The 143,936-nt window shown below is 36.7% G+C and overlaps 1 protein-coding gene across 1 annotated transcript; it reads left to right on the top strand.

Annotated features, from left to right (window-relative positions):
• The first annotated feature begins 51,556 nt into the window (after positions 1-51,556).
• Positions 51,557-124,781, top strand: LOC118020073 (rhotekin-2). Its single transcript, XM_035019937.1, has 12 exons — positions 51,557-51,644; positions 58,324-58,520; positions 73,141-73,199; positions 78,520-78,573; positions 79,897-80,014; positions 82,407-82,601; positions 94,562-94,656; positions 104,973-105,079; positions 106,008-106,139; positions 117,620-117,785; positions 121,784-121,891; positions 123,352-124,781. Exons 1-12 carry the CDS (start codon positions 51,585-51,587, stop codon positions 123,885-123,887), a joined length of 1,827 nt encoding a protein of 608 aa, XP_034875828.1. The 5' UTR covers positions 51,557-51,584; the 3' UTR covers positions 123,888-124,781.
• Positions 124,782-143,936: the final 19,155 nt, after the last annotated feature.

The following is a 143,936-nucleotide window of genomic DNA, read 5'->3' as shown; positions in this document are numbered from 1 at the left end:
AGATGGGGCTTTGGGAGATAATTAGTGTTAGATGATGTCATGAGGGTGGGACCTTCATTATGAGATTTGTTTGCCCTTAGAAGAGACACCAGGGAGCTTGCTCTCTCTGTCTTCATGAGAGTGCACCACGGAAAGGCCAGGTGAGCACACAACAAGAAGGGGGCTGTCTGCAAGACAGAGAGGTCTCATCAGAACCTTGGCCATGCTGGCACCCTGATCTTGGACTTCCAGCTTCTAGACTGGGAGAAAGTTAATTTCTGTTGTGTAAGCCACCCAGTCTAAGGTATTTTTTTATGGCAGCCTGAGCAGACTAATATGGCCTTCATTGCTTCCATAGTTCACTGAGGTTTTTAAAAGTATGACTTTTAGAATTTATTTGGTCTTTTCTAGTTTTTGCAATAGAGCATTAGCCTGACATGACTTATTATGTCCTACTGGGAAATGGTTGAACTTTTTAAATCAGATTTTTCTATTGCTTTCAATATGTAAATTATTTCATTGGTTTCACTGCATACTTACTGTTGTTCCCCCAAAATCCATTCTCCCCTTCTTCCATAGTGAAAGAACCCTCAACCGTTACCTGGGTACATGGCTGCCCAGAATAAAGACTGCATTCTCCACCCTCCATTGCAGCTAGGTGTGAATCTTTTTTTCCCTAAGAATGTGGGCAGAAATTATGTGGACAACTTCCTGGTGGTATCTGCAAAGGAAAGGAATCTGCTGTCGCCCCCCCTTTTCCCCCTTCCCACAGGTGGGAATACACGTATGGTAATGTGCCATTTTGTCCTGCATCTTGTACTTGGGACAAAGGCAACTCCTTCAGAAAAGGGGAGAAAAAGGGGGGCTGGTCCCCACATTTTCAGTGAGCAGGGCCACAGTACCAGCTCAGAATTTTACTTGAGAGAGAAATCTCATTTTTACAGTTTGTACCGTTAATGCTTTTTTCCCCCCATTTATACTCTTGCCCTTAGTTTATCTCCTTTTAAAAATAGTTCTCTTGAGATATAACTGATATACAATAAACTGTACATATTCAGAGTGTACAATTTTACATCCCAAATAATATACTTACAATATCCTCATTATTTGGGGTTAGAATGTTGGTATTTGTGAAAACATGAATTCATTCAACAAAGTATTTACTATGTGTTTTGCCAGGCCTTGGTTATGCAAACTTGAAAGATTGTGGCCCAGAGACTAAATGTGAAGCCCAGATATGACTTATTTGGCCCAAAATTGGGGCCCATGTGGCAATAACTGTCAGGGACTGAGTAGAAGTTGCCCTCATTAGATGACACTTTGGCTTTTTCATCCGGGCTACCTCACTCCTTTAATTTACCTGCCTGGTAACGATTAGAATGAAAGTTTGAGACTCTTCAGTTAGACATTCTAAGATAAACGACATACTCCTTGTCTTCAATATGCTTATATTCTAGAGGAGTGATGATCAGGTGTGACAGTGTCCGTATTATAACGTGGGTTGTCAAGCCACAGTCTATGGGTCAAATCCGTCCTGCCATCCCTTTTTGTAAGTGCAGTCTTTATTAGAACACAGTGCTGCCCATGCGTTGATGTACTGTCCACAGCTGCTTTCACACCACTGGAGGCAGAGGGGCATAGTGGTGGCTGAGGACGTATAGCTCCTGACATAGGTTTCTGTGGTGGCTGGAACAAGCTGGTTGGCTAAAACAGCAAACAGTAAACTTTTCATAGTTGTGAAGGTCTCAAAGTATTGGCAAAGTCTCCAAGTATTGGCAAGGCCACACTCCCTTCGGGGGCTCTAGAGAACAATCCACTTTTTGCCTCATCCAGCTTCCATTGGCATTACTTAATTCATGGCTTCCTCACCCCGTTCCCTGTCTCTGTGGTTACATTGCTTCCTCCTCTTCTGTCTTCTCCTTTGTGTGTCTTTTATAAGTCATTTGTCCTTCAATTTAGGCCCCAGCCAGATAGTTCAGGATGCTTTTCTCATCTCAAGATCCATTACATTGCAAGGATCATTTTTTTTCAAATCCTGTGACATTCTCAGGTTCCTGGCTTTAAGACAGGAATCTTTTTAGGGTCCACCATTCGGCCTACTACACTCTCAAAACCAAAAATACTAATTACTTAGCCCTTCACAGAAAACAATCCCCAATCTTCACTATATGGTAGTGCAAAGAAGAAGGCCATTTAAGTCAGACTACTGGAAGTGGGGGATCAAGAACACTTTATTCCTAGAGGGAGTGATACTTGAGCTGAATCTTGATGGTCAGACACAATTTCGCCAGGTTTGAGAAGTGTTGAAGAGACTTGAGAAAAATAAGAGAAAGAGGGAAAGCGCTTCAAGCTGGGGGAATAGCAGTATGTAAAAAGGCCAGAAGGAATAAAACAATGTGGCATGTAGGTCAGTACAAGTAGCTCAGCATGGCTATTGTCTCTGGTACGTATGGGAGAGAGGCAATTGTCAGTTCATTAGAAACCAAACTAAAAATTTTGTATATAATTCAAAATACCATAGAGAACAATGATGGATTTTAAATCAGGGAGAAAGGCAATGAGATTTGCATTTTATAAGGATCAGTTGGGACTGATACATACCAATAAATTGGAGAAGAGTAAGAGTTAAGTCAGGAGAAAATTACGAGGCTATCACAAGAATCTGAAAGTTGTTATGAGCGCCTGAACTGAATTGAAGTGCTGGCAGCAGAGATGGAGAAAATATGGGACTTAAATCGAATTTAGGAGGGAGAATCAACAGGACAGGGAGAATTTTTTTTTTAAATGATGTGGCAAGAGCCGAAGATATAAGATGATTCTGAAATTTCTGGATTGGGAAAGTGGGTCGATGTTTGTGCTGAATATGGAGACAGAAAATATGGAAGAGTAGATTTGGAGGGAAAGTTGGAGAGTCCCATGGTGCACCTGTTGAGCTGGGGGAAGACCATGTCTCACATTGTGAATACGTTTGAGTTGTGGACATCTAGCTGAATCCACTGAATAAGTCCTTATATATATGGGTGAGACAATTAGGAAGATAGTAGGAGTGGAAGGATGGGTTTCATTATGATTTTTATCCCTTTTGAAGACCACATTTTAATTATCCTTATCTGTTCCAAATCTTTCCATGTAGAGTGAGGCAAAGACATTTTCTTTAAATTGGTAAGATTAAAGGACGGTAGGATGTTACTCTTTACAATAATATTGTGATATGTTCATTACTATCAGGTAATGAAAATCAACCACCACTTCACTTATATTTCTCCTCCTACTTTACAAATACTAATTAGTATTCAAATCACTAATGCATGGTGAGTAAGAGCTTCACAGAGATTATTCATATACTTCCTAGCTGCTAGGGATCCAATTTATCCACACAGTGGGTTGGACACACAGGAAGTGACTAACTCAAGGGTTAAGTTGCATGATGAAATAAGTGAAGCAAGTAGAAATCTCCTGACCTGAAAACTTATAAGGAAGAAAGAAAACAAAAATTTCCTATTTGGAATCAGTTTTCAGATATTTTCCAGGGCTTGATTATTTAGTTTGTATCTACATATAATATTTTAATCAAATATATCTTAATGATGAAATGAATTTCTTATTTTTCTTTCTTGTTGCCAACTTGCGGCGACTTGCAAACAAAGATTCTGTGACATCATTCATTTGCTCAGGCATTGCACTACCCCACGTGATGCTGGTTTATGGAGTCCTAGACGTGGAAACTGAGTTCGGCATACCACGCTCTTTCTGACCTCACGAGGAGTCTAGAAATCTTCCCATCACCACCGTCTAATGTCCTAGACCTAGACTGAGTCCCTCTCATCCTTAGATTAGGAAAACTTTCCCCCACCATGCTGTCGTCATTAGTTCATCTGAGTTATTTTTTCATCACAGGACTTTGTTTGTTTCCTTGTTAGAATTGAGCACAATCTTTATTATCTACACTATTTTTTCTCAATCAGACTCAAGAGGAATTTAATTTTATTGATCTTTTCTATTTTGAAAGCCTTGTCTTTTGAAAAATTTTTAGCTTTATATTTATTGTTTCTTTTCTACTTTAAAACCTCATCTTTCTAGTGACTTTTATTTTGTTGACCTTTTCAATGTTCTTAAGATGTAGACTAAGAATCCACTCCGTTTTTGTTATTTCTTCTTCTTCTTTTTTTTTTTAAGATTTTATTTATTTATTTGAGAGAGAGAGCGCATGAGAGAGAGAGAGCACGAGCAGGGGGTAGGGGCAGAGGGTGAGGGAGAAGCAGACTCCCTGCTGAGCAGGGAGCCCGATGTTATACTCCATCCCATGACCCCAGGATCATGACCTGGGCTGAAGGCAGATGCTTAACAGACTGAGCCACCCAGGTACCCTCTTATTTCTTCTTTAATAATGAAAGTATTTAAGGCTAATACTTTCACTCTTTACTACAGCTTTTGCAGCAGTGTCTCATAGATTTTGATATGAAGTGATCTCCTTGTATTGCTTTCTAAACAGTTCCTAACTCATTTTAAAATCATTCTTAATCCAATGGTTATTTAGAAGTGTATTTCTCAGTGTCTGAATTGTTGGAATGTAAACACATTTCATTATGTAAATCTGATACATTCAAAAGACTATTTGTAAGAGTGAGTACCCATCAACAAAACTAAAAACCAGAATATTAACAATATCACTGAAACCCACCTCTGTGCATTCTTTTCTTTTCTACTGATCAATTTGACTAACCCTAAAATACAACCACATTATCTCATTACTCTGGTTTTACAATAACTCTTAATAACTTATAGGAAGCCCCCATGTTATTTCATTTCTTAAAGAGTGTTTGAGGACTGGGGCGCCTGGGTGGCTCAGTCGTTAAGCGTCTGCCTTCGGCTCAGGTCATGATCCCAGGGTCCTGGGATCGAACCCTTCATTGTGCTCCCTGCTCAGCGGGAAGCCTGCTTCTCTGTCTCCCACTCCCCCTGCTTGTGTTCCATCTCTCGCTGTGTCTCTCTCTGTCAAATAAATAAATAAAATCTTAAAAAAAAAAAAAGTGCTTGAGGACTATCAGGAATAATGGCGCGGTCAGGAACTCCAAGGTCCTGTCCCTCAATAGAATACTGACAATGGACAAAAACTGTCAGAATCAACTTTTTGGAACTCTGGAAAATGGTCAATGGCTTATAGCAACCAAGCAAACAGTTAATCAAGAAGAAACAACCAAAACCTGGTAGGAAATCTTTGTGGCATTTCTAACCGACCCTTGCCCCCGGGGTAAAAATACCCCACTTGTTCTGCTCAGTGGTGCTCTGGAAGACCACAGCCCATGGAAAGAGCAGAGCTGAACTTTTCTCAGAGAACTGTAGTTGTGCTTTGACCTGTCTGGTTACTCCCTGAAGGACGAGACAAGAGCTTGCCTTTATTTTGCCAAACCTGGAACTCAGGACAAAAAAGCTGCAGCATGGAACGATATTTCAAAAACATTCACAAGCAGAAATACTACTTTCTGGGACCAAGGCTATCTTAGTCCCAGTTGAGGCAAACAGCTGACACTCCAAAAGGTCTGGGAGAAAGGCTGCAAAGTGAGATCCTTTGAGGAAGAAGAGTTTTGAAAATCTTCTATATCAAACTGGGAATCGAGAAGGCCATGTGGGTGCCCAGGGTGGAGTGCTTGCGCACTGCCAGTGAAAATGGAAAATGGGATAGCCACCGTGGAAGACAGTTTGGGAGTTCTTTAATAAGTTAAACATAGAATCACCATATGACTCAGCCTGTAGCATCTGACTCCACTCCTAGGTATATACTCATAAGAACTGAAAACGTATTCAGACAACTTTGTGCAAAAGTGTTCATACCAGTACAATCGCAATAGCCAAAAGGTAGAAGCAACCCAGAAACTGACAAACAAATGTAGCATATTCTATACAGTGGAGTATTATTTAGCCATAAGGAGTCATAAAGTCCTGATATATGTTACAACATGGATGGAACATGGAAAAAGCCACATACTCTATATTTCCATTTATATTAAATACCCAGACTAGGCCAATTCATAGAAACAGAAAGCAGATTAGTGTTTGCCAGGAGTTGTGGGGAAAGGTGAGTGGAGATGAACTACTTAACAGGTTTGGGATTTCCTTTTGGAGTGAGGAAAATGTTCTGGAATAGATGATGATGATGGTTGCTCAACAACGAATGTACTAAAAGTCTTTGAACCACTCGTTGCAAAATGGTTACCAAGGTAAATTTTATGTCATGTGTATTTACCCACAATTAAAAAAATAAATGAAGGGGCACCTGGGTGGCTCAGTCAGTTCCACGTCTAACTCTTTTTTTAAAATATTTTATTTATTCATTTGACAGAGAGAGACAGCGAGAGCAGGAACACAAGCAGGGGGAATGGGAGAGGGAAAAGCAAGCTCCCCGCTGAGCAGAGAGCCCGATGCGGGGCTCGATCCCAGGACCCTGGGATCATGACCCTAGCTGAAGGCAGACGCTTAATGACTGAGCCACCCAGGTGCCCCTGGTTCCACGACTAACTCTTGATCTTAGCTCAGGTCTTGATCTCAGGGTCATGAGGTCAAGCCCCATGGGGTGTGGAGCTTACTTAAAAAAAAAAAATTGAAAATAAAAAAATTAAATTAAAATTAAAAATTAAAAAAATAAAAAATAAGTGAAAAAAATGGTGTCTAGTTCAATTTAGGTCATTGTTTCTCCGTATACAGTTTTTAAATAGGCCTGTCAGTATCCTGACCTCTTCAAATTAGTGAATCTTTCAATCTATTAACATAGTATCCGTCTCTAAGTTGTCTTTACATCTTTTAGTTTAGTTTAGTTTTAATTTTTTCTCTTTAAAGAAGTTGCTTTCTTTGTTAGATTTAGTCCTAGGCACCTTACATTTTACAATAATGTTTTTGAAAATTTCATATACATGACTGTATAACTCATAACATATGGCTTGATGAATTAACACAAGGTACACTCATGTGAATACTAACCAAATCAAGAAACAGGACATTACGAGCACACCTCCACCAGAAGTTTCCTTTGTATTTCTTTGCAGTCACTAACTCTACCCTCTGCCCAAAAGGAGCTACACTTTTCTATTCTAATTTAATGTAGTTCAATTTCTCAATGCTTTCATTGTAATGAGTGCTTTTTGTTTCCTGTTTAAGAAATCCACCCCCAAGTTTATTAAAATATTCTCTCATGTTGTTACATTTCAGATACTTCCATTGTGACTTCTTTTTTGACTCATAATTTATGTGAATGAATTTGCTTAATCTTCAAAAATTGGGGGTATTTTCTAGTTTTCTTTTCTTTATTATTGATTTCTGGTTTAATCTCACCATGATCAAAGAGAATATTCTCTGTTTTCAATCCTGTCACATTTGTAGAGACTTGCTCTATGGCCCAGCATGTGGTCAACAAAGGTTTATTTTACATACACCCTGAAAAATGTGAATTCTATCACTGTTGGGTTGAGTGCTCTATATATGTCATTTAGGTCAAATCTGTTAATCCTATTTTTTAAGTCTTCTTTACATTGATGAGTTTATTTTACCTTTCCTCTTTCTTTCTTTCTCTCTCTCTTTTTTCTTTCTTTCTTCTTTGGTAAGAATGCTTGAGATTACTCACTCAACAAATTTCAAGTATACAATACAATATTGCTAACAATACTCACTAAGGCTGTATATTAGATCCTCAGAACTTATTCATCTTATAAATGAAATTTTGTACCCTTGACCTACATCTCCCTATTTTCCCCACTCTCAGCCCCTGACAAACACCATTCTACTCTGTCTCTCTGAGTTTGATTTTTTGTAGATTCCACATGTAAGTGATACCATACAGTATTTGTCTTTCTCTGGCTTATTTCCCTTAGCAAAATGTCTTCCAGTTTCATCCATGTTATTGCAAATGGTACAATTTCTTTCTTTCTCATGGCTGAATAAGATTCCATGTATATGCATGCCACATTTTTATCCATTCATCTATCCATGGGCCTTAAGTTGTTTTCATATCTTGACTATTGTGAGTAATCCTGCAGTAAACATGGGAGTACAGATATCTTCTGAGATCCTGCTTTCATTTCCTTTGAATATATACCCAGGAGAAGGATTGTTGGATCATATGGTAGCTCTATTTTTAATTTTCGGGGGAACTGTTTTCCATAATGGCTGTACAAATTTACATTTCCACCAACATTGTACAGGAATGAATTTTTGACTGCTTGTTTTATCACTTAGTGAAAGAAGTATGTAAATTTTCTCATTATTCTTGTGGACTTGGATATTCCTCTTTTTAGGTCTGTAAGTATTGTTCTATATACTTAAAAGACATATAGCCAAATGCAGTATACAGATCTTGTTTCTACTTTGATTGAAAACTCTGTGTTAAGATACCAGGGACATTGGAATACAGGCTATACATTGGATGATATTAAGGAATCATTGTTAAATTTGTTGGATGTGATGATATCTACTAGAGAAACAGACTAAAGGGTTTATGGGTTAAATTTTATAGCATTTTATAGAATTTGCTCATAGAGCAAATTGAGAAGACTGAGAAATATATTTAAAATTTTTATACCAGAGACCTCTTCTTACAAAGATATGATAAAGACATGATTGACTTATCATATGATAAATAAATCAAGCTGCTTGACATGGAAAGCTAGCCTGATATTTTGTCATAGGCCTTAGACAAACATAGACAAAAACTGCATTTTTTAAACTACTCATATATGATTTTTCTTTCTATTTCTATATGAACTAACCATAAATTTTGGGAAAAATAATCCAATATATACAGTTATGGATGGGTGGGAACATTTTCAGAGTAAAACTAAAAACCCATGTGATGGTAAATTTTATGTGTCAACTTAACTGGCCTAAGGGGTACCCACATAGCTGGTCCAATATTATTTCTGAGTGTATCTGTGAGGGGGTTTTGGAAGAGGGGTTCGTTGCATTTGATTCAGTAGACTGAATAAAGAAGATCCACCCTCATCAATGTGGGCGGGCATCATCCAATCCAGTGAAGGCCCAAATACAACAAAAAGGAGGAAGGATGAATTCGCTCTTTCCCTTCTCAAGTGTGAACATCCATATTTCCTGCCTTCAGACATCAGAGCTCCTGGTTCTTGGGCCTTCTGATTCTGGAATGCACACCAGCGGCCCTCTGGTTTTTAGGCCTTTGGCCTTGGACTGGGACTTAACACTATTGGCTCCCCTCATTCTCAGGCCTTCTGACTCAGCTCGAATTACACCACTGGCTTTCCTGGTCTCCAGCTTGTGGACAGCAGATGATGGGCCGCCTTGGCCTCCATAAGACTAATTCCTACAATAAATATCTTGTATATATCCATGTTTATCCTACTGGTCCTGTTTCTCTAGAGAATGCTGACTAATTAAACCCATAAGAAAAATTTTGTTTATTAAAAAAAACCCAAAACTAAAAACATGGTCTGACTGAGGTGAGATTTCTGACTAAAATAAGTTTGCTAACAGGAATCAACTAACAAGGCTGTGAGCCACCCAATACAAGAAGAGAAGGCCATTGTGAGGACATTCAACTCAACGTGACTTTGATAGGCTGGCCGTGTGGTGGGTGAAATGGAAACTAATATTTTACCTCTATTGCATGAGTTTGAAACCAGCCCCCAGCAGCATTTAAGACATTTGTGCAGAAGTACTAAAAATACTATTTGCCAATTGCTTGAGCACACCTCTTTATAGCCCATATAATAAGTACTAACTTTTCCGGTTTTCAGATGTGGAAACTGAAGTTGAGACTTTCTTAAGACATTAGAGCCTATATGTCGTGTAATGACAGCAGCTACCCTTTACTGAGGGAGTACCGTGGGATAAGCGCGGTGTATATTCCCACAACTGTATAGTACTCTGGGTCCCATCCCTCTCCACACACAAATTCTCATCCTGAAAGTTATTAATGTTCTAACTATGGACAATGTAATTTGTAAAATAAGATATCTTGGTTTTCAATTGCATTCTGAGATTATGAATGGACTTTAGCATTGCAGATTTCTTTTACTTACAAATTGCCCATCTAAGAATATCTTTTAAGCACCTCAAAGCAAAGTGGGGAAATCACCTCATGATGTGTAGTATGAAGGGAGATAAGTCCAAATTGGCTTTGAAAAGCAGCTTCTTTTCTGCAGGATTGCTCAGATTTTCTAGCACACTCTTGCACACTGTGACTGTCTCAGAGGCAGGGTGGAAGAGGGGTTTGGAGGAGAATCTTCATTTCAAACCCCTATCCCCACCTTTCTTACCACAGCAGTTTATAATGATTCCACCTCTGGGCCTTAGATGCTTTGGGAATATTATTTATGACTATGTATTACTGGGTGTAAAACTGTAAAGTAAAAGTTTATTTGCTGTTATTCATTGCACAGTTGTGTTATATATATATTGGTCCTTAAGAACTGTCTTATGTGGGGGCGCCTGGGTGGCTCAGTTGGTTAAGCGACTGCCTTTGGCTCAGGTCATGATCCTGGAGTCCCGGGATCAAGTCCCACATCGGGCTCCCTGCTTGTCGGGGAGTCTGCTTCTCCCTCTGACCCTCCTCCCTCTCATGCTCTCTGTCTCTCATTCTCTCTGTCTCAAATAAATAAATAAAATCTTTAAAAAAAAAAAAAAAGAACTGTCTTATGTGAAGAGCAGAAAGGGGATTAGATAGTATAATAGATGGTCTGCACAAATAACATCCCTGCCATCAAGCAGTGAAGACTATTTTACTACCCCTTGACTCCAGTTCCTCTTGGGACTTGCTGTAACCTACAGAATGCAATGGAAGTATTAGGCAGGAAGCTAGGCATGAGTGGCAGGAGGATGGACCTTAGAGGTCCTGTCGGAGAGCCCCAACCCAGGACCGCAGGAAGACCACCCCATTCCACCCATCCAGCAGTCGATCTGGGGTTACAGCATCCCTGCAGAAGAGTTCAGTTTGTTGTGCTTGTTGCACTTATGCAGAAAGCAGCCTCCTGTCCTTATTTGACCTATGTCTCTAGAATAGAAATAATGTCGCTTGTTTCCTACCCCTGCAGGCATTTCGAATGCATTTTGCAAAAGGACATGCGCAGTTGGCTAATTGTTATATAATCCAGTCCTGTCGCTCAACTGTGGCCACCCTAGGACCCACCCTAAAGAAAAAATTGATAAAAGCCCACACCCTGAGTTTCTGGGACCTTTGTCTCTCTTGACTGGCCCCCACCATCCTTCGAGTATACTTTAATAAAACTTTGCTCTGGAGCGCCTGGGTGGCTCAGTCGTTAAGCGTCTGCGTCTGCCTTTGGCTCAGGTCAGGATCCCAGAGTCCTGGAATCGAGCCCCGCATCGGGCTCCCTGCCAAGCGGGAAGCCTGCTTGTGTTCCTGCTCTTGCTCTCTCTCTCTCTCTCTGTCAAATAAATAAAATCTAAAAAGCAAACAATAACTTTGCTCTGCTTTACTTTGATTTCGCTGTCCTTTGATTCTTTACGGCGGCAGGGAAAAGAACTAAGGCTTCTTTCCTTTCCCAGCTCAGTCTCGGTAACAGAAGCGATGTTGGCCAGGGTCTAGCCCCAGCCCTTAAGTCTGGCGGCTTCTGCTTTCACTTGTTTATAGGGTGAAATAAGAGTTGAGCCATAATGTAAGAGAGAGAGAAGGAGAGAGACCCAGCCAGCTCACAGCCATGCCAGTCGCCTACCTGACATGCCCAGCAGGTAGCTGATGCCACCTTGGACTCTCCAGGTCACAAACCGCTTCCAGCTGCCTGCGGGCACACGAGGGAGCCTAGTTATTCCCATGACAAGGGGCAGATCCACCAGCGGAGCTCGGCTAACTCTCAGAATCATTAAAATAAAAGATAACTAAACTACAGTAGAGACTAAGAGAGCACCTGGAGAGAGAAAATCACGTGAAATATAAAATGAAAACCAATCGCCAAGACAAGGGTGCTCAGCATAGGTAGATGGGGAAGGTCCCAGACCAAGAGCAGAGTACAAAACTCTGAGCCTGAGTTAGGGTTCAATTGCTAGGACCCGAAATCGAGGCCTGTGTTTCCAAAGAAACTTTGTGTGATGATGGAAACGTTCATCTGTGGCTGTTGGGCGCTTGAAATGTGGCTAGTGCATCTGCGGAGCTGAATTTTCAATCTTACGTAACTTTAATGAATTACATTCAAATTTAAATAGCCCCATGTGGCTAGCGACTACCATACTGGACAGTGCAGCTACTACATCACGTGTCAGACTTCACCCTGACCAAGGGATCAAAATCAGCAACTCGTTTCCAAATTGTGTCCTTTCTTCTGCTTCCTTCTCTGAATTCTGAGCGGAGCCTTATTACTTAGACCTTGATCTGCTCGAGTCCCAGAGAACTGCTTAGAATGACCATATAATCTGTCAACATTTCCATTTGGATAACCAAGAATCAGAATTGGGTTCCCCCTTGTTATGCTTTCTGAGTAAGCAGAGGTGAGGCTGGGAATAACAACTTAAAAAAAAAAATCTGTCTTTGCCTTTTATTCTATGTCTACAAATCGTCTTGAGGTGAAAGCACCTATTATAAAGGACATTTCTAAGAACTTTAAGGTGTTGAAATTCAAACCCAAACTTATATAGATGATGGCTGTGTTTCCCAAACTTCTTTCTATATCGAAATATTTCGTGTGTGTGACTTCTATTAACCTCTTGCGGCAGCAATAGGACGCATTTTGGGAATGCTTTTTTAGAAAACTGCAGAATTTTTATTAAACTGGGCTAAATGTCATTATGAAATATTGAACACTTCAACCATGAATACTACATGATAACTTTCCAAAATCAATTCCATTTCCTTAATTAGAAAATTAATCATTTGAGATTATTAAACAAATATGAGGCAAGATTAAAATGATGATTTTCATTTCCTTATGGGTTAATTTTTAAATATTTAACAAAAATCAGATAATACTCCTCTCAGAGAAGGCAAGATTTTAGCTGAGATTTAGTTTAATTATATGGTAACTAGGCTCCAAAATTTTAAAACACTGTTTTTAACATTCCTACCTCCTGAAGGCAATATTGACATTCACATGAACAAAATCATCCTTCTTTTATACCCACCACCTGGCGATCAGCCATGATTTTACCAAGCCAAGGACAAACAATTATTTCAAGGACACTTTTTTTGCTACAGAGAAATTCTTGCTTTCTTAAAGAGAGAATAGATTTGGTTCTGCTTCACTGTCTGATTTAAGACCACTGAAATTGAAAATGTGTTATTTCTACTTCTGTGAATCCTCAAAAGACTCTCCCACCCTCCAGTTTGTTCCAACTGGATTGTCAAATTAAGGTACTCCTCCCCAAATTCCTATTCATGTGAATGTTATTGTTGGTCGCAGTCCTCAAAGATCATACCATGGTTCCTTCCTCAATGGTTCTCGTGTTGGCTGCATATTAGAATGGGGTGGAGGGGGCTTTTAAAAAATACAGATTTCTGGGCCCCACTTCAGACTCATCTCAGCAGGGGGTGGGGGGAGGAGCAAGCATAGATATCCTTAAAGTTGCTTGGGAGATTTAATGATGATTACACTATTGAGCTAGTCCATCCCGCTCCCTTAACAGATGTGGGGACCGAGGACCTGCCAGCTAAGTGGGATGTCACCATTTCGTTTCTTACTTATGATGCCATCAGGACCGAAGCAGCCTGAGCAAGTGGTGGCTTTCCAGCTTGTGCACGAGTCACCAGGGTTACAAGGCGGTGTCTCCAGGGCCACCTTGGGGGTGAAAGGGGACAGTGAGGGAAAGGGAGGCGCTGATCTTCCACCAGAACACCCCTCCTGGCTGTTTATATATTGAGGTCCTTCATATTTTGTTCGAAGAGAGGGTTCTACTGCTAAAGTATGCCAAGTCTGAAAAATCACCCCTCAAAAATTGTGAACATCATGTGTCCATTTCTGAGATGTTTATCAAAATACCTTAGAGGCCAGACACCAGTTCAACTATTAATGAAATGTAAAAACACTTAAAAGAACAGAGGACTGTTTATTCTTAAATCACATTTTTCCCCAAGTGTTTGATGAGCTCTAAGGGGCTATCTAAGCCCAAATATTTGTAGCCATGAAAAATCTGTGTACCAGGTAAGAGTGTCAGGACACAAGTGCATGTTTTAAAAATGTATTTCATTTTTCTGCAACTAACTTAATTTCTATTTTTATGTCCTATTACCTCTGATATCTAATGCAGCCTGCCTCTGCCCATGGTTGTGTCTAAGCCAAGGGATGTAGGGCATTCCACGGCATCATGGCGGAGGTCTGGTCCCTGGTCCTCTTCTGTCCCTGGACAGAAATATCTGAAATACCCTCTTTCCTACCTGGCCTCAGGTCATGGGTACATCTGGCTCCTGTTTCCTCCTGACCACAAAGTCACTTAGGTCCAGCTCCCTTTATCAACAGCCTTTGCCCATACTTGGTCTCTCAGGAAAGCATTCTGCTGCTTTCCCAGCCCTCCTGGGTTTGGGGGACCATGGGAGCTGACTTAGGCTCTTCTGTGCGGAGATCCCTCCCCCATACCTACTCTGTTGCTTCCCCACCATGATGCTGAAAGGGGACCCATAAGGCTTGCTGCCTTTCCTGGCTCTGGGAGAAGCAGCCCAGCAGGGGGGACCAAGGCACAGGCTCTCTCTCCAGAAAACAACAGGGTCTAAGTGTGCTCTGATTCTTCTTTCTCATGGATACGGTAGTTGAAAGGATGGGAAAAATTGTCTTGAACTGAGAACGTTTTCTTCATTATTCTGTTCTGAAGTCTTCAGAATCCAGGCTCTTGTAACTCGAAACACCTTTCATTTCAAGACAGTTATTTTTGCTATCATTCCAAAGGTCTATTTTAATACTCAAGTGCAGAGAATCGCCTACTTGTGCTCCTTTCTCTTGTATCATCTTGTCCAAGAAGCCGTCCCAGCGGCGGTGAGGAGCGTCACAAGAGGCAAAGGAGGATGGTAGGGGTGTGGCGGTGGTGGTGGGGGAGACACACGCTTCAGTTAATACCTCAATATCGTATCTTTCTACCCACGCATAAAGGGGAAATGTTGATCAGGTTTTGATCAATTTCTTGACCTCCCTTCAACGCTCATCACTGTTTCATCGTTTTCCCCTGGCTACGTGTATTCCCTAGTGTCTAGCAATAGAAATTCATAATATAAATTACAGAAATTCCATATGATAGACAACTATGCAGTCATTTATAATCATATTAAATTGATATTAGAGGACATGAATAATGATTCTGGACATTGGAAATGTTAACCTGCCCGCCTGACCACACTGGGTTGCAAGGGAAACAGCCCCACCAGCTCCTCTAGCCGCAGGGGAGCGGGGCTAAGGCTTTTTTGACCACGTGGTCCTCCCTCCACGGCCGCTGATTGGCTGAGGAGTGAGTAACAGATGGAAGAGTAACCCAACAGTAGACTTACCAACAACCCATTATCTGTACGGGCTTGATGGAAAAATGAGCAGGGCAAAATTTGAAATTTGTACGAAAAATCCAGAAATCATGAGACAGTAAGGTTGACAGCTCAGTTAAAAGGTCATAAGGTAAAATTGACATTGGAGGAGCTGCTGTGAGAAGTAGGAAGCTGAAAGTGTGGGGGCACAGAAGTTAAGAACAAGTAGGAGAGCGGTTGAAGGCAGAGTGAAAAGACAGATGGAGGGCAGCCACTGGAGGTTTGGGCAGCTGCCTCGGATGCAGACCCACACTCCAGTCAGTTCCACAGGGGGCTTGCCCTAAGCCGACCCCGGCTCTTAGATTTCCAAGACAATTTCCTTGCCATTCTTTGTAAATCCCGTCATTAAGCTCTTTGCACCGTCGGGCCTCAGTGGCTCCCTAAATTGCAACTGTTACAATATAAATATATATTAAAAATATGAAATTGAGCCCAATTTTATATTTTTAATATGTGCTTACATATATGCATGCATATGAAGTAGAGTCACAAACTTACTAACAATATTCTTAGATGTACCAAGATTATATGGCTTCTTTATTTCTTCATTAACTGATTTGATCACCCAAAAGTTACTAATCACTGGGTGCCTGGGATCATTAAACTTGGCAATGTTTCAGCATGCTGTGGCATAATCCAGTTTATATATTCATTTAAAGTTCAACCCCTTAGGTTTTTGTTAAAGATATATCTCATGTAGACAGAAATAACACATTTATAAAGTCATTCATTGTACCACTGTTTGTAATAGCAAAATGTTATCTATGTCCATCAATAAGGAAAGAGTTGAATAAATCAGGAAGCATCCTTACAATGAAATACTCTCCCAAAAAACAATGAATACATTATATACTATACAGATATGGAAATCCCAATAACGTATTTTAAACGAGAAAAAAGTAGTGATGCCAACTTTGATTTAAGAAAATGAAAAATCAGATTAAGAATATATATTTACATTTGCTAGTAGTAGCATAAACTCTGGAAAGATACATCAGAAGCCAACTAAAGTAATGTCCTTTGGGGGGAATGCTCTTGGGGGAGTAGGAATGGGATGGAGGGAAACGGGATTCTTTCCTGTAAATCTCTGCACATTGTTTCAGTTTATGGATCATGTGACTATATGGTTATAAAAATGAAGCCTATTTTAAAAAGCAATTAACATTCAACCTATGAAAGTGATTTAAATAGTATCTTTTGAGTGACTCTGGGTAAAAAGATTGGTCCCTTCAGACTTACCCTAATTCTCTGGTTAGGGATAGATGGAGTCATCCCATGGTGGTGGAGTGAGGGGAACTGGGATCCTTGCTGGTGATCTCTCTTTTCTGCCTGGTCATGCTTTCCTTCCTGGCATCTGCAGCTGAAGTTGGCAACTGCTGTCCTCTACTGTCTGGTCTTTCTGAATGGGTCTGGTTGAGTGGTGCTACCAGGCTGACTTGATCTTAGCACTTGCTGGTACTCAAGACCTCCTGGGGCTCTCCCATATCTCCTATCTGGCTCTACTATGAGTCTGATCCCACAGCCTCTGCTATAAGACCATCCTGCTCAGGCCTGCTGATGTCTACAGAGCAATCTTCATGTTGAACCCTTATCCCTTACCTCATTTCCCACCTCCACTTTCAGGAGACCCTGGGACCAATTGGTGACACACAGGAATTAGAAGAGTTCTTGGAAAGCTATACTTCTGTCTTCCCTGTATCTACCATGGAGAGAACTTCCCAATTCACATTGATGTGGCCAACTCCCAGGTTGGTATGTGGAAAACTCGCAAGGCTATCTCCCCCAGAGACCCAAATATGAATCTGAGTGAAAACTCCTGCCCTTAGCATTCCCTTCCACTTTTCTTACATAATTGGCTTCAGCCCAGAGAGGGAAATTTTATTTTATAATTTTTACTTTTAAAAGAAACAATTTTTTTAAAGATCTTATTTACTTATTTGACAGAGAGAGAGAGAGCACAAGCAAGGGGAGTGCAGAGGCAGAGGGAGAAGCAGGTTTCCTGCTGAGCAGGGAGCCCCAACTCAGGGCTTGATCTCAGGACCCTGGGGTCATGACCTGAGCAGAAGGCAGATGCTTAACCAACTGAGCCACCCAGGCCTCCGAGCAAATATTTTTTAAATGTTAATTTTGTTTTGACGGGAGAGAACTTGGGAGTTTGTTGTATTATTCTCTGTACTCTCCTGAATTTGTTTCCTTCTTGGTTTCTTTTTTTTTTTTTTTTCATTTGAAGAAAAAAATTCATTTGGGCCCTAGATTTAATGATATTTTGGAGCCATTTTTAGAGCTATTTGGGGGGGGGACAAACTGGAATTTGATTCAGCATCATGATTAGTTTGTGAACTGCACAGGTGAGATGAGGGGATTTATAAAATTAAAAATGGAAGATAACCTCCAACACGTAAACACACACACACACACACACACACACACTTCGTCCGTCATTGGTTGTTGTTGTTTTCTTCCACTATCCAGATAATTGTTTTAAATCCCTAGTTTATTTAGCTAGTTCAAATCCAGCTTAGGAAACAGATATGGCAAGATAGTTTACATGGCTCTTCCATAACTATTTTTTCTCAGGTGTCAAAATTTGGATTTTGAAGTTCATTCATTTGGTCAAGAGAATGCTGACCTTCTTCCTTAGTAATGGCTTTTTTTTAAGGTAAAAATGTACTCACAAAAATACTACCTCCTTGGAAATCTTGGCAAGTCTGCCTTCAGATTTCTTTTATGTAGAAAATAACTCTTGTGTTTTCAAACCACTGTAGTTGGGTCTCTTTTAATACCAACTTGACTTAATTCCTACCTGAAACAATCATGGGTAGGAATTTGTTCATTCATTTATTCATTTAATCAACAGACTATTATTGGGCTTCCAGATTCCAGATGCTGCACTCAATATCGAGTATTCTGGGACCAGATATTGGAATAACTAAAATTTTAAAAGAATAATAATAACAATGAAGAATATTATGCTGAGTCCCTTTTCCACTTGCCCCTCTAAATCCCCTCTTCATGCATCCTGCTTTGTGCCCCCGGGGGGCTGACCCACTTGGCTGTTATCAGTGAACTCCCTAACTCTTGGGCTCTAGTTGGATTATTTTTCCCCCAGCTCCCTCCCTGTGGGGTTTTCATAAACTGGCTTTATCCCTCTACTGAAAGTCACAGCTCCTGTCAGGCAGCCCTCTCCAGCTATTCTCTCTGTCTTCAGGTTCTCACAATTGCCCCCTTTTCTTATTAGTTCAGGCCTCCGGTGGTCGTACTGCCCAGTTGTACTAAGCTTGGGGGTCTCACTACCTTCTTCCCAGACCTTTATGAAGAGTTCCTTTCCAAAACTCTTCTCAAATTAATTCAACTGGAATGTGCTATCTGTTTCTTTTTGGGATGATGACACAGCTCTCATTTATCAAGAACTCCTTTTGTGCTACACACTGCCAGGTATGCCATTTCATTGAATCTTGTCCACACTTTACCAAGTTAGGCTGATGAATAGAATTTAACTATAACCAAGTTATTAACTAGATTCTTTTATATTCCTAACCAGGAATCTTACACAGAGAGGCTCACCCTTATACAAAAACAGTATAATCAGCATTTAGCAGGGGTGTACCCCTCCATCTTGCTCCCCATCCCAGCTTTACTTTCTGTGCCTCTTGCTCAAAGTACCATGTGCTCCCTCTTGGGGTTCAAGGCTCCCGTCTGTGGTGCCTCTCTCTGGCCTGTCATACCAGCAGTGCTCCTTGCCCCTGCCATAGTTATGTTCCCTGTGGAAGGAGGGGCAAGGCATCAAGATAGTCATACCACAGCACTTGCTGCTAAGTATTAATTATTACCTCTCTGGGGGGTAGCAAGAACTCTAGTTGACCTGTTACCTTAATTCAAACAAAGGAGACGTTTTAGAGACTGCTGTGATGATTTAAAGACATATTTTGGTGGTTATGTTCTTACTGACCACAGACCCAATGGTACAAAGTGGTCTTATGCAAGGCACTAGAAAAACTCTCATGTTTGGTTTTATGAAAAAATTCTGTGGCAATTCTCCACCAAAGTAATTTGATTCCTGAAATCATTTTCCCTTATGTGTCCTTACAAATTCTGAATTATATATTCCACATGAGGAGAGGAATTCTCCAAGCAACATGTGGAACTAACAGAGGTAAAAAAGAAAATCATTTCTGCTGGTGGAACAATACTCCCTGTTACCTTTCATTCGAGTAGAAAAAGCCCAGCCAAGTCCATTTATCATTATCAAGGACAATAAGTAATTTCGCTTCCTAAACACTTTTACATTCTCTTCCCACATTATAATACAATTTTAAAAAAGCGCTTTGTCCAAAAGTGCATTCAGTATGTTTCCCCAGACAACATATATTCTATAGTTTCAACTTTTTTGTTTCTGGTATTACTGGGAGGCAGGGGGAAAAAATCCAAATGGTTTGAATTGTATAACAAAACCTACATGCTGGGAACTCTTTGAGTCACAATTCCAAAAGCAGCCCTCCAAATATGCATGTCCTGTTTCCATTATCCAAACAATTTTGGAGTGGCGTAGTGTATCCTAACTACAGAAGCCTTGTTTATACAGAATGATCGTGATGGCAAAGAACTCTGCCAAAAACATTCTGTAGCACAGATATGAGGCTTGACTGAACCAGAGAACTCAGGAAACCCAGTAGTCATTTGGTTTAGCTTGGTACATTTAATCCCAATATAAAAATTTCAAGAAAATGTGGAATCCCTTGCAATATTCTCTCTCCGTGATGGTGGAGAGAAATGTACTACCCACGCCTATGAATTTTCCTTGACTATTGCAGTAATAAGACAGAAGACTAGAATAACTCTGGCAGTTTTAAAACATGGCTGCAAATTCTTTGACACTCCTCCCCTTGAGAGATAGGGGCTCAGTCCTCCTTTTTGAATTTGAAAAGCTAGTGACAATTTTGACCAAGAGAGTATGGCAGAAGGAATGCTGTGTGATTTAAAAGTCTGGGTCATAAAAGGTCATGCAGGTAAGCCTTGTTTGCTGGAACATTCTTCTTAGAGCCTTGAGCCACCGTGTAAGAGTCTGACTGCCTTGAGCCTGCCATGCTGGGAAAGCCTAGAATAGGCATTCCAGTTGATGGTCCCAGCTGAGTCCAGGCTCCCGGCCATCCATCCCTACTAAGGACACATGAATGAAGATAACTTGGACCCTCCAGACCAGCCCAAATTTTCCAGCTGAATACCATTAAGCAAACAGAAAATTCTCTAGGCAACCTCTGCCTGAAATCCTAAACCACAAAGTTGTGAGATGTTATTTTAACCACCAAAATTTGGGGAAGTTTGTTTTATAGCAACAGATAGCCCGAATCATTACCTCCTAAGTTATCTAGTCACTGATGGGCATGCCACTATTCAGTAACATAGTTCTAGCTGATAGACAAGAATCTGAACCACAAAGTCATACAGTAATGCAGAGCTGGAGCTTGATTTCAGTGATTACTGAGAACTCTGTGTTCTTTCTTCACTATGACATCTTTTCATGTTGGTCACAAAATTTTCAAACTAGAATATTAAAAACGACTAAGTTCACTGGCTCTCAAATTGTGTTCTCTGGAGCCTCAGGGTTCCAAAAAAAAAGGTGACTCAAGGATAGAATTGCCAAGCAAGGGAGGTTCTGGCTCTGTTTCAAACCACATTTGTTCTGCTTTTAGTAGCCGCATAAAACATATTAATATTCCACTTAAGATATCTTTTAAAAAATGTTTCATTACCAAAACAAAACTGTCAAACAAAAAAGTTTCCAAAAGTAGTGATCTCATCTGAAATTTTCATTTTACAATTAAAAAGCCAAGTCTTGTGACTACACTTATCGTGGTGAGTACTGAGTAATGTATGAAATTGTTGAATCAATATGTTGTACCCCTGAAATTAATATAGCATTGTATATTAATTATACTTCAATTAAAGGAAGGCCACATCCTGAGAAACAAAGCATCAGTATTATATCTAGTTATGGCCAGTCAAATTCTGATTCCTAGCAAAGTGATTTTACCATGATTAGACAATTAGTGTGTGTCATGAATATTAGCAAGACCAAAGACCGAGATGAGTTAATTCATCCAATCAATATTTACTGAACACTTGTCAGGTACCAGTTCCCATACCAGGTGGAGATGTGGTGTTGATCATGATGCGCGTGGTCATTGTTCCCATTGGTGTTACCACTTGACAGGAAATAATTACTAACCAGTAATCCACAAGCTTCCTTTCTGAAAATGGCTTTGGTGTCTGTCACCATCTTATTCATAACAAGTGCAATCAAAAGGGAAATGTTAAAAGTCATATAATTTAGTCTCTTGCTGAGGAGAAATGTCACATAAGAGAAAGAAAAGGAAGGATGCAGGAACTATAATAATCCAGAAACAGTAATAATTAGGTCCCAATTAAGCAGAGAGGGCCATGGGCATGAGAGTACAAGGCAATCTGGAATTTTTAAGTTGTTACAAAATTACCAAAAATGAATTTTCAAGAAGTTTTATCCACTTCTTTGAGTTGTTTATTCAGTTTTGTTTGAGAACATCTCCTTAACTGTTCCAAGAATTTTTTTAAGTACTACATGATTCAGGTAGCATTTATATAACATGCTTTATAAAGATTAAACTAAACTTAAGTAGGAATGTGAGACAGTTTTGAAAAAGAAATAGGCCACTTGAGAGGGTAAATGGACGTGGGTAATTTCCGAGCATCTACAGGCATAGAGATAACATATCAAAATACCTCATCAATTGAGTCACAAAAATTCAATCTCTTCAGGCAAACCAGTTATAGAACTTGTGAACCAAATAAGTCTTTATGACTGAGTTAACACCGTGGACTCTTCACTTTTAAAGGTGCAAAGAGATATTTTAAACTTTTTATTTTAATTTAAATTTAAATAAGCAAAGGCTCTGCTTGAACTCTTGAGAAAGTCTAGCTGTAAGAACAATCTTTCCAACACATTTTCTTCTTGGCAAAATCATCTTCAGTTCATCCACAAATCTTTTACTTTGCATAGTCCACAATTTAAACTGAAGGTATTTTTCTTTTTTAATAGAAAAGCTCATTTATCTGGCATTGTCATCATGAGATATTATGCTACTGCAAACTAAAATTCCAGAAAGTGATCATATTTAGTTTGTATAAATTATTGGTTTTCACATCCATAAAATATAAACAAAAATATCTCACATTTATTTTTTCTTTTTAAAAATTGGTATTTTATTTAATTTATTTTTATTGAGGTGTAATTGACATATAACATTACACTAGTTTCAGGTATACAACATAATGATTTGATATTTGTAAACATTATGAAATGATCACCACAAGAACTTTAGTTAACATCTATCTGTCACCATACAATGTTACAAAAATTTTGTCTTTTTCTTCTTTTTTTTTTTTTAAGATTTTATTTATTTATTTGAGAGAGAGAATGAGAGAAAGCACATGAGAGGGGGGAGGGTCAGAGGGAGAAGCAGACTCCCCGCCGAGCAGGGAGCCCGATGCGGGACTCGATCCCGGGACTCCGCGATCACTACCTGAGCGGAAGGCAGTCGCTTAACCAACTGAGCCACCCAGGCGCCCTGTCTTTTTCTTCTTATGACAGGACTTTTAAGATCTACTCTCTTAGCAGCTTTCAAATATGCAATACAGTATTATTAACTATAGTCATATGTAGAACATTACATCATCATGAACTAAATTATTTTATAGCTGGAAGTTGTACCTTCACCCATTTTGCCCCTCCCCTCCCTCACCCTGGCAACCACCAAACTGTTCTTTGTATCTATGAGCGTAATTTTTTTGTTTGTTTTGTTTTTTAGATTCTAGATATAAGTGAGATAATACAGTATCTGTTTTTCTTTGTCTGACTTATTTCACTTAGCATAATGCCCTCAAGTTCTATCCATGTTGTTGAAAATGGCAACATTTCATTATTTTTTATGGCTGAATAGTATTGCGTTATATAGGAAAAATAGTATTCCTATATATATAAATATCACTTTATCCATTTATCCATTTATGGACACTTAGGCTGTTTTCATATCTTAGCTATTGAAAATAATGTTGTAATGAACACAGGTGTCCATATATCTTTTTGAATTACTATTTTCTTTTTCTTTGAATAAATATCCAAGAGTGAAATTGCTGGATATGGTAGTTCTATTTTTAATTTTTCAAGGAACTTCCATACTGTTTTCCATAGTGGCTACACCAATTTACAATCTTAACCAACAGTGCACAAGGGTTCCCTTTCCTCCATATCCTTGTCAACACTTGCTATTTCTTGTCTTTTTTGATAACAGCCATTATAATAGGTTTGAAGTGATAACTCACTGTGGTTTTGATTTGCATTTCCCTGAATAGGGATGTTGAGCATCTGTTCATCTGTCTGTCTGTTGGCCACCCGTATGTCCTCTTTGGAAAAATGTCTATTCAGACCCTCTGCCCATTTTTAAATTGAATTGCTTGGGTTTTTTGCTATTGAGTTGTCTAAGTTCTTTATATGCTTTGAATATTAACCTTTTATTAGATATATGATTTGCAAATATTCTCTTCTATTCAGTGGATTGTCTTTTTATTTTGTTGATGGTTTCCTTTGCTGTGAAGCCTTTTAGTTTGATATAGTCCCACTTGTTTATTTTTGCTTTTTGAGTCAGATCAAAAAATCATCAGCAAGACTCAGGTCAAGGACCTTACGCCTGTGTTTTCTTCTAAGAGTTTTATGGCTTCAGGTCTTACGTTCAAGCCTTTGATCCAGTTTGAGTTAATTTTTGTGTACAGTGTAAAATAATAGTCTAGTTAGATTCTTTTGCATATGCTGTTCAGTTTTCCCAACACCATTTATTGAAGAAGCTGTCCTTTCCCCATTGCACATTCTTGACTTCTTCATTGTAAATTAATTGACTATATATGCATGGGTTTCTCACGCAAATTTATGCTGATGATTATTTAATCTTTGGTGATTCAAATGGCTCAACAAAGATGGAGTCTCAGCATCACATTTTAAACATTTATTCTCCTTGTTTACGACAGTACAAATGATGACAAATATAGGGTTGGGTCTCTAGTAATGCAGGAGCAAAACTTTGAAAACACTTAAAATCAATCATCTATGTGAGCTTTTTACTTCCATTGGTTTAAAAAGCATCCTTAAAAATAAAAAAAAAACTTCATGCACATACACAAACACACACACAGTTACATATATTTATCTATCCCCCCAAATCAGAGATTTTTGTGACTACAGCTTTTTTTCTTGAAGCTTTATATATCATGCTGTTAGTACAGAAGCCCCTCCCAAAGACAGGACTCAATAAATGTTTGTTGACAGAGTAGATAATAAATAGTACTTCATAGCATCTCACCTACATTGATTAATTTCGTCTTGTTTTTCACAGCAGCCTTATGACAAAAGAAGGTCAACTAAAAAAATGAGGCTTAGAATATTTGTCACGTTTACCGTCATGGTATTATTCTGTGGTGGAACCAGAACTGGACTTTTTTGACAGAATCCTATCTCCTTGCCATTCATGGACCTAGTTCCCCTTGTAGAAGGAGGAAATAAAAGCTTTCAGGTTTTGATTGTTATTATTGTTATTCCAGCAAAATAAATCTGTGTTCTATTTATTCTCTAGCACTGTGCTTTTCTCATCTGTTTCACAATACTTACACAATCTGTAATTCCCTATGTATGTGTGTATTTGCTTGTTTATTGTCTGTCTCTCCTAAACTCTAAGTTCTACAAGAGCAGGGAGCCGGTGGCTTTCATGACCCAGACCTCAGCCCAGTGCCTTTGGCATAGTAGGCATTCAGGGAACAGGCAGGCATTCAAAAAACACGTGTTGACTGTTGAAAGTTACAGAATTGTTTCAATTCTGTCTTCAGTCCCTAACTACAATAGCGCTAGGAAGCATGCTGACCGTGGGTGGCAGGGAACACGAGGAAATGAGGAGTCACAGGCAGCACCAGCACCAGGCGCCTCAGATCCTATCTTTGTGAACTGATCGCACTCTGAGTCGGGTAACTGACATTTATTCTCAAATATTAGCTTTCCATCTCATTCAGATGTTGTTCCCAATAGAATCTGACATTTTTGTCTGCGATTGATTTCCTACATAGGAAAAATAAAAATTGAGACTCCTTAAAACTTGAAAGTACTTCCTTTCGTTGTTGTAAGCTTTTCTTTTTAATTTTGAAAATAAAACACGCACCTGATATAAAACTCAAACAAATAATATATTAAAAATAACTCCTCCACAAATCTGGTCCCATTTCCAGAGAAAATATCTTGTTTAGTTCCTTGTAAATCCTTTCCCAAAGGTTTGATTAATTTACTCCTCTATGTGGATACATGCACATATGTGTGTGTGTGTGCTCTTATAATTTATTATCCTAATCAAGACACTTTTGAGGATGAAAGAAGTGTCACGTAGGGAGAGCAAGCATAAACCAAGACTGTCCTTAGCAAACCTTGACACATAGTCACCCAACGTTGAAGTTTTACGCAAACCCTGGTAATGTGCATCAAGATCGTGACCTTTAAGGGCTTGGTTTGCTGAGCTGTCCAGCTGTTCTGTCCTTTTGCCTTAGAGCTTAGTCTGTGATGAAGATTTTACTGGTCCTTAGGGAAAAAAGAATTAAAATCCAATCATGAGATTTGTTATAAAGCTAAGCTGATTCAATTTAAAAATTTGTATCATATTCTGAGATTATGCTCTTCCCACTCTTTTTGGTACTTAAATGTCATTTCAAGTGCGTAATGGTTGTCATTTTCTTTTTTCTTTTTTTTTTTTTCAATGTCAGTTCCAGTTTGGAATTCAATTACAAGGAACAATAACCCATTAAAATAGGTCTAACAAAAGTTTGGAAGTAGGTAGTCATGAGCCACTATGAAGGTTCGGTGGTGACTCCAAAGACCCAGGCTCTTTCTGTACCTCTCTGCTCCATCATCCTTAGCATGATTCCTCCTCAACTCATGGTAGTAAGACAGTCACTGCGATTCTAGGCATCACATTCAAGTTCCAGGCAGAAAAAGTACAGGGAAGGGCCTTCTATTCATAATTCTTAGTTTATTAAAAATTTGGCAGTCGAAGCCCTCCCTAATAGATGTCCTTTTATATTTCGTTAGACAGAAGTGGGCCATGTAACAACTTTCAGACCACTCACTGAGCAGGGGACATCAAGACAGCTAGAGAGCTGTTTAAAAAAACAAATCCCAGATCATGTGATGCCTCTGCTCAAAACTCCAATGGATTCCCCATTGTGCTCAGGGTAAAAGCCAAGGTCTCCCTGGCTCTACACCATCTGAACTTCACCACTGTATTCCCTGTCTGATCTTTTCCTTACTCATTCTCTCCCTCACTCATTCTGGTCCAAACACCATGGCTTCTTTGCTGTTCTTTGAACACACCGAGGATGCCTCCTCCTAAAGGCCCCCATGCTTGCAGCATCCTCTGCCTCCAGATGCCAGTATGACTCACTCCCCTTTCACTGAGGCTGTCTCTAACCACTCTATGTAAAGTAACCACCATTCTCCACCATGGCCTATCACTTCCTACCTCATCTTGCTCAGTTTTTCTCCCTAGCTCACCACCTGGCATACCGTATTTGCTTATGTAGATAGTAACTGTTTGTCTCCTACCACTAGAATATAAGCTTCTTGAAGGCAGGAGCTTTGTCTGTTTTGTTCATTGCTGTATCCCTAATGCTTAGGACGGTGCCTGGCTCATAGGTGTTTGATGATACATCCAATCAAGGGAAGAATGACCATAGCGGTCTCTGGAGTCTCACGATTCACCCCTAGGCCTGAAGTAAAGGCTTACCTTTCCTAAGGTCAAGAGATCTCCCCTCTCTAACTGAACCGGTCTGACTCAGCAGGGAGGAAAAGGCTGACAAGTAGGTAATAGGCAGCATCTGCTACAAGGCTCTTACTCAGGAAATTGAAATATTGAAAACCAAATTTCATTCCACCCAATTTAAAAACAAACAAACAAACACCAAAATTATAGTATCCAGAATCCTTCCTGGGCACTGAGATGATTGCCTCCCTAGCTCGCCTTTGCCCTGCCTCTTCTATAGTGCTGGTGACCCTGATCCTCTGCCCTGCTGAGTTGGATGACCCTCCTGGGATCCTTCTTAGCTGTCCGCCTTCAACCCTGACAATCTCCACTTCCCAGGGCTGCCCTGTGGGTAGCTGCTTCTCTACCCTCTAATCCCCCCAGCCTTTGAAAATGGGACCCAAACAAATAAACCACTCTTCTTTTTCTCTTAACCATAAATTCCTAAGAAGCAAACCAAAAATAAACCCTAATAACTACATCAGTCAAAATTGAAACAAAATCTATCAGATACTTCAAAACAAAATGTCTTAGAAGGCACATGCAATAAAACATTTAGTAGCGAAATAATTTCAAAATTACTTAAGTTGCATTTCTTAAAGATAAATTCTCACTCTATTTGTTACTAATTTGAATCAAGATTTTAGTCTTTGGTCATTGATCGCCATTGGCAATGTAATTAGATTCAAAATAACATGTTCCAAATTGTTGTTTTAACTCTCACAAATTGTTTTCTGCCTCTAAAGTTTACCCCTCCGCCTCCACTCGCCCCCGCCCTGGGGCTGTTACACACTTGTGTGAGGAGTTCACCTCTATTATTAGTCTAAAATTGTTTTTTAGCAAAATGATGATCAAATGTCAGGAAATTTGTAGCATTCTCCCTAATTCTGTGTTGCACAATTCGGAGAGTGGATATATCTACCATGTGGAGAACAGCCAGTGGGGTTGGGGGTGGGAGACAAGGGAAAGGGGGACAGATTTCCCCCCATCCCTGGCATGCACGGAACATCTGTTCCTTTATATTAAATGGAAAATCAGGCTCACCACAGCGCGATAAACCAACTTCTGAGGTATAATTGGGTATTTAATATTCAAAAGAAATAGAATGCTCTGTAAAAACAAATTTCTCTTGGCAAATGGGACTTTCCTTTTGAAATTTTGTACAAGATTAAATAACCTTTTATCACCATTTTGACATTGGATTTCAAAACAAACTTAAAGTGTTTTATACTCATTTGGTCTTAAGATGATAAACAGATTGATGGCCCCACTGAGGAGAAATGATGTGTATATTTTCATAGAATAAGTTGATGTCACCACCCTTGAATGGAATGTCTCCAATCCCTTGCTCCATTCCCTGTAAGTATATGTGAACATGTGTGGTGAACATACATTCCATTTGGTTAAATATCCATATATTTAAACAATGGTGAAAAACCAATTGGAGCAATACTATCTGGGGTTTATGGAATGACATTTTTCTTTTCTTTTTTTTTTTTTTTAAGTAGGCTCCACTGGGTGTGGAGCCCAATGTGAGGATCAAGACCTGAGTGAGATCAAGAGCTGGACATTTAACCGACTGAGCCACCCAGGCGCCCTATGGAGTGACAAATCTTAACAGGACTTCCCTTAATGGTGTGGAATTCAGAGAAGAGGAGATCTCTTTTGTTCAGAGTGGTAAATTAAGGGGAGTTCTTTTATCCCAAAATATATTAAATTGTAGTAATTTTTTTTCTCTGTGCTTTTTTCCTCTTCCACTGCCCTGACTGCAGCAAGTTGAAGATCCAGTTACCTCAGTACAACCTAAGAACACTCTGTCTTCTAGAATAATTACTTGGGTTCATCTACAAAAGGTTGAAACTCTCCAATAAAAGCAAATACAAAGACATACTTTAAATAAGCTGCATGTGCTCTCCCAGAGTTTTCTATGTCAGACTCCCAGAGAAAGCCCATTATTCCTCCAAATGAGTTTTCTGATCACTTAAACAAATAGAGCGTTCTGTTCCTCTCATTACTTGTCATAATGAATATTCTCAAATTAATGTACTACACAGTTAATATGTATGACGTTGTCGTTTTCTTACAGATTTGCTGTCAAACTTTGAAATAAACAGGTCCATAGTTAGAGAATAGATCTATGTGGTCTCAAATATTTTCAAAGCTCATTTCTATTCCTTCCATTCTAATTCCTGAAAGAAAAACAGAAGCATAATAAGTGCTTCCTTTCTTGAATATAACTTCCTGAATCTAGTGAGAAATATAGGACACTAAAAATGCTAAGCCTCAAAACTGAAATCTTCCAGTATTTATCAACAAATATTAGCTTCTCTCTAATGTTCAGAAGTTGGCTTTAACAGACATTAGAATTTTCCGTTGCTATTGATGTGGTTTAGAGAAGTGAGAAGAAGATGGAAAAGAGATGAGAATCTCATTCATTTCTATAGGGCAAGGTGCTTTCTAAGATGAAATTCAAGATGTGTATAAATATAGGTCCATTCCAAGTTAATATTAACATTAGGACACACTTTAGAATTATGTAGGTTTATAAGAGGAGGATTTGAATAAATCTGTATTTATTAAACAAAAGATATTAAGAGATAAATGATGCTTTTTTTTTTTTTTTTTTTTTTAAGAATTATAGGTGTCAGGTTCAGGATAATCACTAATCTGATGCAGGTTATCCTCTCATCGTAGGACCTGTCCCAGGAGAAATTTTCTCTCCTCAACTTTAACCTCCCAGGTAAGTTATGTTCCCTTACTTTCTCCTTTTCATTTTCTGAATTTTACTGTAGTATTCAATGGGGGTGTAATGGGGGCTTAGTAATTCAGATTTTCACAATAATTGCAGTAAATGAGTGTGAATGGGTCCCTGAAGCCTCAAAAGAAGGCCAAGAGAACTTTAGCTTTAAAAAGAAATGAATATTGTCAAAACAAAACTACTCAGGAAAGCACCAAATGAACTTTTAACTTTAAAACAACTTTTTTGGTGAACTCACTGAGAGAAAAAACAGTTAAATGTATCCCTAGAAAATGGGTTGTTAACTATAAGGCAGTTAATTTTAGGGGAACATTTTCCAAACATGATGACTCTGTTATCTGTTATGCAGTATTAAACTAAAGTCTTTTTTTGGCAATAATTAGAAAACTGGGGCAGTTGTCAGTTTCATAATGGGTCAAAATTAAAAACTTTGTTTTTAGGCCTTTTTCACATCCATTGGAGATATTTTTAACGAGATAGAATAATCAGATTCTACTTCTGTAAAGAATCTTGGAAAAGTCCTACCTTATCCACTCTCCCTGCTTCCCAACCCACTCCCTGTTTATTTACTGATGAGAAAACAGACAGGCCAGAAAGCTTGTGGAAGGCCACCAGTGGAGTTGGAAATAGCCTAGGTTTAAGCACATGCACCAAGAGTTCACCTGCTTCTGATTTTTGCTCAGGAAGTTCCCGCCATCTCAACTTTCTAAAATGCAGTCGTCATCTTACCAACTCTTGGAAAGTTTTGTGGGAACTTTCACCTTACTCCCCTCCTCTGCCATTCCTTTGCAAAACCATGATACACAGTGTACATGGCATCTGTCTGCTATGATATAATTGCTGATTTCCCTCTATCTCCTTCATTAGACTGGGAGGACGGGTATTATGTGTCTGACTTTCTGTATCCTCAGCACCGACATAATACCCAGAATATATTAGGAACTTAATGATCTATGTATTTAAAAGATTCAATCAGTAGAATTATAGTCTCCTTATTTCTTTTTTCTTTTTTTAATAGTCTCCTTATCTCTAAGACTACATTTTTCTCTATGCATTCTATACTTAGGCAATGCGAACATTTATTTTATTTTTTTTAAGATTTTATTTTTTAAGTAATCTTTACACCCAACATGGGGCTCGAACTTATAACCCTGAGATCAAGAGTCACATGCTCCACTGACTGAGCTAGCCAGGTGTCCCATGTAAACATTTATTTTTATTATTACACCAAACATTTGGATTTTTTTGTTGCGTATTTATTTTGTCTGTCTGTATAGCATCCATTTCCATCTTCAGTTAGCAATATTGGGAAATGGTTCTACTCTCTGTGTGGTTGGGTAGGGTGGACCCCACCTTCAGCTCCAGGGGTCTCAGGAGACCTGATTGCTATATTTCATGTCTTTAGCTGGAGAAACTGTTCCATGGAAGAAAACAGAACTCAAACCAGATGAATCTCACTAAATCCTAGGACACTTTGGGGACTCTTTTGGAGGAAATTCTCCTTAGGTTAAAACTGGTATCAGTAAATTTATGTTAGTTTATACCTGCCTGGAGTCACTACTTGGAGCCTGATAGTGAAGCCAACAAAGAGCGCAAAAGAATTGTGAGAAAAACAGATAAACATTTGATAATATCCCTCAAGCTTTTGAACCTAACCATACCTGAAATCAGTATTATCAATTACAATGCCTTTGGCTACACATAACTAAACATTGCAATAGAAGTGATCATTGCATTTAATCTAACAAAGAGTTCAGGGGTAGATTGTTCCAGATTTGCCCCACATCTCTTGTGTAACCACTATGGCATCACATTCTCACACAACCATGACTAAAGACAGGAAGGAAAAGTCTTTCCCAAGGATTCCATGTTGACTTCTCCTTGTGTCTCATTGGCCAGTATTAGGTCACATGCCCACACCCTAGCTGCAAGGGAAGCTGGGAGGCTGGTTAGGTGCAGATCTGTCGATTTCCACTTGCACAGTGAGAGATAGGCTTTCTGGTAAGGGAAAGAATGGTATGGGGTGGGAGGTGGGGAGGGTGTGTGTGGGGGGGAACCACTAGTAGGGTCTACCACACTGATTTTCCATGGGTTTTTCAAGTACCTGAGGAAAAATAGTTCATTTATTTAAGCTATTCTGAATGAGCTTCTGTCCTTTGCAACTAATTGTGTATCATAAAATATTCCATTTTAAAAATTTATCTTTTTATTTTAAATTTTAAAATATTTAAGAGAAATTTCTTATAAATTAGTGTACTATTACCAAAGAAGTAAGAAATTATAAAGGTTATTTAGTTTTAGAAGATGGATTTGCTGTCCATATTTTCATACCGGTGACCCAAACATTTCTGTGTATGAAGTAGACCACTCATGTACTTACTGAGAAGGTAACTGAGCTATCATCTCACAAATAGGGCCCTGGAACAATTGCAACATAAAGTCACTTAATATTTCATAGGGTTCTTCATCTTTATCTTGATTTCAATCTTTGAAATCTATCTCAATCTTTGAGATAAAAATATTTATGGAATTTAAGATTACTGTGCTCTTTTATCCACCACACATTTTGTAAATGCATGTCATTCCATTGCTCACTGTTTAAAAATTTTTTTACAGAAAAAGACCAAAGAGCATAAAGACATAAAAGTTGAACTCAGATGACTGGCAGAATTGGGACTCAAAAACTTTCTTCTCTTCACACACACAAAAAAACTAGGCTACTTCCAGTGAAAATTTTTTTTCTTTAGTGCGTTTTTTGGTGATTAACTTTTAAAGACTTGAATCATTTGTAAATTAGATATTCTTTCCAATTTTTGCTAAATGATGTTGCTTAATTTTTTCAAAAGCCAGGACAGATGGCTTGTTCATTTTCAAATTTAATTATAGCTGTACATATGAGGAGCAAAATTGTTACTGTTTTTTGTATTAATTTTCTCAAAAATTTTCAGACAATTTAGTGAATACTAAATTTCCTCAGCTTTCATAATGGGTTTAGAAAACAGATATCAGAAGAGCAGGTGGACTAATTAGGAATGAGTATTGCAAAAAAAATGAGCTTTGTACTTTAACCACAATTGTAGTGAGATATCAAATTCTTCTGAGTATAACTACAGATTAGTGAATAAAACTATAATCTGATCAGGGAACCAAGATAAAGGCTAATCCTAAGGGTATTTTAGAAGTCTCTCTAAAGTCATTCCGATATTCTTTTAATCTATGGTATATTTCAAATTATATGTTAGAAATAATTACTATTTGTTTAGTGTAAACGATTTGTATCTAAGATGTGAAGATGATAAAAATGGACAAATTGGGAAAAGTTAGGGATAAAATAAAACTTGAATGTGACCATGCCTCTGGAGTTTCTCAACCTTGGTGCTATTGACAGTTTAGCCAGATAATTCTTTGTTCGGGGAAAGGAGTTATCTCACGTCCTGTAGGATGTTTAGCAGCGTCCCTGGCCTCTTCCCACTAGATGCCAGTAGCGCTCCCCTTCATTGTGACAACCCAAACTGTTTCCAGGTATTGACAAATGTCCCCTGTGGTCAAAACTGCCTGGATTGAGAACTAGCACTCTAGATCCTACTCCAGTTTATAAGAAATTCAGAGGACAGAGGAACAGGACATGCAATCAACAAAACCTACACCGTGGAAAATATACAGATCAAATGACATGGTTTTTTCCTACAACTAAATCATAAGAAAGAGTAAAAAAGGGATTAAGAGAGACTTAAGAAGCATATCAATCATTTTCAATGTATGGATCATATTTTGACCCTGATTCATACAAACGAAATATAAAAATGTTATGCGATGATAAGAGAACTATGAACACACTGGCTGGGTATTTTATGACAGTAAGGAATTATTTAAATTATGGGACTATGGTTATGTTCCTAAAAAGAGATCTTGTCTTTTAGAGAGCCTACTGAAATACTTTCAGAAGAAGTGATGTGCTGTTTGGTACTTGCTTCCAATTAATCAGGGTTGGAGCTGGAAGGAGGGGGCAACTTAGATAAAGCAAGACTGATTATGATTTGATAGTGTCGAACCCAGGTGATGGATTCGTGAGAACTCATTAAATTATTCTTCTTACTTAGAATTATGTTTAATATATGCCATCATGAAGAATTTAAACATATTTAAACATTTTTTAACAGTTTTAGCTTCATACACCATCCTTACAGTAGCAGCTTTTAATTTTTTTACTGTACTCAGTAAAAAACTTTATTAGTTACTAAGTTAATTGCCAAGAGAAAAACACAATACATTTGCTTTAATCTAAATTTGGTGGCTCTATTGATTAATTTAAGTATTGCTAAGTCACTATCTTATATTAAATAGAGCAAAATCTGACACAATGCCCAGTACATTAATTTTCAGGTAGTGTGCCTCACCACTCCTGAGGTTCCACAGAAGTGCTTTCAGAAATACCTGATTCAAATTTCATGGTTTAAACACTTCCAATTATTTTTTAAAACTGCCATTTAAAAGACTCAATTTGGAAATCTACCTGTTACCATGTGTGCATGTTAATTCGATTTTCCTAAGACTAAGAGTGAGGTTACTTCTGCCATCACTGTTTTATTGGGTAAAGAGCACCCTGAGAGTACAAGGTGAATGGTTGAAAAGTAGTGTAATTTCCATTACTAGTTTGTGTGAATCCAAATTTTTTCAATGTTTTCTAACCCACTCCCAAGATGTGAAAGTCTAAAGTACTTTATGACTGCAACTTGCAATCATAATACCCAATATTAATATTTTGTTTATTGTTATTTTTTTAAAGATTTTATTTCTTTATATTGAGAGCGGTGGGGGGGAGGACAGAGGGAGAGGAAAAAGCAGACTGCCCACTGAGATCATGACCTGAGCCAAAGGCACATGCTTAATCTAGACTGAGCCATCCAGGCGCCCTGTTTATTGTTATTTTGAATCAATGTAATACTATAGAAATGTTTGTAAATGTAATAAAATAATTTTATGCTAATCAAGTCCTGAGTTGTTTACACATTTGAAAAAATGATGGTGCTACAGCAAGAAGTTTGAATATCAATGTCCATGTGGAAAAAAAACCCTGGGCATCAGCTTTGAATAAACAAACCAGTGCATTGGAGGCAGGACCACACCTTGAGAAATGAGGCCTTATACATTAGAAATTTCATTCCACCTAAAAGCCCTATCAGGTCAAGAATTATATATGGTTTAGTCACAACCATATGCCCAGACTATTACTAAGGTGCGGCCTATGGAAGCTTTAGTTCCCACTTGAATCTCTATTAACTCTAAATTCAAGACTCTCTAAATTCAAAAATTTTAAAATACCAGTCAGGATACGTGGAGGGAAGGGAAGTCAACTCAGGAAGATTGAAGAGATTCCAAGAAGGGCCTCCTCCCTGAGACGTGAGCTGAGTGACGGGAAACGACGCGGCATGGTGAGGCACCTAGCGTCCAGCAACAGGGGAAGCCATTGGTGTCCCTATGCCTAGAAGGGTAAAGAGAGGAAGCAATACTACTGAAACCCAAGGCAGTTGGAGCCTCGAAGTAGAGGTAGAGCCGGGGAGGCATAAAGCCACCACTCAAAGCATGAGGGAATGAGGAAGAAGCAGGGACCCCTGTCTTCCCCCATCCTTCAAGTACTGCCAGTGTCTCCCGCCCGCTGAACCAACCGTAAGGAGGCACCTGGGAGATGCGGGTCGCCAGGCAGTCTCCACAGCAGAACCCAGGCAACGGATGGTTGATGGGCACAGATGAACAGAGAATAATCAGCAACCTTCTCCCTCCCCTGCCCCCCAAATTGGCAAAATGAATATTTAAAATCCTCGGGCTGACGATGTCATGGATTAAATAGCAAACGAATGAAATCAAGTAAATCCTTCAATCTAGGGTGACACTTGGGTGACCAGTGGGAATTACCAGCAACCCTTGTTTCAGCTTCTACTTAAAGATTCCGTTCATGTGAACAGGTCTCCATATATCTAATAAGTTTAACATTTTCATTTTGTGGCGATCAGTCAATTCAGCTTTGTTCTGTCCCTGGGGTGGCAGTCTTGGATAGTGTGACTTGTATAGGGTGGCCCCAGCAACTTCTACTTCCAGTGATATCTGCGGAGTTGGCTATTAACTTGCCTGCTCCTTAATTACAGGTCCCCACCAGTTGCCGAGAGTGTCCCTTCACTGCAAGATCCCTTCTCTGGGGTCCAGTTCTCTCTGCAAAGTCAGCGCCATTCTCAAGGCGTACAGGGATCTGCATGCTGCTCCCGAGCTATGCTGGGCTCTGGGAGGGCTGTCAAAGACCTTTCCTTCTGGGCATGGGAGGGGGCGTGGGAATTCTTCTCTGCTTCTACAGAGAGGCAAGGGAAACTGTGGAGCCCTTTTCCAGCACATCTACATACCTAGTCAAGTATCCCTTCCCTGGGGCCTCACTGCTTCTCCAATCTCTATCCAGGAGTGAGGCCCAGGTCCTCTTGATCTTGGATCCCCAGCCTGTCTGGGATTTCCCTTTTCCAGGGACACATAGTCTCTAAGCTCTCTTAGTTTCTCCTCCCACTTTCACCTCCCCTGACCAGTTGAATCGTATCAAGTTTGAAAGTGGTGTCTGTGGTAGAAACCAGAGTTTTGACATTTTTTTCTCTATAGCAAAAAACATCTAATCCTATCAGACACAGGCTCTCCTATTGTACTCCGATTTGATTCTATTCTATTCTATTCTTTAGCAAGTGGAAAAGTAGTGTAGTAGGCTCTAAAGTCAAACAGATCTGGTTTAAGTCCCAGCCAGAGTGGCCACTAATTACTTGTGTGAATGAAGCAAGTTCCTTAATTTGTGAGTCTTCCCCCCTTCCTGTCCTGTATTCACCTGCCTCAGAATAGTGGGGATTAAATAAGATAGAACATATAAAGCACTAAGTATCATCACTGCGGAACAAAAATACCAAGTAAATATTAGCTGCTCCTGCTGTTATTACTATATGTAAAGTCTCTAATTCATATTTTATATCATGGGGCTACTGAAAAGATTCAGTGAGTATCTAAGCAAACAGACTTCAATTCCATTTTCAAATGGGGAGAATATTTAGAAGGCACAGAAAACAGAAAAAATGCAAGGCTTACCTAAGCACATAATTTAGTGAGTATACTAAGGTCCATAGAAATAATTTAAGAGTAGTGTAAGCTATGAAATCAAAGCCTTTAGGAAAATATATACTACTTTTCAGTAATGCAGGTAAGAAAGGAATTGACCCCAATTAAATTAAATGATAAACTTAACATTCAGAATAATTGGTTAGTAGAATTTTCAAGAATTGTGTTTTCAGGATAATGATTCTGCTTATCTTTATTCTGCAGTTATTTTCACATTTTTTCCATTTTAATATTCATCTGTAACTTAACAATTGCTAAATGAAGTGGTAAATTCTATAAATACATAAAGGGAATGACATTTTTCAAATATAGTAACCATAGAAGAACCTAACCCTTTGTCAGAAACCCAGCATCTCTTCAACATGACTACGATTCAAAGATTTAATTCTTACTCAACATTTCGATCCTTATTCTTTAGTATAGCTTGCAGGTAATGTTTCTTGCTAATATTATATCTTTTGCTAAAAGATAAATCAAAGAGTTTGATTCTTAATCTCTTGGGTTCTAGCCTAAATTATTAAGAGATTTGTGTAGTAAACACAGGGTCACAAAAATCCAAACCAGGTTCAAATTAATTAAAAAATGAAAGATGTTAATGTACCCTTTTACACTTTTAGCTAAACATCTTGAAAATAATTTTCCCCTAATCAATAGTGTAATAATGAGAGGAATGTTTATACTATGAAGTCAAATATAATTAATTGTAGAATAAATCAATTTTTACAAAATGTATTAGAAGTAGAACTAATAAAATTACTGCAGTATTATCACATTAGTATACAATAATTAAAGAGAAAATGAGCACATCAGATTTAAAGGATAAAAACATGATTTATAATGTCCATAAGGATTAACAACTTACAAGAGAATCACTTATTTCTTTAAACAGTTTTGGTTTATTAAAAAATAGAAGTGTGAAATGACTAAGACTTATTGCTAACTGACCTATTTCAGAAAAAAGCAAGTTGATTATTAGGAAAGCAATTGAGAGCCAAGAGAAATAATCTATCCTAATTGATCATTAATTAATTTTGACTGGTTATTCTTGCTAGACATTTGTATGAAATTATTAATATTGAAAGTACTTTAATAATTTAGCCAAGTATTTGACATAAGTTATTTTAATGATACATGAAAGACATCTTGTTAACATTCTGGAATGAATGACTTTATTCATACCATCATAAATATGATGATCATAATAACAGATTCAAATATGTAGTCTCATTTTTTAAATTAATTACTATGGCATCAGACTGACATTTTACCTAGTGTTGTATAACCTTTTGATATTAATCTTGTTAATTTGAGGTTTGAAATGTAGCCACAGAAATAAATAATGATGAGCCTGAGAAATTATTTAATGTTACAAAGTATATGGGAGCATTGAAGCTGAGGGTGGAGGTGGCAAGGCTTTTTGTTGTATTTTTCATCTGAAAAATTAGAGACTTAATATTCAACAGATGCAATCCTATGTGTGGTTAAACCTCCAACTTTTCTCCAATTAAAACTGCAAAGAAATTCAACAGCATTGAGGCTGACTCTTGGCTTTAGACAGAGAAATGTGACGATCGTTCAAGAGCTCTATCTTAAAAGCTAGATTTTGCTTTTTATAGGAAGAGAAAAATTGCTGCTACTACAAGGAAGAAATAAAATTCTTTCTCAGTGGAAGGATGACTATATTTATTCTGTGGCCAGTCCAGCTGTAGCATAGTGCAATCAAGGGATCATTTTATTTAAAAGGCATTGCAACTGTCACGACCACTGAGCTCCTGGTTGATTAATGTCTTGTCTTATCTAAACTATGACAATTGGATCTGGGAGGCAGGAAAACAAGAAGCACGGCAGGATCTTCAGGGCTGGCATCTTTTCTTTCTCACACTCTTGTTTCCCCATTGAACTAACTGTCTACACGTCCAACAGCATTTATAACTTTTAGGCTCACAGCTGGAAAGACAGACCAGAGAAAGAGCCTTTCACAACTGTCCTAGCAAGATGAGCATACGGAGATGGCCCTTGGGGAGATCACATACTGCTACCTGCGTGAAACCCTGGCCAATACTGTAAGCAGTCATTTTAAAATGATGGAAAAGATACTGTGGTAGCTCATCATTAACAACCAATTTGGGTCCTTAAGTAAATGTTGTCATGGAAAAGGCCACATCAGAAAACCACTTTGTGAAAATCTTTTTTATCATATATTGGAATTGTACCTCATGCCATATAATATATATCAATGTTTATACAAATGCATAATAAACACTGGCGATGTATCATATTATGAAAGATCTTTCAGAAGAGATTACCAATATGCCCCAGTAGTATATTAAAGGTACTTAATATGTAGTAAATTCTTTTGTTATTTTTATAATGCTTTATAATGATTACATTGTTTCTACCTTCTTCTATAAAACTGTAGAATAGAACTGGATAGGTACTCTCTAAGACTTGCTCTAATTTCTAAAATTTTATGATGGAATCTTCTTGGCTCTGAAAGTCCTGTAATACATTTTGCCAATAGTCATAAAAATTCTGACCTGATTAAGCCATAAAGAGTTGACATCAACCCAGATCCTTTTTAGCTACCATTGTTACACAATAGATTTTACTCTGTACCTTAGAAAAACACAGCATAGCGGGCACCTGGGTGGCTCAGTTGGTTAAGCGACTGCCTTCGGCTCAGGTCATGATCCTGGAGTCCCTGGATTGAGTCCCGCATCGGGCTCCCTGCTCGGCAGGGAGCCTGCTTCTCCCTCTGACCCTTCCCCTTCTCATGTGCTCTCTGTCTCTCTCATTTCTCTGTCTCAAATAAATGAATAAAATCTTTAAAAAAAAAAAAAAGAAAAACACAGCATAGCATCTGCCTTGTACACATGGTGATGATTACTAAACCATTCTCATATTCAAAATATATATAGTAAAATCTTCCATTATTTAACAAATCTAACCTGTCATTCATTAATGACAATGTCTGGGACAATCAAAATTTTTTCAGGGGAAAATATTTTGTTTGAGTAATAAAAGGTGGTTAAACACTTAATCAAGAACTTGTTTCCTCTAATAACGAATTAAGATATAGAAAAAACCAATAAGATACACAAAGGACTTTTAAATATTTTTCCTCATTTCTACTGATGTTTTCAACTTATAAAATTCATTTTTGTTAACACTGAATTATGTTAAAAAATAATTTATGATAATCCAGATTTCCATAGCCATTCTTTTTATTTTATTAATTTTATGAATTGGAAACACAGCTAATAGAGGCCAATTTAGTTTCAGTAAATAAGTAATGTCCCGAAGTGGAAACTAATTGCACCTTAGATAATAAAATACATATAATTTGGATGTAATTTCTACAATTAGCCTGAACGTAAGAAACTATTAAGCAGAGAAGCAAAGTAGAATTCTATTAAATAAAAACTATACAGAAAAACAAGATATTAGGGGTGCCTGGGTGTCTCAGTCAGTTAAGTGTCTGCCTTTGGCTCAGGTCATGAACCTAGGGTCCTGGGATTGAGTCCCGAGTTGGTCTCCCTGCTCAGCGGGGAGCCTGCTTCTCCTTCTCCCTCTGCCCCTCCCCACTGCTTGTGTGTTCTCTCTCTGCTCTCTCTCTCAAATAAATAAATAAAATCTTAAAAAAAAAAAAAGAAAAGAAAAACAAGATATTGGGCATTGGGAAGAAAATTCGGGTTTTTTTTTTCCTTCTATTTATATGAGTATCTTTTTCTGGGTACAACATTTTAAAGGAATATTTTGGTTAGACACTTTTCAAGTATGAATCTGGTGTATGATTGTGCATAGAATTCTTCAAAGTATTTAGTGTTACACATTAAGGAAGACACATTAAACCTGCAGGTAAAATCTCATATTTTATTTATACCATGCTAAGGAGAAAGAGTAACATTGTTATAAAAACATGCACCAAACAAAGAAATGAAACTCCAAATGGTGAAGATATTGTTAGGACATAAAAAAATAAAGATGTATATTGGATGACTGTATTCTCAAGCTTACACAAATATCCTTTCAAGAAGTCAGAGCCACATTTTTGAGTCACAGTGACAAGTTTCTTACTGATACTGTATACTATCTTACACTATTTATTTCAACTGAAGAATTTAGTGCGTGCTTGATAAATGAATGATTTCTGTAAGTAATAAAGAAATGGTTTGAAGAAATTAAATTATATTCATGGTAGAATTAACAAATGGAAAGAATTAGAGCAGTTGCCATCAAAAAGTAAGCTTTCATTTAGCATTAGCTATTATTTAACACTCAATTTGAGCATAACAGATCAGTAAAGCTTATACAGCTCAAAACGAATCCTAAATCTTTTAGATTTCCCATTGCAAAACTAGAAAGGACAGAGATAAGTAATCCATTCCAGGTGTATTATATATGAGAAGGAGCTCAGATTTTCGTGGATAATTATTCATCACACATCATCATCATTATTGTGACAGCACGAGTCAACACAGCACTTTACAGAATTAACATGAAGCCCGCCCTACCTGCCTGGCCATCATAAGACAGCAAATGGCAAGCCAAAAATAACAATCCTGTAAGACCCGGAATTCCTTGTCATGGACAACTTCAGTGTTCATGGTCTTTGTTAACCAGTGCAGAGCTGCTAAACAGGCTCACACACTCTGGAAAGTGGTCACAGGATGTTTTCCTGCCTTTAGTTTTCAGAAAATAATAGGAAGGGCATTTTTTTTTAACTTTTTTTTTTTTAAGATTTTATTTATTCATTTGACAGAGAGAGACATTGTGAGAGCAGGAACACAAGCAGGGGGAGTGGGAGAGGGAGAAGCCGGCTTCCCGCAGAGCAGGGAGCCCGATGTGGGGCTTGATCCCAGGACCCTGGGATCATGACCTGAGCTGAAGGCAGACGCTCAATGACTGAGCCACCCAGGTGCCCAGGAAGGGCATTTTTATAAGACTTTATGATTTATTATTTCTAATGTGGTTCTTTCAATGGAAGATAAGGGTCAACTCAAGAGAACTCACAATTTTGTGGTGAAGAAATGGCTGAAGAAGTTTGAAAACAAAGCAGTTTAATAAGCTTGGTTCTGGAATTCATGGTAAGCAAGCCAACTCAATGCTCACTTTGATAGCACATTAAAAAAATATAATTTTTAAGGCCAAGATAAACTTCTTTTTCTTCCAAAATTACCTTTGGTTTTATTTTTCTTAGGTATAACTCTTTAACTTACAATAAAATTTCAAAAGCATTAAAGACTCTTTAAAGAAGTTTATGTTTACAAAAGAAAGTGTGTGTAGTTATTTAGATATTTTAGACGGACATGTCAGTACTTCATGCTAAAATCATCAAGTCATTCATTGCACCATTATCTGATTTAAGTCTTGAGTTCTCATAACTTCCTTAATGTTTTCTTCTTGGAATTGACATTATATAGATGGGAATAAACCAATTCAATGTTGTTAATGACACTACTGGAATATATTTGCACCTCCTTTACATTTTTCAGACACCTTCACAAATGCTGGATACCAAAACCAAGCCACTGCAGCAGACAGGGGAAGAATTACTAGTCCTACTTGACAGGTGAAGGAACTTGGGTTTAGAGGCCCTAACCCTAAGTGACTTGGCATGTGGATACTAGGTGGCAGGGCTAAGACCATCCTTTAAATCCTGTCCCTCAGTTTTGTACTCGCATCACTCAGTATGGCCTATATGATGCTGTAGCAACAGACAATCTCCAGATCCAGAGGTTCAAAACAGCGAAGATGGATTTCTTGCACTTAATACATGTTCATCACAAGATATCTGGGGCTCCCTTTAGTTCTCTCCCTCTGCAACCCAGGATATTGTACCATCCACTATCTGGAAAGTTGCCTGTCACTGGGACAGAGGGAGAGAAAATGGTAGCAAATCACACACTTGCTCTTAAAGTTGCTGCACAGACACTTCTATTCATGGTTCATCAGTCAAAGCATACCTCACAGTCATGTCTAACTGCAAATGGGCAAGCCTATGAGGAAGTGAACCAAACCAGAAATATTTTGTGAATGTCACTGATTACAATAGTCCTTCAAGGCACCAAACATTTGATTCATTCTCCTTCCCATAGGCAATATATACTCATCCCTCCCTGAAGGAGAAAACCCAAAAGTGCCATTTAGTGAGGACCACAAGCACAAAGAGCAGGATCTATGGATGAGATTACAGTGTAGTCTCTACGTCAGGGAGAAATCTGCTTCATGTCTGGGTGTGGCTCCTCTTGAACCAAAACACTTATGAACTAAAAAGGCAAGTAATCTGCTTGCCAAACATCCAGTATACTCTGGTGAAACATGTTCAGGGTAACTTCAGTAACGATTCCTATTAAGAAAAGAGAAGAATGGGAGACACAGCACTTTTGTCTATAGCAGGTGTGAAATCCCAAGGGGCATATATTTTTAGGATCCTCTAATAGACCAAAGGAAGAGAAAAGTTTTTTTTGTTTTTTTTTGTTTGTTTGTTTGTTTGTTTTGTTTTTTAGACCTACAAGGGGCTCTCCAATGCATTTATTCTCTATGGATCTTTGTTCTATCCTCTGAAAAATTCCATCTTTGTCCAAAGATGAACAGTGTTGACCTTACTGGGATACTGAACATTTTCAGGTGGAAGGAAAAAAACAAAGACAATGTGGCAAGTTTCCCTTAAAACCAAAAGTGTGCAGTGTAAGACTGCACTGAAGAATATTATATACTTCTTATATTTTTGGTGTTAAAAATACCCTTTCCTAGGGGCTTCTATATCAGCAATGGGGTGGACTTCATGAATAGTGGTTCCTCTCGTTATTGAACAAGTTTGCGTGAAATATAAATTTTGCATAAAGTCTAACTTTTGTAGCATTGCTGAAATCTCAGGAAAGAAGAAATAACTTTTAAGGGACTAAAAATCGAGTAACAACCCCAAAGCCCCCCAAACAAACAAAGCAACCAGGAGTTGAAACCTGAGCTGCGAGCTATACCTGCACAAATGCGGTGGCCACAAACAAACAGTCTTGCTCTGCCAGTGGCATGTAGAAGGACGTGCACCTGAGATTCTGACATTAAACCTAGGAATCTGGGCTGGGTGGTCTTACATGTCTAGAGCCTTATGGCTCCCAGCAGAATGTGCAAATCCTCTCTGCAAGAAAGTTGAGATTAGCTACATATGAACATCCAATTAAAGGCTACAAAACACAAGGAAACAAGTCACCATGAGTAAATGTCAGTGGAAACATCAAATTAATGTCCTCAAAAACTACAAATATTAGAATGACTAGATACAGAATGTGAAGTATGAAAAAGATCGAAAGAAATTAAAAATAGAATCCCACGAATGCACAGGCAACAACAGACTACCCAAAAGGACAAGGAAGATCAAAAAAGTAAGATGGAACTCTTATAAATGAAAAACATGATTGTTGAAATAAAGAAACACAGTAGTTGAATTTAAGAGAAAATTAGACACAGACAAAGAAATAGCAAGATGGAAAAATACTCAGAATTCAGCCACAAAAAGCAAGAAAATGGAGAATATAAAATAAAGTTTAGGAGATAAAGAAATAGAATAAGATTTAACCTATGTCTAATTGTAGTCCTTAAATGATAGAACAGAGAGAAGAGAGGAGAGGCAATTTTTAGAGTTAATGCTTAAAAATGAAGGGCATAAATCCCAAGCAAAAAGATATATAATGTAGTGAGATAAAGAAATGGTTAAACATTAGAAACATTTCCTTTAAAAATCAGGAAGAAGACAAGCATGCCCACTTTCCCAGCTTTGATTTAACACTGTATTAGCTGTCTGTTCTTGCCACAGCGGTAAGTTGGGTAAGAAGAATAACAAGAATTAGAAAAGAAGGAAAGAAAACTGTTCTAATTCACACTTCGTTGTCTACATAGAAAAACACCCCCTGCCCTCGGCAAACCTACATTTATTAGAAATAATAAGAGAATTTAAGTTATCAAGGATAAATTGGTATTTGGATATAACACCAACAAACAGAAATCAGGCTTATTTTTATACACTAGTCACAAACAGAAGACATATTTTTAAAGCCATTATTTACCACAACAAGAAGAGATATAAGGAATCCAAAAATATATGGAACAAAAGATATGCAAAGCCTATGTGGAAAAAAGTACAAAACTTTTATTGAAAGACATTAAGGAAGATCTAAATTTGCAACATATGTGATGTTCATGGAGAGGAATGCTCAGTACCCTAAACATGTAAGTTTCTTCTAAAGTCAATACAATTCCGATAAAAATTTCAACAAGCTTCTTTGTTGTTGCTTCAGAACTTGAGAAGCGGATTCAGAATTTTCCATGAGAGAGCAAAGGCCCCGTAATAGCCAAGACAGAGAAAGGAGAAAACAATGGTGAATAGCTATAGACAGAACATCTCCAGAACAAGAGCGGGAAGAGAAGAATTTGTCCTTAGACTAACTGATGGTATTAATGCACCTGAAGAAAAAAAATTCCTGAAGGAGCTGTGTCTGTCTGGGAAACCAGAAGTGGTTAGGAGGGACAGTGAGGGGTGGTGGGAAGTAGGAGAGGAATCAGAGAAAAATTGGGGGAAGTGAGTCTGCAAGCATGCCTCTCTGTCAGACAGACACATCCAAGTTTTGCAGTGCAACGTTATTAGAGATCTAAATCAGCAATTTTCCAAAATATTAGTGCAAAACTCCGAAAAGAATTTTTAAAAATTCTGTATTTTTCAAGGTGGCATCTATTATGTTTTAGCATATATTTAAATAGTTACAAAGGATGTAATAGCTGGTGTATTGAAAATAATTACAATGTACAATTTAAATCATTATATTTACTAAGTGTATCTAATGGAATCCCAAATGTTAAAGATTTGATACTCAGCCACCATCTTCCATTTAGAAAAGACATGAGCCACTTTATCTCTAAATCAGAAATTTTACATTGTTCCTATTTTACTTGAACTTCTATTTTTATTCCACTTTCCCACAGAGTTTTCTACTTACATAAAATATTTTTATGCTTGAGGTCTTCATTGCTCATCCTATCATGCTTCTCTCCAGCAAGCATATAAGCATAAATTGGAATTTTATACATTTTTACATTTCACGTGACTATAAGATTTAACGGTCAAGAGTTTTCTTTTAGATTGCATTGTTAAAATTGTTAGTAGTATACAATTGATAACAAAATAAGCCTATGACGAATTGTAACAGATCAATATTAAAGATTGAGAATAAAATTTTCCTGGAAATGAATCTCATAATCAGATAGACGAGCCCTTTTTTCCTCCAATTGATTTATGTATCCATGAACAAATACTAATGCTAGAATGAGACAGTTCTCAACATCAAGTCTACTTCTGCTATGTAAGCAACTGAGCCCCTGGTTCATTGATTGTAGCAACATCAACACCAATGAATTTAATTGTCCCTTTGGCCCCCAGATGGTTTTTATACCGAGGGGCAATGCTGTAGTGCGGATGGCTAACACAAGTGGGAGAAGGTGACTGTGAAAGGGCATCAATGTGAGGCCCAGACAACAGGCACCTTAGGTAATCAGCTTTAGGATGGGGAATGTAAGTTGAAGATCTTAGCAATGATTCCTTTAACACTGTCCAAGCCTATAAAACTTTGGAAAGATTTGTGTGCCACTGTTTGAGGACCATGGATTCAAGTCATGTAACTAATTCCTCTGGCTGATTTTCTTGCTCAGTAAGGAGCCCTTTGATTTTAATGTCATTTGAATGTCTCTAGGCCTATGTGTAATATAAAGGTCACATTAACAGTAACTACTCAAATTGCACTTCACTTCATCCCCACCTGCTGACAAACCTCTCATCCTTTGCAAAATCTACCTACCTCACCTGCCATCCAAGCGCCCAAGCAATGGCTCTGAAGTGTTCAGATAAACCCACATGGCCAGTTTTCATCTCTTGCTGGGCATAGGCACTAGCGCATTACAGCTGTGCTTTCACACTTTCACATACTAAAATGTACTGGAAACGAATCAAACGTAAGTCAAAAATTGGAAGCCAAAAAATGTATTGTTATTTTGCCAGGTAACAATCTTTTAAAAGACCGTACGTTATCACCATTGTTTAACTTGTACAAGAACATTTCAAATACCTTAGAATGATTTCTATTATGACATGTTGGAGGTATGCAAAAGAATATATGCAATATATATGTAAGTTACTAGGTAAACATTAAAATAAATACCTGGGAACCCATTACCCAGCTTAAGAACTAAAACATTACTAGTAGCTTTGTGTTTGTATGCTCTGTCTCCCTCCCATCCCCCTGCCTTTCTCCCAGAGATAGTCACTATTCTGAGTTTTGTTCTTAGTACTCTCTTCCTTTTAAAATATAAGCTTTTTATTACATGTGTTCCTAAACAAAATATTGTTTAGATATCTTATTCTGCTTTGTAAAAAGTACATAGTCTATGTACGCCTCTGCAACTGATTCCTTCATTCAATATTTCCAAGATTCAGCCATGATGTTACATATATCTATGGTTTACTCATTTTTACTGACATATGTCATTGGGTACACCACCACAATTTTTTTTATCCATTGTCTTGAAATGAACGTTTGGATTGTTTTATATTTTTGCTATTACAAACGTGTTGCTGGCACACATTTGTAAGAAGTTCCTTAAGGATATATGTACCTCAGAGTGGAATGGCTTGGTATATACATTTTTAACTTTACAAGATAGTTTTGAATTTTTTCCAAAGAAATTGCACAAATTTACATCTCCTCTATCAGTGTATAATATCTTTTTGACCTGTAAATTCCCCAGTCCTTAGTATTATCAAACTTCTTAATATTTACCAATCTAGTAACTATAAAATATTACCTTGTTCGGGTCTTAACCTGTAAATTACAAATTTGCAAATTTACAGATTAAAACTGATAATAAAGTTGAGCAACTTTTCACATTTTATTTGCCACTTGGGTTTAATCTACAATATCCCTACCATAACATTTGACTATTTTCCAGTCAGATATTTATTGATTTGTATTTCTTTATAATATAATCGAGGTATTAATTATTTTTCAGTGGTAGGTGGTGTATCTTGAATATACTCAACCCTATTCATATAAACTTTTCTCATTCAGATCTCAGTGTTCTGTGGGTCCTGTACATCGGCCCATCATAGGTGCTGATGCTTCCTTCCTACAGTAGCAGTGTCTCATGTTTTTGTGGATAACCGGTTTACAAAGCACTCTCACAAATCTTATCTCATTTGAGTCTCCCAACAACTTTTAAAAAAACTAACTAGGTATTATTATACTTGTTTTTATAGATAAGGACACTGAGTGGCTTGCCCAAGGTCATAGAGCTAATAAGTCCTCAGATTCTGTATTCCATATCCTCCTTATGATTATATGATGCTTCTGTGTTTGTAGATTATGGCCTATTCATTTAAGCAAATGCTGCACCTCTCCTTGGCATCTTTACTTGTTTCTTCCTTTTTTTCTTTTTTTTTTGTATATAATTCAAAATACGGCTCTAGTCTATGAAGTTCATTTTAAATGCATTGCCTATGAGATAACAGATGAATAGAGGAATCATCAAGAGAATTTTTGAATAGGAGTTTTTTAAGAGAGTCTAGGAGGATATTAGAAACCACAACAGTTATCTGTTCTGGGGCAGATCACATTTTTAAACATAATAGGTCTATTATGTAAGAGAGCTGATTTCCAGTTCAGTATTTTCTTTTCTTTTGACCTTTTAGAGATTTAAAAAGGGGAATGCAGGGATTAAGAGAAGAAAAATTTGCTTTAACATTTATTAGTATTATCTAAATTGGCTGTCCTATGTCAAATACTGATTTTATATTTATTAATTATTAAATATTATCTATTTGTTATATTAGAGATAACAAATACTTATAATTAGTCTTGCATGTTGAACTTATCATGGGAAGTAATATTGGTAGAACAGTAATCCCATCATTCACAATTCATCTGAAGCTTTTATACCTGGGCAATTGGGTAGGCATCCATTGACTGTGGGAGCCCAAGGAGGGTGGGATGTTAGCTCTCAAATGAGAGATGACCAAATGCTATTTTTCAAACAGTTGAGATGGTAAAATGTCATACTTTTTACTTTCTGGGAGTTGTTAAAGTCATTCATTCATTCATCCATCCATTCATTCATTCTCAAGCTAACCAAACTACTCATGTGAAATCTTTAAGCTTTTGGTAGTTTCCATCTCTTTTGATGTACATCACATACACCAGAGAAACCTATGTTTGATGAAACTACCAGAGGGACCTGGGGATAAATAAGGAAACAGCATTCCTGCTCTGAGGTATTTTAATCACCAGGTAATAGTTATATCTTAAACACTTCCTGGACACATCCCTTGATGAATAATAAAGAGATAGGACTACATTATATCTTCTCCAAAGAGAAAGGTCTTTAATAGCAACTGTCAATTCCACAGGTAATTACTAAATATGGCTTCTCCTCGAGTATCATAAATAAATGCATCTCCAGTTAGTATTTACTCATCAAATATTCCTACATCCATGTCCAATTTAAAATTGGTTGGCTTGCCTCTCTTTCCATAAAGTGATGGCTTCTATAAGTATTTTGGTTTGAGTCTGAGAGCTGTGTGTGTTATATGAGAAATAATATATGTCTGATGATGAGCTCCCTGTGTGTATTTCCTTTATGAGTCAGGTACTCTACTAGGCTCATGCAGTTCATTTTGAATAGGGGATAATTATACCACAAAGTGGTAAGCAGAAGAGAGGGGTGTGCATTGGGGGAAGGGTACCTAATGACTTTGGAATTCAGATCTGTGTTTGAAGAGAATGAGGTGAACTCATTGTTGGTAATTTTGAGCTATACACATTTTATAGTTGTGTGTAAGGATATGGGTCATTGTTAATGACCCATACATTCCTAATGTAAGGGGAGGGTCATTCCTAGCTGGGAAGCTTCTAGTATCATCTTTTCCAGAGGGCCTCAAATAACCTATTTGAAGGGACAGGCACTCTTCATTTTTTCAGAAGTAAATCTTCAAACCAACTGCTTAAAAAGAGCCTTGTGGATAATGTGGATAATTTATGGAAGGAAAAGTGCCCAAGGCCTTCTATGAGGTGATGGTGGGAGGGTTATTTGGTTAATTTTGCACTTAGGAGAAAAAAATGTCAAAAGTCAAAGAGGAGTCCTGTTGCCTTTTCAAGGGTAAGTCAGGATAGGCCAGGACAATGGATTATAAGGATCTTACAAGGGCCTGAAATGTTTAGCACTTCAATTTTTATTTTTAAAGATTCCATACTTTCCCATTATGATTAATAATAAAACTCTTTAAAAAAGAGTCTTTGTATTGGGGTGGGGGGTGCCTGGGTGGCCCAGGCCGTTAAGCGTCTGCCTCCTGCTCAGGTATGGTCCAGAGTCCACAGATCAAGCCCCACAAAGGGCTCCCTGCTCAGTGGGGAGTCTACTTCTCTCTCTCCCTCTGCTCCTGCCCCCTGTTCGGGCTCTCTCTCTCGCTCTCTCTCTCAAATAAATACATAAAATCTTTTTTTGAAAAACAGTCTTTGTATTGGTCTTTAGGGACAGCAAAAAATGGGGCTCTGGGAAAATAATACGTCATTCGGCTATCACCTTGGATGCTGGTGGGGAAGGAGTAATGAAATAAGTATTTTGCAAGAAAAGAATAAACTGCTTTCAAGAAAGAAGTCTTTGCAAGAAGAACAGACTACTTGGGTGTGTGTGGTGGGGTCTCTGGAATTATAAAGAAACACTGGGGACAAAAGAAAAGACCTTGGTATCTCACCAGCCGGGGTTATAGGGCCCTGGTCTCCGAGTGACCCTGTGCTGTGTGAGAGCGCTGGGAGCAGTGTCCCTTGGTTCTCTGGGAATGAGGCCATAGGCTCCTGGTGACACCGTGTGTCCCTGAGTCGTCCGTAAGAACGCAGGGACTGCAGCCAGCCCGAGGGCTGTGGAGGGAGAGCCTGCACTGGGATGCAGGCAAAATGCACTCAGCGCCAAGGGCGTGCCTCGAACGCCACCAGCAGAAACCCTGTGCCGGGCCCGGTGCGCTTCGTGGCCGGCGCTCTCCCCACCGCCCGGCCCACTCCCGTCCCAAGCCCGCCCACGCCCCAGTCACGGCCTTAAGTCGGCCCTCGGCTCCCACTTCTCCGCGGGCACGGAGAGCTCGGGTCCCCGCCCGCTTCCAGCTCGGGAGGCCCGGGCGCGGGCGCTCCCACTGCGCGTGCGCCCTCCGGCGGCAAGCCCCCCGCGCCCCTCCCCCCGCGGCCGGACTTGGTGCGGCCGGGACGGCGGTTGGCGTCCTCCGCGGCCCCAGCGAGCGGCGGGCTTTTCAAATCTTACCTTTGGAGGAGTGGCGGCGGCCTTGGCTGTGGCGCTGGAGATGGAGGGGCAGGCCGTGAGGGGTCCCGAGCTCCGCCTGGCGGGCCTTCCCGCCCAGCAGGTGAGTGAGGAAGGGCCCGGCTTCGAGTCCTCAAGCCACCGTTGTGCCTCGTCGTCGAGAAACCGCCACCGCGCGTCTCCTATTCAGCCGTGGCCAGAAACAAAGGGAAGGACGAGGAGGCCGACTTTTGAGGCCCCGAGGGAGCTTAGGAATCTCCTCACCCCCCACGGCCCCCGATTCTTATGGAGGAGGCAGACCCGAATCGGGAAGCGATGCCAGAGTTCCGCCGCGCGTTTCCGGGCGCACCTGCCCGCGGCTTCCCTCCACCCTCCAGGGTGTGGACCCCCCAGTGTAGGCGATGCCGGGGGAAGGGAGGCCCCGCGATTTCCGAGAAGTGCCCTCGAGGCCAGGAGAGGCCAGGTTGCTTTTACTCGATTTGACGGGAACACAAGTACTGGCGCGCTGTCTACGCACGACAGAAACTTGAGGGGACGGGGTGGAGGAGCAAAGTGCAACCTTGGAACTCTAGAAAAAGTTGGTTTGATAGTGGATTCTTTTTGAATTGGTAAGAAAGAAGCTTGATAGTTTGCTATTTCGCCATGTAAAATGTGTGTTAGAAACCTTTTTTACTTAATAGAGACCAACATTTTTTCGTAGGGAAGTCAGTTATTAAAATGCTATATTTTCCCCTTAACCATAATTTTAAAGTCTTAAAACTGATGTCTTTAAGCTGGATCTTCACTTCTGTTTTAATCTCCACCTTCTTTTACCTACTTCTGAGATAGATTAAACCATATGAAAATACCAGTTTTGTAGGTCAAAATTGGTAGACTAGTGGCAATTTTATATGGTCCAACCTATTATCTTTGCTTAGAAACCTGGCAGAGCCTTTCCTTAGAAACTTATTCTTTGTTAGAAGTCTCAGTAGATGCAACATTGTTAGTAAATCTTCAATAACACTGAGAAAAATAAGTAAGACATTAAGAATCATTATGCAGAAAAGTCCAACTCCTTTATTAGTAATGCTGTTTTATGCCAGTATTTTCAAAAATTTCAAACATTTTAATGTAAAATACTTCTTTTTCTGTCCTATCCGTTATGTACTTTGGCTGTCCCAATTGTTCTGTTCTGTTTTTTTTTTTTTTTAAGATTTTATTTATTTGACAGAGAGAGAAAGAGAGAGCGAGAGAGGGAACACAAGCAGGGGGAATGGGAGAGGGAGAAGCAGATTTTCTGCTGAAAAAGGGAGCCTGATATGGGGCTCCAATTCCAGGAGCCGAAGGCAGATGCTTAAGGACTCAGCCACCCAGGCGCCCTGGCTGTCCCGATTGTTAACAGAATCTTGATTTCTAGTGAATTGGCAATCTGTTGAGGTTCTTGTGTGTATTACATAGGTGTTTGTATAGTCGTTCAAGTATATTTATTTTGTTGTGTTCAGCAATAATATTTAGGAATTACACAAAAGAGAGAAGAGGGTAAGGTCATGAAAGAAGTTTAGCTACATGGAATGAAAATAAATGTTTAAAAATACACAAGGCTGGATTATTTTCATGTGAAAAGGTACAGTATTTAGTGCTTTCTTAGGCAGTAAGAAAAGCAAATAATCGAGTTGTGGAATTCCTTCTGTTCGGATCTTGGATAAAAACTGCAGAATAGTAATAGGTTTCAACCTATTACTGAGGGTCAGTAAGAGAATTTTATACATCACTAACTGAATTTTTATTTGCTGTTTTTCCTTTGATATTAATGAACCTGCCATCTAATAAGGATAGGACCAAAAATTATTGGGTGGTCGTAACACTATGAAACACCTCTGCTCAAACCTTGGAGTCATCTATGAGTACACACAGCATAGAGTATTGGCTTTAGAGTCAGATTAAGGTCAAATCCAACTCTGCTTGTTGTACAACCTTGAATAAGTTATCTGTCTTTTCTAAGTCCTTGGTTTCCACAGTTGTAAAATGGGTAAGATGGTTATTCCAGAAAGTTGCTGGGAGTTGAGAACTTCTTTAAAATACTTAGCATAGTACCCAACACTCAGAATGTGCTTGAGAGAAAACTCTTTTTCTTACCATCTTCTGTCCCATTCATCTGAGATGTTGGGGCACCTACCTTTTCTTACAAATACTGAAGCTTTTGAAATCTTAATAAAAATGAAATTCAAGAAGTAATGCTATTGGTGCCAGCAGGCCGGGTCAGAAGACCCAGTTGTTGTGTGTGTGGGGGGGTGTCTCGCAAGACCAGCCCAGAGGGTCCTTAGCTTCCTGCAGGATGGAACTCTCACATGAGCCCACGGAGGTGAAAAAGTTCATTGAAGATATAGAGAGAGCAGATACAGACAAATGCCCAGGAAACTCAGAAAGACAAGGAGCATGAGTCTTGTCTTAGTTTGGGGTCTGGGGGTTTTTACTGAGGATGATGGTCTGGTGTATGTGTCCTCTCAGGCATCCAAGAACCGGTTAGAACAAAGAGGAGGACCCAAGTGTTATTGCTTGGAGCTGGGGTTGGGGCGGGAGGTGTCTTCGTGTCTAGATGTCTAGCGCTGGTGGTCTGGAATACACATATGGTAGATCCCTCCAGTCATTCTCATCTGGGTCTTCCTTAGATGTTATCTGTTCTAGAGAAATCATGAACTCCTTGTCCCTTACAAGGAGGAAATACTCTTTGCATTACAAGGCATATGTAAAGTGGGGTGTGGGTGCAAGTCCTAGCAAGAATAGAAGCAGGAAAAGGAGCAAAAAGGAGATTTTTTATGGAGTTCTTCAGTTTCCCTGTCTCATTATCTCATTTCAGCAAAGTAAACGTATACAGAAACATGAATTTAAGAATTCTTTCTCTAATGCCATTCCCCAGAATGACCACTATTGACGATTTCCAGACTTTTTCTGTACATAAACAATACTTAAAATAACACGCAATTTCTTTTAGAAGAAGGATGTATGCTATATATCCTCTTTTGCAGTCTTTTTCATCATGGTCACTTAGCAAACATGGTTTAACTATATCCATTGTGTGGGTGATAGTTTCTATCTGGATTACTACAGTTGTCTTACTAGCAGCCCAACTTCATTTTTTTTTTTAAAGTCCGTGCTTAGTTTCAAAACTAAGGCCATTTTCTTTGCACTTCCTTTGTCCCATTCTAGCTCTTCAAACCCAGTATCTTTCTGTTTTCTACATAATTTACAATTGCACTTTTAAGTCCTTTCCCTATTTCATTTTTAGCCTTGCCCTGTATATTTTTATTAGCCTGACTTTAGATACCTACATGATCAGGACAGTGTCATGAGCTTCATTTGACTTGATTACAAGGAAGCTCTCATTTAGAAAATTGAAGAAGAAATGGCAAGAGGGGGGTTTTCCCCCCATTCTTTGCTTTCTGGAGACTTGCTTTCATATGGGTATATGCTTTTGTCTGGGGTCCTACTCAGTCTCAACTCTGCCATTATGATTGAGGCAGCGGCAGTAGGGATTTTAACTTCCTCCTGTTCCACTTTGAGGTTGAGTAAGCATCATCCTTGAGCACTCAGTCTGTGCTCTCATTACAGGATCATTGTTCTCACTGTGGATAGCACATCAACTCTTACCGCAGGAGCACTTTGCACCCCTTACTAACTAAAATTAACTTCTTTGACTCCATAAAGACTTTCTTGGCTGGAGTAATAGCACTTGACTAGAGAGGTTTTTCTCTGTGTGTGAAGTATAGATGTGTACTAAAGTTGCATGGGGAACACAAAACTAGCTAACACCACAGCTCTCTCTCTCTCTTTTTTTTTACACCGCAGGACATGCGAAAGCATACATACACTTAACAATTCATGCCACTCACGTCAGCCCTCCCAGATCCACATCTGCTCACTGTAGAATAGGAGAGGTAAGCTAGTTTACTATGAATGTTAATTTGGCTGGGTTAGGGATCAGCGAACTCTTTCTGTAAAAGAACAGGTAGGTAAATATTTTCAGCTTTGTGGGCCACGTGGTCTTATTTGAAATCACTCACCTCTGCCAATGTAGTTTGAAAGTAGCCTTAGATAATACAAATGGGTGTGACTGTGCCCCAGTACAAGTTTATTTACAAAAAGACAAGCATTGACTGGGCTATAGTTTGCTAATCCCTGCTCTAAAGGATAGAATTCTAATGTTAATATGTTAGATATATCTCATTATCATATATCCTTAATGAATATTTAACCTTACAAATAAGGGGATTTAAAAAAAGAAGCCCTAACTTTGCATTTCATTTCTGCACTATTTCCCAAGCCTCTATAGTTTTATAGTCTATCAATAAGTGATGAAAAGAAGATAATCTTCATTTATAAGAGGGAAACCTTAGAAGCCCAAACTGATTCTTTAATGTGTTTGTGGCCACCTGCTGGTTCCTTGAGGTTGTTGCAACTTTCCAGATTGCTATGGAATTTCAAGTACTACAGCAGTGGATCTCTACCCTGGCTGTACATTGAATCACCAGAGGAACTTAAAAAAAACAGCACCAACAAAAACTCAGGCTCGGGCGCCTGGGTGGCTCAGTCGGTTAAGCGTCTGCCTTCGGCTCAGGTCATGATCCCAGAGTCCTGGGATCGAGCCCCACATCGGGCTCCCGGCTCAGCGAGGAGCCTGCTTCTCCCTCTCCCTCTGCCTTTCTCCCTGCTCATGCTCTCTCTCTGTCTCTGTATCTCTGTGTCTCAAATGAATAAATAAAATCTTTAAAAAAACAAAACAAAACAAAAACAAAAACTCAGGCTCCACCTCCCGAGAGTCTAATTGTTTTGGGGTGAGTCTTAACTTAGGTACTTTTATAAGGCCCTTCCCCACATTCTAATGTGCAGCCAGCTTTAAGAACCGCTGCGCTGGTTGAACTGGCTGCCTCACAGTAACATTTAAAAAGCAAAATTGAATTTAATGGCAGCAGATGGTATTTGTTTATATTTGAGTTGTGGGATAAAGCTATTCATCCTGGTTTCACATTGTTCTCTGCATGCACTCTCCAATACTAACCAGTCTGCCAGAGCTTATTTCTATACACATATGGGTCCCATGGACAATTCTTATAATTAATTATTAATTACATTAAAGAAGAATTTACTTTGGGACTGACAAAGTCATAAAAAGATGAAACAGAATTGTTGAAATTCAGCCTTGTGTAAAGAAGGAAACAAGCAAACAACTACATTTATATAGTATACCAGTTTTGAGTTCTACTACTAAAGAAGGTTTTTTTGTGGTAATTACATGATGTAATTACAGAAGGTCATTAAACAGATCTGTTTTTCTGCTTATGAATAGTGCATTTGATTGATTTGGATAGTCAAGTTAAATCATCTACTGCAACTTCTCTTTTAGGGTTATTTTCATAGACTTGCCCTCCTAACTTTTAGGTTTTCCTTTTGAAAAGATTGTCTTTTTAATATCTGGAACTTCTGTTATTAGATTCCGTTTACATTTTTTGATACAGATTTTGATCTAATTAAAAGGTAAATTATAACATTCATTTTTTACCACAGAAGCCAGGATGGTCACTTTACTTTTAGAAATAGACATACTGGAGCATTATTATGTTTGTAGTATAGTAAAGAGTATCCAATGATTTTTAATTTTTTAAAAAGCCACTGTGAATTAAAGCAATACAGTTTATAGAATTTTAATGTTACATGTGTAACTTGTATATAGAACCAGGCCATTACAAGATCATTGTATGGAATAAAAGACTTTCAGTACTAAAGTGATTTAGTAGTTTCATGATGACTCTTAAAACTAAAGTAAACATATCCAAAATGTATTCTGAATCTCTGTTCCATCTGATAGCTAAAGCTTCTGACATTTTCTGGGCACAGTGTTTTCACTCTTGCTTTTGAGATTTTATTTACATTGCTTACCACAGCCGCTAAACCTTAGTCCCTTTTCCAGCATCTTCTCCTTTAGAAAATTTTCCCTTGGTTAATCATCAACCACATCTTGCCATTCCACAATACAACTATATAATATATGCATGTGCTATATTGTTTACATTAGTTACTATATTATTGTATTAGTTTCCTGAGGTTGTCCTATAACAAATTACCAAAACTGGGTGACTTTAGACAGTAGAAGTTTATTCTCTCATTGTTCTGGGATCCAGAAGTATGAAATCAAGGTACCTACTGGCAGGCCCATATTCCTGCTAAGGGCTGTGGGAAGAAATCTTCCCTTGCCTTTTGCAGCTTCCGGTGGTTGCTTGGTGGTCGTTGGCTTGTAGACTCATTACTCCCATCTCTGTTTTAGTCTTTGCATGTAGTTCTCTCTGTGTGTGTCTCTTTCTTCATGTGCTTTCCTATAAGGACACCAGCCAATGGGTTTGGGCCCATACTACAGTATGACCTCATTTTAGCTAATTATATCTGCAAAACCCTATATTCGAATAAGGTCACATTCTGCAGTTCTGGGAGGACAGGAATATTTGGGGGACATTATCCAACCTCGTGAAATTATGCTAAGAATATGTAATGTTTCTCACCCTTGTTTCTGTTCTGTTTCTCCACTAGATTGTAAAGACTTCCTAATAAAATAAGAAATTAAGGTTTGCAAAGAGCATTTTCAAATAGCTATATCTTTTGTGCTATTATACATTAAAACTTTGTTACTCTCTCAATATGTTATAACATTAAAATGATGTCTAGTACCTTTTCCATCTATTGGGGTAAAAATAAATGTTATAATTTTGAATTTTTGCTATCTTTTAAGAATATTTTCTCTCCTTTTTTTTAAGGATTGCAGCATTCAAGAAAAAATAGATTTAGAAATTCGAATGCGAGAAGGAATATGGAAGCTCCTTTCTCTGAGCACTCAGAAAGACCAGATCTTGCACGCAGTTAAGAATCTCATGGTATGCAATGCTCGAATAATGGCTTACACATCGGAGCTACAGAAATTAGAAGAACAGGTTGCAAATCAAACTGGAAGATGGTTAGTAGCATAGTTTTCTTATGGCTTTTAATGCACTCAAGTGTTTGAATAAGAACACAATATAATTTAATTTTAATGTCAATTATCAAGTCACAAAAGCTTTTAAAAAATAAATATACCAAAGTAGTCTCTGATATTATAAACATTTTGGCAGTAGAACTCAGAGTAAACTTAATATTATTAGCAGTTTTCACTAGGCAGTTTTGTTGTGTTCCAGATTATAAGATGGTTAAGAAGCAAGAATTGAGGGAATATTTTAAAAAGGACCAAGACTACGGCCCCTGGGTGGCTTAGTCGGTTAAGCCTCTGACTCTTGATTTCAGTTCAGGTTAGGATCTCAAGGTTGTGAGAGTGAGCATCGTCTCGGGATCCACACTCAGTGGGAGTCTGCTTGAGATTCTCTCCCTCTCGGTCTGCTCCTCTCCCCACAAGCTCACTCTCTCTCTCTCAAATGGTAAATAAATAAATCTTCAAAAAAAAAAAAAGGACCAAGACTGATAGTTGAGTATATAGAAATGTGAATTAAAAAAATTGCTTAAAAATGCTAATAAAGAGGTGCTAGCTGAGAGTAATGGAAACTTAAGTGTAGAAATTGAAATGCACACTCCTTTCATATGGTGAACATAAGTCCTAGAGAGGCAAGCAACTTACTCAAGGACATGTCACTGGCTAGTGACATGCTAACGAGAGGTTGCTTAGGATTTGCTGAGTACCTTCTGGTCCTTGTTCTCTCGGTTACTCTGTGCTGCCATTTTGGATCAGGTCTAGGATTTATTTGTAAATAAAATTTACATCCTATCCCATTTACAATGCCAAGTCTTTTTTTTTACTTCAACTTTTTATCATCAAAGTTTTCAAACATGCGCAAAAGAAGAGACTGTTGAGTAATTAACACCCATATATCCATCCTTAGGTTAAATAATTTTCAATATTTTGCTGTACTGATCCATCTATCCCCTTTTTTCTTTCTTAAATTTTTTTGACTTTTATTATTTTTTATTTTTATTTTATTTTATTTTTTTTGATGTAGTGTTCCATGATTCATTGTTTGCATGTAACACCCAGTGCTTCATAATGCCAAGTCTTCTTGAACCTAAGAATTGACTCAACTTTGTTGGTCTCTTTTCTAATATAAATGGTCTTACATCACCCATTGTTGATTAGTCTTAAAGCTCTAGCACTAGTGAAGAATTTCTTTTTATATCTTAGTGGCCGTTGTGCTGTTCACAGTACACCTCCACTAAATAGATACATAAGATAAAAACACAGGTTACAGAAAAAGATTTTTGTTTTGTTTTTGTTTTTAAAGATTTTATTTATTTATTTGAGACAGAGAGAATGAGAGACAGAGAGCATGAGAGGGAGGAGGGTCAGAGGGAGAAGCAGACTCCCTGCCGAGCAGGGAGCCCGATGTGGGACTCGATCCCGGGACTCCAGGATCATGACCTGAGCCGAAGGCAGTCGCTTAACCAACTGAGCCACCCAGGCGCCCCAGAAAAAGATATTTGTAAAAATAAAATGTTGATGAGATTGTGATATAATAAAGACTTGTGTACGAAGTAACTAATATTTATTCACTGTACTGCTTTTGGATAGCTATTTAATCTCTTTGGCCTCAGTTCCTTCATTACGGTTGGCAAGATAATATTTACATTTTTAAAACTAAGATTATATTGGGCGCCTGGGTGGCTCAGTTGGTTAAGCGACCGCCTTCGGCTCAGGTCATGATCCTGGAGTCCCAGGATCGAGTCCCGCATCGGGCTCCCTGCTCGGCAGGGAGCCTGCTTCTCCCTCTGACCCTCCCCCCTCTCATGTGCTCTCTGTCTCTCTCATTCTCTCTGTCTCAAATAAATAAATAAAATCTTAAAAAAAAAAAAATCTTTCTAAAACTAAGATTATATTAAAAACCTAATCTAATACTTTTTACATAATTGTTATTCAACAAATGTCAAATAATTTTCATTATTATTTATCCCTGACATTATAAAATGAAATTATTCTTGTGTCGTAATTTAGGAAAATATTTTTTCAGATGGACATACCTTGGTTTAAGTCCGTGCCTCTCAAACTGGGTCACATATATCACTGAGAGTACGTGATTATGTGTCAGGAGATACAAAAAGCCATGATAAATATGGCATATCTTCTTTATAACCATGAATTTTTAGGGTAAAACATGAGAAATTTGGAACTGTGGTATAATTTGAATTATTCTACGCACAAAGATATATGTTCTCCCCTCTCCATCCTTTTTAAGGACATTTTGTCAGGAGGGGGCTGTTTCAGTGGAAGAGTTTGAGAAGCACTGGTTAAAGTACAGGGTGGGACTAAAACCTTGCTATTACATCATCTCTCCCAGTTACATGAAATACTCCTCTGGGAATCCTATCTGTTCTCCACATTTATGTTCTTTACATATTTTTAGTGAATTGTGAATTGACCGTTTTCCTAATTTGGTAGTATGACTTTTCTAAAGTTACTGATTTATAAAAATGTTAAATAAACTTAATCCTTATTGGATTGATAGAAAAAAAATAGGAAAAAATATTTGGGACTCTCAACTGGAAATGTGTATGATTTTCAGTTTCTTTAGGGATTATCTTCATTAGATGAAAATAGCTTTGCACTAACATATATTTGTTCATAATTCCTATAAAAAATTGTCTCCCTTAATTATAAAATTATTTCTTTAAAGAAATCTGAATATTCCCTATGAATTCTTTTGTTTACAATTGCATTTTGTCATGTGCAGATATGATCTGCACTGATCAAATGTAACTGGAAATTGTAATTTTTTTTTTAAAGATTTTATTTATTTATTTGACAGAGAGAGACACAGTGAGAGAGGGAACACAAGCAGGGGGAGTGGCAGGCGGAGAGAGAAGCAGCATTTCAAGAAAGAAAAATAGCAAAATAAAAGCTCAGGGTGAAAGATGACCATGGATTATTTAAGAGCAGTGATGAGCTGTGTTTTGTTGAGGCTCAAGATGAAGCCAAAAGTTGAAAAGCAAGGGGGAAGCAAGATTCAGGAAAGTTTAGAAGGCTAGCTGGCAAGTGAACAGTTAACTGACAGATTTCCAGGTGCCAGATACTATGTTAAGGTGTGCACAAATATCACGTTATAAACTGAGAGAGGCATAAACCTCTATTAAAGACTTGGCAAATGGGACTTTGCAATATTAGATAACTGTTTCAAAGGACACACAGTGACTACGTGGCTAGGACATGAACCCAGATGACCCAAAAGCCTGAGGACTCCTCACCCTGGAGGAAGTTAATGGGGGTTAACGGACAGCCTTCTAGGTGCCAGATAATTGTGCTAAGGTGTTTGCAAATGTCACATTATAAACTGAGAGATATAAACCTCTTCTTAAACTTCCCAGCATTCTTTTTGTCACCTTCATGCGTATTCTTAAGTTCTGACTTTTGTTGTCCTCTACGCTTGCTGTGTTAAATGTTGTCAAGTATTATTCCCTACTTTGTTCAGTTTTTTAGTCAACTTTTTATTATGGAATTTTCATATGTAAAAAAAATAGTAAGAATAGTATGATAAAAATTTTAAGAATAATATATTCTCTACCTAGATGGACCAGTTAATAGTGTATAGGTTCATCTGCTCTCCCTTCTGTCTTTGTATTAGATGTACACACATACACATGCACACACATACATTTTTCTTTTTTTGTATTGATCCATTTGAAAATAATTTGCAGACAACATGGCATGTACATCTCAATGGTTCTAAAAACAAGCATTCTGCTACATAGCCAAAATATGATTATCATATGTAAAATATTAACAATAATTCCATAGTAATCATCTAATATTCAGTCTGAATTCACTTTCAGCTAGTTGTTAAAAGAAAATCCTTTATAGTTGTTTTTCCCAAACCAGAACTCAATCAAAGTTCATGTAGTACATTTGGTTATGACTCTTTATTTTCTTTTAATCATTTTATTTTTTATAAAGACTTCTTGCCATTAATGCTTTGCAGAGTCTACACTTTAAAAAAATATCCTTTAAAAATATCCTGCATTTTCTATTTATTTAATTAGCTCTTTGTAGTATCATTGAAACTTTTCTCCTATTTTCTGTTTTTGCTGTATCTGGAATTTGGGTTTAAAGGCTTATTCATAAGACTCAGGTTAAATATTTTTTTGGCTAGAATCTTTTGAGGGGAGGTTGGGTAGGATCTGTGCTGTCGATGTGAATGTGATGGGATTTACCACTCTGTGTGCTGCAGTTTGATCCCTTGGTTTGGATGGCAGTTGCTTGATTTCTCCTTTGTAATATAATGGTTTTTCCTTTGCAATTCCTAAGTAATCTTTGGGACATTATATTGGGACTAGGAGAATATTCTGTTATCTAACTAGCTTTCACTTAGTGGTTATATACATTTATGATCCTCACCTACATTATTATAATGGGGTTTGCAAATAGTGATTATCTAACCCTATTATTTTTTCTACACTTTGCAGTTAATCTTCTTTAAGGAAGGGCATTGCTCTCCTTTCTCTCTCCATAGATTCATGGATTGTTATTCAGTGTGTTATCATTTATAGTCATTAGTCTTTTGACAGATAAATTGTCTCAAATTTGTTTGATGGAAGTTCCTTCAGACTGACATTTTTATTCTTTTGACTTGCCTTTATTAGTCCTTAAGAACTTTCTTACTTTCTAGCACAAAAAGATGACCTAGGCTTGCCTTGTATTTTCTGTGCCTCACACCTAGAATCAGCCATTTATCTAATGGGTCCTGGTTCCCTTCACTGGCAAATGGTATTTTGAAATCAAGATCTGGGCACTGGGTGTGCCCATTGTTACTGGGGATCATTGATTTTAAACCTTTTTAGTAGACATAGCTATGGGAGAGATTTTTTTAAAAATTGTGAGTTTAAATTGATATTTGTAGGTTTTTGTTTTCTTGAATTATTTTATATTTATCTTTTTACTTATTCTGAAAACCTTAAGTCCTAGTAACAGTAATCTTTTTCCTTATTTGTTTAACTATATAATTATGTAAAGTAGTTTCATAATTTTAGTATTAATATGATTACTGACAGTAATCATAGGCATAGACAAGTTCAGGATTTCTTTGCAGTTCTTTCCCAACATATAGAAATTATGAAATTTTCCAACATACAAAAAGGTTAAAAGAATTGTACAATGAAGACTCATATACCCACCACCTAGATTCTACAATTAATATTTTAACTATATTTGCTTTATTCTAAATTCATCCTTCTGTTAATCCATCAATTCACCTTATTTTTTGTGATGTAATTCAAAGAAAGTTCATTGTGTGTGTGTGTGTGTGTCTATGTACAGGCAAACATGTGTACATTCCTGTGGACAGGCAGGAGACCATGATTAAAAGTTACTTAAAAATTATCTTTTTCTATGCACAAACAATGAATCATGGAACACTTCATCTAAAACTAATGATGTAATGTATGGGGATTAACATAAGAATAAAAAAATATCTTTTTCTTTCTGAATGGTTATGTTAACAGTTTCATAAACAGAGTCATCTATTGTTTCAATTTGAATTTGCCTTTTTTTTTTTTTTTACCCTTGGAATAAATGATACTTCTTGGATACGTCCTGTTTCTTTTTCTCCAACTCTGAATTAGTAGTACCTACCTCTGCCCCTCACTCTAAGAGGCAAGCATTGTTAACTGATTTTTTTTTCCACCATAGGTTTTGCCTGTTCTAGAGCTTAATATAAATGGAATTGTCTAGTATATACTCGTTTTTCCTTCAGCATCATACTTTTAAGATTCATTATGTAACTAGTGATTTGCTCCTCTTTATTGATAAGTAGTATTCCATTGTATGACTATACCATGGTGCCACTCCTTTGTAGTGTTGACTCTTCTCCAATTTCTTACTTTTGGTTGCTTGCCAATCCTTTCAGTTAGTTGTTTTTTAAGTAGTTTTTCTGGATTTTATGTTGTTTTCTATGGGAAACAGAAGAGGGAGAGGTAGAATTTTTCTAATATGAGGTACTTGGACATTACCAAAGAGGAATTCATTTTATATCTTGATCAAACAGATTTTTTTTAATTCTACTTTAAGGAATATTTTGTAATTTTCTTTCTGACTTAATATAGTCAATTTTCATAACTTGCATGGGCTTTTAAAGTTATATTTCTTTTTACCATGATACAAAGTTTAATGTTCAAAAGATCTATGTTATTGATTGTTTTTAAAGTCTTCTATAGGGGCACCTGAGTGGTTCAGTTGGTTAAGCGTCTGCCTTCGGCTTAGGTCATGATACCAGGGTCCTGGGATCGAGCCCTGCATAGGGCTCCTTGATCTCAGGGAGCCTGCTTCTCTCTCTCTCCCTCTGCCTCTCCCCCAGCTGTGCTCTCTCTCTCTCAAATAAATAAAATCTTAAAAAAAAATAAAGTCTTCTATAGTCTTATTTTTTGACCACTTGAACTATCTTGGACTGAAAGATAGGTTGAGATTTTTGTTATTAAGGTTTTTCTGTCTTACGCCTTTTATATTTGATACTTTCTGTTTTATGAAACATTTGGTATCTTTGCACTTGTTACATACATATTGTCAATTGCAGCCTTTAGTATTATAAAGTGTCCTTTTGTTGCTGTTGTCTCGTAGTGCTTTTTTAGACTTGAACTCTGGGGTTGCCTTTTAACAAGAAGATCATAACGGCAAGCATTCTTAGTGTTTGCGTTTGTTTGGTTTATCTTTGCCCATCTCTTTATGTTAGCCTTTATGAATCACTTTGTTGGAGGTGTGTTTCCTGTGTTCATCCCAGAGTTGGGTTTTACATTATGAGCGTATCTGAAAATCCTTTAACTAGGGGGTTTAAGCCTATTTACATTTATATTACTGATATACTTGATTTTAGCTTTGTCATATTCTTTTATGTTATGTTAACTTATGTGTATTATAATTGTGGTTTGTCTTTTAGTATTTGGTTTGTTCTGCTCTTTTTAATTTTTTTTAATTTAAGAAGAGTTTTACTGGTTATAGTAGTTACTGGAACTTCATATTAAAAAAAAAAAATTATATAATTCCCCCTGACTTAGGCTTTTACTATTTTGTTTTTTACTTTAAAAGATATCATTTTGTTTTCACTTATCATCTGTGGGGAGATCAGTGAACTTATTTTCCCATTTATTTCCTTCTCTATCTTTCTATTTTATTTTGGTTTATTATTATTATTTTCTAGGCTGTCTTCTCCTTTGGTTGAGTAGATACTATTCACATGCTAATCTTGTACTTGTCTCTCACCTTTTTTTTAGTCTCTGATCTACTCTTAAATATGTATAACATTCACTACCTGTCCTTTTGTACTTTCCAAAATCATCTCTTATTTGGAGAAAGGTTATGATCTAGTAGATTTTTCAATGTGAGCATAGCTTTCTTCACATTCTTTTATGTTTAAAGTGCTTTTCTTTAGTGTTTGAACTTAAAAGCACAGCTTGGCTGTATACAAAATACTTGGCCAATGCTTCTTTCCTGAAAGAAGCATTTTTTCTTAAAAACCACACTCCTCTGTTGTCTTATCAGGAAATCTAATGTCTAATTTTCTTTCCTTTGTAAATGACTTGGTCTTTTTGTCTAGAGGCTGAAAATACTTTTCACTGTCTTAAAGTCAGATAATTTTATTGGGGTATGTTTAAAGGCTGAGCATTTTGGCTCGCTTAGGACTCTTTCAGTATGTAGATTCAGTTCTTTTATTTTCAGTTTTCCTAGAGTTAAAGCCTCTAGAATAAAGCATTAATTGTCTCATTATTTTGTTTTTATTATTCAAAGACTCCAATTACACATAAGTTGGATCTTCTTTGCCTGTCTTCTATGTCTATCACTTTCTCTTTGATGTTTTTAAAAATCTTTATCTCATTTTTGTCTTTTGGCTCTTTTCATTCTCATCCACTATGTCCCTTAATGTACTTTCAGTTTTATGTCTTCATCCTTGGGCACTTGGTATTTTACTCTTCATTTCAGAAATGATTTTATTTTCCTTTTTCCAATTTCTTTCCTGTTCTTACTCTCATTTTTTTTTTTTGCATATTTACCTATTGTTTATCCTTTATTAGTATGAGATATAAAGATTTCAGATTCCTCACTTCCTCATATTTATAATAGCTTATTAAATTGCACTTAATTCATTTTGGAATATCATGTTTTTGTTACTTTATATTTTTTGGAGAGTGGTTGATGGAGTATTTTTATCAGCTGAAGCATTTTGACTCCTCCTGTTTTCATTTTGTGGTAGCTTTCTATGGATGTTTGGGTCCTTTTTTTTTTTCGTCCCTAGTTAAATATGCAGGATGTAGAGTTTTCCTGGGCCAAGTGATGATTTATGGCCAAGTGAGAGCAGTCTCTTTAATAAATGATGCCTTTGAGATGTTGGTTAGTTGGTTTCCTGATTTTTTTATAGTATTTTGTTTTTTAAGGCTTTTAACTTCGATTGCTTTCTTCTTCTTTTTCTTCTTCTTCTTCTTTTTTTTCATGGCCAAACCTTTAAAGGATACCTGTTTCACTGTGTGTCTTTCTTCTCCATAAGACTAATAATTTCTGAACCAGAATTCTTTTGGAGTCCCTTTCAACTCTCTAGGAGCCAGGGCTATGGTATCCATCAGGTCTTATATCCATTGTCTTTTCTTCTAGGAGAGATCATAAGTTGATATTGTGTTTTGCAATGGGTACCTGACCTCCAGGAGCTGGCTTTGACGGTTTCAGTTGTCAATTTCCCCACGTATATGTAAATTGTAGTTTGTTTAGTCTCTGTTTTGTAGTTATGCTGTAAAGTATGGGCCACAGGTGATTTTATTTGCTTTCCTTGTTGATCTGTTGATTTGTCAGAGAGAGAGCACAAGCAGAGGGGGCGGCAGGCAGAGCAGGCAGAGGGAGAAGCAGGTTCCCAGCTGAGCAAGGAGCCCGATGTGGGACTTGATCCCAGGACCCCAGGATCATGACCGGAGCCAAAGGCAGACGATTAACCGATTGAGCCACCCAGGTGTCCCCATACTCTGCTCACCCTAACAAATGTTTTAGTGCCTTTTCCACATGAGCTCCAAGTTAAATACTGAGGCCAAAAATACAAATACAAAGTAATCCTTATATTTGTGTAACATATCTAAGAATGACATAGAATACATTTAAAATATTATTTCATTCAGTACCTATGAGGTAAGTAGATATTTCTCCTATTTTACAGATGACGATGCTGAGGCTAAGAGGTTAACAGCAACTCTTTAGCATAACTAGTTACTGATGGTAAGAATCAGACCAAAGATTCAGACTGAATCTACTAAATACTCCCTCATCCATCAAAATGGCCACATATATTTCACTTCATTCAGTATTCACTAAACATTTATTGTCTTAGAAGGTACTAAGCTGTATACCAGGTACTGGTGATTCAGCAGTGAACAAAATAGATGAAAGAAATCCTTACAGAGCTTACATTCTAGCAATAATATTCTCTCCTATCCCATCCTGCAAATATATCTCTTGTCTTAACTTCTGAAATACTTTATTTGGTTTTATAAAAATACTATTAGTCAAAGTCATTTGTAGCACCTAATTATGCATATCATTCAATGTAATTGTGATTTTAATAATGCCACACTAACCAGTTTCTTATAATCCAGTTGCCTAATATATTGCTTAAACACTAATAAACTGAAAAAAGAAAAAGTATAGATGGCAAGTGAAAATTGTGTACTCCTGGTATTTCTACAATAAAACATGGTATATTAAAAACATTGCTGACTTTATTTTTTAAACTTTATATTATTTGGTGTCGATTGAGTTTGTTATGTCAAGGTTTGAAATAGAAACCTCATCTTCCCAATTTAAGATACTTAGAAAGTTATTAATTTTATACCACATAATTTAAGATGTTTTAAATTCCACATTAAGCACTTCCGAATGTCATAGTTTTCACATATTTGCATAAGAGGTGAAGGATTTTATAACCTGCTTCCAAATAATAGAATCCCAGTTAGAATTCTCTTAGTACTTCATTAAGAAAATATAAAATACTTCCATAGTTGTTTAATTTCTAATTATACCTTGTTAATTTTGGCAAATAAATGCTATTTTAAATTCCCATATTGAATAATATAAAATAGGATAATCTGTACTTAGTCAATTTTAATACAGATTTTTGAGCAACAAAGTGGTTGATTGGCACCCTCTGTTGGTCACTTTATTTACCTACAGGCAGAAATTAAGTAAAAAGCAAAATTAAAAGTTTGTCTTTAATATTTTTATCATTATCTTTTAAATTAACATTTATAAGTCTCACCAAAATAATACTCTAAACTGGGTTTATAAGAATAAGGTACACTACTATTTAGCTGTGCCTCTATTTGGATAATTTTGTGGTTATTTGCTTTTTCCTCAGGCTGGCTCTCTAATTGTAGCGTTTAGAATTGGCATTAACATTGCAGATTTTCAAACAAGTATTTATTTAACTGTAGCAAACTATTAGCTACAGTAGCACATTATTAAACAGAATGTTTAACAATTTTATTGTCAATTTGGATTAATTAGGAAAACATCACATTTTAGCACCCTAAATAACAGTTTGAGGAGTTATTTGAATTGAAAATAATTCAGGCTTCAGCAAAATGAGGCTGAATTAGTTCAGTGTGTCTCTCATTTAAAAAAAAAAAACAGATTTAATTATTCTGTAAGATTATATGATTAAATGGATTTAAATTATAGTTTGATAATATTTATGTATAATAAGTTTGTTGGCTGGCCCTGGAAATGCCTATGCAAGTATATTATGATTACAGAGAAGAAAGCTGTATGTACTCTGCCGTGTGGTTAAATCATTTGGGGGGATTTTTTTTTTTTTTTTTTTTTTTGTGGTAAATTTTCAGCAAGTTTGCTTTTGGTGGTTCTTATATTTCAGAATTTCACTTACCTGCAAAAGCATCACATTTAATCCAATTTAGTAATACCTAATGGATCTCAACTTTAGCATAATCTATGACCTATTCCATAATACTCAAGTTACTCACCATATTAGAGCTTTCTTGTGTTTCTTCATTGAAATAAGTATTTTAGGAATTTATAATGTGCATTGCTCATATAGAAGGTGTTTTTAGAAATATTACTTACAAGTGCCAGCCAACTGTATATATATTGTATTTCTTATACCAATTTGAGGAAATTGAGATTTGTGTTTGATTTCTAGTGTGCCTTAGAGTAGGCTAGTCAATTGAAATTTTCACTCTGTGATGAACTAATAAGCAAGCTAATGTTCTTCAACATGACAAGTTCAGTTCTCCAACTAAACTTGAGTATAAAATATTGAACTTGACTTAAAATTTATGATTCAATGAAATATTATTTTTAAGTAATCAATGAGTACTTTTATTTTTACTTAGTGAATTCCCTGTTTTAACTTAAATACTAATGTGACCACAAAGAAATTAGATAGGATCTTGAGAAATTTATGGTTTGTTTTTTTTTAAAGACTTTATTTATTTATTTATTCATGAGAGACAGAGAGAGAGAGAGGCAGAGGGAGAAGCAGGCTCCTAAGGATCAGGGAGCCCGATGTGGGACTCGATCATGACCTGAGCCGAAGGCAGACGCTCAACCATCTGAGCCACCCAGGTGCCCTGAGAAATTTATGGTTTTAAGTCTACTACATTACTTCAGTTATACCTCACATGTAGTTCTATAAATACTATATACATGTCTTATGTAAGTTTATCAACTTAAGTATATCAGTATATTATTTCAGCTCATATGGACTATATTTCCCTAAAGTGCTTATGTGCTTAATCCAGTAAGAGTAAGAGAAGTAGACTGATATATTGTCTTCAAATCTTGATGTATAATAAAGAATATCTATGCAATCATTTTAACATGCCTACTGAAATGCGATGAGATGGTGTCATACTCTTCTGAAAATTAGTTACACTTCAGAATCCCATCCAATCTTTCTCCAAAAGCTCTCTTAGAATCAAACATTGCTAAAATGTCTATGCTGCCCAGAGCTGTCTATACATTCAACGCCATCCCAATCAAAATACCAACAGCATTTTTCAAAGTGCTGGAACAAACAATCCTAAAATTTGTATGAAATCAGAAAAGACCCTGAATTGCCAAGGAAATGTTGAAAAAGAAAAAGCTGGGGGCATCACGTTGCCGGATTTCAAGCTATATTACAAAGCAGTGATCACCAAGACAGTGTGATACTAGCACAAAAACAGACATACAGACCAATGGAACAGAATAGAGAACCCAGATATGGACCCTCAACTCTATGGTCAAATAATCTTTGACAAAGCAGGAAAAAATATGCAACGGAAAAAAGTCTCTTCAATAAATGGTGCTGGGAAAATTGGACAGCTATTTACAGAAGAATGAAACTCGACCATTCTCTAACACCATAACGAAGATAAACTCAAAATGGATGAAAGACCTCAATGTGAGACAGGAATCCATCAAAATCCTGGAGGAGAACACAGGCAGTAGCATTTTCGACATCGGTCACAGCAACTTCTTTCAAAACACGTCTCCAAAGGCAAGGGAAACAAAAGCAAAAATGAACTTTTGGGACTTCATCAAGATAAAAAGCTTCTACACAGCAAAGGAAACAGTCAACAAAAACAAAACAGAGAGGCAACCCACAGAATGGGAGAAGATATTTGCAAATGACACTACAGACAAAGCGCTGATTTCCAAGATCTATAAAGGACTTCTCAAACTCAACACCCAAAAAACAAGTCAAAAAATGGGCAGAAGACGTGAAAAGACACTTCTCTGAAGAAGACATACAAATGGCTAACAGACACATGAAAAAATGTTCATCATCATTAGCCATCAGGGAAATTCAAATCAAAACCACATTGAGATACCACCTTACACCAGTTAGGATGGCAAAAATGGACAAGGCAAGAAGCAACAAATATTGGAGAGGTTGTAGAGAAAAGGGAACCCTCTTACACTGTTGGTGGGAACGCAAGTTGGTACAGCCACTTTGGAAAACGGTATGGAGGTTCCTCAAAAAATTAAAAATAGAGCTCCCTATGACCCAGCAATTGCACTACTGGTTATTTACCCCAAAGATTTACCTTTTCACAGATGTAGTGAAAAGAAGGGCCATATGCACCCCAATGTTCATAGCAGCTCAATGTCCACAGTAGCCAAATTGTGGAAAGAGCTGGGATGCCCTTCAACAGATGAATGGATAAAGAAGATGTGGTCCATATATACAATGGAATATTACTCAGCCATGAGAAAGGATGAATACCTAACTTTTGCATCAACATGGATGGGACTGGAGGAGGTTATGCTAAGTAAAATAAGTCAAGCAGAGAAAGTCAATTATCATATGGTTTCACTTATTTGTGGAACATAAGGAATAGCATGGAGGACATTAGGAGAAGGAAGGGAAAAATGAAGGCGGGGAATCTGAGGGGGAGAAAAACCATGAGAGACAATGGACTTCAGGAAACAAACTGAGGGTTTTAGAGGGGAGGGGATTGGGGGGATGGGTTAGCCCGGTGATGGGTATTAAGGAGGGCATGTTTTGCATGGAGCACTGGGTGTTATATGCAAACAATGAATCATGGAACACTGCATCAAAAACTAATGATGTACTGTATGGTGACTAACATAACATAATAAAAAAAAAGAATCCAACAGTGTATTCAGATGAAAAGTTTTAATCTTATAACATTATTTGAAGTACCTAATTAAATTAGCCAGTAGTTAATTAGCTAGCCAAATTAAGTCGAGACCCATCCTCACCCCCAAGAAAGTGCAAAGCAGAATACTCTGGGAAATATTGCTCTAGAAATGGCAATGCAAATTTCTAAATGTGGGATATTAGGAAATAAGATACTGGAAAAATATTCAAGGGTGGGATTGATTTGATTTACCAGGAGATAACTATTTTGAATTTTTTTTATGGTAATAGTATATTCTAAAGTCAGATCTGGGAGTGTCTTATATACCAAAAATTTTACTTGAGACTTTTTCTGTTGTCATGACAATGTTTTACTCCATATTTTATTCTCTGCAGAGCCACTCCCTTCCTTTAGTGTCTGAGTTAATTTATTGTTTTAGTATATAGTTTTTTGAATTTCAAAGGAATGATATATATTACTGCATATAAATATATAGCAGAGATAAATTTTTTGATATTTGTTAGATTTTTATAAGGATAAAGTACTACTGAGCAGCAAATTCATGGTTGGGAAGCTCTTTAGCTTTTTCAGGCAACTATAATCTGGTAAGCTAGAAATGTAATTTATGAAAGGTGATCCAAGGTATTACACTTCCTAGGACCTGGACAAATACTGCACATCTTGCTTATAAATAAGTGTTCACAGAAGGCTTTCATTGTAGGGTAAGCCAGTATATAATCTTCAGGGAATGTAAAGCTTATATGAAAAATGAAAGAGAATGTCTCTATATATTTCTCTCAAAGGCAGCTAGCTGTTGACTAAACACGGTGAAGTTTGAGTGAAGTAGTTTATGTTAACTGGAAGTCATTATTATGTTCGGATAGGTGTCTGTTTTTAATATTTAGGCATTTGTGAAAGATTGTTAAAACATTGCTTATTAGAAAAGATCTTTTCTTCATTAGGTTTTTTCCTTTTGACAGTGATGTGAATTTTGACAGTAAAGAACGGACAGCATGTAAAGGAAAGATTGCCATATCAGGTATGCTATAGATGGATTGTTTTTATATTGCTGAATAAATTCTATTAAGTGCCTTCTTAGAATTCGTGGGCTTTTAACTCCCTGCATCCATTTTTTTTCCTTCATTTTATTTTGCATGCCTCTATCTATAGTTGTTCTAAAACACTGTTTTCATCACTCTGCTGTACATTTATGTAAGATTTTACAGTTTGAGAAAGCTGTTTCATATGTATTATATATATTATGCAGTTTTCTCTTCAGTGAAGTTTTGTGAAATAGGTAGGATAGTTCTCTTTTTCTAGACTCAGACTTCCTGTAAGTGGTTGGGCTGGGCTACAGACTCAAATCTTTGACTCCATTCCTTTTCTGCTCAGAAGTTTCAATAGCATTTCTATGTTTGTCCAGGCTAGAGTTCCATGAGGGTTGGAACTATGTTTTGTTCATCACTGTATACCCTGAAGCCAAAACAGTGCTTACACATAGTAATTGCTCCTTGGATATTGATTGGATGGATGACTGCTTCTTGTTTTCCATAGGATAAAAACCAAACTTCCCGCCTCAAGAGTTTTCCATTCTGACCCAACTATTTTTCTAGCCATATCTTCTACTCCTGTACATAAAGTGTCTGCTTAGCCAGACATTTCTCTCCCTTTTCTGTCAATACACTGCCTACTTCTGACACCAAATTAGCTCTTGAAATAACTATATTATCTTCAGGATCTGTTTGCTCATCTATAGAACCTTCCCTGTTACCATTCCAGCTGGAAATGTTTTCTTTCTTTGAATTCCTAATCCAGATGGGAGACCCTTTACCACTAGATGGCACTTATGCTGTGCTGTCTCAGTTTCTCCAAAGTGTTAAGGAAACTAGACAGTGGCTTGGAGTTGCCACAGATTGAAGTGAACACAGGCTGACTCGTGTACACTAGCCAGATAATGTACCTTTTACAAATATTATCTCATCGGTACATTTTGGGAACAACCGACCTCCATCAGCCCTTAAGTCATAACTAGCTTGTTTCATTGGCCGGAAGCCTTGTTCTCTTAGCTCCAGGGAACATGCGGCTGCATTTCAGCTCTCTTGCCCAAGGAACTGTTTTTAGAAATGTCTTTATGGATAAACAAAATTCTCATGCAGGAAGAATAGATCTGAATTTTACAGGATGTAATTGTCCTAAATCATAAGAATTGCCCTCAGCAAAAAATTCTTCAGGAAAGTAACTGAACTATATAAAATCTGTTGCTTGTTTTATAGTTATTTATATTCATGTCTTCATATTTCCAATTATAAGACTGGAATAAAACTTGTTTTATTCCTCCTTATATGCTTCTGATGCCAAACACAGTACTTTTACGTAGTAGTTGTGCACTATGTTCGATACATTTCAATGTGAATAAATAAAATATTTGAGATCTTTAAGGGAGATTTTCTAAAAATACTTAAACATAATCCTCCATTTCTTGCTTCTGATTTAGTGCCACTAAGTACACGAGTAAGATATGTTAAATTGCTGTTGAAGACTAAAATGACATGATAGAGCTAACACCTATTGACATAATAGTTTATTTGCTACAGCAATTCATGATATTAACATTTACTGCACATTTAGAAGAGTACTTAAGTAAAAACATTTAAAGTAAGAGAAAAAAACTATTTTCCTGACCACAAATACTCAAGTGCAGAAATTAAACTTATTTCTGCATGTGTTCCTTCTTTCCAAGAGATAATTTTAAATTAAGGAACTGGAAGCCTCAGAAAATGGAATACATATGTAATTTCTCTTCAACTTTGCTTCAACTTAATTATATCATGTCCCTTTATTTGTAAGAAATAAAAACAAAGAAAATTAAAAACTAATTCACATTTATAAATACATTTTCTTTTGACATTGGGATGACTTTTGATCAAAATGAGTATTTGCAACAAAGGTTCCTAATGTTCTGAGATTACATTGATTACCAGGCAATACCTGGGTTTTCCATTTCCAGTTTCACCACTCATGGCCAGATCCTTATAAAAATAAAAAGATAAGTCAGATATATCCTGATCGTTCTTACTAAATATCAAATAATTGCATTGTGGCAATTGTCTCTGCTTATTCAATATCTAAAGCCAAATCAGTTCATAAAGTGCCTCGGTTTTTACTTTTGAAAATGATAGAAAGACTTTTAGGAGTTGACAGCATCAAGTTAGCCATTGTGTTATGTATGTCTCTTTCAGTTTATCATAAAAGTGTCAATGAAGACATAAAAAGAGACAAAGGTAAGAGCACTGTCAGCTAAAACTGAGTCAACCATTTGCAAGCATCTGGAAGGAATTTCTATTTGAAGCTGAATTAAAAATCACAGTTGGTAGGTTACACATCTTTTGTCATCTGAACAGTACCTGACCACCTGGGAAATAGATAAGAAATGTGTGCCTTCTCTTGAGAATTTGACGTAGGTAGGCATGGGAAAAGGCAAGACTGACCCATAGGCTATTGGTATATAGCAGAGGAAGTCAGGGTTCATATTCCTCCCAAGGTAGTGTAAATAGTTAATACCACCCTAATAGGACAAGAACAGCTGTGAACAAGAACAGTTGTGAAATGAAATGAGTCAGCAACTGTGGCCAAGCAAGAAGCAGGCTCTTTGACAGGGTATCAGCCAAGTCATAATTATAAAACAATAAAGGCAGTCCCATTAAAATCAAGGACAAAGTAAAAATGTCTATTATTATCAATATAATTTTGACACAATTTAAGAAATTGCAGCTAAAATAGCAAGAATGAAAGATGAAACTGCTGAAAAGAAATAGAGAAACTGAATACTATTTTAAAGTAATAGATTGCAGACCTAGAATATCTAAGGAAATTTACTCAAACACTATTTGAACTAATAAAAAAATCAGTAGAAGTGGCTAGATTCAAGGTAAATATACAAAAAGTGGTAAGCTGTTCTCAAAACCAATAATATCTAGTTAGAAAATATGGCAGAAAGATCTCTTTTACAATAAAAACAACAAAAAACAAAAATATTAAATAGCCCAAGAATAACCTTAATAAAAACATAAGGGTAACTGTATAGTGCTACTGAATATATATTGACAGAATATTATAAAGTTACCAGTTCTCAAATTAATTTGGATAATAGAATTCTAATAAAATATTTTATTTATTTATTTATTTATTTATTTATTTATTTATTTATTTATTTATATTTTATTATGTTATGTTAATCACCATACATTAGAGGGGGAATTTGGACAATATATTTCTAAAATTCACATAAAGAAATTAGCAATTGAGAATAAGATGTTTTGGAAGGCTATATTTCTAGCAAACGGTAAAGTATACTATAAAGATCCAGCAGTTATAATAGTATGGTATTGCTATTAGGATAGACAGTAACTGTTAAATGATTCAATTAGATCTGTAAAGCATGTAGCCAAAGGACAGATACTCAGAATGGCATATATGATAAAGATCCATCGAATCATTAAATCAGTGAGGAAGGGAATGCCTATTAGATATATAAATGGAGCTGGAGCAATTATTTTTATAAGAAGAATATTTTACCTCATATACCCCCAAATTCTCACATAGATTAAATAATTAACTTTTAAAAGTACAAAGCATAAACAGTATGTTAAAAAAAAGAAAAGTGGGTCATGGATACAAACATTCACTGAACTGGCTGATAAATGTACTAACATTTTTCTTGTTAATTAAAAAAATGCAAATCTAAATTTGTCAATTGTCTGTTAAATTAGTAAATATATTTTAAAAATTATGGTTAGATGAGATATATATATAAGGTGTTTAGCTGGGCACATGGAGAGAGCCCAGTAAGTAATATTTTTTTACCACAACTGCTAAGGCAGCAGTGGCAGGACACTCATGCACACATACCTGGTTGCACGGGTAAGGGTGAAGGCGTATTATAAAGCTTGTCTAGAAAGGAAATTAGAAATAGGCATTAAGAACCTCATAAAGGATTCTAAACAAATGAATATGTAGACAAAGAATCATAGGACTTACAGTGAAGCACAACATAAATGTAGCCAAGCAGCTTATGTTCATAAAGATTTGTAATTATTTGAAAGTGGCATAATTAATAGGTATGAAAATATGCATATTACACTTCCCTAAGTGTAATAGGGAAGTGTCTTAAACAGAGCAATTTTCCACAAAAGTTTGAGGTATTTATACTCTGAGTAATTAAAACTAATTTCACTTTATCATTGAGCTTTCTACTGTGCTGTGTTATGCTGTAATTCATACATCTTAATCTACTTGGTAGAACTTTGATTCTCTTTGAAAATATATAGATACTGTTAGAATGTCAGAGGAAAATTGTTAATCTAGTATTAAAAGTAAAGGGGGGGCGCCTGGATGGCTCAGTCGTTGGGCATCTGCCTTCGGCTCGGGTGGTGATCCCAGGGTCCTGGGATCGAGCCCCGCATCGGGCTCCCTGCTCTGCGGGAGGCCTGCTTCTCCCTCTCCCACTCCCCCTGCTTGTGTTCCCTCTCTCGCTGTGTCTCTTTCTGTCAAATAAATAGAATCTTTAAAAAAAAAAAAAAAGTAAAGGGAAGAATGGAGGTAACTAGGAAGGAAGAATTTTGACTGTGTCGAAGGTCTAGATTAACATCTGGAGTAAGGATCATTAACATAATTACTTTAAGGTTTGAAGAATGTGTGAATGAGAGAAAATACATTTTGATCACTTTTAGAACATATGCCCTTTCCTTGGTCTTGAAGAAGGAATGCATTACTTTTTTTAGTTTTATTTCTTAAGGGAAATGCCATAGTTTGTAACATGAATATACAAAGAGCTGCAAATTCTTTCATAGACAAGTTAAATCTTCTTAATGAAAAAGTTTGGATCTGTTTGTCATGAACAATGATCTTAGACAAGTCACTTAATTTTCTTCATCTTTTGCATAGTGGAAGTCCTGACATCCTTTCTACCTACTATTTTATGATTTTGAAATGTATTTAACTACATTTGTTGCTCCCGCTTACCCAAAATAGAAATTCAACTATTTCATCTATTGCAAAAACAATAAATCACAAAATGAAAATGTTATGGCATAAGCTTATTACAGACCTTACTTAATAATTTCTTGAGTAATAGTTGGTAGGGTTTTTTAGTATATTATTTAAATAACTATAAGAGATTTTATATTCCTAGTCTAAGCTATTTTTGAGAAAATATTGCCTGTGTTAGAATATTTAAATAATAAATTTTATATTGGCTTTAATGGTCAGAATCCATTATGGAATTCAGAGGTTCATTTCACGCTAAGAAATGGAATTTATCAAGATTATTACTTGTCATTTCTTTTTCCCCTCCTTCATAGATATTCGTATACCACTAATGTGGAAAGACTCTGATCACTTCAGCAATAAGGAACGTATGTACGATTTTAATTTATATTTGAAATGTTTTCTTTAGGGTATAGTAAATTTGTGACTATTGGGAGAAAAAGCTGCTTCCACATGAAATAAATTGATGTCATTTGGCAGAATAAGCTGTATTTTGCTGAACTGTGTTTTTTCCTATTTTTAGTACAAATATGTTGTAATTGCTTGATATTAATTAAGATAATACCTACCTAATGTACTTTTAGTTGTTCATTGGAACCCATGCAAGGACTGTAACAGGTTGTGTGGAAGGGAAGGTACAACAAAAGAAAATGTTTAAGGAGTAAAGGTAAAGGCAGCATTTCTTTTTGACCGGAATCTGGGAGATCTTTTCTGCCTTGTTTTGTTACTTCAGATTATTTAACAGGATGTAAGAGGGAAAGATTTTTAGCTTGATCTGATTTTCCCCCTTCAGCATTTACAAATCCATGTATTTTCACAAATCCGTGTATTGCTTAGGTCATAGAAATTAACCTCAAATGATTTCTAGAGGCAAAGTGGAAAAGCTATGATAATCCTTTATCTTTCTTGTCTATTGTGAAAGCTTTGTTCCTCATAGTTTAAAAAACTGAATCATATTGAGCATAATTAGTTTTATATGAAGAATCCAAAGTCAGGTTAGTATATTTGTTATTCAATTAGGAAATATAATTTACTTTACAAAGGAATACATGTGGGGATTAAGCGTATCTTTCTGATTACTATAGAGAATAAGTTTTTCTGAAGAGCTACATTTTCTCAATAATGAGGTTTTAGCCCTTTAATCACCCAATACTTCTAAAAAACATCACCAAATTAAAAGGCTCAGCAGCTATGTTTTTTGTGTTCACATGCCTACTTTTTATTGTTTTTGTGGTTTCCTCCCTTGCTCTCAGTTTGGTGGAAAATGTTTTGCTGTTGTTAACGTGCCTGCCCCCAACCTCTTATAATAGAAAACTTCTTCTTAAATAGACTTGGAAACCAAAATGACAGTGGTAATAGTATATATACAATAATAAATTTGCTATTAATGAAAGTCTAAAGAGTTTCTAGGAATAAAATTTATGAATGTGATGCTTGCTTTAGGCTGCTGAGAGGCCTGTATTTTCAGCTTTATTTTTTGATATTCCTTGGTTTAATTGCTTTGTTCTGGTTGGGAAAGGTGTTAACATAGACTGACAGAGCAATCCCTATAAAAAGTTAACGATTACAGTGTAAAACATATATAAAAATAAGAATCTTTTAACAAATATTAGAGCTAATTTGTCATTTTCAAGTAGATTTTAACATGATATAGGCATGATTCATCTCATGGAGCACTCTTTTTTCCCTAGGATCACAGCAGTATGCCATTTTCTGTTTATTCAAAATGGGAGCTCAAGTTTTTGATACTGACATGGTGATTGTGGATAAAACAGTCACAGATCTATGTTTTGAAAATGTAACTATATTGTAAGTATGTTTAAATCTTTAGAGAATGAGAACAATTTAAAATTCTACCTTTAAAGGAAGGCAAAATTATTGGGTTTTTGGATTATTTTTGAAGCATTAAGATCTTTAAATGTTTAAATTGATTTTGAAAATTACTTTATTCAGAAGAAGCCCACTTTTGCATTTGAAATTTTTCAATGTAAAATAAAGTGGAAATCATGTAATATTAGTAGTAAATATTTGACTCATTGGATATGATAAATTTTTATTAGTTTCTTTAAACATGGATAGTTTCATTATTAACCAAGCTGTGAATACAATGGAATCTCATTATAACATTATTTTATATAAAGTGAATTTGAGCATAAAACAGGTTCTTACATCTCATAGAGGATATTTAGTTACAGAAATGCTAAAATAGTTATAACAACTTTATTTATAAGATTGTCCTGAAATATGTACCATAGGGAAAGCACTTTGGTAAAATTTCGAGATGTTCTTTTTCTTACGGTGTACTTCTTTCATGTACTCCAAAACAATAAAAAATTGGGTGATCCTTAGGGCTGTTTTTATTGCCCCTGCTCTTTTACAGGCTCATTTTATTGTGGTCATAATACAGAACCAGAAGGAACTCCTCAGGTAGCCATAGAAATCACTTTTAACCAACATAAGTTTTTCCTGGCCTCTTTCACAGGTTCTATTGTCCTAAATCAGTGTGTGATTTGTATTTCTTTCAGGGTTTCAAAAACACTGTCTTTGTATCTCAATATTAATAGCTACTTAACTATTAAAATAAAACTGAATGTACATGGTTTTTGCCATTTTCAGTTATGAGCTAAACAGTAGAGATTGGAGAGTAGTTTTGCCACTCACATAACATTAGAAAAACTATTGCAAACCATGTTTTGTGGCTTCTGTCCAGTATGCCATAAATAATTGTGTAGCACAGAAAAATAAAACACATTGTTCTGAGTTATTAGCAGTTGTTCAGGCCTTCTTACAAACTATTGAACCAAAGGAATTTATTTAGGATCCTCAAAATATCACCAAATGCTTATGTAATTGAGACTAAAAGAATAATTTTCCTTGGTTATCTAACTACTTTTATTTCCATAATCAACTTTTGCTAGTACATTTTTTTCTACCAAAACTGTCCTGTTAATGGGCTCTTTTCTTCACATCACTTTGCTATTCTTTGCTTTTACCACAAAGACAAAATCATAATTTTTTTTCATTGAGAGAACAATGCAAGTTACTTTGGAAGACACCACATGATTTATAATTTTTAAAAAATTCTGTAAATATTTTAAATTGTTCCAAAAATAACTGCTGACAAATGTTCTAAATGTTTAAAAATGTGCTTTTGTTATGATTGTTTTTAATAAGTATTCAATATTTATGAATCTCTGGTTTTTCTCTAAATATTGACATTTGTTAGTCATTACCAGTAATACTGTATGTTTAAAGGTTGCCAAGTAAATTATAAAAATATCTGGGAGTTATTCCTTGGATTTATCCAAAGTATAGATTGGCCATTTAAAATCTCTGAGACTGATGGATCTTCCATGTAAGGCAACATCTACTGCTGATGGATCTCTTGCGGTTTTAAGTAAATTTTGTTAGTAATACCACCACAGTCTTTTATGGTAAAGGTAGTTCATTGTGTCTGAAAAAGTGCAAAGCCAAACTTAGCATTTGCTAAAAGTGCAAAATTTTTGCATATGAGTGTAATAGTGTATTGAGGACCTTTTATGCAAGGTTAAGAATACAGAGATTACCAAGGCAGCACTCTCCCTCAAGGAGTTCCTGCCTTGTAGTATATAGCTCTTTGTATCGCTTCTTGCTTGTGTGTTTGTTTTCCCCTAGATAACCAAACAGTGCAGCATTATTTTAGAGTTATTGGGTACAAAGGTGGGGTGGGGAGGGCATGGTAGTGATTGGACTGTGAATCTTTATGAAAAAGAAATGAACACTGAAGTTTTCAGCAGAAAAAACCTTTTCTTTCGTTTTATAAGTCTTTTCCTTTTGGAGGAATAGTTATTTCAGGAAATCACACATATTATGTAAATGCCTTACAAAAAGGTATAACTGAAGACATGACATCAGGAAAATAGCATTGGCAACAAGATGACCAGGGCATATTATCATTTTTCTTTAGGACTGTGCCTACGTATATTGATCGCATTGTGTTAATTTGGCCCTACTTTAGAAGCTGGTAGCTCTGGAAGTTACACTGACTCTCTGAGGTCATTTAGATACTAAATAAACACAGGGAGATTCTGTCTCATTAACATATATTAACATAAGCCTGTTTCAAATTGTGATTTTAAATGTTCTGAAAACACCAAAGGATGTTCCAGTTTTATTTTCTACTGAGTTAAGTTTCTAACGTTATGAATGCTCTTGATTTTAGTAATGAAGCAGAGCCAGACTTTCAGATAAAGGTGGAGGTATATAGCTGCTGTATAGAAGAATCTTCTATAACCAACACACCAAAAAAACTAGCTAAGAAACTGAAGACATCTATAAGTAAAGCTACAGGGAAGAAAATAAATTTGGTGATTCAAGAAGATCATGAAACATGCTCGTCTTACAGTTCTGCTATTTTGTAAGTTTTTTAATACAGCATTTATAGTGACATAGTATTACTATGTATTTGTGACATTTTAAAGTATTGTATGTAGAGTATAAGTTTACATTTTAAATGGAAGACACATCCTGAAGCAGAAACAAAACTGACATTTACCCAGTTGAGGTATCCTTAATACCTTCCTTTGAAAGTAGGAAGTGTGTTTTAGCGATTTGGAATTCCAGTACCTACCACAAAGCTGAAATGTTCTTGAAAAGGAACTATTTGTCAAAGTGTTTGCTGCCTGTCAGCCTACTAACTGGATTTCTATATATGTCATGCGTTATTCTTACAGATTTTAAAAAATATTTTATCTCTGTATAACAAAACCTCCGTACCTTTATCATGTCTAACAAAATAAAAAATAAGCCCTTAATATCATCTGGTATCCAGTCTGTATTCAAATTGCCCCAATTATGAAAATGTCCTCTTGTAATTTGTTTATGCAAATCAGGATCCAAATAAGGTCTACAGTGTTGCATTTAAGTGAATCTTTTAAGTTTCTTTTAATCTTTAATCATTTCCTGTCTACTTTTTTCTTGCCATTGTTTATTGAAGAAATCAGATCTTGTAGAATTTCCTATATTTTTAATTTAGCTAATTGCATCTTTGTTTTTTTAAACATCTTTTTCTATCCCCCGTTTCCTACAATTGGTAAATCTAGAGGCCTGATTTGATTCAGGTTCTTTTTTAGGCAGTAATGCTTCACATTGGTTATGGGTACTTCCTACTGTCTCCCATTAGGAGGCCTTGTCCCACTTACAGTTATGTTAAAATTGATCAGTGTGTTCAGGTGTTGCCAGCCTAATTCATCCATTATAACATTCCCTATCAATGTTTTATCTAATGGTTTTAACAGCTATTACTGATAATTATTTCATTAGGGATTATAGTTTGGTGACTTTCTAAATTTGTCATGCATTTTTTTTTAAAGATTTTATTTATTTATTTGACAGAGAGAGAGGGACAGAGTGAGAGGGAACCCAAGCAGGGGGAGTGGGAGAGGGAGAAGCAGGCTTCCCGAGGAGCAGGGAGCCTGACGCGGGGCTCGATCCCAGGACCCTGGGATCATGACCTGAGCCGAAGGCAGATGCTTAATGACTGAGCCACCCAGGCGCCCCTGTCATGCATTTTTTTTTAAACTTTGAATTTTCTCAAAGAGGAACTTTCCTTCATGAACTGTGGATATAAATGAAAAAAAAAATTGGAGGAAAGGGAGAAAAAAAGGCTGGATTCTTTTATTTACCCAATTTTAGAATAATGAGTTGATATCCCAGCAACCATGGAGGTAATCAGTGTACTCTTTTACTTGAACTCTTGAATTTTTGTATATGTTTGTGTTTCAATCTGTTACAGTTATTATTCTCTTTGAAGCCAAGTTGTCCCATCTATGATCAGGGGGAAGCTTTTTAGCTGACTCCTGCAGCTTTTGACATAACCTAATCTCTGATAGCTTCTTTGCTTTCTGACACAAGATGTTCCACATTTATCTTGTATTTTTCTACCCAGACTTGGAGTAACCATTTCTTCAAGGAGCCATGGTTTCTTTCAGATACTTTCTTTAAACATTGTGTTGTTACTTCACAAAGTTTTATGTTTATGTTTCTTGGGAAAACTGTTGATCAGTCTATATTCTTAGAATTTCTTTGCATGTTCTGATAGATTTGGCTCTTCAGCATGTCAATAACTTTACTATGATTACAAAAAGCAAAATATTTCAGGTATATAGACCCTGGAAATGTCAATCATCACAACATAATTATATAACTCTTTTCATGTCAGATACATTACATATGGAAAATGTCTTGGGATTCTAGCATTGTAGCTTTCAGTCTGTTTTGATTGAGGCCTATGCTAAGAAATACATTTTACATCATTACTGAGTGTACAGCAGCATAAGCAACATAGATTTCATGAAGCAATACTTGGCGCTAGCTATTTATAATACACGTATCAGACTTTTTTATTCTATTTTTAGTTATTTTTTTATTTTAAAGGTTTTTATTTATTTGACAGAGAGATAGAGAGCACAAGTAGGCAGAGTGGCAGTCAGAGGGAGAGAGAGAAGCAGGCTTCCCGCTGAGCAGGGAGCCCGACGTGGGGCTCGATCCCCGGACCCTGGGATCATGACCTGAGCTGAAGGCAGCTGCTTAACCAACTGAGCCACCCAGGCGCCCTATTTTTAGTTTTTAAAAATGCAGTTTATGAGTCATAGGTTGAGGTCACGATCCATTGGATGGGTTCCCCCCCCCCCCATTTTCCACTGAAAAATAGTCATAGAAGATGTTAAGTCTTTTCTCATATAAATATCATTGAAAAGTAGGTAAAGGACCCTTTAATTTTCTTCCTTTAGAATTAAGGCCTTCTTAAAACTTTTCTAGATTAAGATATGTCAAAAATTTTCCATTGAGTTCAGTAGTTTTTAAAACTTTTTTAAGCAGCAAAATTTATTTTGCTTTATTCAAAACAACGAAAGGACCAGTAATGTCCTGGAGAAGTTACATTATTCCCTGGGTCTCAGTTTTCTCATATGAAAGGTAAGGATGTTTAGACACAATCATTTATTAGGAGCCTCCTTAGAGACATTTCTAGGGTTTCATACACCTTAAAGCTTGTATTAAAAAAAAAAAGGAGGGCCTCAAGCCTCATTTTAAAACCTTATTGTTTGGCAGTGAATACTTAATTTTTTGTTCTGTCGTGTATTATTTGTGTGACCCAGGGCAGGTTATTTTGCATTTAACATATTAGCTTCAGGTGTACAAAATAATGATTCAATTTTGTATACACTGAGAAATGATCACTACAATAAGTCCAGTTACTGCCTAGTAACTAGTTCACCATTCCAAGTTAAAGATTTTTTTTCTTGTGATGAGGATTTTTAAGATTTACACTTTCAAATATTTAATACAATATGATTGACTGTAGTCACCATGCTATAAATTACATTTTCATGACTTATTTATTTTATAACTGGAAGTTTATACCTCTTGACTCCCTTCACCTATTTTGCCAACCCCCCAACACACCTCCCCTCTGACAGGCACCAGTCTGTTCTCTATATTTATTAGTTTCGTTTTATTTGTTTTGTTTTTTAATTCCACATATAAGTGAAATCATATGGTATTTGTCTTTTTTGTCTGACTTATTTCACTTGGCATAATATCCTCAAGGTCCATCCATGTTGTTGCAAAAGGCAAGATTTCATTCTTTCTTATGGCTGAGTAGTCATCCATTGTATAAATATACCACATCTTCTTTATCTATTCATCCATTGGTGGGTACTTAGGTTGTTTCCATATCTTGGTTATCATAAATAGTGCTACAGTGAACATAGGGATGCATACACCTTTTTGAATTAGTGTTTTCATTTTCTTTGTATAAATACCAGTAGTGGAATTGTTACATCAAACTAAAAAGCTTTTGTACAGTGAAGGAAACCATCAACAAAATGAACAGGCAGCCTACTGAATGATATGAGATATTTTCAAATCATATATCTGTTAAGGGGTTAGTATCCATATACATAAAGGATTCTTAGGATTTAATAGTGGAAAAAAAAATCCAATTAGAATAGAGGCAGATGATCTGAATAGACATTACTCCAAAGAAGACATACAGATGGCCAACAGAAACACGAAAAGATGGTCAACATCAAAAATCATCAGGGAAATGCAAATCAAAACCACAGTAAGATACCACCTCATACCTGTTACAGTGACTGTTATTAAAAAAATAAGAAATAAATGTTGGTGAGCATGTGGAGAAAGGGAGAACCCTTGTGCACTGTTGGTGGGAATGTAAATTGGTGCAACCACTGGAAAACAGTATGGGGGTTTCCTCAAAAATTAATAATTGAAAAAAATAAAAATATAGTGGGAATTTAATAATTGTAGCTCTTTCCATTATTGTTGCTATTTTTACTGTTCTGAGACTAGTGCTTTTCCTTAACTTTTTTTCAAACTCATGCTAAAGCATTGCAATTTAAAAACAACATAGGATTATAAAATACAGACAGATACTTTAAAATTTAAAACCATTACTTATAATTTCATAGAACATAATCTAAGTGATGTTAGAACTTACATTTAACCTATATTCTTTTTGAAGCCTGGAGGAATTTTTGAGCATAATATTGTTGGTATTAAGTTCCTTTTTTTTAGATATTTGGGAGTGAGAGAGAGAGAGCACTAGCGGGGAGTGGGGGAGAGGGCCAAAGGGAGAAGCAGACTCCCCGCTGAGCAGGGAGCCTGATGTGGGGTTCCATCCTAGGACCCTGGGATCATGACTTGAGCCAAAGGTAGATGCTTAACCAACTGAGCCACCCAGGCACCCCAGTATTAAGTTCTTTTAAATAACAACTGACTTATTTGTCTTGAAGTGTTCATTCTATTTAGATTTGTTGTTCTACTTGGTTTATACCTGAATCCAAACACTAATTTTCTTTATGAACATTCCCCATGCAACTTGCCTGTCATTTGCTTATTTATACCAATTAAAGTTGGTCAAAGGAAGAGTAAAATCTTTTACATTTCACTGAATCATGTTCTGCTAATACCTATATTCTGCTGAGCTTCAGGTGTGAATTCAGCATATTCTAGGTTAAATTCATAGCCCAGGACGACTCTTAACTAGTAATTCCTTAACTGACTGCTTCAGCACCATGATAGGAGTTTGAGAATAGCACTAGTGATCAGAATGCATAAGGGGATCAGTTTTGTTTCTTTAATAGTGATCTAGTTCAATGAGAAGATTCCCAATACAGCTTTTAATTTTCAACCAAAATGGTCATAACAGATCAAACTTGGGCTGTATATATCTTCTCTAGTAATATGGCATGTGACCAAATATAGCTGTTCTTTCTGACAAGAGTGCGTTTTTTAGACTACCATTTAAAGTAGTCATTTATTTTTTCATAACATTTTTGGACCAATATCCACCCCCCCACACAATGTTATAACAATTGGCCTATTTGATTAAAAAAATGTAGCTGATTAAACTGTTGGGAACTCAATATTAGGGTTGGCTAAAAGGAATGAGTGTAATGTTTTAGTAAGAAAATGTTATCCTGACAAGAATGTTTTAAAAGTGAGATCATTGTTGGTTTTGGAAGCATTGGCATTGTAATTAGTCATGGTTTAAAAATGAAGTAACTTGAAATATCATCATAAAGTATTGTTTGATCCAAAAGAAGACAGTGAACATTTTTGGTAATTTTTAGCATGCTCCCTGATGTGATTCCTTTATTCATTTTATTCGTGGAATTTCACTTACTGAAATTCCTTTAGTCAGATTTTTCCAGTGTCTCTAATAGCTGAGTTCCCTATTTTATGCTTCTTGAGAACTATTTATTTAGTACATTATTCATCACTGTGTAAGTATACATCATTTTAAACAATCATTTCAAGAAAACTGGTAAAATTGAGAGTGATTATTAGACAAAAAAGGTATATTAATTTTTTTAAAAAAATAAGCGACTATACTGCATTTTAAATTAGATTGAAGTTATAAAACAAGTATCTTAATACTTGTCCAGCATAAATGGATTATTTATGTTTTGAGGACAATGAAGTTACTGTTTTGATTGTGTGAAAGATGATGCAGAGTTCACATGTAACTAAGGAGCTCCTCAGCCATTGGGTGTAGTTTCATTATTCATTCATTTAATCATCTTAGAAAGGATTATTCAGCAGTTATATCATATGGCACATTGGATTCCAAGGTTAATAAGTCATGCTCCCTGAACTCAAAATTCTTGCGGTGGTAAAATATGGTCCCTTGTATCTGTTTTAACAGAAAAAAGTACCATAATTTTAAACTATTTCTTAATGAAGTATAAAGGTAGTAAGTATAGTGGGGTTTTCTTTCCAATATACTACTTGCCTAGCAGAGGCAAGTCAATTATATTCTCTGAACTTCAGTTTCTTCCTCTGAAAACATGGACCAAACTATCTGCTCTGCCTACCTCAAGTAGTTATTGTGAATCTTTAAAAAGATATTGCTTGTCAAAATGCCTTAGACTGTACATATGTGGTATTATAATGCGTTACCTGTCTCTGATTTTTACGGGAGAGTTCCATCATACTACTGCTTCACCACATTATTTGATTACAGAAATTATCAAATAGAATCTAGAAGAGAAAAAAAACAGTTATTCATACTTCATTCTAATTCAAATACTTTTTATATATGGACTGACTTTTTTTCAGGTTTTTAAGTACCTAGCTTGGGGGGATAGTTAGATATTCATAGTTATCTACACATTCAGCTTTTTTTCTGGAGTTATTAGAGTCGTCACATAATCATTTTAATGACCACATTATCTATCATTTGGCTCTATCATAGTTTATTTAACCATTCTTAGAAGTTATCAATAACTTTCTTCAGATTGTTATTTTCAGATGTGTTATTTATTGAAAATAGAGGCAAATATGCTCCGTGTTTACCTGAAAGTAGCTGAGGAAAAGATGTCTTAGTCACAATTATTTCTTTAGTCTCTCATGGTTCATCTCCCCTTCTGATTTTCCCCCTTCATTTTTCACTTCCTACTGTCTTCTTTTTTTTTTTTTTTTTAACATATAATGTATTATTTGTTTCAGAGGTACAGGTCTGTGATTCATCAGTCTTACACAATTATTTCTTAAGGTCTGAAAAAAAATTCGAACATATACCTCGCTCATCACATAATGTTAGCCTGTTCTGCCACAGAAGTTGCTTTCTGAACATGCCGCCTCCCCAGTGCACTTGGTGCAAATGCACAGCCTATAACCAGCTGTGTCCTGTGCACACTAATAGCAGTATTTTATATTATATTATGTATTGAAATGATGCTATTCCTGAAGTGAAGAATAGTCAAATGCTTTTAGTGGTTAGTAAGAATAAATTACAGTGTCACTCCGAAAAATAAAAAGTATCTTCATTCTCTTTCTCTCCCTCTCCTGGCCTCCCACTATTTCAGATATTTTTCTTGATGGCTTAGAAAAACATGTAGTCTATCCATCTAATACCTTGACCTATCAGTTTTGTGACCCCCTGCCTCCAGTGATCTTGTCCTTCTGCCTATTTCAGTCCTCCAACCTATTATTGTGCCCTAGACTTTGTTGTTATGAATAATTTCACACCCTCTACCATCTTTATAGCAAGTATCCCACTCTATCTACCACCTCCCACATTTCCAGCTTGCTCCCTTCAGTACTCTGACTCAAAATTAGCCTGGACTCCATGATTTACCACTTATTCTTTCCTAGCATTTTTCTCATGTCATACTTACCTTGGAAAAAACTCCAACCTTGGTTAAATCCTCCTTTGAGTTCCTCTGCACCTGCACTCATGAGAAATAGATGAGGAAGCTGGAGAAAAACAGTCATAATGACTGGTCTCCCTTTAGACCCATGATCACTAACCTTAAGTGAGTTCTCAGTGTGACAGCAATCCTACTAAGTTTCCATAGCCTTACACTTTACCTCTCTTCAGGGAAAGCATGTCACATCATATTACTGTCTCCTCTGAAGACTCCGATTCCCCCTCCTCTCTACTCCTTATTCAAAGCTGATGACTTTGTTTCACCTATCACTAATACTACTGAAGCAGTCAGGAGAGAACATGCATATCTTCCTTCTGCCAAATCTGTCAGCCTGTCCGCATCTGTATCTTTATTTGCTGCTTTCCCTCTTTGGGAACTCTGCCTCATCTAAGGCCACCTTCTTGTGCACTGGATCCCATTTTCTGAACTACTCAGAAGTAAGCTCCTGCGCATGTCCCCCACTCCCCTACATCATCAATTTTTTTTTTTTACTGCATCATTGCTACCAACACAATACATGCTGAAATATCTCCCATTTGTACTGCCCCATTTGACAGCTACCCTTTACAGAAAAGTTTTCTATATTCCCTACCTCTACTTCCTCTCTTCTTTCTCTCTCTTGGACAATTTCTGTTAACTTGCCTTCTAGGATCCACTTCCCTGTTTTTTCTTCTACCTCTGACTGTGTTCCTCACCTGCCTCCATTGTTCATTGCTCTTCATCTTGATCTGAAATGATGAAGTGTGTCTCATTTTTCAGTCCTTGGACTTCACTTGACTTTCTAACTTTAATTAAATTTCATTTTATTTACTGGTAACTCCCAAATTTAATTCTTCCATGTTTTTTTCTCCTAACTCCAGACTGATATGTCCAGCTGCCTACCCTACAACCCATCTAGATATCTAAAACAATTTTAAACTTGACTCATCCACAACTAAATTCATATTTCCCATATCTATTCTTCTCTTAGTCAGCCTTACTGCAGTGTAATAACAATTCCATTTTTCTGGTTGCTCAGGCCAAAAGCTTTGGAGTTGTTTTCAGCTCTTTTCTTTTTCACCTCCCATGTCCACATTGGGTCGATTTTAAGAATAGATCAAGAATCTTGCCACTTCTCACCAGCTCACCAGCTAACACCCTATTCCAGTCCTGCATCAGCTTTTTTGACCTCCAGTCAGGTCAACTGCAGAAGCTTTCTAATTGGTGTCCATTTTCACTCTTGGCCCCTGTTGTCTGTTCTGCACATGGCAGACAGAGGGATCATTTAGAAATACAAGTCACATCATAGTACATGCCTCTGCTCACAACCTACCATTTGTTCCCATCTCACTCAGAAGAAAATCCAGTGTCCTTAGTATGCCCCACAAAGCACTGCCATGTACAGTGTCTGCCCCCTACTTACCTTTGGGACATCTCTCCTTCTCCTTCATCGTACTCCAGCCACACCAGGCTTGTGGTTTGTCACATACATCTAGCTAGCATCTTTCTCTCGCACCACTTCCCTGCTTATTGACAATCAGCTGTTCCTGAAGATAACATGCTGCATTAAAATGCCGGTAGGGAGTCTAATCCCCTTTATTCTAAGTGGGAGAAATTATAATGTAGTTCTGTAAAACTTATATGTCAGGGACAAATTATCATGTTGAGATAATGCTTAACATATTGGGCCCTGATCACCAGACAGTTAGTGATTATTAGTAGGCACTTTGTATGTATTCATATTTGCTCTTCCATTGTAACTGCTGTTCTCAATTGCTTTGACTTTTTTCTCCATAGTTTTCATTCATACTTTCTCAACTTTTGTGGGGGGACTCATTGTGTAATGCTAGGGAAAAGTAGGAGCTAACTATGGAAGGTACTATAGAAACCCAGGATAAGTGAGTAGTAGCAGAGAATGGCCCACACTGAGTGTGAGGCTGGTGCCTTTTAGCTCTTGCAACAGTGGAGATTTGTTGGTGCTTAGTGAATTTTTCCAGAAGTCTGCATAGTAGTTGACATTATACCAATTTTATTCAGACTGTAGCTTGAAATTTTAGTCATGCATTGTTGAGTTTTAGAGACAGAAACATAAATTTCCCTATATAAACAGTGACAAAAGACATTGGGTATTGAGAGATCTCTCTAGTTTATGGTGGTTGTATATTAAAAACCAAGGTAAATCAGACCATCATGCTGTACTTATAAAGTATTTCCATTATTTCTCAATAAAACTGGAGAAGAAAACAAACCAACAGGTGTTCTCCAAGGGAGTAACGTTCTGTGAAGTATGCATTACACACCTACTACATGTATACATACTTTTTCTTTGTAGTAGAGATTCTATTAAGGATTTAGTATGAGGAAAAGAAAGTTTATGAAACATATCACTTGGCACAATTAATAAAAATTCCCACCATACTTCTCTCTTCTCCAAAGTTTGTCTATATTACTGTCTGTCTGTCTGTCTCATTTTAACATGCTTTCTGATGTTTTGGATGTTGAGGTCTTACTAATTGGAAAATAAATAATAAAACCAAGAAAAAGTCTTGAAATAAAATTAAGATTACTAGCACAGAAAATAGAATTATTATTGAATGAAAATTCACTTTTTATCACCACAAAGTAGCAGGATATTAAATTTAGCATCAGAATTTTTAGATACTTTGGCAAGAGTGCTATTTTAACCCAAGTAGCATAAAGGGGGACTATCATGAAAAAAAGTGGAATTAGTAATGACGTCCTCCATTTTCCCATATGATGGATGAAAACCCCAAATCTTTGAAGTTGGTAAATCAGAAGAAGATTCATTCTTACTCCCAGGAAGTAAATATGAATCAGATCCCATCACTATCTTCTTATTAACTTTCTCCAATGACTTCCTGTTACACTTGGAATCAAATCCACTCTTCTCCAAAGCTCCCAGCAAAGTCTGAGGGATCTAATCCCTGCCATTATCTTTGACCTTGTGTCCTAAGGTGGCGGTTCCCACTTGCTCCCTATGCTCTAGCCACACTGCTCTTCTTTCAGTCCTCTCTGCTTGGAATGTTTTCCCGCATTCTTTGCTTGGTTCCATCCTCTTATGAGATCATCACCATTACCCCTTAGAGAGTCCTTTCCTGTTTCTCCTGCTTAACAGGTCCTCAGTTTTCTTATCCCCTTTGTTTTATAGAAAAGGTTGCATTATAACTTACAAATGCCATTATTTTATTTATCCCTCTGCTTACTTTTTTCCCCCTCCCCCTTGCATCAGAATATAATACTGAGTCTTGTTTACCAAAATGCCCATCACCTTGCATAGGACTTGGCACATTTTAGGTGTTCGGTTAATATTTTTGAATGAATGGAGATCTTTCAGAGAAACATTTGTGAGTTAAACCAAATAACTTGCAGATTTTCTTATGATAAAATAGCATAAAGAGATAAACATACTAAGTTGATAATTCATTTATGTTTATAATCTGTCATCTATAACATCTAAATGTGGCTTTTCTTCATTTTTTATTATGGTTAAATATATAATATAAAATTTACCATTTTAACCATTTTTAAGTGTATAGTTCAATGGCATTAAGTGCATTCACCACTAGTGTTGTGCAACCATCCCCAGAACTTCTTAATCTTTCCAAGCTGAAATTCTCTACCCAGTAAAAAATAACACCCTGTTCCCCCCTCCAAATCGACTTTTTGTTTCTATGAATTAGACCACTCCAGGGACTTTACATATGGAATCAAGCAGTATTTGTCCTTTCGTGATTGGCTTATTTCATTTAGTGTAAGGTCTTTAAGGTTAATTCATGTTGTAGCATGTGTCAGAATTTCCTTCCCTTTTAAGGCTGAATAATATTCCACTGTATGTATGTACCACTATTTATCCTTTCATCCTTTGAATGGACAATTGACCTTCTTCTACTGTTTGGCTCTTGTGAGTAATGCTGCTATTTTTACAGGTGTGTACATATATCCAGTTGAGTCACTACTTTAAATTCTTCTGGGTATATACCCAGAAGTGGAATTGCTGAATCATATGGTAATTCTATTTCTAATTTTTTGAGGAACCAGCATACATTTTCCATAGTGGCTGCAGCATTTTACTTTTTCATCAGCAATGCACAAAGGTTCCAATTTGTCCATATCCTAGCCAACAATTATTTTCTGTTTGGTTTTTTTTTTAATAAAAGCTATCCTAATGGATGTGAAGTGGTGTCTTGTTGTTTTTATTTTAATATTAAAATATTTATTTATTTGAGAGAGAGAGAAAGAGCACACGCACTTGTATGTAACATGGGGCGGGGCAGAGGGAGAGCCAGAGAATCTCAAGCAGACTTTGTGCTGAACACAGAGCTGGATGCGGGGCTCAATCTAACAACCCCGAGATAATGACCTGAGCTGAAACTGAGAGTCAGATATTCAACTGACTGAGCCACCCAGGCGCCCCACAAATTGTGGTTTTGATTTGCATTTTCTAATGATTCGTGATCTTGAGCATTTTTCATGTTTTTATTGGCCATTTGTAGATCTTCTTTCGAGAAATGTCTATTAAAGACCTTAGCCTGTTTTTTAATCAGGTTGTTTATTTTCTGTTATTGAACATCTAAATATTTTATGTAGTAGAAAATATACTAAAATACTCAAAGTATGTCTTATTTCTCCCTATTACTAGTGGTGCAAAGTATAATTTGCTGGCTCATGCTACTCTGACCTTGGAAAGTGCTGAGGATAGCTTCAAGACCCATAATCTGTCTATTAATGGAAATGGTGAGTATAGTCTATATTTTACTTATTACATATGTTGTGTTAATAGATAATGTGGTGACAGTAATAACTTCTAATTTTAATATGCTCCTCTGAAGCGGATGTTGGCTTAAATAGCATAGGCATGCGTTTATCTGTGGGTTCTTTCTAATATGTCTATCCCTTTTCCCCTAAAGAGAAAAAAAAATTGTTTTCCTTTTTCCATGCCATTTGCCAGAGATTTGTTTGTGAGGCTAGCTTAGTGAGGATAGAAAGGTTTTGTGTATTCTGAATCTTTGTCTTTGACTTGAAATTGATTACTTTACCACCCTTCTAGTTGGCAATCAAAGACCTGTCTTATTTTTGATGTTGAAATTGAGGAAGCCAACCCTCCTGTTGGTAGAAACAGAGAATATAGGAGAAGGTAGGGCTGAATTAATCTGAACCCTTTTCTCTCTGGATGATACTGGTAGTTGTAGTTTATCTAAAAAAATAATATAACAAATTGAAGAAGGGAGCTAAGTGATTAGAAAGATTTGTAAAATTTAACAAGAGTATTGTCCATTCTCCCAGATTATTTTACCTATGAGGAAAAATACAGAGTGGTGATGGCAAAGTAGTTTAGAAATATAACTTGGGTTATTCTTGTCCATTTTCTGAAGCAGAATATATAAAATTATGTACAACCTTACTTATACTTATTGTTGTAAAGATGGGTGACTCTATACTGATGAAATAGATGATTTTACAACAATATTTTTTAGATTTTGCACTAAAAATTACATTAAAAATACAGAAACGTTCTTAAAACGTAAATGTACAGTGTAACAAATAATTGTGAGATGAATATATGCATAACTACCTTCATATCAAGAAAGAACATTGCCAACATTACTTCTTAATTATTCTAGGTGTAAATGTATCCCAGTTTTTATGGTATTCACTTCCTTGCATTTATTTTTGGTTTTACCACCTATGTGTGCTTCTCTAAATAATACAATTTAGTTTTATCTGGTTTGAACTTTATATGTCTTTTTAGCAACTTGGTTTTTGTTCTTTCAGTATTATATTGCTTATAGTATTTCATTGTATGGTTATATCACTATATCACTATTCAATTATTTTTAATAGTTATAGGGTTCTTTAGGTTTACTCTTTCTTGAGTCAGGTTTAGTAAGTTTTATATATATATATATATATATATATATATATATATATGCGTCTATTTTATCTAAAATTTGAGGTTCATTGGGGCACCTGGATGGCTCAGTCGGTTAAGCATCCAACTCTTGATTTCGGCTCAGGTCATCTCAGGGTTGTGAGATTGTACCCGTGTTGGGCTCCTTGCTGAGAGTGGAGCCTACTTAAGATTCTCTCTCTCCCTCTCCCCCTCCCCCCCACCACTTGCACACGTGCATGCTCTCTCAAAAAATAAAACAATAATTAAATAAAATAAAGTTTGAGGTTCATAAGCATTAACTTCTTAATGATAGTTTTATTGAATTTCCCCAGCATCTATAGTGATGTTCCTCCTTTCTATTTGATACTGGCTTTTTGTATGTTCTCTTGTCTTTTTATTATCATTCTTGCAGTAGGCTTGTCGGTGTTTTTATTCAGCTGTCTGTTTTATATATTCTAATTATTTGTTAGAAGTAATTATTGTAGACTATATACTCTGTATTACTATGAGAGGTGTGATAAAATCTGCTGTGATTGTAGATTTTCCTAGTTCCCACAGTTACATCTATTTTTGCTTTATATTATTTGAGCCTTTGCTATTTGATGCACACAATGTTTTCTTAAGGGGACGCCACACTGGAGCCCAATGTGAGGCTTGAACTCAACTCTGAGATCAAGAGTTGGACACGTAACTGACTGAACCACCCAGGAGCCCCTGATGCACAATTTTTAAATTGTGCATTTTCTTCCACTCTTTTATCTTGAACTGTGCTTATTTTTATATTGTAGATATGCCTCTTCAAACAGGATTATATACTGGATTTTAATTTTTATCCAATTTGACAATCTTTGTGTTTTTTTTTTTAAAGATTTTATTTATTTATTTGACAGAGACAGCGAGAGAGGGAACACAAGCAGGGGGAGCGGGAGAGGGAGAAGCAGGCTTCCGGCGGAGCAGGGAGCCCGATGTGGGGCTCGATCCCAGGACCCCAGGATCATGACCTGAGCCGAAGGCAGTCGCTCAACCGACTGAGCCACCCAGGCGCCCCTAATCTTTGTGTTTTTTAATGGAGAATTTAGTCATTTTACATTTAATACCAAATAGTTTATAAGCCATATTATATGATATTAAATATTTGGGCTTAAATCTCCCTTTATATCCTGTGTTTGCTATTGATCTTACACATATCATGTGTTTTTCTGTTCTGTCTTGCCTTTTTAAGGATGGATAATCTTATCATTTCACTTTTTCCTTGTTCTAAGTAAAGTTATAATTCTTTTTCTCATCTTTCAGAAATTACTTCTAGAAATGTCATTAATCATACTTATTAAAGTCTAAAATTAAAAGATGGTTTTACTGTTTTCTTAGACAATGCAAGGACTTTCGAACAGTTAAACTCCATTTCTCTGACCGGTGTGCTATTGTTATATATTATAATTCTATTTGATTTTTAAAGTTCACAAGATGTTTTATACATTTTATATTTACTAAGATTTACCTGTCAGTTTCTGTGTACTATTTGTACCTTATATCTCACATTTGGGATTACTTTCCTTATGCTCGAAGTATAATCCTTAGAATTTCATTTAGTGTGTTCCACTGGTACCATACTACTTTGTTCTTGTGTTTGTCTGAAGATGACTCTATTTTGATTCATTCTTGAAAGGTATCTTTTATAGGATATAGGATTTTGGCAGTTTCAATTTTTTTTCTTTTTGAATATTAAAGACATAATTGCACTCTCTTCTGGCTTCTTTTACTAGCTATTGAAAATCATTTGTCAGTGTGTCACTTCCGGGAAGGTAACTTTATTTTCTCTTTGTCTTTGGTTTTCTGAAGTTTCATTATGATATAGGTGTAGAATATAATTTCATTTATGCTGCTTTTGGAACTCCTTTAACTTCTTAAAATTACTGATTGGTGTCTTTCATTAGTTCTGAACAAAAATCTCACTTTTCTACTCAGAGAGCCTCTGTTCCATTCTCTTACTTTTCTCCTAGCATTCCTGTTAAACCTGTGTCCGTCTTTCTGGCTTTATCCTCTATGTTTCTTACCCTTTATGATGTATTTTTCATCTTTTTGTCTGTCTTTAATGCTTTTCTGGATTGCTTTATGAACTATGTTCTATTTCCTTTATTCTCTCTGCAGCTCCATCTGATCTGCTGTTAAACCTATATACGAAGAGTTCTTCATTTCTTTTTTTTTGTTATGTTAATCACCATACATTACATCATAAGTTTTTGATGTAGTGTTCCATGATTCCTTGTTTGCATATAACACCCAGTGCTCCATGCAGAACGTGCCCTCCTCAATACCCATCACCAGGCTAACCCAACCTCCCACCCCCCTCCCCTCTAGAACCCTCAGTTTGTTTTTCAGAGTCCATAGTCTCTCATGGTTCATCTCCCCCTCCGATTCCCCCCTTCATTCTTCCCCTCCTGCTATCTTCTTCTTCTTTTTTTTTTTTTTTTTAACATATAATGTATTATTTGTTTCAGAGGTACAGGTCTGTGATTCAACAGTCTTACAGAATTCACAGCGCTCACCATAGCACATACCCTCCCCAATGTCTATCACCCAGCCTCCCAAGAGTTCTTCATCTCTGTTCTTGTATTTCTTGGCTCTGGAAGTTCTATTTGACTTTTTCAGATTTGCTCTGGAACTTTGTATTTCCTGCATGCATTGTCAATGTTATCTTTTAGGTTTTTAGTAAAAAGGCTCTTTTATAGTCTATGACTAATAATTCAGATATATAATGTCTTTCTGGGTCTATTTCTGTTGTCTTTTTCTAGTGGTTCTCATGATGTTTCAATTCCTTGAATGTCTTCATATACTTGTTATCATAATCAAAAGTTTACATACAGGAATAAATTGACGCTTAATGTTTCTGTTTGCTTCTGGCAGGCACCTGCGGGGGGGACTATCAATCTAGGCCCGCTTTATCCAAAGATCATGTCTGAGTTTCTCTTGGCCCCTCCTATCCCCCCGCCTCTAGGCATTAAGAATCCTGGGCTTGGATTATTTCTGGTTCACCACTACCCTGTTGGTGATTCCTTCGGGATATCAGCCTAGCATGAGGAGGATCTCCCATTAAACTAGTTACATTGTTCAGGTCCTAGACTTTGATTTCTGCTTCCTCATTTTGCAGGATCATTAAATCATAAATTCAGACTTGCTGGGATTGGCAAATGCTCTCAGGACAAACACAGCTTCTGTGCTCACTTAACTCACTGGTTCTTATCTATCAAATTTGTACTGGTAATTTCTTATAGTCTTGTTACCTCTTTGTTGCTCTGGGAAAAAATTTTAAATATATTGATTCAGCATTTTCAGTAGTTTTCAGTGGGAAGTTTGGTCTGAACAATCTAGACTTCCATCACCCAAAACTTGAAGTCTGTAATAGTATTAGCATTATCAGTTTCATCAGAAAATCTGGCAGATGGAGTTTATTGTCATTTCATTTGTGTCAGTTCTCTGCAAATTATCAAAATTACCATCATATGTTGAGTGTCTATTATGCGTCAGACACTGTTCTGTGAAATATTATTCAGCCTTAAAAAGGAAAAAAATTCTGCCATATGTGGCAACATGAATGCACCTTGAGGACATCATGCTAACTGAAATAGTCACAGAAGGACAAATACTGCCTGATTTCACTTATATGAGGTAACTGAAATAGTCAGATTCAAAGAAGCAGGCATAGAATGGCAGTTGCCAGGGGAAAGAAGGAGTTGCTAAATAACGGGTATAAAATTTTAGGTATGCAAGGTGGATAAGTTCTAGAGATCTGCATAATGCACTATTGTTAACAGTACTGTATTGTGCACTTAAAAATCTGGTAAGAGGATAGATCTCCTGTTAGGTGTTCTTACCACAACAAATGTAAATAAATAAATACTTTGTAGCAGTTTTCATTCCTAGTATCTGTGAGATATATCTATAAAGATATGTTACAATGAAGTGATTAATAGTCTGGACTGTGGAGCCATCAGCCTTGGACTCCTATTCTAGTTCTACCACTGGCTAGCTCTGTGACCTTCACAAGTTCCTCATTTTATTGTCATTTACATTTTACAGATGGGTGAATTGCAGCCTAGAGAAAATAACATGCTAGATCATGTAGCTAGGAAGTGGGTGAGCCAGACTTTAAATAATCCAGGACAGGCTGTGCTCTTTCTGCTATGCTTTCTGGTCAGGGATGATGACTGCTAAAGCACCTAAAGACTCAAAATACTATCGATGTGTGAATAATGGAATTGATGATGAAAGGGTCCATTCTTTCAACCAGATCATCTGAAAAGTTGTGGAAAGGAATACAATTCTTGGGGTGCCTGGGTGGCTCAGTCGTTAAGCGTCTGCCTTCGGCTCAGGTCCTGATCCCAGGGTCCTGGGATCAAGCCCCACATCGGGCTCCCTGCTCGGTGGGAAGCCTGCTTCTCCCTCTCCCACTCCCCCGCTTGTGTTCCCCTCTTGCTATGTATCTCTCTGTCAAATAAATAAAAAAATCTTAAAAAAAAAAAAAGAAAGGAATACAATTCATAAAGGAAGCATTAATTTAGCAGTGATTCCTCAGTTGTCTTCAGTGTTTTGTAAGATAGTACTAGATTCTTATTTAATAAAATGCTCATGGGTAGATCAGCATGGGAACTGTTTGGTATGGCTCTGTTTTAGAGAAACACAGTCCAGACTAACATATTAAAGATTGTGATGTAAAGATTGCCTAAAATAATAACACCCAAAAACTGTTGACTTTGGAACTTTTAGCCTCCACAGAAAAAAATTTTAAGAAATAGTAACGTATGTGTCTAACTCTTTATGTAATACGTATGTATATTCCTAGGAGTGTGGGTAAATTAAAATCCTGGAAATCAGTCATATTTTGAAAAATAAGAAATATTGTAATTTAAAGGAAACAATTTTATACAGCAAAAAGCCATCCTCAAATTTATTCATTAATATAAATCTACGTTAATACAGTGGGTTTTCCTAAATATGTCTATAAAATCAAGAGGAAATACTAGAATTTAAAAAATTTGTAACTCAGTTTTATTATTCTTGATAATTGAAAGGAAAAGCTAAAATGATATCTTTGTCATCAAGAAATTTTTATGCTTTTTATAAAACAATGAAACCACATTGTGAAGATTGACTCACACGGAACTGAGATGTTATCTGGATTCTTTCCCTTGCCTGTGTTTTGTTTTTGTTGTTGCTGTCATTTTTAAACACCATTTTGTTCCCCATTTGAAACTACAAATGAATTAGATAAAATCTTTAAGTAGTGAAAAGTCAAATTGCTTTTTCACTTCCTGTTTCATCTTGTCCTAATGCCGCCCTTGGTTAGAAAAGAAGAATTAAGTATTTTGATTAGATATGTTGCACAAGGATGGAGACAGCTCTGAAAATGGAAAGGGTGTAGTTTTGAGAGTGAGACTGCCCTGGATATGAAATTATGAGAAGCAGCTACTGTGTGCCAGACACAATGATAGATGCCATTTACACTTTATCTTACTTGATTTTCACAACAACCCTCCTACCTAAGAAGGTAGTATTTTTAAAAATGAAGACTTGATACTCAGGTAGCTGAAGTGACTAGCCTAGATGCCATATTTCTTGTCAGAAGTCAAGAGAAGCAGCTGTGACTCTACACTTCATTCCACAGGGGTCCTGAGCTGTAAAGAAACCTAGGTTAAAAGGGACAGGTGATTGCAGAGTATGTGGCAAGGGGTCTGGAGAAAAAGGAATTCTACATCCAATATCCCTTTTTAAGGACTGCAATCAGAAAGAAATTATTTTTCTCTGCATGCTATGAAATCTAAACTTATTTTACCAGAGAAGCCCATTGTTACATATGGTATTTAGGTTCCAGATACATTATTGATTGGAGAAACTTTATGAACTCATCTGAAAAACTAATCATAATTTATGATTCTATTTTTTTAGAAAGTGCATCTTAACTTAAATACAACTAGCTTACAGATATTTAGAACATAAGCCGTTCATAAATCTGGGATTGCTATATAAAGAAATTTGCTTTTAAACTTTAAATTTGTAACTCACAAAGTTGATTTCAGATGTATTACTTAGATGCCTGCTTTTATGCAATTTTTATTTCATTTCCTGTCTATTTTAGGAAAAGAGATTCTCACATATTTATTTATTCATGTCTGTGTTTTAGAATCATTGCCTTTATTGTATTTATGCATTTATTTCTCCCAGGTCAAACCCTTTATTTCTGAAAGATAGCAGCTTTACCAAGGTATTAATAAAAAAGATTTTAATAGTCCCAGGCAATTTATTGTGCTCCATTCTATAGTAGAATGATGAGCAAGCTGGTTGTTAAAAACTTTTTTGTTTTACTTTATATACTTCATTTCGGCTGGTCTTTTTCATATAACTGATGTACCAAACCTTGGCATGGCATCTATATATAATATAATTGTATTTTTACCTAAAAATGTTTTATTTTCCAGAATTATTAAGACTTTTGGGTCAATAATAGTAAAAGCCGATGGCTAGCCATTTTATAGTCAACCAACAGGGATGCAGTAAAAACTTTGAAAATCATTTTTGTGTGGTCGAGTGTGGGCAAAAGGCCATATATTGGGTTTTTATTTATACCCTGATACAGAGAATTGTGCAAATGTGAAAGCTCCATGCCCACCTACACACTACATTAAAGGAATATCTTAATGTTTTTTGAAAGAACTTTTTTAAACAATTGCAAACTTACAGAAAAATTACAAGTTAAATGTCAAGATCTCCCCCCCCCCCACGAAAATACATGAGAGCAAGTTGTTTACATGATTCTCCCATCAGCCCCAAATATGTTAGTATGTATTTCCTACTATAGGACATGGGCTACATCACTACCACTATCCAAGTCAGGAAATGAATATTAATACATTACCACCTTTAATCATCAGACTCTATTAAACTGTTGCTTATTGTCCCAATAATGTCTTTCATGACAAAAGGATCCAGTGCAGAATCCTGCATTGCATTTAATTATCATGCTTCTTTCAGTTTCTTTCAAACTGGACCAGTTCTTCTTCTTTTTTTTTTTTTTTGGCATTTTTAACCTTGACATTTTTAAACATCATGGTCTGTTATTTTGTAGAAGGTCCCTAAATTTGGGTTTGTCTGATGTTTTCTTGGGATAAGATTGAGGATATGCATCTTTGGCAGAAATATCACGGAAGTGATGCTAAGTTCTCATTGCATTCTGTCAAATGGCATATAATTTCGATTCATCCCATTACTAATGATTTTCACTTTGATCACTTGATTAGTGTGGTGTCTGCCCACCTTCTCGACTGTACAGTCATTCTTGTTTCCCCTTTGCAATTAATACATATTTTGTGTGGAGGAGGGGAGTGTCTTGAAACTATGTTAGGTGTATTTCTTATTAGTCTTCCAATTTACTCATTGATTTATTTATATCAATATGGACTCATGTTTTCCTATTTTATTCAGTGCATCAAAATCGGTTAATATTGCTTATTTTAAGGTTCAGGTTGTCTCCAGTTTGGCCACGGGGAGCACATTCAAGATGGGTTCTGTTGTCTTTTTGACAGTGTTCTCATCATTCATTGAGTAGTTTCCTTGCTTTATGGCATAACAAGATATTTCAATCTCATCAGGTACTTTCTGTGCCCCAGCCTTGGAACCAGTCATTTCTCCAAGGAATGCCAGTTCTTTTTAATGGAAGTAATACTTAGAAGACATGGTCTGGGCTCTAGGTACACTCCCTGCTATGAGAGCACCACCATTACGGTGCTGCTTTCCCCAGGCCCTCTCAGCGGGCACAGCAACACATATGCACATATGCGGTCTTGTATTTCTTAATCTCTATATGTTGGAAACCATGAGTCCACACCAGTGCATCCAATTCTAATCCCAACAGTGCAGAGTTCATTCTACACATTTGTAACTCCTTTTTCTGACAGAGAAAACCGTCTTCTATTACCTTTAAAAACGCATTTTCTTTGATCAGTCTTCCTAAAGGCAGCCATTTTTCGATCTCCCCCAGATGGATGCTCTCTCCTCCTTGCTGGAGCTCTCACTCATTCTAGGCTGTCCCTTGCCCCATGTGGCCACTCCTTACCTTGCTGAGGCTTACACAGCCCACATAGGCCTACTGTCCTCAGGCTTTCAGTTCCCATGCTTGGCTGCCCTTTCCCTTAACGCCATGTGGACACCCCCCTCAGCCTGCCTGTGCTCTGATACCCCATTCCCAGTGCCTGTTCTCAGATGCCCTTGTCACCGGGCTCTGACACACTGTTCTGGGTCACTGAATGTATGGATTGTGTCCTCACAGCTCTCGGACTCTGACTCCCATGGCTGAGTCACCTGCTGAATGTGTGCACTCTCCTTACTCTTTGGCTTCTGATACCTCGCATTGGGCAGCCACACCATGTAGACACTCCTCACTCTGCTTGGGCCTTGACCCCCCACGCCAGGCTACTCCCTGAAGAAAGATTCCCCCACGTCACCCATCTTCCCCAGCCCATTCAGGCTCTGGCACCTCGTGCCTGGCAGCTCTCCTACTCACCCTCCCCATCCTGCCTTGCTGTAGCACCTTGCTCTGGCGCACCACAGCTCCCCCCACAACCCCTGGCGCAGATGCCCATGTTGGAGGGCTTCTCCTAATGTTCAGTAAGGAAAGGGGAAGAAGAAGAGCCAAAAGGCTTATTAAAGTATTATCATGAAATGGTGCTCTGAAGTGTTTTATTTAGAGGATCACTTTGCTAGCTATTATAATGAAAATCAGAGCAAAAAGTAGAATTTGATGTATGAAAATCATTTTATTAGATGTTTTTTATATTAGATGAGCTTCTTTATATGCCCTGAACTACTTCCATTGATTAAATACTTTAAGATCAAATGAGAGATCAAGAAACTAAAAGTTCTATGTCTATTCTAGGGAAAGATTTTATAAACTAACAGTTTAATATCATCTTATCCTATCTACTTTCTCATATTTGATTTTGTCATTAACTATGGCACTTGTATATGAGTAGGATGAACCTTTACATATGAACGTTCTTATATAAAGCAAAAAAAGTTGCAAAAAGAAAAAACATAAAAATGTATAATGACCTTAAATAAACATGTTTGTAACTTGATTTTTTTTTTTTTTTCTATCTTGTTTAAATAGAGGAGTCTTCATTTTGGCTTCCCTTATATGGCAACATGTGCTGCCGCCTAGTCGCCCAGCCAGCTTGTATGGCTGAGGATGCATTTGCAGGATTTCTTAATCAGCAGGTTGGAGGACTTTAAATATCCTACAATTATAGCTACAATCTAGATCTTAATATACTGGCAGTTGTTTTGCCTTCTGATAATAAGTATTTTTTAAAGTCTTCTTTTAAATGACAGTTTCCTCCATGTTAGACATAGAATGATGGGTGACGGGGTTGGGGGTGAGAAGGGGGGAAGCATGGGGTCTGATGCAGTTTTGATGGCTAAGGAGCTACCTCTCCAGGTTCCTCTGCTTCAGAAGCGCAGGAACCGGATAGTCAGCAGCGGAGGACTCCTTGTGGAAGCGGGTGACGACTGCTCCACACCTTTCATAGAAGGGCCTTTCTGGCAGACAGCTTTTGGCACAGTTTAGGCCTCTGGGCTTCCAGGGCTGCCTCTGTGCCACCTACTCCTGATTTATTTATAACCAGAGTTATTTATATTCAGTAAATAATTAATTATGGGCTTCAATGAATCAATAACTTTTTAAAAAAAGATTCCATTAAGAGGAAAGAAATTTTGCATTCCTACAGGGTAGTCAACATTTTCCAGTGTTCTGAGAACAGTAAGGGGAAATTACATTTTGAGTATTGAGTTATTTTTATAATTTTTTTGAGTCATTAGATGGATTGCTGTGGAATTTAAAGCACTAATTTTGAATAGACTAGCATTTCTGAAACTGCATTGATTTATGATTTTATGTGTGTAAAAGTTATGTGGTAATCTTTACCTCCATTTTGCTTAATGCTTTTGAGAATTCCAAACCTTTCTTCTGTGATATTAACTTACTCTGATTTTGGACTGTTGACTTATTGCACACTAAATTAATGGGTAACTCTATCACATTTAAAAATTTTTTTAACTAATGTAACTTTGATAATTGAAGTATTTTGTTGAATTTAATGATGATAAATAATGATTAAGGTTGATGGTTTCTTGAATTTTTTTTCAGCAAATGGAAGAAAGCCTGATTAGTTGGAGAAGGTTGTATTGTGTTTTAAGAGGGGGTAAACTTTATTGTTTTTACACTCCAGAAGAAATTGAAGCTAAAGTGGAACCAGCTTTGGTAGTGTCCATTAACAAGGTAAATAAAATGCTATTTTGAAAATAAAGATATAACATTTTATAAAGTTTGTTCTTTTCTATACAATTCACATTGTTACCATTTATGGACAAAAGGGAAGGACTGCTAAAAATAGGTTAGTTCAGGGGTGCCTGGGTGGCTCAGTTGGTTAAGCATCTACCTTCAGCTCAAGTCATGATCCCAGGGTCCTGGAATCGAGCCCTGAGTCGGGCTCCCTGCTTAGCGGCGAGTGTGCTTCTCTCTCTCCTTCCTCCTCATGCTCTCTCTCGCTATTTCTGTCTCTCTCTTCTAACTAAATAAGTAAAATCTTAAAAAAATAAAAACAAAAAATAAAAAGTTAAAAATAGTTCATAAAGATAAATTGATCTTCTTATTTTTCCTCCATTACAGAGCTTATCCAGTAGAGGAAATACTGTAAATTTCCTAAGAAAACATAGTAATTGGAAATCTATACCAGTAAATAGGTTTTAAAGCAGAGAATGTAACTCCACATTAACATGATATTTAAATTTTTCATGAATTTATTTAAGAGATTATATAAACATAAATCGTTAGTTCATATTACAGTGATGCTTTTTGTAGTTAATATTCAAATGAACCCATAAAAAGACATTCCTGAGACTACTTCCTGATTTCTTATGTGATTGATGGGCAGTTGTCCAGCCTTGTGTCAGAACAGGAAAGCCTGATCCCTCCCCACCCCACCCCCCTGCCATGCACACGTGTGCACACACATGCACACACAAGCACACATACACACACATACATGCATGCACACGCACACACACACTTATACCATCATCTTAAATTTATCTTCATCTGTTATCCAAGCCTAGTGCTTCCCCCTCCCCCCCCCTTTTTGGCATTCCTACTCTGGAGTACTTTAATGGCATTTCTAGAGCAGAATATCATGTTTTCTCTCCATAGACTGTACTTAATTGTTTCTAGTTGTTTTACTTTGCTTGCTTGTGGAGTGATTGAATTGAAGGCAATGGTAAAGTATGAGCCATCACATCTGTTAACTGTGCATGTTCTACTTGACTTTAAATTATCTTTTGAAAAAAAAAAGTTGTATGTCCTGAGAAACATATGGATACTAGTTTGCTAATCTATAAGGACTTGAGTTAATTTCTCTGATCTTTTCCAATAATAACATTTGGTCTGTTTCTATCCTGCTTTTGGAAATTATACTGCTTTTTCTTGAAGGAATTTCTTCAGTGAGACCTTTTAAATTAAGTCCACTTAATTTATCTGTTTTGTGCATCAGGAAGATTAGTGCTGCTCTTAAATAATAAACCTCAATGTTACAACACGGTGAATTTATTTTGGTTTAGATAATTAGGTTTATGAAAGTATATTTTTATTATTGGAAAATTGATATAATTTTTTCATTACTTGCCAGTGTTTTGTTTTGTTTATGCAGTGTCCACTTTTCCCCACCTTAGCCTTTTGAAAATTTCAGATGTGCAGAAGAGTTGAAAGAATAGAATAATGAACAGCTATCGTTAATATTTTATCATATTTGCTTTCTCTTTACGTAGTTTGAGATTTTTTTCAGAACCATTTGAAAATAAATAGCAAACAGCATAACGTTTCTTCCTAAAATATTTCAGCATGTTTCTCCTAAAAACAAGGACATTTCCTTCATAACCATAATATTATTACCACACTCAAGAAATTTATTGTTGATAAAATAATAATACCTAATATATAGAGCAAATTATCCCAGTTGTCCCTACAGTGTTCTTGCTAATGTTTGTTTATTGTTTGATCCAAGACCCCCATTAGGGATCATAAAGTGTAGCAGGTCACCATGTCTTTTGATTGTTTCCTTTTTTTTCTAAATTGGACGCATCACTCACTGCCTCTTTTTCTTTTTTTGTCTTTTATTATATTGACATTTTGGAAAAGTCCATGCCAGTCCCCACATCTGTTTTTGACTAATTGTTTCACTAGGATTCAGGTAGATGCTTTTGACAAGAGTTCTGGATAGATGATTTTGTCTAAACTGTTTTTCACTAGGTACCTAGGTAGTAAAAATAGAATTCTACCAATTTTTCTCTTACATGTTATACAATAGAATATGGATAGTCCTAAAACAAATTAAAATGTAATCTAGACAAAGGATATTTTAAAATTCATTTGTTTTATTTGAAAACAGTTTTCAAGGTATTCATTTTACCATATCAGTCCTTTATGGCAGGCAGAGCCGGTAAGTCAGCCCTGTTTTATAGGTATGTTATTTCTGTTTTATAAGTGAAGAAACTGACTCACAGATCAGATAGAACTTGTCTAGCTAGTAAGTAAAATTATATGGCTCACTGTTTTTCTGTTTCCTTACAGACATACTGCTAGACTAGATTTGGAAGACAAAATTAGACTTTTTCCTATCTCCATACCCACTCTGAATAAGTTTTGAAAGTAAGAAGTATCTCTGAAATGAGGTTGTGAGCCTGAAGCCACAGTTTCTACCTCTTGGCAATGGCTTAGACATGTGTTGAATCTTTAGCATTTAAATGTAAGAGGGCAGTTATAGTGGAACCCCTCTGTTACTGTAACCAGGGTATGTGTATTTTCTTGTCTGATGACAAGGGTGTAATTCCAGAAAAGCAGTTAACAGTGTTTACATGGCCCAGCTGAATTGACCTTTTTTCAATTGATTCATTTTTCCTTGTGTTAATAAAAGCTGATGGCCTGGTGACTGATGTGATTCTGTAGTCAATCAGCTCCATTATTAAGATGCCTGAAGTCACCATACTTAGAAATCCCAGTGGTGGTTTCACAACTGACCATTACAAATTCACAGGAAAATGATTAATCTAGTAATTTGTATGGACTCGACCTTAGACTTGGGGACAACCATGGGCTATATTTGACCCTGAGGACTGATGACATAAACTGTCATTGTGCATGACTTTTGTCTCAAGTACAAAAGAGGATTTTAAGATTAAACCATGAGGTAAGGGTTAGGTTGAAAAGATTAATAGAATTTAGTTGCTGATCTCAAAGATTGAACTGATACCAAGGTGCAACATTCTCTAGCTTTGTGATGTTGCTCTCTTTATTTTCTCCAGGGCTGATCCCTGCCCTCTCTCTACAGCAGCTCTCCTGTTGGCAGTTCCTACTCCTACCTCAGGTTTCCCTTGAGCCCTTCCATTCACCTGAAAACTGCTCTTTAGCAGTAAACACCCTGGTTACCTTATTTAAATATGACTATCTGGGTCGAGAAGTCTGTTTGTTACTTCTGTAAGCCTGGCTGCTATGTAGTTATATCTTATATTAAAGTCATTTTTACTTATTTTTTCTCAACTTAGACAATGATTCAGATTTATGAAGAAGTTGAAGCAATACTGGAGTGACACTCATGCCACCTAGATTCAGCAGTTACTGTTGCTGTCCAGTTTGCTTTCTCTCTAAGTGTTCTTCTTCGGGGGGGGGGGGGGAGTTGAAGCTCTTTGTATTTCATTTTTAATTTGTTTTATGACGGTATAGCTTACATAAAATAAAATTCACCAATTGTAAGTGTACAATTTGATAATTTTGACAGATAATATACAGTTGTGTAATCATTACTACAATCATTATTGGATTATAGGTTTTTTAAGCTTCACAAATTTCAATTATACAGTAGTGTCATCAACTATAGTCACTTTCAGACCTTATTTATCTTATAGCTGTGAGTCTGTAAAGCCTCTTATCTATATTTTTTGCTGACCCGTTTGAACATAAGTCTCCAACATTGACACTTCATCCCCGAATACTTCAACGTGCAACTCTTAAAAATAGGAAACTAAAACAAAAGTGTGCGTGTGTGTGAATGAAATTACAATACCATTATCACAGCTAACCAAATGAACAGTAATTCTCTTATATCATCTAATAATCTGGCCCATATTCACCATTTCCCCATTTTCCCTAAGACATCCTTTTAGCTTTTGCTTTCAATCTAGGAATGTTCAAGGATCATGCATTCTACTAAACTGTAAATTAGGTCTAGAGGCTTGATTAGATTCACTCTTAAACATCATTCACCACCATGTTTCATGCATAATGACAAATACTCTATAGGGCACTCTGTTCAGAGGCACATGATGTCAGGTTGTCTCATTATTGGCAATGTCACGTTTAATGACTTGGTTAAGGTGGTGACCACTAGCTCTCTTCAGCATAAAGGTAAGTTTTCCTCTTTACTATTAGCAAGTAGTCAGTGAGGTGATAGTTTGCAACTGTGTGAATATCTTTGTCGTCCAATAGTCTTTCACATAATGGTTTTATGACCTGATTGCCCTTGTCTGAATTGGTTATTACACTGGAGACTGCATATGTTGTTCTCATAATATCCCTCATTCTACGTGGATTCGCTGGCATTCTTTTGTAAAGAAGGACTTTTTCTCGTCAAGTAGGAATGAATGAATCCCAGTCACTCCTGAAAAGACAGGATGAAAGCTCATTGTTTTAACGACCAGTTTTCAGAGTAAGGAGTTGGTATTTCCTACTGGTCTTGTACTGATATTGACAGGCTGTACTGGAGCAGTTGCTCCTCCCTCCAGAAGAAGCAAATGCGTGTTGTGTCTGTTGTGTTCTCCCCGTATCAATGATAAACTCATAGAGTTTTATTTATTCAGTGTTTTAAATTACTTGATTTTTAAATATAAGGTAGATGTTTTCATTGTTTGGCTTACTTTGGAAATATTCTAAGGGACACATGATATTAGTATATTCTCAAATAAACAAGATCTTTGATAAATGCCGACTTGGTATTGGAGCAGGTAAGCACCAAATAAAACTTTTAAAGAATAGTGCTTTTGTTTCAGTTTTTAGTATATTTTCAATGCTGGGGCTCTAAGATCTTTTTATGCTTAATAATGTGAAGTATTAAATACAAATCAGAGTTCTTTTCTTTTGGTTGTCTTTCTTCTTCTCTCATGATTTAGAAAATAATAATTTTGTTTAATGCCACTTTATGTAAAAACATAAATTTTGCAGTTGCTAAGGTATATATAAATAATAGTTCTGTTATTTTGATCACAGGATCTGTTCTCTAACCATAATTTTTGTTCTTCTAAATGGCATTTCCTATAAAGCTAAGTCAGTTTATTAATTTTCATAGGGAGCCATCTATGGAAAGAGTCACATGAAGGAAAGAAAAGCCTAAGCTATTCCCCTCCTCTTTTCAATCCAAATTTGAAAGGATGGTTTACTTCAAAGTGATTGCTTCAACTTCAAAAAACTTCCCTATTAATGTTCTTGAGCAAGACATTCCCAATCAGGGGTACTTAACAGAGCCACTGAATCCTCTATACACTGCAGAAAACATTTTATTAGCCAAAGTTTTATTCATTGCCAGTGGGGTGGGGAGTGGGATGGAAAAGTGGTGTGGGTCTTTGTGATCAAAAGTCTTTTCTTGATTTAAATACTACATATCACTTCAATTTAATGAATAATAAAAGTTGTACTAAACAAATCAGTATCACTACTTGGTGTTATAGGCCTTTGTTAAATTGTCTTGAAATTGCTTTTAACCATTATGTTTGTCATGGACCCTAGCAAGCAGATTATTATGAAGCACATGGGATTTTTTTTTCTGATTATGTTAGTCCTTTAATGTCTCAATGCTACCAGTGATTTAGATTGTCCTTTATTAAATATAGCAAAAATAATTATTTAAACAAACCTCTTCCTTTAGGAATTTACATCTGATTTAATTGGCATAAATTGAAAATAATTATATCACACTAATACTAATCCTTCCTAATGCTTGGTTTAATTTATGGTTATGGTTTACATATTTCAAGCATTCCTTGCTGCATATTGTGAAGGTATACTTTCTTTGTCATTAGAGTATATATAAGGTCTAAAGGTTGTTTTTGACCAGCAACATTTTGTTTTTGTTCCTGATTAACAAGACTTTAGACCAAACACCTTTCAAAGAACTCATTTATTCTTACAACATGTTTATGAGGAAGCTGTGAGTGAAATAATGTTATCTCTGTGTTATAGGTAGGAAAGGAGGCACTTAGTTTTTTGTACTTGTATTTTATTTTCAATTTTTGAGGGGAAAAATTTAAAGATAATCTATAAAGAGAAAGGTAGAATTATCTCTGCCTTCACACATTGCCCCCACCATAGAATTATTTTGAAGCAAATCTTGGAGACTGTATGATTTAACTTGTAAATATAACAATTATCATACTTTAGAAAAATATATAGTCATATATATAGTCAATCATCAAAATTTCAGTATTCAAATTTCCCAGTCTTGTAATTTTTAAATTCGTTTTTGAATCAGGATTTTGAAATAGGGTTATATATTGCAGTTAATTGATTTGGTCATTTAAATCTCTAAATCTGTTGGAATGCTCTAGCACTCTCTCTCTCACACAGACACACATATACACATCCACACACTCTCACACACACAATTTATTGAAGAAATTGGGTCATTTATCCTACAGAGTTTTTCCATAGTCTGGATTTTGTTGCTTGCATCTTTGAGTTGTCTTTTTCCTTTTCCCTTCTATTTTTGACTCAGATTTAGGTTGGTTGGTTGGTTAGTAACAATATGTCTTAGGAAATATTTTGTACTTTTATTGGGAGGCATTTAAAGATTTTTTTTTTTTTTTTTAAGAGAGAGAGGGCATGAGTTGGAGGAGGGAGAGAGAATCTGAAGCAGACTCTGCGCTGAGTGTGGAGGCTGACGTGGGGCTTGATCTCACCACCACAAGATCATGACCTGAGCTGACACCAAGAGTCTGAGGCTTAACCAATTAAACCACCCAGGCATCCCATATTGGGAGGCATTTAATATGTCTGAGTCTTCTATTCATATTAACATCCACAGATGAGCATTGCTTAGATCCTTTATTTCATTAGGGATTGCAAACTGGTGATATTTTAATATTCTTTATTTATTAGCTGGGAAACTTCTACTTTATCAGCTCTTTGGTTGAGGTACAATTCTTATAGGGAAGACAGAATAAAGACTTTAACTAGTTACCAAAATAGTGAGGTAGTTCCCTTAGAATCCTTAAAAAGTGACAAATGAGTTCATTTTTAAATATCATTATGAATTTATAGATTTAAAGACATTTCCTGCATCAATTCATTACCATTGTTACTGACATCAGATGGTCCCATCTTTGGCTACTGGAAGCCTCTTCAATTTGGCTCCTGAGTCCTTTTGATACAACCCTAGTAATCTTTGATTTCTGGTAGGAGAACATGTTCTGGGATTATCCTGTACATTTCCTGGCCCAGGGTGAGAATCAGGCATCTCTGTAAAGAGATCTGATTCCTTTTAGCAGGAAAGAGTATTTAGAAACCATAATCTGGGTACATAGTAGTCTTTTAAAGATCATATAGTCAAAAAGTAAGGTAAGAAACAGTTCATAAATCTAGTCCTGACTTAGTAATTTGCCATTATCACAGAAATTGAGAGGTTGAAGTACAGTCTTAATTCAAAATAATGAACAACCTAAAAGAAACTTTCCTTTGATTTCAGAGTTAACTGTATTTTGTTACAAAATTGACTTCTCAGGTTATATTTTTATTGACTTCACTTGGCCTTCTCTGAGTACCCACCATCTCACGCAGTGGAAGGTTGCAGTTCGGTATGTGCTGACTGACAAAGTAGATCCAGCCAAGGATTAAAATTTCACAGTGAATAGTCTCAAATCTATCCACAAAGCAATAAAAGTTGACTGTAAAACCTCCCAAATCAGGGGCGCCTGGGTGGCTCAGTTGGTTAAGCTTCTGCCTTCGGCTCACGTCATGATCCCAGGGTCCTGGGATCAAGCCCCGTTATCAGGCTCCCTGTTCGGCCAGGAGCCTGCTTCTCCCTCTCCCTCTGCCCCGCCCCCCCAATTGTGATCTCTCTCAAATAAATAAATGAAATCTTAAAAAACAAAAACAAAAACAAAAAAACCCCTCCCAAATCAACTAGATGGTTTGGGCAGAAAACTCTGACTTTGGATAGAAAACTGATTTCGGAACATCAGTGTCCTCATCTATAAAGAGTAGGATTAGGATCATCTCTGGGATTGGAGTCTGTCAACCTACAACTGTCATTATCTGAGTTGTTCTCCTATCTCATTCACTTATTCTTCAAAAATATTTCAAATACAGTGAGTGACAGACAATATTTTAGGCGGCTGAAGTAGGGGGAGCGAAAATACCCAAGGTTCTTGCTTTCATATACCCTAAAACACACCTTGAGTTTTCTAATTCATTCTTCGTTTGAGAAGTGCAGTTTTAAGCACTCTTATTGATACTTTGTCCACAATGAAAAACAACTTGCATAGACTTTCTGATATTATCAGAAACTTTATTTGTTTAATGACTTTTTCTTTGACATGGAGTTTTTTGGTTGAAAAAATTCCCATTAGTTAAATTATTTTGGGTGATAAAATATAGTAAGTTAATTCAAATGGTCTATTTTGTGTTTCATTTGCACCTTTTAATAGCTTCTCATGTTTTAAAAATTTAGTGGTATTTAAGATTCTCAGAGTTAATGGAGTGTATAATGTATAGTATTTTTATATTATTGCATTATATTCTCTTAGAAGGATATAAATGATCCAGTTCATCAGATTTTCTACATAGCTATTTTCATTTGAAATGATATCTTGGTGTTATTAAAAATGTACATATTCATCTGTAAAAATCACACTTTCCTTATTTAAAAGTTGAATCCATTTTAATCCTATATACAAAAGGTAGTCAGAAATTTGCATTAAGATAGATTTGGATGGGGTGCCTGGGTGGCTCAGTTGGTTAAGCGACTGCCTTCGGCTCAGGTCATGATCCTGGAGTCCCGGGATCGAGTCCCACATCGGGCTCCCTACTCAGTGGGGGGTCTGCTTCTCCCTCTGACCCTCCTCCCTCTCATGCTCTCTGTCTCTCATTCTCTCTCTCTCAAATAAATAAATAAAATCTTTAAAAAAAAAAAAAAAGATAGATTTGGATGGAGGGAAGCACAATTTCAACAACAGGAATACTTCATATTTCATTGTTTGTTTGTTTGTTTTTAATACTAACCGCAAGGAGGGTTCTCTTGCCCTCCTCTCCCACTGAGTCAGCCTTCAATAAATCTTATTGAGAGCATATTAAAGATTCTTCCTAGAGCTTAAGTCATTCTCTGCTAGTGATAATAAGCTTTCTATTTAAAGACATGGATTATATGTATTTTCAGCCTCCAAGGATGCCATTTAGGGCACCATTTTGTTTTTATATTGTATAAATAATTACTTAAAAGAGTTAATTCACAAATTACCATGGCATAGGAATGTAAAAAGACCCTGTTCTTTTAAATTACAATGTTGACCATAAGTGCATTATAACCCTCAGAAGACATTCACATTCCTACATTTTAAAATTGACAGGATAGACTGTCTCTAAGATGGTTAGCAATCCTCACCTTTTGTGATGCTCAAAACTTTCAAAGTTATGTTGCTACTTCATGCAGCATACATTTTTTTCCTCATGTGATTCTTGAATAAGAATTCCTTCCTTCAGGAAAGAACTTCTGTAGTATACAGTAGTTCCTTCCTATCTGCAGGGTATATGTTCCAAGACCCCTAGTGGGGGCCTGATACTGTGGATAGTACTGAACCTGTGCTATGCTGTTTTTTCCTATACGTACATAGTTCTGATAAAGTTTAACTTATCAATTGGGCATAGTAAGATATTAACAACAGTAACTAATAGTAGAATAGAATAATTCTGACAATATACATAATAAAGGTTATGTGAATGTGGTCTTTTTCTCAGAATACCTTGTTGTACTGTACTGACACTTCTTGTGATGATGGGAGATGGTAAAATGCCTGAGTGATGAGACAAAGTGAGGTGAATGACGTAGGCGCTGTGACGTAGCGTTAGGCTACTACTGACCTGGGGACCATATGTCAGAAGGAGGATCATCTGCTTCTGGACTGCAGTTGACTGGAGGCAACTGAAACTGCAGAAAGCCACAAACTGAGGATGAGGGGGAGCTGGTGTATATGGTGTTCACCTGCCCGTAGTTACCCATTCTTCAGGGAACGTACAGCGTTTCTTTGTAACTCTTTGCTACTTCTGTAAGTCCACATAGACATCGTTATATGTGTATGTTGGTTTTGGGGTATGACTATACATACAATCTCTCTTCACTCAATACTGAAAGAAGTGAGGAATTTCTTCTCACTCCTAATCAGCTTTTGTAACTGCCAGCTAACTACTCTTCTACACACACTACAGTAGGTTTACACATAGGAGTCTAGAGCTGTTCAACCCAGTGCAGGAGCCACTAGCCACCAGTGGCTGTTAAGCACCTAAAATGTGCCTGGTCCAAATGGAGATATGCTGTAAGTTTCAAATAGAGACCGGATTTTGGAGACTTAGTATGAAAAAGAGTGTAAAATATCTCAAAAAATGTTTTTTGCTCACATGTTAAAATATTTTGGATGTGTTGGTTACATAAAAACATGATTTTAAAATAATGTAATAATTAATACATAATGATTTTCACCAGTTTCATTTTACCTTCTTAATGTGGTTACTAGAGACTCTTAAATTACATATGTGGCTCACATATTTCTAATGGGCAACACTGCTCTAGAATAACATCAGTCATTATCCAAGCAGCCAAATCCCTATTGTTGCATAAATAGATAGTTGTATTCCAGACATCTTTCCCCAAAACTCCTTGGAAACTGCATGTAGATGCTAGTTTGTCATGCGGTGTGGTGGTGCTTGAATGACTTGGGAACAAGACTTTTCTACATGTAGATACAGTAAGCACCACACTGTCATACCTAGTACCATGCAGAAAAAGTTTAAACTACCAACATGAATGAAACCATTGCCTTTGTTGTAGATCGGTGCATTCAGCGTTTAAAAAAATAATTGTTACTATCACGAAGGTTATAGTACTTCATGGATCTTTAGCTATGAGCTTTGTAAATGAATGGTACATATGAAATAAATGTTAATGGAGAAAACCTAACTGCTTTGCTGCAGTAAACACTAAGTTATGGTTTTACTGCTTTAAGTGATAACACTGTATCTAATGCCTGAATATTAGAATAACAAACATACTTTACAGATTCTTTTATTTTATTACTGTTGGAAATGTAGTTAACATAATTCACATTACAGTTATGACACGCTATACTTGTTTTATTGCAAATTTTAAGATGTATATAAAAGACAGCAAACTCCTACTTAAACAGATCAAAACAGGTTATGTTTTAATCTCATGTAATTTAAAGTAAGTTCGCTACATAGCATACTTTGAAACATTACTCAGTATTTTTCATACAAAGCATTTTTTATCGATTTGAGTCTGAATATTGAAAGTTCTCAAAATTACATATTTTAAATGATCAGCAATAAGATTTATAATTGCATCTGGTGTAAGTATGGTAGCTAAGCAGTAAAACATTTATTTGATCATACAAAAATACTCTCCTGTAAAACACCAATTTTGTCTTAATTTTTAGGAAACCAGAATTCGGGCAATGGATAAGGATGCCAAGAAAAAAATTCATAATTTCTCTGTCATCAACCCTGTTGCCGGACAGGCTGTAACTCATATTTTTGCAGTGGACAATAGAGAAGATCTTCAGAAATGGATGGAAGCCTTCTGGCAACATTTCTTTGATCTTAGTAAGTTGATGTTTGGATTTGCTAGTAATGTATTCATGAAGCATGAAAGGATGCACAAAGCAATCTAAATATTAAAATTATAATCTTATGGTTTGTATCAAGATTTTTTTATGCTCTTGAGTAAAATGATAGTATATATCATCAATGCGTTGATGCCTTTTTCTCTCAACCTTTCCCCAGTGCCTGATTTACTATAGTTTATTATACCTTTGAATTCCTCGTATCCCTACCTATTATTTTTAAGTTTCTCTGGTCCCTAAAATAATTAGACCACATTTTTTCAAAATATTGGGTTTTAACTAGTTAAGGCAGTGTGTTTGATCAAAGGGATAAGAAGCTATTTGAGTAGTGAAGAACTTGTCTAGGTTAGTGATGATCCTAAAATTTGAAATGCTCAAGAGATTCATGTAACCTTCTGTTAATTCCAGATTTGTTTTATCATCTTGGACATCATCCAAAGATTTCTTTTAAACCATACATATGGTTTTTCAGTTTCAATAATACAGCCCATGATTATAAAAACAATGTGATAGTAATATAATAATAGAGTTCTACTATGTAAAATATGTGAGGTCCTAATACCTCAATTTAAGGAGGAATTTTATCAACAAGAAAATATTGAAGTCATATATTGAAAATGTAGACTATTGATAATGGCTATTTCTAGTCAAACTAAGCCCACCATTAGATTCAACTGGTATTTTATGTCTTCAGAATGCTTTTCTTACAGAATTACAAAAGAGAGCCATTTCCAAACGATACAAAGTTGTTTCTGCAACTCCTAGAAATAATCCTACAGAAATTTTAGGACTTCTTAAGATCTGTTTTGGGGAACTTTATAAAAGAGTTAATACCTGCTGTCCTAAGATTAATTTTTATAAGCCTACTGTGATCCATGGCCTGGTCAAGTATTATAGTGATGTTTGGGGTGGGGGCAAAGAAGGGAACTAAATTTATTGATTACCTTCCACATACCACATGGCTTCATTTTTTCCTCACAACAGCCCAGCAAGGCAGAAATGATTTCCCTCTGCTCTAAAGTTGAGAAAATTGAGGCCTGAAGAGATTGCTGGTTTACTGCGGGAAACCAGAGGACTCCCTCCGTAGCCTTCTGGAATTCTTTAGGACTTGTTTCCCTTAAGCACTACCCCCTAGGCACTGAATAGATGTTTAAATATTTGTTCTATGCTTATCAGCATGCACTACATTTTTTTTTTTTAATTTCAGCTGATCTTAGATGTGTAACTTAAAAGATAACAACTTCCTTTCGTTTGCTGATCACATCTGAAATTTTAACTGCTTTCCTAAATGCTCTGCTCTAGAGAGTCTGTCTTACAAAGACTATATTATTTTTAGAAGTGATTCTGCTATTTTACACTTTTTATGTGTATAAAAACAGGAACGAGGGGTGAAAGGAGGTAAAAATGCAGAATATTATGGTCTGGATATCAACTGCTACTAGACGGTATTATGTTTTTATTTGCCAGATTAGGTAAAATAATTTATCATGCTAAAATGGGGGAGTTGGAGGGATACAAATCTCATGATATTACTGCCAAAATAAGGAAGGGATGACAAGTAGGTTCTTACATATTCTTTAGTATTTAATGATTTGTGGATAAAATCTGCCAATCTTTAAAGTATAAATTCTATTAGATTTGCACTTTAGAATTCATGAATGAAGATATGAAGCAAAGATGGAAATGTTTATACTATCCTAAAGATTGACTTTTAAGTGGTAAGTGTAAGTGTAGCCTCTTGTGATCTTAGGTGAAATCTGATGTGTAGAACAAAGTAGAGGATAGATATTTAGGTTAGAATAAACTCAGAGTAATTTAATATTTAGAACAAATTTCAATTACTTGACTCTGATTAAGAGTAGAAAATCAGGAGAATGAGAAAATTAAAAACCAAGAAAAAACATTAATGGTACTAGGTCTGTTTAGCCTGGCAAAGAACAACCTGAGGGGTGGAGGTTGGAGGCAAGGGGGATGTCATAGCTAATTTTTAATATTTGAGAGCTAACGAACATGTAAAAGAGGAATGACACTTGTTTTGGTTGATCAAAAGGGGTAGAGCTAGGAATGGTGGCTCAAAGATACATTTTTTCCAAGTATTTAATAATATAAATATTGAGTTACATAAGCAGCTTAGCATAACAGATCATTTTGACTGGGAACGTTATAGCAAATATTATTGTGGTAAGCATCTTCAGTGTACAGATTTTATGTGAACACAACATAGCCATTTAATATTTCATACGGGGCCTTTATTTTTACATTAGCATGTTGGTATCAGGTATAACAGCGCATACTAATTTATTCACTGATAAAATAAATGTTTTCATTGTAAAACTGATCAGTGAACATACCACATGACTCTGACTTCAGTAATGCATGGGATAATATGGCTTTATATTCCAGTCTTCAACATGATTAGTATTCTGCTACCAGTTTAACAATGCAAAGCTTTCATCTATCAATGTAGAGAAAATACTATACTTCATAATTTGCCTAAGATTTGATGGAGAAATGTTTGCCAGTTCAAAGTATTTCATTATTTTTCTATTAGATAAGACCTTATTTTTTTTCTGCCCCCAAGAAGGAAAAGCTGGCTTTTATATATTTATCTAAAAAAGGAAGTGGAGGGGAGGAATAAGTTATCAGATCTCAGATCCTACTAGATTTAAATTCTGCAGAGCAACCTTTGAAGCCTCAAACTCAAGATTTCATTCCCTTTATGAGATGCTACGTGGGCTATTTTGAAATTTTTACCATATTCTATACTTAGCATTGTAATAAAACATACTAAAAGGTTTTTTATGTTTCTTAGCTATTTAAGGTGATGGATTTAAAATTTATGCATATTACCATATAACCATGGCTGTATATTAGATTTAAAACAACAAAAATGAATAGATAACTTGACCAAACATGAAATGTCTTTTATTTTTAAGCTATGGAAAATAACTAAATTGGATATTGATTATGGAGACTGAGAATATAATAAAAGGGAAGAGAAATATAGATTTTAAATCATTCCAAAAAGGCACATGTGTATTAAATTTACTTTTCTACAGATGTAAGATAGAGTATAAGAATAGTGAGGTGCAATAACCCACTTTTATAACATGGATATAGAGGCACATAGTCTCTGGCACAGTTGTTATCCAGCACACAGGCGCACAATAAACATGGAAAGGTTAAAGTTTTTATATCCATTCAGAAGAAAAAAGCCTAAGCATTTTAAGATGAAAATAGTAAAACATAATTAAAAGAAAATTAATTGTTGTCCACACTCTCAAATTTTAACTTAAAAATCAAAACAACTTATTTAAGAGTATTTTTTTAATTCCAAATGACTAATGGCTTTAATTAAAGTGTCCTTCTTAAAATAAATTAGACTCAGTTAGAATTTTGACTGATGTGTAATAGGCTCTTATATACCTTTTACTTGAATGAAAATGCAGCATTTTTCTAGTTATACGAATTTTGAAAAGCATAATCATTTGAAGAAATAATTGTTAAATAAACAATTATTATTTCTTAATTAGAATTTTCAAAGTTAACACCATTTTTGAGAAGCACTGTTTCCTTCTAGGTAACTCTATTTCAGTTGATTTTTACCTTTCAACTGTCTTAAGTACTGGATATTTTTATTTAATATTTAAAAGAGGAGAACTTGTACAAATTTTTGCCATGAATAGAAATTTCATTTACTGGACCATTTAGTGAAATAGTATAGTATTTAATAGCCTAGAGATCTTAGCTTCTTATATCTGTGCACAGAACTTTATTTTCCAAATAGATTACTCTTATGCTTAGACTTGGACTTTAAAATTATAGGTAGTACTAGGTTTTTGTGGCTTCCTTAAGGCAATGCTTTATAAATTCACTCTTACTTTTCACAGCAAAAAATATGTTGATATCTATTGAAAATGAAGTATATGTCTTCACATTTATGTTTTAAACTAGCCTGCCTTTTTCTGTCTTTCTTAGGCCAATGGAAGCATTGTTGTGAAGAACTTATGAAAATTGAGATTATGTCACCACGGAAACCACCTTTGTTCTTGACAAAAGAGGCGACCTCAGTCTACCATGATATGAGTAAGTGGGGTTTGTCTTTTCTAAGCTGCAGGGTAACAAAAACAACATTGTCCATACTCAAGCAGCTTATTCTATTGACATTAAAATGCTAAAATTTTCAGGGCACAGTCAAAATGAATGAAAAAAGACTATGATTATAGACTAAGGAACTCATGTTTAATAGATGAATTAATACAAAATTAATGAATACACATTTTTCATAGTTTGAATGCTTCAGATCAAACAAAACGTTAAGGCTTCAAAATGAATAAGGGTGCACTGAAAATAAATATTAGCTGAGTAGCTGATGAAAATTCTGAAAATGTAAACTTGCAGATTCTAAAATATAATCATGTTCTGTAATTTTTTCTGTATTTTATTAAATTTGTTTTAAAGAATGTTGATAAATGAGTATTAATAAATGGAGGCTTTCATCTCTGGTCAGAAAACTGGTTAAGTTTAACACTTTGGAAAATTTTAAATTTCTAGACTCATGAATATTCCATTTTCCCACACTTTGAAGGGTATTTATTTCTCTGTGGGATTGCCTGAGTGAACAGTGCTGTGAACAAACACAGGTCAACACTAAATTCTATTTTATTTTGCCACAACATGTACTTTATACACACTTTAAAATGTTAGATTAAAAATGATACAACCAGTGATTCATTTAATACCAGGTAATTCATTTCATAGACATTTATCTCTGTTCTTTTATTTTCTCCCAAGGAAAAATTCATCCAGCATCCTTATCACCAAACTGGTATCAGGGCTTCACTCTGTTTCCTTGGGTTTCTGGTTTTGGAATTTTCCCCTATTAACAGAGACTTTGCTAGTCTACAGGAAAGGATGCTAATCCAGTTACCCTTGTCCAAGTTTACATATCAGGCTTTTATAAAAAGGGAATCCACTCTTACCTAGAAGTCAGAATAGATTTTATTTTATTTTATTTATTTATTTATTTATTTAAATTTTATTTCTTTATTTGACAGAGAGACACAGCGAGAGAGGGAACACAAGCAGGGGGAGTGGGAGAGGGAGAAGCAGGCTTCCTGCCGAGCAGGGAGCCCGATGCGGGGCTCGATCCCAAGACCCTAGGATCATGACCTGAGCCGAAGGCAGACGCTTAACGACTGAGCCACGAAGGCGCCCCCAGAATAGATTTTAAATCCAAGAAAAGTTATTTAATAAATATTTAATCGATAGGATTGAAAAACCTGATGTAACTCCGCTCCTTTGAAAACTGGCTTTTACTCATTTAATATTTGGAATATATTTGTGTGTGTGTGTGTGTGTGTGTGCAGTGCATAGTGAACGATCTTATTTTTTGGTTCTGTTGGTAGGGTTATTTTTAAACCAAAACCACTTGCTTATCCAATGTGTTTTTGATGACTTACAGATACTGGTTTAGAAAACAATAACTCAAAATGTACACAGCTTTTGAGTTTTCCCCCATGTATTTTTTCTCAAAATTATTACAGGCATTGATTCACCTGTAAAACTTGAAAGTTTAACTGATGCAATACAAAAAAAACTTGAAGAGACAAATGGACAGTTTCTTATTAGTCAGCATGAAGAATCCTCACCACCTCTTTGGGCCAGCCTCTTTGATGATAATCATCAAGTGGTTATCCAGAAAAAGGTATTATCTCCTTCAAGCAAGCAGTTACATGATGGGAAAGGGAAAAAAAGACGCGCTCCCCTTCCTCCTCCTGATAAAGCTCCATTCAGCTTAAAAACCCAGAGCAACACAGATCAATTGGTTAAGGACAACTGGGAGAAAACAAGTGTGTCTTGGACCTCGCCTTTGGATACCAAATTATCAACCCTAATGCATCACTTACAGAAACCGATGGCTGCTCCTCGAAAACTTCTTCCTGCCAGGAAAAATCATTTAAATGATGGTGAACACATAGACACTAAAACCAATTTTGAAGCCAAGCCAGTGCCAGCTCCAAGGCAGAAGTCTATCAAAGACATTTTGGACCCTAGATCATGGTTGCAGGCACAAGTATAGAAGACCCTTAATGTATAAAGCATTTAACAAATGGGCTTAATTCAGAAGCACTAGAGATGTGGTAATATGTAATTATGTTGGTAAATATGATAGTGATTTACATCAATAATTAATAAGCTATTAGGTATTAAAATGCTTTATAATGAAGAAATGGATTTCTCTTTTACTTCTGATCTTCAGAATATAAGTGATTTCCCTGGTAGAGTGCAAAAGGCAGTTTCTAGACAATATCCTACTTGTTGGAAGGGTTAATTTATTCCTAAATTAGTGCCAGCAGTGAGCAAGCACTAGGCAGAAGAAGGCATTAAAATTTCTTTGGGGAGAGACTGTCTAGTAATTTAAAATGTGTTAAATATGAGCCATATTCTCATTGTGAGAATTTTAATAGTAATGGAATGTTTCAAAAGTTTTATACAAACCACAAATTATAGAATCCACCCAAGAAAATTTCTTCTTAGGATTCTGGAATTCTCATCTAATGGTTCACTGGCTCTCATCTGTTGTTTAACTCACTAGTTAACTCACTGACCTTTCAAATTCCTGAGATGAATTTTGGAATATTAAATCCTTCATCTTTAAAGGGAATTTATAATGTGCTATTCAGAGTTGTTTCCTTGATGAGCCCTGAAATCCTGTTGACATCAACTCTCGTAAGTGAAGCATTAACATTTATTAGTTTAGAGAAAAGGTAAATGAAATGTTCTTTTATTTCCATTTTTCTATGCATGGTGCTAATTTCAATTGTGACACTGGAATTTGGGGAAGTGAGCAGCTGATTAACACCTTAAAGTTCATTTAATACTTATTTAAAAAGCAGATGGCCAATTCAAAAATATCAGAAAAGTTAGCCATGATAATAATTTTCAGAATGAATCCTTTAAAAACATTTTAATTAAATTTCCTTTTTCTAGTAAGGGTTGATGTCTGCTATTGATATTATTCATTAAAAGTCATATTCCTACAACAATGACATCGGAATCATTTCCATAGGAGGTAATTTCCATAGCAACTAATCATAGTGACCCAAACAGGATTATGAAATCAAGTGAGGAATTAATAGCAAGAGGATGAATACCTTAAAGGAACAAAAATCCATTTTTTAAATAATAATACTTCTTGTAAACAAGAGCTGAACAGTTTTAAAAATCAAATCAGAATTTCCAAATAAAAGAGTTTCCATAAGGTGTCAGCAACGGCACAAAAAATCTGAAATCACACTGAACCCTAAATGTCATTGCAAGAAATAAAAATCTAAGAATTAAATTACTGCCCTGTGTTTAATCTCTGGAGATCTTTTTAAAGCTCACAAGAACTCTATTTGGATCAGAACTACATTATTACAAAGTAAAATGAACACTTGACAAAAAAGTAACATTAATTTAAATGGAGCCTTTCATTATTTTTAGATAGCAGTCTTTCTTCATTTATATGGAATGATGTAACTGCCCGGTTACTTTTGTGTTTGCGGGGGACTCCTAGTAAGAATTGCAACTCCAGGGAGTAATGACACAAAAGGTCTCTTGTGACCTGCGACACCAGGATAGACATAGTATTTGATGAGAAGGAAACCCCATGTGCCTGCCTTAGAGGATTGTAGAGACAATCACATGCATGAAAACCTGCAAAGGTAGGATTAATTCGTTTTTCTAACGAGAAGGCTCTCATAAATTCTGTTGTGGTTGCCAATTCAGTAAATGACGTATTAAAAATCTACAGGATATTATTGTTTGAATTTCTGTTTATTTTTTGAACCTCACTGCTGTTTCTGACAGTGTTTGTGACTGTCATTGCCACTAAATTATTGAGCTAGAAGATGCTGCAGGCAAAATTGTTTCTGAAACTGGTATCTAAGCATTTTTTTTTTTTAGTTGAAGCCTTCCTTATAACAACCAGTGTTAAAACTTCCAAATTATATTCTTGTCATTTCCTCATGCATATTATATCAAGAAGGATTTAAGGTGTACTGGAAAGAGAATTTATTCATAGAGAAACTACCTAGCAGTCATGCCCTCAGTGGGATACTTTGAAAACAAGGCTGAGGTCCTTCCTCCTAGAAATATTTATGTGAAGCCTGACCAAGGACCACAGTTACTCAGGCTATTTCTGGGGGCCCATCTAGCTGTATGCTACAGAGACTTTGGGATCAGGCTGAAGGCTTCAGCTTCACTTCCTGTAGCGTGGTGTTCATTAAATGTTAGCTCACTTCCCCCAAAAGGTATAATACAAAGTCAGGGCTCCCTCCCTTCCTTCTTTCCCTCTTACTCCCTTCCTTCCTTCCTTCCTTCCTTCCACAGTTAAAAAAAATCTAAAAATACTTAGTTAAACACTTTGTCAAGGAGTTCATCAAAAGAAGTATTTGTTTTCTCATTTCCTAAACCGGAAGTTTATGACAGATAAAAATATGTCATGTAATAAAAGATGTTTCAGCTTTTTATGAGCTGCCTTTTCACATTCCTTGTTTGTCCTTTTAATTTGTTTCTTGATATATGAAGACTATAAACTCGAAAACAAAGAGTTAGCTGTCAGATCTTGATAATAATATTATAATTAGAGAAAGAATAGATATTTTATATTATGATAATTCTGATGATCTGAAGATAATGTCTTAGAAAATTACATTTACATTTCAAGCTCTGGGACATAAATTACTTACAACAGCATTAAGATAGTATTATTTTTACTTGCTACAAAGTGGTGAGCTTTTTATTTAAACATCTTTCCAAGGACAAAGATGGCATTTTGTTATTATAAACACACACCTCCTAAGGTAAACACAGTCTTTCAGAATATCAAGTGTGCCAACTCTTGGGGAGTTTGGTTAAATCCTCCTTAACTGTCTGCAGTGCCCCCTGACTTCTTTTAAATGGATGTGCATGTATGTGGAAAACTAATTTCATTTATTATAAATGCCTTATCTTTACCCTTTAAGATCCTACTAAGTAAATTTTTCTGGTCCTGTTTATTAAAAATGGAAGCTGCCTTGTGTTAGAGAAGATTCATATAAGGTAGGTTAAGCAGTCAAGTATTTCCTTAGGCTTGTGTTCAGCACCTCAGTCACCTACTGAGAAGTTAATTAATTCAGTCCAAAATGAAATTATAGGGCAGTTTGGCTCAATTTATGGTAAATGCCATTTGAATGTAATCACCTGTGTTACCATGAATGAGGAACAACTGTGCTAGATACAGACAGAACACTACCAGGAACAAGAAGATAGTGCTTTGGCAGGGAAAATATCTGTCCCTGTGGTCAGAATTTATCAAAGCCCTTGTCTTTTTAAAGAATGAATTATTGAACAGTAATTAAACTTTAACTGATGACCATTTGTATAGTGTTCTGTTAGTCTTAAACTATAAAGTAAAGAGAGTTGACTTTGTGCCCTTACATTTTAAAGGCATCACTATTTTTAAATGTTTACATGTTTAATGTAACTGCTTCACTGCTGATAATAGTTCTATGTAAAAAGTTTATTTTGGATTATGCATATTTTTAGTTAACACTAGAAAAGGTGTTACCTTTGAATTTTTAAAAGACAAGATTGCATTTGAAAATACGCTAGGGGGTGTTATTTTTTATAACATGCTTGTATAATTGGCATTGTTTGTAATTTTTATTTTTTAATTAAATGTAGGTCAAGCATATGGATTAAAACATATTCATGGGGCACCTGGGTGGCTCAGGTGGCTAAGCGTACAACTCCTGATTTCGGCTCTGGTCATGATTGCAAAGGTCCTGAGAATAGAGCCCCACGTCAGGCTCCATGCTGGGCATGGTGCCTGCTTGAGATTCTCCCTCTCCCTCTACCCCTCCCCCTGACTCTGTTGGCACTCTCTAAAAAAAAAAAAAAAAAGTATTCTATTATGGGTATGTATTTTTTAAAGATTGGTAAGGAAGCCAATGTCATGTGGTTAAAATTTCTATACATTAAAGGAACTGATTCATGAAGACATTTGCTAGCTTTTTCTTTAGGTACCCTCTTCTGTGCTAGACTGATAGAAGTAAACTGTTGTGAAATCAGCTCAATCAGAGAAAGACATACCCAAAGCTGCTGCTAATTATTATGACTAATATTAGATAACCTTGCTATAACTAATAATCGTTAAAATGTTTACATATAATCTTTCTTACAGTCTACTCTTTTAAAAATTCACTGTTATAAACTTAGTTTTAGGTTACTGATGCAGAATTTGCCCAGAGCTTAAGTCACTCTGATAATAAATTAGGGACCTAGGATACTCAGTTGCTGTTAGCCACAAGAAGACTCCTTATTCTAATGTACCTCCCTCAGTGCTTAATTTATTCCCATGGAGCTCCTCAGGGGAGGGGGAGAGAAATGAACAATCCTGGCTCAATTATATTATTTCAATATTTTACTTCTGAGTCTGAAACATGACCAGAAATATTTAACATTTCTTTTTTTTAAAAAGCTTCCTATGCTCTGAGGAGATTTATTACATAAATATTTTTGTTTATCTGAATATAGGAAAAATACCAGTCCTGGCATGTTTGATAATTAGAAAACTAGGCAAAATCATTCCAAATCTTACTGAAAATTGTGTTTTAAATCGCAGCAGTTTGCCTTCAGAGATATGGTAATCTCTTAATGTACTACTGAAGGAGAGATTGAAAAGATCTTGTATATACATAATTATGCCCTGTCATAAGCATGTTTCAAGATATTAAAATAAAATGTTTCAAACAAAAAGCAGAATCAGACCAGTAAATACAGAAGACAAACTGATGGTTGCCACTGGAGAGAGGGCCAGGGGGGATGGACAAAATGGGTAAGGAGAGTGGGAGATACAGGCTTCCAGTTATGGAATGAATAAGTATAAAGGCCCAGCACGGAGAATATCGTCAGTGGTAATTGCCATAGTGTTGTATGGGGACAGACAGTGGCCACACTTGGATGGTGAGCACAGCATAACCTATAGACTTGTCGAATCACTATGTTGTACACCAGAAACTAATTAACATTGTGTGTCAACTATACTCAAAAAAGTGTTTTTTAAACAGATGGTTTTGTTGAAAATGGGTACTTTTCTGAGTGTTGTATTTTTATGTTTGTTTACTCAAAAACCATTTTCTTTCTGTTTTTGTGAGTAGATACATTTTTGTTGAATTTAGCCATCTTAATAAACAAATCTTAATTTACTTAGTTGTGGTAATTTTCGTTTTATATTAAAGAGGAGAAAAAGTATTAAGAAGAGTTATCTACCCACTTACCTCAAACATTAAACCATGTGTTTATATATATATAATATAAAATTGTAGGCACATACCTATACTCCATCAAGTCTTCAATCCAGATATTTTCAATTAGTTTTAAAGGACTCTTTTGTAAGTGCTGCCAGTGCCGGCAGGATAAAAGTCCAGACCTCTCCACAGCTGACGGAAAGCCTCACAGCCCCCTTCCAACTTGCCACGCCCTGCTGGGCGCGTTTCTCTTGCTGCTCTCAGCACTTGGACGTGGCCGCAACAAGTTTCTGCTTGCTCGTCATTTTCTTATGCTCTCCTCTCTGCCTAGAATATCTCTCCTCCCTCTCTTCTTCATGCACTCTTCCCTCAGCCCACAGCCAGCAAATTTTATTCGTTCTTCAAAATGGTAGCACCTCTAAATTCCTCAAGACTTCATGCCCTCTTCAACCTCTCCACCAGGATAATTACACTCCTTTCTTTGTGTTTTATTCCTACTTCTACAGCCCAAGCCCTTGTTTATAGTTTTGTGTTCCCTTACATATTAGTTTTGTGAATTTGTCCCCTGTATAACAAATTACCATAAACTTATCAACTTAAAACAACATACATTTATTATCTCACATTTCTTTAGATCAGAATTCTGCATGGGCTCTCAGTGGACTCTCAGCTTGGGATCCCACAAGGCCGACATTGAAGGTACCGGACAGCCTGGGCTCTCTAATCTGGAGCCTCTGGGGAAAATCCACTTCTAGGCTTATCTGTTATTCGGGTGTTGGCAGAATTCAGTTCCTAGTGCTTGTGGATTGAGCAGGGGTCACTCTCAGCAACTGGAGGTCACGCTCCAGTTTTGGCACACGGCCCCCTCTTCAAAGATAGCAACAACTCATTAAGTCTGCTGAATTAAATCCCCCTCATGGAGGAGTTGAATCTACCTAATTCAAATCTGTCTGACTTTTCCATCCACTACCAGCTGGGGAAAACTACTTTTAAAGGAATTATGTGAGTAGATGTAGCCCACCAGGATAATTTCCCTTTTCATTAGTTCAAGATCCACTGATTAGTAACCTTACTTACATCTGGAAAAATCTCTTTTGCATATAATATCATGGGCATGATATATTCATAGGGCAGGACATCTTGGGGTGCCATTTTAGAATTCTACCTATCACAAATTAGGTTTTTCAAGGATAGGGAGCATGTCTTATTGACCTTTTAATCCTGTCACAGCAAAATGCTGATGGAGGAATAGTATCGGGTAAATATGTGTAGGGCATTGTGCTAAGCATATGAATTAACTCAGTAGCGCACTAAGCAAACACAGAAGAATTGCCTGGGGTCATAATTGCATGGTAGTTAGGAGTGTGGATTCTGGAATTAGACCTGGATTTAGTTCTAGCTCTGTGCGACCTCACTGTAATTTGGGACTTTTTTTTTTTTTTTAACATTATCTAAATTTGGGATTTGGGGTTTTTCTAATCTTTAAGGTAAAAATAGTATTTACCTCATAGGATAGCCATGATTATTAACCAACTGAGCCACCCAGGCGCCCCGATAGCCATGATTATTAAGATAATGCAGGTAACAAACATAAAGCCCAGGGCCTGGCATATAAGTTCTTACCTTGTCTCTATAGTGTGACATATAAAATTATAACAAATGTATAAAGAAAGGAATGAGAAGATCTAGCTAATATATACACATACATACATATATTCTTAAAAGAATTTTAACCCAGCCCCATTTTTTTTTTACTTCATGTGAAAATATTGGACTTTAAGAGATATCTAAAAATGTATCCAAATACTTACTGTCCCTATATTAGAGCCCTATGTTAGGCACCATTGGGGTTTGCAAAATTTAAAAGAATACTTATTTTTGAGAAGTTCATGTAAGAGTTTGTAGGATCAACCATATTAGAGAATATTGAGGTGAATTACTGCTTGAATTTGCATTCTGCATATCTAACAGTAATATATCTGTACACAGACATTTAAAACAATCCCTATCTACCACCAGTGTACCTGAGAAATTAGTTGAAAAGATAATACATAAAACAACAATAGGCGATATAAAAGAGTATCAGTATAACATAAACATCTAACTTTAAGTGTTGTAAGAGATCAGAGAGAGGCATGAGAACTTTTACAAAGCAATTTTTCAACAAGTGCAAAATGCCTTGTATCTTTTTACTACTAAAATGAGTTAAGCAATGCAAAATTATGTACTATGAGTATCTTGGGACAATGTGAGAGCAAGTCGTAATAGGAAGATTTTTCAAATCTAGGAGAAATAAGTAAAATAGAAATCAGTTTATCCAGTAGGTTCCTGGAGGAGTTTAATTTTACAGCATTCAAATTTAAGGGGGGAATGTAGTCATGAAAGTTGTGGAAAAGAATGGATTAGATAAGGCAGTGAGACTATTTTTAAGGTAAGAATCCACAGAACATGGTGAAGATTGTCATGGCTAAAGTAAAATTGGCAATAGGGGAAAGGTAGGGTATGTTGGACCACGTGCAGGACCTTGAATGCCAGTTCAGGAAAATAAGACAAACTGAAATAGGAATAGTTGACATCAGCAATAGAGTTGGCAGAGTTAGTGGAAAGAGTATTCAGTTTATGAGTTGGGAGAATTGGATTCTAGTCCTTCGCTTACCATTAACTAGCCATGTTGCCTGGGCAAGCTATTTATTCATCTGTTCAATTTTCCTATCAGTAAAACCACTGGAATGGCTGATGGTATTTATCTCAAACTAATCTAGAGAGCCCTAGGCTCCTGAGTTGATAACCTTTGAGGTAGACCCAGAGAGAGTGATGCCAAGAGAGTAGCCTCTGGTTCTCCCTCTCCTAATTCAGCTAGAGCAGCTCCAAGTTGATCTGCCTCGTTTTATCCCTTCAGGGTGGTATCATAACAATCACCATATTACAAATGAGCGATTTAAGGCACAGAACAATTAAGTAACTTGCCTAAAGTCTCATGGGGAGTGAGACAGGATTTGAACGTCATCATTCATGATCCAAAGTGAGTGCTCAACTTCCTCATTGTACTCCCAGCCTCTAATAAATGTGAAATAGCAAAAAAGCATTAAGGGCAAGTTTTGCCAGACTAGCTTCCAAACTTCTCCCCTAGTGATGTGGTCCCTGGGTATATCCCTTTGTATTAGAGCCCCAAATGAAAATCCATTTCATTCACAATAAGATCCAGCATATACTATTCTGGACATGATGCTTGGCCCCAGGAGGCATTCAGGAGGGACCTGCTTTGGGTATGTGTAAACTTGAATCGACTACTAAGCTCTGGAAAGCATTATAATAGAAATATGAAGGGGAAGAAAAGATAAATTCCATCTAAGGAAATCAGGGAGAACTGGAAGAAATGGTATTTGAGCCAGACCTTGAAAAAAACAGGGGAGGTGGGGGTATTTATTGAAAGGCTATTGGAGTCAGGCGTGAAGGAAGCCCGGAAATGGTTGGACAGGACAAGTCAGAGTCCTCAGCAACATAAAGTTGAAAGAATAAAGTCACATTCTAGATTGTTAGAACCATCTTTTAGAGTAGTGAATACATCAGCGTATTAAAGCTGTTTAGTATCGGGGTTACAAAAATAAATCACAGAACTTTTAACATCTAGAACTGTGGTTCCAAACCAGGGGTCATTTGTGTTCACCATGGAACATTTGACAATATTTGGAGACAGTTTTGATCGCCATGCTGGGATTTGGGGTGCCACTCAGATCTGTTGGGAAGAGACCAGGATGCTGCTAACTATTAAGTCATGTCCTTTGGGGCCCTGCCTATATAGGAAGGGCATTCTGAGCAGAAGGAACAGAGCAAATGGTAGGGCAGGAGCATTATGGTGGTTTAAAATACATCTACAAATTCTTTGACACTTCTCTTCAAAGGTGGAGCCTCATTCCCCTCCCCTTCAATGTAGACTTCATGATTCAGTCCTAGTTAACAGACGATGTGGAGGTGATGCTGTGCAGCAGCTTGTGATGCTCAGTCATTATAAGGACAGCTTGCCCCTGAGCACTCTCTCTTGGATCGCTCACTTTGAGAAAAGCCAGCAGCTAACCTCAGACAGTCCTGGAAGAGACACAGCTGAAGAGGAACTGAGCCCTCCTCCCAGTGATAAGCACCACCTTTTGAGTGAGCCATCTCAGGAGCAGATCCCAGGCATGACCACCCTCCTGAGAAATTCCAAGCCAGAACCATCAGCTAAGTGCTTCCTAAATTCTTGACCCACAAAAACTTATAGTAAGATAATAAATGCTTCTTGTTGTTGTTGTTGTTTTTAAGATTTTATTTATTTGACAGAGAGAGACACAGCGAGAGAGGGAACACAAGCAGGGGGAGTGGGAGAGGGAGAAGCAGGCTTCCCGCTGAGCAGGGAGCCCGATGTGGGGCTTGATCCCAGGACCCTGGGACCATGACCTGAGCCGAAAGCAGACGCTTAACGACTGAGCCACCCAGGTGCCCCAATGCTGCTTGTTTTAACCAGTAACTTTTGGGGGCTTTGTTTCCATAGCAATAGATGGCCTTAAAAAGCGTGAAAATATAGGGTATGCCAAGGGCCTGAAATGGTTTAATTGCACATGGCTGGGGATTAGTGAGAAATAAGGTGAATGAAGCAGTGGGGTCAGATGAACTGCCTTGAATGTCAGATGAACTGAAGTGTTTGCCTTTCATTTAGTTTCTGAAGAACTCTGCCATGGGGGCTGAGGGCATCCAGATCACCTGTGACCTACTCTCTTTAGAGCAGGAGGGCAGGAGTGGTGACAGTTGGAATTGGGGGAGCACGCTCGCCATGTCTCTAGAAGAAGAAAAACGGTAGCCTGTACATGCCACTGTTACCTGTGAAGTCCATGGATGGCAGGGGCTAGTTTTGAGTCTTGCTTTGTCAATACAAAGGTGCTCAGAGGATCAAGCTTCCGCTGGCTTGATTAAAAAAAAAATTAAGAAGATAAAATAACTTTTCACATGTGTCCAGGTCACTAACGTGACACCATTGACTTGATTCTTCTTACCTACCAGCCTCTTTACAAGCAGAAGGTGACACATTAAATTGCTTCTCTCTGCGACATCTGAGCATGATTGAGTTTATCAAATTCTCTTTTCAGTAGGCAAGAGGAAGGAGAGGCCTGAAGGGTTGTGAAGAGGGACCCAGAGCCATGAACAGATTGAAGGCAGGAAACGTTCACGGGCCCAGGGCAAACCTCATGCGTCCATCCATACCAAGCCCTCTGAGTGGAGTTCATGATTCCTGCCCCCCTCTGTGGGAAATGCAACTGTACTTTTTTTTTTTTCTGTAATTTGTGATACCAAAAGTGCTTTTTAAATAGTCAATTATGAGAGCAATGCTGACATCATCCCCAAATGAGTCATTCAAAGTTTCTTCAGGAAATTAGAATGGTGTGCCCAGGATACTTCCACACCTTTGCTATTTCATGCAGCAAAGCATCCCAAGAAATGAAACTCAATAAAAATGCAGAGCTATGATGCCGCTTTAGACTGATTTCAACCCAAATCAATTACTAAAATAAAATGCTTCGAGTGGAGAGCCCAGAAAGTGTTGGACTAAATGTACCACAGACCTGATCAACACCAGTGAAAATACTCTGTTGTTTAATTTTCTGCCGTGAACTTCTTGGGAAGTAGCGGATGACTTGTATTATTAATGTAATGGGGAAAACACGACATGCATTCAGCCAACACTTTAGTAGTTCCCATCATATGTAGGGCTCTGCTAGCTGCCCGGGCAGGGGAAGATGAGGATGAAGGCTAGTCTCTGTCCTCAAGGAGATTATAGATTACTTGAATTGATTCATGGGGTTTAGTTCCAGTGCCAGAAAAAAACACAAGTACTTTTCTGATCATTAACCAGCATTAAAATGACAAGTACACAATACTATGCTTTTGTTGCAGCAGCGGGACCCCATTTCCAAGCAAAATCTTATGTGGGTCTTTTAATAATAAAACAGGTCTCAGTGCAACTACTCTGGAGTGGAAAGGGAGTAAGGAGCGCATGGCCTCCCCATCCTGCTTCCTACCTATCCCACTCTTGCAGTCCCAGAAGCTGCTCTCTAGGACCTTGGGCTTTCCCACAGCAATTTGGAAACCATTAGTCTAATGCATTCCTTGAGTCTTCGTGAGGTGCTGCTAGACATTCAAATTAGAAACTGATGAGCTTTAGACTAACTCCTCTTTCTCCTTTTTGCAGTTAGTTGGGACTTTCTAGAAACGTACATTTGGACTGCTCAGTACTGGATTACTCAGTTTACAAAACAGCAAATCTCAATCCAACAACACCCCCCCCACACACACACACACACACTCGCGCGCGAGAGAGTGAGAGAGAGAGAGAGGCAGATTTTTCAATAAGAAAAAGAGAAACTATATTAATTCCAGCACCCATATAAGATTAAATTTAATGGGTTTTATGGTACTCCTGTTTTTGAATTCTATACGGTGGAGGGAAGGGGGCACCCAAATCTTCCATGTCTCCCAAGGGCTTAAAAGAGCCCTGAACGGATTCCTGGGACCATGAATTAAGGAGAGAACATATGTCATTAAACGACACATGTCCTTTCCTCACGGTCTGATAGCCACAGTCCCTGTTGTGCCAACTCCCATCCCAGTGAAGAGACAGAAGGATGCCAACAGGTTCACTGTGTGCTCTGTTCCTCCATGGCCATAAGGTCTCTGTATTTGTCCCCCTCAAATCAAAATAGTGTTCCTTCATCAATCCTGTTTCTAGTAAATTGCTCACTTAACTTGTCCTTCTTTAACAAAACTTTACTGAGATACGTAGAAGGGATCTCTTTTTGGAACTTCACAGTATCTACATGCATTAAGTACAAGCTTTAGCTGAATTATAGATGATTTCCCAAAGTGAAACAAAATAAGGACAAGATACAATGTACAAGTCAAGAAAAGGTAAGAATGAGCTCTCCTAGAAGGGGAGGCAGGCACGGAGAAGAGAAAGCAAAGGCATGATGGCCCGGCTCCCTCCCACAGGGAATCCCACTCCACAGTCTGGCCAGCGCAGTGCTGAAGGAACCCAGCGGAGGACTGAGTCCCAGGGAGGGGTGCTGCCTTCACCCACCGGCCTTAAGCCAGTCAGCGTAAGGCCGCTAAGCTGCAGACCTTGTAAAAGGGTAATGATAGGTCCTTCTTCAGAGGGTCATTGCAAGGATTCAATGAGGAAACTACACATAAAGCTATCTGCAAAGTTCCAAGGAAATAGTACGTGTCCAACAAATGTTAGCTGCTAAGGCTATTCTTACCGTCCCAACTCCTGAAGTTGTTCAAAACACAAGAAACATCTGATAGACGGCTTAGAAGACAACCCAGCTTGGGGCGGCTGCAAGGTGAGGAGCCAGTAGTCATGCGTTAACTGTGTTAACATGAATTCCCATGTTCGGTTAACCCGGGCTCTTCCTGCAGGAACTCCTCCTTTGATGTCTCACCACCATTTGAAAGCGAGACAATGGCTTTGCCAGGAGCCCTTTTTGAATCAGAGCCAGAGGAACCGTTGCAATCAAATGCTCACTAGCTTAGGATGTGCACCTAAGTGCCAGTCAACTTGGAGAAGCTGCCGATCAAAAATGTGAGTTTTTATTTTTACTATGGAGGTCTTTTTAAAGAATAATTATAGAAGCAAGGAACGGTAAGCTAAATTTTAAGATGAAACAAGAGTCATCTGAAGTTGGCACTGAAATCAGAAATGTGGGTGGAAAATTAATTAGAACAAGGAGGCAAAAGCGAGGGGAAAGACGTTAGCAAGATTTCTGGGGAGTTGGGGATGCTGGTGGTGGCAGGGGACCCTGGACTGATCGTTGACCAGTTTGGTGGTTTACCAATGAAATTTGACAGACATGTGGCCCGCAAATGATAAGATTTCTAATGAACTTAAGGCAAAAAAGTATCTGGTAAAATCTATACTTTTATTTAACTCTCTTCAGTAATTAACAAGGCCTGTTTGTTTTCTTTAGCTCCATCTCTGGTTTGAGATCATTGTTAAATAATTATAAAATATAAATAGGATCTTAGCATCTTGGGTGTATTTGGCTGTTGAGAAATCTTTCTCTAGAGAAAATACAACTTCACAATCGTACTTATTTAGGTTCCTTCAAGCTAGGAAGGAATCTCAAAGGCAATCTATTTCAACCACCTTCCAGAGACAGAAGCCACTCCCAGGAGTCCATAATATCTGTGAATTTCTAGCCTGTATTTGACGTAAGTTTTTGTTTGGGTGTTTTTTTTTTTTAATCTTACATTGTTTTTAGAACATTCAGCCTAATTTCTTGTAAGTTCTAGTTCTAAGAAAGGTCTTACATATAAAGATGGCTCATCTTTCCTGAGACTTGCAACTTTTTCCACTGACTGTACTTTGTGATTCTGCTCGGTGGTGATTTTCTGGGTTTCTCCTTACCTTTGTGGGACTAAAGGTGATTTTTTTTCAAAGTAATAGTAATCAACTACACAATTTCCAGAAACGGGTACAGCCTTTAACCTCCAAATTCCTCTTCACATAGCATCTCAAATACTTCATTAAAATGGTGACGCCAAACTTAAAACACAATGTGGCAATTCTCTGGCAGAATATAAGCTTCATGAGGGAAAAGACATGTGTTTTCTTCTCGTATTCATAGCACCTAATACAGTACCTGACACATAATGGCCTTAAAAGAATACTTAAGGGGCATTGAATGAACGTTTGTTAGAGCTGTCACTGTTTATTATTTTTCATTCACTGTGTACCAGTAACTTCTTTTAACGATGTCTACTATTTAGACAGTCACTTCATTGTTCATTAGTACATGACTTTGGTAAGTACATCTCTTGTGAAGAGAAATAATTTAACAAACTCTTATGGCATTCAACACTGATATTTCAGTTACTCAACTAATCCACCCACTGATAGAGTGAACTTTGAATTAAATGCTTTGAAGAATAAAGTCAAGTAAATCTTGATAAAAATCAAAGGCTGCGGAAATCTTGTTTGACAGAAGGCATGAACAAAAACGCTAAAATGAATACTGTTTGGGGAGAAACACTCATTCTACGGTAGACTAAATGAAGAGTAATAGTTCAAGAGTATCAAAATGCCTGTGTGATCAAAGGGCAGAAACAGCTTCTTTTTACTATGTCTTGATATTCCAGGACTCATGATAACCTTCCTACATGAGCACCTGTCTTTGTGGTAACTCAAAGTATTTGAGCACCTTATCTCATCCAACCTCAAATTTCCTGTGAGGTAGGTAAGTGCTGAGAGCTCTTGGTGCTGTTTTCAAGATTAGGCAAGTGAATTAGAGAGGCTGTTTACACACCAAATTTCACAGAGCTCTGAGAAGGAAGAGAAGGTAAGAATTAGCAGTTAATTCCCAGTCATAGAAATCAGTGTCAGAGCTTGAACGGACATTGCCAAGACCCTGGTCCAATGTGGGCTTTTCTGATAAGATTTATTTGTGATGACTTGATTCATTTCACCAACCACACAAATTGTGTATGATTTTCTAGTTATAAAAGTAATACAGGACACAGTAACGCATACATACATTCATGTAATACATGGTATAGAAGGGTATTAAATTTAAAAACAAACAAAAGACATGTGTTAGTCTCTCCTTTTATATCCCAGTGCCATTTATGAAGATTCCTATTACCCAGAGGTAACCGCTGTTAACTGTTTTGATGTATATTTCCAAAAATGTCTTATGTATCTAAAAGTGGGTGCATGTATCAATTACATCTCCCACTTCTTATTAAATAGCTATACTGGGAAGCCCAATAATCATTCCAAACTTAACATGACCTTCTACTCTTGTCTCCCAGTCCTGATCTTCTCAGTTCATCTGGAGGATACCAACTCCATCCCCCTAGGTGCGAGGGTCAAGAATCTTGAGATCATCCTTGGCTTCTCTAGCTCCTCCCTACTCCATGTCCAGTTCATCAGTAAACCTTGTTGGATGTAGGTCCAAAATATGTCCAGAATCCAACCACTTATCACCTCTCCAGTGCTTCTACCCTCATTCAAGCCACCATCATCTCTTGTCTGAATTATTACAATCGTCTTCTAACTGGTCTCCCTACTTCTTTTAGCTTCCTATTGTGTGTGCTCAGGTAGTGGAAAGAGGGATCCTGTGAAAAGACAATTTAACATACAATATGTATTTCTTCCCTACTCAAAAACAACCAAGGCTCTCCATTTAACTCATAGTAAAAGCCAAACTTCTTGCAATGGCCTACAAGACTCTATATGAACTGCTGACCCCTTACCGCTCTGATTTTATCTCCTCCCACTCTTGAGACCCCTCATCCCTCTGCTTCAGACAAATCAGTCTTTTTGCTGTCTTGAATATGCAAAGCATGTTCCTCCTTGGGGCCTTTGCACTTGTTTCCTCTGCCTGGAATGTTCTTGCCCCAGTTTCCTCTATTTCCTTCAAGTTTTAATGTAAACATAACTTTCTCAATGAGTCTCGATTGCAACTCATACTACACCCTTCCCTGCTTTAGTTCTCTCCTACAGTTTATTTTCGCTGATTTATCTTTGTTATCTCTCTCAGAGGTAGATTGCTTCCAAAGATGACTACAACATTAGCTGCCATCCCATATGCTCTTTTCTGAGGTGACATTGCCACTTCCCCATCAAGAAATGGAGTCTGCTTCCTCTCACTCGGGTCTGGGCTTCTGCTTTTGATGTCTGGAGTGCTTCCTTTTGGAAGTCAACAGACAAGTAAGAAGATCAACTACCCTCAGACCAGCAAGCCCGAAGGAAGCTCAAGCTAGCCAAGTGCTGCAAGGCCACATATGGGTAATATCAAGGCTCCAGACATGTAAATAAAGCCTTCTTGACCTTCCTAGCCTATCATAGTCATCAGCTGAATGGAGCCAAGTGAATGCCCTGGCCAACACTATCTGGAACAGAGCTGCCAGTCTGGGCCCCGAATTCCTGACTCAGGAAATAAAAAGTTGTGTTTGATGACACCATGTTTTGGGATAGTTTATTAAACAGCAGTAGATGTACAAAACATGCCTACTAGAATGTTAAGTTCTGTGAGGACGAGGATTTTTACTGGTTTTTGTTGACTGCTGTATCCGCACTGCCTACAATAATGCCTGAAACAAGGTAGCAAGTCTCAGTTTTATCCCTCTGCTAACAGTTCCCTTGGTAATTGGTCTAGAAAATAATGTGTAGGCACAAGTTAACCCTTAAGATTCACCTTATTTTGTTACTTGCTTTCCCTCTACACAGTATATTAAAAGAGGGTTCCCAGAATGTGTCTAAAACAACATTTAGCTTCCATGTACTGAATATTATTATAGCCATGGCCCATTTAATCCTCACAACAACCCAGTGAGGTAGGCATCATCATTATTCCCATTTTATACATGAGGAAATTGAGGCTTGAATAGGCAGCATAACTTGTCCAAAGTGTTGACTTTGAACTCTTAACTTCCTTCCTCTACTGCCTCTGTCACAGATACCAAACTCATTATCTTTAAGGGCTACACTCTTATGGTCCATTGCAGTAAGAAGCCAGCAATTTCGAAACTATCTTTTATGCATTCTAGGCTTGAGCAAATTATACAAATACTGAGGATAATGGGATCCAGGTTTCTACTGTTGGGTTACAAGTCTGAGAAGGGGAAGAGTAGAATATACCCTGCATTGTTGGATTGAAATTGGAAGTATCACAATTAACTCCTTTTTCTTACATATGTGTATCTATATCCTAGTTCTATCCACTGCGAAGGCCTGGATATCATGACATACCAGTATCAGTGAGTATACCTGGTGCCCAGCTCTTGGTTCTAAATACTCTTCTCCACTAAAAGAAACCAGAGTTCCTTGTAGAAATGGCTGACACTATTGTTTAGGATAGGGACAGCACAAGATGAGTCTGGAACACCTTGTTGCACCAGAAAGTATGGAAGTGTCCCAACAGCCAAAGCTGGAACCATGTGAGCAACAAAACCAAGTAGAATTAGATTATAACACAAAATATAAAATAAATATTCATGAATCCATACTGTTATCAATAAATGATTGAATAAATAAATAACAAGAGAAGAATTCTAATATATCTTCATTTATGCGATACATATATTTATTTATATATATATTTATACACACACACACACATGTATACAACTTATGTAGATACTTCCTTCTCCAGGAGATGGAGCATAACCCTTCACTCCTTAGGCTGAGGCTACACAGAGTGACTTTCTTCCAGAGAGAACAGTATGGAGAGGAGGAAAGAGAGTAACTTCACAGTTGTGAGACTTGACAAACTCTACCTCAGCCATGTGAGCTCTTTTCCTTGGCCCCTGTGTTTCTTTGACACACCCCAGTGCCTGTGTTTTTGTATGAGTGCTTTCTTAGTTTCTGGTACTACAGAATTCTCCAGGCTATCTGTGTATTTCCTGCCCTAGTCCTAGAATCAGCCATTTCTTCAAAGAACTCTGGTTCCTTTTGCTCATTGTTACTGAGTATTCTTGCTTCTAGATCTCTCTGCTGACAGAGCAAGAAAATGGGAACACATGAATGTATCCATACCTATAAATATTTCTATCTGTAATCATGTATTTATAGTAAGCTCAACCTGAGTTTAAACTTACATATCCAGCTCAAAACCATTACCTCAGAGATCAGTCTAGCCACTTCCCCTTGATTATTTGTAACCTCCCACTCAAATAGTGAGAAACCTGGCTCCCACCTCCACCATCAATTAACGTAATTGTTCAATTCCAGTGTACGTGTATCGTGGCAGCCCATCTTTTCAATTTTAATCATTGTAATGAGTAGGTAGTAGTATCTTAATGAGGTTTCAATTTCTATCTTCCTAATGATTAAAGATATTGAACATCTTTTCCTGTGCTCATTTGCCATCAGTGTAGCTTCTTTGGTGATGTATCTGTTCAAGTCTTTTGCCCTTTTAAAAAACTGAATTGTTTGTTTTCTTCTTCTTATGTTTTGAAAGTTCTTCATATACTCTGGATACAGCCTTTCCCAAGATAATTTGGTTTGCGAGTATTTTCTCCCAGTCTGTGCTTTGTCTCTTCATTCTCTGAACAGTGATTTAAGTGTTGATGCAGTTTATTTATCAGGTTTTTTTTTTAATTTTATGAATCATATTTTTGGTGTCATATTTACAAAGTCTGCCTAACCCAAGATCACTGAGGTTTTCTCCTATGTTTTCTTCTAAAAGCTTAATAGTTTTTAGGTTTCACATTTGGTCTCTGATCCATTATGATTTATTTTGTATATAGTGTGACATATCATTTCTATATGCATATTCCTGTTATTCCAGCACCATTTATTGAAATGACTACTCTCTCTCCACTGAACAGCCTTTGCACATTTGTAGAGAATCAGCCCATGCATTTGTAAGTCATTTTGACTTGGATGCTCTCTATTTTGTTCCATGATCTATTCTGTCTTTACACCAAGGCCACACTCCAGCTTTGTAATAAGTCTTGAAATCAGATTGTTAGTCCTACAGCTTTATTCTTTTTCCAGGTTGTTTTGACTATTTGAGATCCTTTGCAATCCCATATGAGTTTTAGAATCAGCTTGCTAGTTTCTACAAAATCCCTGCTGGCATTTTGATTGAGATTCCATTTAATCTATAGATTAATTTGAGGCCTCAGACAATGGGTTGGGAAGTATTACATCCTTTTCAGTTTTCTGGAAGAACTTGTATAAAATTTGCATTATTTCTTCCTTACATGTTTCATAAAATTCACTAATAAAAGCTTCTGGGCCTGGATTTTTTTCCCTTGAAAGTTTCTTTGAAAAACTTAATTCCTTTAATAAATACAGGGCTACTCAGCTTATCTATTTCTTCTTGAGAGCTTTCACAGTTTGTGTCCTTCAAAAAATTTAGGCATGTAATCTACATTGTTAAATCTATTGACATAACATTGTAATATTCTTTCCTTATCTTTTTAATATCTGTAGACTCTATTAGTGTCACTTTTCTCATTCCTGATATTGATTATTTGTTTTTTCTCTGATTTTTTCCTGATTAATCTGGCTAGAGCTTTGTTAATTTTATTGCTCTCAAAAAGCCAGCTTTTATTTTATTGATTTTCTTTATTGATTTTTGTTTCTAGGATAATTGATTTCCACTTAATTCTCTATTATTTCCCTTCTGTTTACTTTGAGTTTCATTTGCCCTTGATTTTCTAGTTTCCTAGTGTGGGAGCTGGGTTCACCAATTTGAGACTGCTCTTCTTTTCTATTATAGGCAGTTAGTGCACGAATTCCCCTCTAAGCCTGGCTTTAGCAGCATCTTACAAACTTTGACATGCTGTGTTTTCATTTCATTCAGTTCAAAATACTTTTATATTTACTGTTTTATTCCTTCATTGATCATAAGTTATTTAGAAAAGTGTTATTTAATTTCCTAAACATTTGGAGATTTTCTATAGATCTTTTTGGTATTGATTTCTAATTAATACCACTGTGTCAACAAACATACATTGTATAGTTTGAATACTTTTAAATGTATTGAGATTTGCTTTGTGGCCCAGAATGTTGTCACTCTTGATTAATGTTTCACGTGTGTGCACTTGAAAAGAACATCTATCCTCTGTCATTGGATGGAATGTTCTTTACATGTCAGTTAAGTCCAGTGGTTGATTGTGTTGTTCAAGTCTTCTATATACCTGTCATCTACCTTTTATTTACCTGTTTAGTCAATTAGGGAGAGATGGATATTGAAATCCCTAACTATAGTTGTGGATTTCTCCTTGTAGTTTTATCAATTTTACTCATATATTTTGAAATTCTGTTAATAGATTCATAAAAGTTTAGTATTTTCATATCCTTCTGATGAACTGAT

The sequence above is a fragment of the Mirounga leonina genome, unplaced genomic scaffold (genome assembly GCF_011800145.1).
Source record: "Mirounga leonina isolate KUSES-001 unplaced genomic scaffold, KU_Mleo_1.0 Mir_109, whole genome shotgun sequence".
NCBI classification, from domain to species: domain Eukaryota; kingdom Metazoa; phylum Chordata; class Mammalia; order Carnivora; family Phocidae; genus Mirounga; species Mirounga leonina.
The sequence above is the reverse complement of the archived record's forward strand: the minus strand, read 5'-3'. Positions and strand labels throughout refer to the sequence as shown.

What these genes read in the sequence shown, in the direction of transcription:
- LOC118020073 (XM_035019937.1), top strand. Translation starts at nt 51,585, where the DNA reads ATGGAGGGGCAGGCCGTGAGGGGTCCCGAGCTCCGCCTGGCGGGCCTT. An exon ending in CGGGCCTTCCCGCCCAGCAG is followed by an intron (nt 51,645 to 58,323) that starts GTGAGTGAGGAA and finishes CTTTTTTTTAAG; the next exon opens with GATTGCAGCATTCAAGAAAA. An exon ending in GCAACATTTCTTTGATCTTA is followed by an intron (nt 117,786 to 121,783) that starts GTAAGTTGATGT and finishes TGTCTTTCTTAG; the next exon opens with GCCAATGGAAGCATTGTTGT.